General features: G+C 43.2%; 4 protein-coding genes and 5 non-coding genes across 11 annotated transcripts in view; 8 read left to right on the top strand and 1 right to left on the bottom strand.

The window, feature by feature from the left end:
• The window catches only part of dlgap2a (discs, large (Drosophila) homolog-associated protein 2a), a 146,281-nt gene extending 144,184 nt beyond the window's left edge, over positions 1-2,097 (top strand). Inside the window, exons 11-12 of the mRNA XM_008276886.1 lie at positions 1,584-1,744; positions 1,887-2,097. Of these exons, the coding sequence (XP_008275108.1) occupies positions 1,584-1,744; positions 1,887-2,097 (372 nt within the window). The remainder of the gene's footprint in view (positions 1-1,583; positions 1,745-1,886) is intronic.
• Positions 2,098-10,124: 8,027 nt separating this feature from the next.
• cln8 (CLN8 transmembrane ER and ERGIC protein) lies at positions 10,125-14,199 on the top strand. Its single transcript, XM_008276887.1, has 3 exons — positions 10,125-10,206; positions 10,670-11,310; positions 11,717-14,199. The coding sequence occupies exons 2-3, from the start codon at positions 10,768-10,770 to the stop codon at positions 12,041-12,043; spliced, it is 870 nt and encodes a 289-aa protein (XP_008275109.1). The 5' UTR covers positions 10,125-10,206; positions 10,670-10,767; the 3' UTR covers positions 12,044-14,199.
• A 933-nt stretch (positions 14,200-15,132) lies between these two features.
• Positions 15,133-67,766, top strand: arhgef10 (Rho guanine nucleotide exchange factor (GEF) 10). Of its 3 annotated transcripts, none has more exons than XM_008276889.1 (30): positions 15,133-15,266; positions 22,227-22,336; positions 25,886-26,284; positions 27,543-27,881; positions 28,911-28,947; positions 29,197-29,285; positions 29,596-29,652; positions 30,294-30,481; positions 31,070-31,186; positions 31,889-32,000; positions 32,346-32,458; positions 32,539-32,616; positions 32,701-32,880; positions 34,933-35,049; positions 35,409-35,501; positions 35,966-36,136; positions 36,872-37,017; positions 37,616-37,800; positions 41,833-41,948; positions 44,106-44,233; positions 45,420-45,520; positions 45,797-45,918; positions 50,157-50,243; positions 51,133-51,359; positions 52,924-53,081; positions 56,325-56,467; positions 58,709-58,883; positions 65,256-65,378; positions 66,282-66,807; positions 66,899-67,766. In XM_008276889.1, exons 2-29 carry the CDS (start codon positions 22,300-22,302, stop codon positions 66,785-66,787), a joined length of 4,344 nt encoding a protein of 1,447 aa, XP_008275111.1. In that variant the 5' UTR covers positions 15,133-15,266; positions 22,227-22,299; the 3' UTR covers positions 66,788-66,807; positions 66,899-67,766. The 3 variants fall into 3 exon arrangements, with proteins under 3 accessions (XP_008275111.1, XP_008275110.1, XP_008275112.1); XM_008276888.1 differs by having other exon boundaries at positions 66,282-66,803; XM_008276890.1 differs by lacking the exon at positions 31,070-31,186 and having other exon boundaries at positions 66,282-66,803.
• Positions 22,419-22,492, top strand: trnai-aau (transfer RNA isoleucine (anticodon AAU)). The gene has a single exon. It is a non-coding gene; the product is annotated as a tRNA-Ile (tRNA).
• Positions 24,380-24,452, bottom strand: trnaf-gaa (transfer RNA phenylalanine (anticodon GAA)). The gene has a single exon. It is a non-coding gene; the product is annotated as a tRNA-Phe (tRNA).
• trnai-aau (transfer RNA isoleucine (anticodon AAU)) lies at positions 46,677-46,750 on the top strand. The gene has a single exon. It is a non-coding gene; the product is annotated as a tRNA-Ile (tRNA).
• Positions 48,839-48,912, top strand: trnai-aau (transfer RNA isoleucine (anticodon AAU)). The gene has a single exon. It is a non-coding gene; the product is annotated as a tRNA-Ile (tRNA).
• Positions 49,700-49,773, top strand: trnai-aau (transfer RNA isoleucine (anticodon AAU)). The gene has a single exon. It is a non-coding gene; the product is annotated as a tRNA-Ile (tRNA).
• A 2,657-nt stretch (positions 67,767-70,423) lies between the features above and the next one.
• kbtbd11 (kelch repeat and BTB (POZ) domain containing 11) lies at positions 70,424-74,951 on the top strand. The gene is made up of 2 exons (XM_008276891.1): positions 70,424-70,842; positions 71,414-74,951. The coding sequence occupies exon 2, from the start codon at positions 71,486-71,488 to the stop codon at positions 73,385-73,387; it is 1,902 nt and encodes a 633-aa protein (XP_008275113.1). The 5' UTR covers positions 70,424-70,842; positions 71,414-71,485; the 3' UTR covers positions 73,388-74,951.
• The last annotated feature ends 44,534 nt before the right edge of the window (positions 74,952-119,485 follow it).

Genomic DNA, 119,485 nt, shown 5'->3' on the forward strand with positions numbered 1-119,485 from the left:
AGTAATGTAATAACACACCCACGACTGCAGCGGAGGGAAATGCCAAGTCCTGCTAGCACGCTGTTAGTCTATTGGATCATCAGGCTGCAGCAACCTTCACCAGCCACATAATCTAAATGTCACAAAGTTTAGAGCGAGAGGATCTCCGGGGTTGTCGAGTCACATCACAGATGTTTTGCTGAACCGGGTGCACGATTTCTGAAATCTGGGAGGTAGCATACGGTAGCGAGAGTCGCAGATCCAGCGGGCAGGAAGAAATCAAAAAGTGTCATTAGCATCAGTGGCATCTTGTTCTGTGAATAAATGATGTGTCGCTAAAGGAGCTTCATGCATGACGAGACAATGATCTCGAAAGCGCTGTGCCATAAAGCTCAGAGGTTCTGGTTAAAAATGTGCACTTTTTATCGCAAAAAATATATTATTCAGTAAAATAAACTCCGTAACGCACGAAAGGTTAATAACATGCGCATGTTTAGTTCAAGACATTTTCCACAAATCAACAGGATTTCATGATGCTGGAGCCACACACAGAAAACTACAACACAAATTATACAGTTTGGATTTTGAGCATTGAAATATTAATGCGTGTAGTGTTGTTGTCTCAGAACAAATGAGGATCACACAAATTGTTTTCTGCATTAGTTTAAAGTCAGTTGGTGCAAATTCTTTAAAGATGTGTCACAAATCAAAAAATCTAACACTTTCTGTAAATATAGTTTCCTCTTAACCCTCCTGTTACCTTCTAATTTACTGACATCGTTTATCTTTGGGTTCAATTTGACTCCAGCAAACCTCCAGAAAATATCGTTGTTAAAATTGTTGCCCAAGTTTATGTGTAAATATCCCTTTAAATGAAACTGAAGAAATTATATCAGTGATTTATAGAGATGGTAAACACTGAATGGGGTCAAAAAGATAATCAGAGGGTTAAACATGAAGCTGTGTTCCTGTGCATTAGCATCCCATAGTTCCAAAACTTGCTCTTGTATTTCCCATCTGGAGCTTCTCTGTTCATATGTGCAGAAGTCTGACAGTCATCAGTGTTGTTTTCACTGCTATAAATACACACCAACATTTCCAGTGTGAGAGGGATGATGACACAATGCGAGAAAAACCCAAACAGAAAGTGGCAAATTCATACATTATCCAGGATCTCATGACTCATTAAAACCCGCAGCAAACTGCCAGCCAGTCGCTGAGACAATGAAGCGCCTCTCAATCTGATGTTCCTTTCATTTGAGGACTCCAGTGATGAATAGGACTGAGCTGACAAAGGCACTTTATTATTTCAGACCTCATTCATGAAACTGTGACAGGACTGGTCTCCATCACAAGTTGTTAGGCTTCATTTTTCCCAACAAAAAAAAGCCCTCAAACTGGTATTCGGGCCTGGTTTTGTTTTTTTTTGACGAGTCTGATAAGGACATCTAGTGGCTCCAGGGTGAAGTGCAGTGAACAGAATCTGCATGACGTGGGCTTGTGCTGGGTTTTTTTTTTTTAGACCTCAGACTATCTGGCTCGCTACTCGGAGTCGATATATCGATGGAGTGAATAATCTCTGTTGTGCTTCCTCTCGCCTGCAGGACCCCAGTGCCATGCCGCGACCCACCTCTCAGGACCTGGCTGGGTTCTGGGACCTGCTGCAGCTCTCCATCGACGACGTCACCATGAAGTTTGACCAGCTGCAGCAGATGAAGAACAACAACTGGAGGCCAGTCGACAGCCCAGAAAAGAAGGTGAGGAGTCCCCATGACAACGTGAGTCAGCCACGAGATGCATGTTTTGTTTTTTTATCTTATCAAAAAATCTGAAACACTGGAACTGCTATTCTATGCACTGTCTAAAAGAGTTCACACCCCCCTTCCTCAATATTCTCTCTTCCTCCTAAAGCCACCAGCTCCCGTACCAAAGAAGACAGTTCGACAGAAGAGTGCAGTAACGAGGGAGAAATCCCTGGACCTCCCCGACAGGCACCGGCAGGAGGCCCGTCGGCGGCTCATGGCGGCCAAGCGAGCGGCCTCCTTCCGGCAGAACTCAGCCTCAGAGCGAGCGGACAGCATTGAGATCTATATTCCAGAGGCTCAGACTAGACTTTGAGAAGATAGGGTCAGGGTGTCTCCCTGCCTCCCGCGTTTCAAACAACTTTAAAACTAGCCTTTTTTCTAGACCGCTACTCTCTCTCTCTCTCTCTCTCTCTCTCTCTCTCTCTTATCCTCTTCCTTTATCCATCCGTTGTCTGATCTCGATAGCCATCCTCAGTGCCCATCGCCAACACCATCGGACTGCAGGATGTGCCAAGGCTCCTCTCCCATTGCCAGAATAAGTGTTAGCGAAAATGTACGTCTGACACGGGGTCGGTTGGGTTTCTTTTTTTTTTTTTTTCCCTTCCTCGGTTCGCTGGTGATCAGGATGCCCAGCCCACATGCTCTCTCTCTTTCTCTTTCTCTGTCTCTCTCTCTCTCTCATCTAGTGTCCTGGATGGGTGCGTCTGTAGTTTTTCAGCATTTGCAAAGTGCCATTTAAAAAGTGCAGCTTTGAAAACCTACCAGCAACCAGGCCTTTGAGCTAAAAAAAAAAAAAACAAGAGGAAATATATTTAAGTTGTTCAAAAACGATCAAACCCTTTTTCAATAAGTTAACATTATGATTGTTTCTATGTTCTTTTAAATTACGATCGAAATATCACTAAATTATTGTAAGTTCAAATCTCTGAGAAGTGCCAATGCTTGAAATACCTCAACTCTGCGCATGTGGCACTGGTCACCCATCCAAGGTTATTCAGGCAGCCCTTAATAAGCTCTGGACTGGTCAGTGTTGGAAAAAAAATAAATAAACAAAAAAATGCAGCTTTCTACCCAATCTGGTTGTAGTCAAACATCCTTCATGGTCTGGATTGGTGGAAGAATGACACCCGTCAGCTCATCAACACGCACATTTCACCACGACTTTCCGATATATCTCATGTTCCCAACTTTCAGATATTTACTTGAAGCTGAAAACATGCAAGTCTTGTGCCAACATTTTTCATTCTGTCAATGCAGTAGAACAAAAAAAAAACAAAAAACGAAGAAATAAAAAAACAACTAGGAAGGTTTGTGTAACTCCTTAGATCAAAATGTGTAGACAAATGCACTTATGCACTTATTACAATTCTCTCTATTTCCAAGGGAAATGTACATACCCAAGTTCACAATAGTACTGTTGTATTTTTGAATTGTGAGTGGGAAGAATATTCATCATGGTTATTTTTTTTTCCCTTCATGTCTGCTGCTTGTCTACCCTCTCTGTTGATTTGTATTTTTTTTTGACAAATCTGGATTTGTTGCACACACGCAACGGCTCGATCGCACACACACACGAAACCACGCAGCTGGGTTTTCATCTAATATACTTTTTCTCAGGCCCTTTCAAGTAGCGCCCTCAGCCACAGTTAATGAGGAGCGATAGGAGAAGAAAAAAAAAGAAGAGTCGAAGCATAAACAAAATATCTGCATACGAGCTTCTTTAATCTCAGAAACGCTTCATCGTTCTCGCGTTTCTTGAAAAGTTCTGTGTGTTGTCGAAAGTCTCCCTGAGCAATATGGTAGCTGACTCCCCTCCAGGAAACGATGGGAAATAATGAAACCAAAATTGGGGCAAAGGCATTCCAGAGGGATCCGAGCAGCAAAGTCTCAAATAACTAAAAAAAAAACTTTGAAAGGAAACACACGAGGAATGGGATGTTAATACGGCGTTAAAACGCGATGGCGAGGTCTGAGATGCGCTCCAGGGTTTGGTTCAATCCAGCTCTTCTGTCCTCTAGTTGTTACATGTGTCAGTGGAGATTTGGTGAAATTCTAGAGATTAATCGTGATGAAATATTTATCCGTGCTTGGGGACTAAACAAAGTGTTGCCGGAGTTGTCGATGTGGTTGGTCAATCTGACTCGATATGAATGTATTTTAGAGATAATATAACCTGTAAATGACATTTAAACCCACCAAACCACACGTCAGTATGCTCATAACATGTGTTGAAATAGCATAATCAGACGTTTCCAACTCTTTCTAAACTGCGGAAACTCATGAGAAGTAAAAGTAGGAATCAGCCAATCCTGTACTAGTAAAGCTGAACACCTGCTATTATCCATCGAGTTAAAGTCACTGCTTTGTTATGAAACGTTGGACGTTAGCCTCCATTCAGATCACCCACCTGAAGACTATTAGTAAAACCTTTGGATAATCAACCAACTAAATGGTGCTGCTTTTTATTTAATCAGCACACTACTAGACAAACAATCAGTCGAGACATGATGTGCTGCGCGCCGTTCGGTACGACACTTAAAAATTCTATTTTTCTGACTTTGAGATTTTCCGTTGAGTAATTGTGCCAGAGTGCCTGGCTTCATTCTAGGTAGCGCTGGGGAGATTCATTACATAAAAACAAAGTACACTTCTCTGGATTTGAATATTTGGTGTGTGTGTGTTTTGTTGATGTGTGTGTGTGTGTGTGTGCATCTTGTTTTTGTAGCGCAGTGCTGACCTACTCAGAAAAGAGAGGCTGAATCTGGGGTGTGTGTGCGTTCTGAGTTGATTTCCCTGTTTCTACCCAACTGTGGCCTGACCTGCATCTGTCCCCGACACACACACACACATGGATACACGACGTCCATGTGCCATCAACACACAGCAGAGTGTTATTTAATTATTTGGGATACCATTGGATTCTTGATTAAATGCAGTCCTGTCTCTTTATTTTATTTTAACTATTCTTCTTGTGTTCACACGCAGAGTCCTTGAAGACACAAAGCAGAGCTCTGAACCCGTTCTGACTCCAAGCATAGATGTGTTTTACTCTGATTTGTTTCCAGCCAACCTTGCGTGACACGTTGTTCCGTTGCCAGAATTCTTGCAGCAGAGCTCAGACAAGAGCTTAAAAAAAGAAAAGTATTTTCAGTCCAACAAATCACCAGGTGACCCGTACAGTAGCGGCGTTTCACACACACGCGGTGCCGTTTTTCAATTACGGATTTTGTCTTTTAATAGCCCGTGGCTGAGTGTTCGACTTTTTTAAAAGGAACACACATACATACACCCATCTTTAATTCTGCTGGTTTTTCATTGCAGAGGCAGGGACCTTTAACAGTCTGACAGTGGGTTTCTGGAAAGCGTCTGGGCGTGTGATGCCAGGCAGTTGGCAGAGCCGAGACGTTCCCCTGCTGTTGCCACAGTGGCAGGCAGACGGGAGAGAGACAGACTCAGTCTGACATATGCTGGCTTAGAGGAGACGAGAGCTCCGCTCTGAGCCCCAAACTGCTGGTGCTGTATGCTGTTGTGTCGCTGGAAGGCTGTTCTGTGAGGATCGCTGGGCGCTGTGCTGGGTAATTTTCAGCCTGCATTGACTAAGCAAAGCAGCTTATGTAAGATTTTGGGTCCTTGGTGAGATCAAGCAAACAGCCTCCAAGGCCCTTCAAAGCTGGTGTTGATAAATGTATTGCTGAATAGTGGCCTATACTGTAGAACTTAAGCATCAGCACTACATGTATTTGCCTCTGTCAGTCTCTGCCGGGCTCGTTTCACCGAAGGCTGTCGCCGATTCATCAGAGGAGCGTTTCTCTGATGCAAATTGAGCGGTGGCTGCGGAAACGTGCGGCGTATCCACCGCATGGGTTCGGTTTAAAAGCGTGTCTCTCGCGCCTTCAAGAAGCGTTCGCATAATTGGAACGAGAGCGTTTTTTTTTTCTAGTCAGATCATGAACGCATAATTTCAAATTGTAAAGCGAGATCCAAAGCGTCACCTGGGGAGGCAGGAAATCTTGACAAAGACGCACAAGCGGTAGTAGATTTAAAGCAAGAGGTAAGAACTGGGTTTGCAGAAATCACCATTCTCCTTCCAGTAGAAAAAAAAAGAACACCTGAGACTCACTCAGAGGCATTTTGTAAACTCTGAGCAAAGCCTCTCCACTGCTGTAATGGCTGGGTCACACTGAAAAAAGTTTTTTTCTTTCTTTCTACCCTTTCACTCATTTTTTTGTCCAAATAGGTGCGGTTAGATGCTCCAAGGTCTCCTCTTACAAAGTCATCTTGTATTTCCTTAGAGCTTATTTCAGTGAGTATTCTATGCTGGATCCCTCTGGTTGACGCACATTGGAGGGAACTTGAGAATACATCTTTTTTTTTTTTTTAGGTGACCCATCAAAAAACTTGTGAAAAACCCAAGGACAAAAATCCTCTTATTTAAACTTAACTAACTACAAGTGCCATGTTTTATCCAGCATACTGTAAAACCATCACTACCCCCACAGCCACGTATCCTTCATCAACCCATCTCTGCCCACCTTTATCCCCCCATTTCCAGTAGTTCCATCATTTCAGCTCAGCATTCTGTGGCCTCACTTCTGGTGCGACTGTCTTATCCGCTTTTAACTCTAGAACCCATGATGTGAAGTATTTCAAGGGGGGACTTTTTTCGTAACCATGCCGTGGAAAGAGCATCAGACTCACTGAGACGTAGACTGATACAACACTTCCTTGAACTTGGAATGTGAAACAACTCTATAATTACTAGATAAAAATGAAAAAGGTAGTTGTTTAGCTAAAACTATTTTCATCTCTTGTATATCATATCTATAGTGAGGATGAATATAATGCCAAATATTCATTATTTGTAAAGAAATATATATAGATATATAAATATATAATATATGCTCCATTGAAACATGACTATTTTCTGCTCTTGCTCATGTTCTGTTGTCATTTTTACTTTGTTATGGTTGTTTTATAAGCTGATATGATGGCATGCGAAACACTGATTCTGAATGTAGGCTTATTTATTCGTTTTTTTGTTTTGTTTTTCGGTTAAAATTATGTCACACTGATGTGTATTTGTTATTTATTTCGTTCGATCACATATGCATTTCCTCAGAGTGTGTTATTTCAGTGTAGGTTGAGTCACTTTTGTGTTCTTTTAGTCGTTTGTAACAACATAATGCATTCGCCCCGTTCTTTCCTAGCTGAGCTACCGGAAGATTTTCGCCTCTTTAAGTAGTTTGATCATCGCTTAGGTCATCCGATGTAAATAATTCTGCAATTAAATTTTTTGGAGAAAAAGTTTGGACAAGTTTTGCCTGTGTGGTGTCTGCTTTTAAAAGTCTGAATGCAAAGGCAAGAATGCACTCTCTGCTACTTTGCTAATAAAAATATTCATATTCGAACATGTTAGGTATTGACATAAAATGCATTTCATACCGTCAGATGCTAAGCTACATCAGATCCGGGTTAGCAAAAACAACAGTTATTCGATGCATATCCTGATAGCAACAGCATCCCCAGTGGCAGGATTTTCACTCACAGGCTCAATAAATGTACCAGAATGTTCTTGACATTCAATGCATTTTTATACATCTGTATGCAGCCTGTGAACCAAAATAGCGGCGAGATAAAGATGAAGTGTAGCTCTGAATCATCTGTCAGAGAAATCGGTGCATTTACTTTTCCCTGTTCTTGGTTAAGTGTGTCATGAAGGTCACCACTGACTTTATATCTCTGATAGAATAATGTGATGGAATGCAGTGAATCAAGTGCTTTTCACAGCAAACCCAAAGCAATCATCGGTTTATCCTTGAATGTGATTCCTTCAAACAAAATCATTCTAAATCACTTCTCATCATATAAAAATCATATAATATCCAGCTTTTAGGGCTGACAGCACAACAAAAGGATTCAAATTCGAATGATGTCTGAGAGGAGGACGCGAAGCAGGAAACATAACCTGAGGGCGAACACTGTTGCAGATAATAACATGTTGCAGCCTATTATGCAGTTGCTTGAGAACACACGTGTATCCGGTGGTGAGGTTCATGTAATCCAAGCCTACAATGAAACAGCAGCACTGCAGCAATGCTGATTCCAAGTGGCAGCGCTGTCACTGCCTCCACTCCTGCAGGTGTTTGCCAGAATATGACAACAACATATCAGGGCTCGACTTTGCAAAGCCCACAAGGGTTGAAGTTAGGCAGTGATGTGCAAGAAATTCTATTTTCTCACCACCATGTACTGATAAAACTGATAAAGTTGTAATTAGTGAGAAACGAAGCGGCATATTGAAATTTGTCCAGAAAAATTTTCATGAATGCAAAGTTTCAGTGTACGGGTCAAACAAAAAGGAGTGATTTGTTGTACCCAAGAAAGCTCAAAGAAAAATAAAATAAATGTAAATTCTGGGAAAGTAGGTTCATGCATAATACCTTCTACTTCAAGCTTTTTGTTTCAGCTAAACAGAATCGATTGGATATGTTGTGGCAGTGATTTGTAGTTATTTTTAGGAGGAGATCTAAAAATAAAACTGCCAGTCAGCACCCAGTCATAAACTGGGGCTAAGGCTGCAGTTACAATGAAAAAGAAAAATGTACAAAGGTGAACTTAACAGTCCTAAATATGTAATGAAAGGTTGACCCCTACTGGACAAAGTCAGAAATGCATGAGTTTAAAAAAATTCTTATTAGAAATCATTGTTTTATTTGATTTAGATATGGTATCAGGTGTATTATTGTGATTTTTATAACAATATTTATTTCAACGTACAGTAAAGAGAACTGAACTTTTGCTGTTTCTTGGCAATTTTTAACTATTTGTTTATTTGCTTGACTCTGTAATCACAACAATAGGATCCATCTGACCCACACCCTACACCTTAAAATACAACTACATGAAAATATGAATGTGTATTAAAGCCTATGTTTGCATTTGCATAAAATATGTGATTAATGTTTAGTATATTGTGTGTTCTTTAACTTTAAATATTATTTTCAGACCTAAAAACTTTTCTTTTTTTTAATAGAATAGAATAGAATAGAATAGAATAGAATAGAATAATAAAGAGAATTGCCCTGGATCTATTTATCTGTTGTTCCAATCAATAAAATATCCGGATAATATTTTACTCTTCATAAAATTCCGATCGGTTACAGTCAGATTATTTTTTCTGTCATGTCATGTATTCTTATTTAGTGGATTTTTCAGTTCCACAGTCTGACCGCAGCATGTCTGCAGCAGCCACATTACTGTGTGTGTGGATGCTTCCCCATAACTACACAGAGAACATGAACCAATAAAGTAACTAACAAAATATGGCACCAGATAGCTGAGCAGCAATGGAAACATTTTTTATTTTATTTATTGTTTTATTGTAAGCTGCTACAGTTAGATAAGCTGCTATCAGGCTATGAACAGACTTTTCTGTCGGCCACACAGGCAGCAGATTTGCTCTGAACGCTCACAGGGAATCCTTGGATTTGTTGGCTTTCTATGTGTACTTTTGCTGATTCATTACTAGTTAGTTAACTAACTAGCTAGGTTAATTATTAATTCGTATTAGATCATCAGACTGTGTGGTATTGGCTTAAATATTTATTATAGTGACACAAAGTTGCATTTTATACAGTCTTATGTGGGGTTTTATTTCGTAACATTTGAATAACTAGGTTAATTGACAACGTTACTACAACTCTGTGGTCTTAATCTCAATATTTAAACTTGTGAGGCTGATCACTAATGTCAGTGCTATTTTTCTACTGGAATGCAATTTGTTGCAATTTCTTTGAATGTAATAAATAACAGTGAATTAACATAACTAAGGGTGTTGTGTTATGGGAACTTTTCCCTCGCTAGCACTTACATCTCTTTTCCTGGACTGTTTAAAGAGTCTGTCATCCACACAGATTTAATTTCTGAAAAAAAAGTATTTCTAAGGGACACCTTTACACATACTTATAACTCTAAATCATCATAAATAAGACGAACTCCAAGGTACACATTTTCTAAAAAACAAAAAAACAAACAAAAAAAACACTGCCTGCACGCACTGTGATATTAATGAGGAACATAGGTTGAATGTGAAAGGAAAAGTAGAATGACTTTAATTTGCCTAAAACATTCCTTTTGCCAAGATTAAAAGGTTCAAACATGAAGCAATGGGCAGGGCTCAGCCAGCCCACAATTTGTCAACAACGCCTGTGTGATACACAGACGAAGAGCCAATAGCATTCTGCTTCCGCGCAGCTTTGGCCAATGGGAGGTCTGCATGTTCAATGGAGGCGGGACTTCCTGTGTGGGTGTCACATGACCAAATTGAAGTCTTGTGAGGTGAGTTTTCCTGCTGAACACAGTGTTCAGTGAAACGCCTCGGCTCGGTAATGTGCTGCGAGGATGTGAATGTAGTCCGTTGGTGGTGAGTAAACTGCTTCAAACTGTCTAATACGTGGTTAGCGTGTGTTTCGCCTACGTTCGGTTCTTTTTTGTGTCGTTGAGGCTAAAAAAAATTAATCTGAATCATCGTGTTTTTCAAAGGAGTCGGTTATAAAAGTTTGGCTTTGGCTCATAAGACGATGCTCTTTATTTGATGTCGACCTGTTCCTTCGTTTTACCGAACCGTTAGCTAATGTTGGGCTCAAATGAAGCTACGCAGCTTTAAAAAAAAAAAAAAAAAAAGCTACAAAGTCTGTCGTCAAAAATAAAAACCCAAAACAGGTTGCTAACTTCAGCACTAGTTAAAAAAAGGCTACATAATGCTAATAACAGTACTTGAGTTGGAGAGCTAGACATGCTAGCTTTACAGAGCCCTATAAACTTACTGTTGTTTTGTAGCAATTAAAATATGCTGATTTATGTTTTTTCTGTCAATTGTTTTGCAGGTGACCCGACACTATGCATGTCCCAGCTGCTGCTCTCAGTCCCACCTCCAGGTGAAGCCTCCCCAGCTAAGCTCTAGTATCTTCCCCCCTTTACCATCATGGCCTCTGAGCAGCAGACCAACAGCCCCCCAACCCAGCCCAGTGCAGAGTACTTCTCATGGGACTATCGCCTCCAGCTGATCGGCCTGGGATTCGCCTTCTACACAGCGATATTCCTCCTCTCCCACCTCCTCTCTGTGGCTCTGTGCCGCACCTACAAATCCCTGCAGGCTAAGGAGAAGGTTTTCTGGAACCTTGCGGCCACTCGGGCGGCATTTGGCATCCAGAGTACTGTAGCGGGGCTCCGGGCCCTGACTGAGGACTCTGTGTTGAGCAGAGACAGAGTGAGGGGACAAGAAGACTGGTCGTGGTTCCATGTCCTCACAGCGACAGGTTTCTTTGCGTTTGAAAATGTGGCACTTCATGCGTCCAGTGTGGCATTTCGGTCGTTTGATCTTCCACTGGCGACGCACCACTTCTTCGCCCTGTCGGGTTATGGAGGGGCGGTGGTGTGGGATTCTCTGGGTCACTTCTTGCCGATGGTTACACTTCTGCTGGAGATGAGCACGCCGTTCACCTGTATATCCTGGATGTTACTGAAGGTAGGGGTCAAGTGAAGGGACTGGTCATACATTTGCTCCATACATACATTACCCCAAATCTCAGTGGTAATTTTAAGTTGCCAAACCTTTCTGTGGTGAGCTCTGCTTGTACCTTCCCATGCAGTTGCCTGACCTTCTCTTAATCTTGTTATCTATTTCTGAAATTGCTAGAACTGTCACCTAGTTTCAGTTCCTCTTATGTCTTGTGCACCTCATGTGGGATGACAGATAAAAGTTCAGTGTTCTTAGAAAGAGGAAGTTCTATAAAAGAAGACTGTGGCACTACCTAAACTTTCCCTGTTCCTCCTACTTACAGATTACATGTGAGCATTTAGAAGTCATAAGAACGTGATGTTATTGTAAAATAACACGATTGTCTCTTTCCATCTCCGTCCCTTCCCGACAGGCCGGTTGGGCACGCACTCTGTTCTGGAAAGCCAACCAGTGGGTGATGGTCCACCTGTTCCACTGTCGCATGGTCCTCACTTATTTCATGTGGTGGGTAACCTTGACCCACTGGGGAGAAATCAACACCCACGTGGCTCTGCCTCAACGCCTACTCTTCTTCACTGGCCTCGCTCTGCTCACGGTTATCATCAACCCCCTCTGGACGCACAAGAAGACCATGCAGCTGCTGAATCCTGTGGACTGGAACTTTGGTAACAAGCCGGCACCAGGAAATGACACCACGAGGGGTCAGTCAGAGGGTCCGGTAAAACCTCATTCCAGCTGAGGAGTGTCAGAGATGTCATTTCTTGTTTGAATAATGGCATTTATTTTTGTTTTTTATATCATGGAGGTGTGAAGTAACTTTTAGTGTGATGGTATGATGTTTGTTTTTTTTTTAAGTTTTAATTTTCGGCTTTAAATAAGATTTTTTTTTTTAGAAATTGGAGCCCCAAGTCCCTCGTGCTGTAAGTGGACATTCCTGTTAAAAAAGGGTAATTATAACAGACAGGATATTCTACTATCTGATTTTACTTTAAGGCGGTTGATGCATTTTAGATTATTATGTCTTTCATTAGTTTTCCCATCTAAATCCTTTAATATGAGGGTGTGGTTTTCAGGGCACTGGAATGCGGCCCCGTCTGTTTACATCACCTTCAAGGCACTGTGTTGTGAAATATCTCCTTTCCCAATCATATGATTCATTATTTATTAACAACAGGAGAGAGATATTAGAGCAGTTCTTCCAACAGTCACTCAGTAGCAATAGCAGGAAATAGAAAGTCTTGGTAAGTAAATCAGAATTGAGTCAAATAGCAAAATGCAAAAATCGTAAGAATTCTGTACATCTTCAGTATTTCAACGTTTTTATTCTGCCTTGCTTGAGGACTGTATCTTCCTTGTCTTCCCACGGCTATTTCTAGTCTGTTGCTATTGATAGTGATTTTGAACAGACTAGTTGACATGTTGGAAACATGACATGCGAGAGTCACGACAGATTGTTTTCTTTCTGAGTGCTCAGCCAACGATTGAGTAGTGAAGTCAGAATGTTGCCTCTCTGTCGCACACAGCTCCACGGCTGCTTTTCTAACAGACACGGTTACTCAGCACTGGTTGCTCAGAGAACACCGTACAATTGGATTGAGTTTAAAGAATGAGCTTCTGTAGGTTAGTTATTGGATCTATTAGATGCTAAGTGGACAGTTAGAGCTGTTTATTCATGGGTCACATTGTGGTGTTTTTAGACTCTGAATCCACTTTCAGTAAAGAAAGAAACGTTTATCATGACCACGACAGAATTGTCTTCCTAGGTGTAGGAAAAGCTCAGGAATGATCCACTTGACAAAGGCTTTATTGTTCAAAATGAAGATGGGTTGTGACTAAACTGAAGAAGCATTGACACAGAATTACTGATTTTTTTACCATGAAGTATTTTGATATTACGAACAAGGTACTTTAAACTGGATGAGTTTTACTGAAGTGGGTTTATTATACATATACCATATCCTAAATTTGCTAAGAGTTATTCTTCTTTGTGTGTTTTTCCACACAATGGTGCCATTGTGCTGGTAATCTTGGCCTTGTGTGTTTGGTTTGTGTATTGTCATTTATCTGGCACAAGAAGTGTTTTGTTTCTTCCAACTGCAAACATTCAGATTCTTTACAGTTTTTCCACATTTTCCAGTGTGTTGGCTTTAACAGCGTTGCTACTGTATGTAATTCATTGTTCATATTTTTAATTTCATTCACCATCAGTATTAATTTATGCACTAATTTTGCATTTGGGGGGGAGGAGGGGATGCAAAACAACACCTTGGTTTTAGCCTGAACCAGTAAACAAGAAATGAATCCACTGTAGCAGTTACTGATCACTTGAAGATGTTTTTAAGTTTGTTTTTTTATAATCCTGTGCTTCTTATTGCCGGATGTGCTCCCTAAGACTGTGAAGTGTCTGTGTATCTTTGCTGAGTAAAATCAGGATTTACTCATATCTGAAACAATGGCTGATGTACAGAGAACTGGGCTGCATTTTATTCCTCAGCATTATCAAGATAACTGCTAAGCCACCTCAAGGATGACTTGAAACTACAGTTTGTTCAGTCAAATACAAAAATATGTACACATTCTGTGCTGTTCACAACTTCAGTGACTGGAAATGTGTTTATAACATGAGAAGTATTTTCACCACAGTAGTAAATATATAGATTTTTTTTCCCGTTAAACCTTCCACTGCAACATTTACTGAAACATTTTTGAGATCGCAAAATGTTGGATTCTTTTTTACGTTGCATTTCATGTAACGACATTATAGCAATAACATTATGAGATGGGTGGGAGATCCCCTATAAGTCTAATGCCACATACTGACAGTTGCAATATCATGTGTGGACAAATACATTCATTTGAGTTAGTTTGATTTACAAAATAAAATGCTTTCTCACATGCTGTGTCCCTCTTGGTTTTGTTCATACTTGGAAAATTAAGGCTATGCATTAGAGCTTCTGCCTGTAGGTGGCAGAATAGGAATAATTATCTCTTAAGATAGTTCCCTAGTTTTATTTTGGCATGGCCACACATGCATGAATTTATTACATTTTTCCTTTTTAGATTTATTTCACTTAAACATTATAAAAAGGCTTATTTTACAAACAAATCTAAATTAAGTGTCTGTTTCTATTTGAGTAACATTAAGAAGAAATAAACAAGTTATGATGTAAAAATGACAGGAAGATTTTTGTGTGATGTCTGGAGGAAAAACCTTTTTTTTAAAGAGTTAATCTGCAACCAGTTGAAGATTTTCAGCAAGTGTAGATGAAGAAGTAACACAGGAAATACAACAACGCTGGTATGATTTAGAATGGGACCTGTTTACGCCTAATAAAGAATCTAACGTCCTGAAATATGTTCAAAACTACTATTCAGCCAAGAACTAAGGAAGTTATTTAAACTACACCTATCATTTTGCTGCAGTTTGCCCTCTTTTTAGCTTAAAACCAACCTAGAAAAGCAAAAAGTTACTTGTTTGGCCTGTTCAATAACACTGTTTGCAGAAAGTTATATCAGAGGAATCCGTAATTTCCCAGAATCGCACTTATCCGGAGTTTCGTATTCAAGTCATAAGAGATAATATGCGCGACTTCAGTCCAACATCCTCTGCAGACAGCTGTTCCGACGGGAGCCACCTCAACACGTCACGTGGTCGGTCTGCTGGACCCAGCCATCCTACCGGAGAAGACGCTGGAAGTGTGATTGACGTCCCACGCAGCCAATCACGGCCCGCCCTCTCCCGCCCGTCGACCAATCAGCTCCCGAGGGGCGGGAACACTCTTTCCATGGATGGACTCAGTTTGCATCGAAGAGAGTCAAGTTAAAAAGAAGGGGCGAAAAAACTGGATGTGTTTTGAAGTGTTCAAAGTTGTGTTGAAGTCGGAAATGTGTCACGTTTAACACTGGCACCGTGTTACAGCGAAGGGATAGAGGTTATTCAGCTGGAGAAAAGTCTAAACATGGTGAGTTGAGGACATTTTTCTAAGTTTTTGACAAAGTTTTAAATATCACTAAGATGTTTGTTTGGCTAACTGTTGGGTTCGGTGAGCAGTAAAAGTTAGCTAAACATTTGAAATGAAATGAAAAAAATATTTGGTTTGTGTATATAGTTGTGGCTTGAGTGTATTTTTGTGTTATATTCCAGTGTAGTGGGAGATGGCTTTAACGTGGCGCCTGAGCTAACCCAGTGAAGCTGCCAACACTGTCAGCTACCTGCTATAACTCAGTCACTACTTCAGCTACGCATTTATGTGACTTAGTATCTCGAAATGAGACCGTGTGCTGTCTCTGCTACACCTTCCCTGCATTTAACACACAATAACTGGACGGGATATAAACTTCTTCAGGCTTTTACTTGTCATGTTGTGTTCACTTTCTGAACTCATTGACTCTTTTCAAGGATGCCAGTACAAGATTTGCTGTTTTACAACCCATTAACCAGCCTGTAGACTTCTCAACCGTGATTATATTCAAAGTTCTACTGATACAAAACACAAACACAGTAAATACCACAACTGCTGGGGGGGTTAACACTTGCCCTGGAGTCATTAATTGTTGAGAAAGTCTTCCTGTACTGCAGCAGCAAACTACAAATTCAAGTAGTCATGCATAGCATTCCTCAGCGACAGCACTGTACAGCTTCAGTCAGCTGGAAGATCAGTCTAAACAGGTATTAAAAAACCGTGATTTAATTACACTGTTTACTGCAGCAGTTGTGTTTCTGCACAGCCGAAAGGAAACTTGCCCGAAGGAAACTGTTAAGCTTTGCTAAGTCTTCAAAAGTCGGCCTAAACACAAAGAGCGCTTTGATCTTCATTCGTATTGTCTAGTGTCATGCATGTCCAGTTCACTTAGCCAACACAAGGCTGAGTCGGGACATTTAGGGGGTCACACACACATGCATGTACACAAAAAGTCTCCACTGGTAATTTGTTTAGCAAATAACCAGGGTGGCCCGGCTGCAAATACAGATGCTTAATGCCTCCTCCCTGTAATAACACTTGGAGAAGGCTGTCCTAGGAGCACGGATCAGTTTTCCTCGCTCTATTTACTGCTTAATGTAAGCACTGGTGTAAGTCATGTAGACACAGAATCCTTCATGAGTGCCACTGCTGTTTTCTAGTTATGTAAATGCTTGTGTAGGTGAGGCGGTAGTTTAGCATCTTATTATCCCTTTGTCATCAACATGAAAACATTTGGTATGGCCAGATTTCATCGGTTCACTGGAGAAATACCAGGAATTCCTCATTTCTAAAGTAGCTGTCACCAGGCAATAAGTTTGCTATGCCAGTCGTGGCTCGAGGAAATGCTGTCTGTTTACCAATGACTGAGCTTGGGGGGTGCCAGAGTACACAGCGTTTGAGCAGAAGAGCATACCGTTCATTTTTAGAAGGACAGTTCTGGAGTCACTGTCCACCCACAGCCCGGCCACTGATCCGCTCAGCTAAGACATGGCTTAGCAACATAGTTCAGCAACAGCTGGGAGAGAAAAACCGCTGCTCTTCTGCAGGTGGGTCTGAGAAATCGCATACCAACGCTTGTTTAGCAGCTGTGAACATGTGCAAATTTAGACCCAGAACTGACCCAAGAACAACACTTTAAAAGTGGTATGTGGAAGTCATCGTAGTTCACACAATCACAAAGATGCCTTCAATTCAGAGGCTTACGCGAGCACCCACATTCTTAGCAGTCCGAGGATGAGTAAAGCTCGGGGTCAACGGCAGTCTTGGCTTCAGAAACTGTCTCCACCCTTTTGAAGTCAGTGCAAAGACCAGCACTGCGATGATCAAGAGGTTTGCAGTTTCCTGTGGTCATTTATTGTGATCTGATTGAGTTGCTCTATTCATATTAAAATTCCTCCAGGGCTTAAATCCCGCCTGTCAACAAAAGCCCTTTGAAACGGCCGCTTATCCACTGCTCACCACACACTAAATAGTGTTCTTCTGGTGACATGTTGGGTTCCTCTGAGCTTTGGTGTGGCTCACTGGGTGGGTGGAGACCAGTTAGGGGTGACAGCCAAGACTGCGCTGCCTCTGTTTTCAAATGGACACCACGTTTGAAATATTACGCAGCCCTAGCCTATCATTTGTCCAGTGAATCTCAAGCTGGGAGGGCCATGTTGGTAGATTAAAACCAGACTGTGCCTCAAAGTTAGGAGCAATGTAAAGAAATGTCTGTAAAAATACTGCTCCTGTCGTAATCCGGCTCAGTAATGTTGTGTGGTATGTCATAATGTAATGCATGACACCATGTAGTAATGAGTCACTGTGGTAGCTTAGCATGACCCACATTCACTGTAGAAACATGGCTTCAGTGCTTGTAGCTGAACCCAGATGCTCCCCTCACATGTCCAATAGATCAGGCCTAAATCAAATCCTGCAGCCCTGTGGACCTGATTATTGGAGTGTATTCCCTGCAATCTATAGCAATTAGGTAGTTAGACCTGGTAGCTGATGGGGAATACCGCGCTCATCTTCTGTCGCAATGTTTTATGACACCGAGTGCGGGATCGAGGGGACGTGTAAACACTGAGCTATGCACAAGGAGGCTTTAGTCGCTGCATTAGCCAAAACAGTTGTAATCATGAGGAAGATTGATTGCTTAGCTGTGATTTACAATGATATCTGCGTCTATGAATGTGCTTCCATTTTGTCTTTTATTCCTCTAGTTTTAAGTGTCGACTCGCCAGCAGTTGAAAATTCTCACTTTCCAAAGTCGGCTACGCTGTTGTAAGCTTCCCCACCCAATTTGAGGTCAGGATGGGTGGTGAAGTGTGATGTGCTGTCAAGGCTGGTTGGCCCAGATACTGTGCGTGCCGTGATAGTTACAAGGCTGATCCTGTGTGAGCCTCAGTGCTTTGGAGTTGAGATTTAGGCAACAGGCTGTGCTACCTGACAAAATAAACAACCAGTGGATGCGCATCTCTTTGTCACCGTGCTGTTTGCAATACAAGGAGCTCAGTTGTTGACAGCGTGTTGCTGGTAATGCCAAGGATGCGGTTTTGAATCCTGTACGGGCCACAGGTCTGTTTAGCCAGTGGTTTATATATATATATATAGACAAGAATCCTAATACAGTACATGCAATTGTACAGAGAGGTTCTGCTTTTTAGTATGCTGCACTGCTCTGTTCTCCCCTCAACCTCCCCACAAATACACTACTTTGTTAAGCCTGTTCCTTTGCTCTTTGTAGGCCTGGGATCTTCTTGTTTCGGGCGAGGCCTGATTACTGTAATCCTGGCAGAAGGACATACTGCCCAATAAAACAGCCATCTAAATAGCTACAAAGCTAAAGACAGACACTCAAAGCACACTACAAGTCTCCCCCTCTCTCTCTCTCTCTCTCTCGCCACCCTCTTCTCCAGGCTTTTGTTTATGACTTTCAGCTTGTGTGTGGAATGCCACTTGTCAGTAAGTGTGCGGCAAGAGCCTCTTCCCAAGCTTGTTGTGCAGAACAGCTCTCCACATAGCACACAATTAATTTTTGACATGTCTCTGGTTGCTCTAGAAGATGGGTAAGAGACTTTGGGGAGGTTAGGAAAGTTTTTAGGAGAATAAAAAAAAATCTATTATTAAGGTATAGAGAATTTATTTTTTACTTCTTTTCTTTCTGATTGTCCAATGCAAACTTATTTCATTGTTCTTTGATTGGGCAGCGGTGGTTCGCATCATTGCCTCGCAGCAAGGAGGTCGCCGGTTCACATCCCAGTGCGGACACCCGGGATCTTTCTGCGTGGAGTTAGCATGTTCTCCCCGTGCAGCGTGGGTTCTCTCCAGGTTCTCCGGCTTCCTCCCACACAGTCCAAAAACATGTTGAGGTTAATTGGTGATTCTAAATTGTCCGTAGGTGTGAATGTGAGTGTGCTTGGTTGTCTGTCTCTAAGTGTGGCCCTGTGATAGACTGGTGACCTGTCCAGGGTGTCCCCTGCCTTCACCCTGAGGCAGCTGGGATAGACTCCAGCCCCCCTGCGACCCTAGTGAGGATTAAGCGGTGTATAGAGAATGGATGGATGGATGTTCTTTGATTTCTTCTACTTAGATGTGTCAGTTGTACATTATGAATTCAGAGAAACTTGTCTTGGCTGCAGCATCTCTCTGCCCGCCCTAAATCTAAAAAGTTTGCGTAATACAAAAGAGATAAACTATAATAATCCCTTCAAATCACATTGTGGAACGAAAATATCTGTTGCAACATTTTAGGTACCACCCTGTCCATAGACGGCTGTAGAATATGATTTTTTTATGACTGAACATCGGTTGCAGTTTGTCCTCCTCACTCGGAATCATTACAATGCGTACGCTACATACCTATTGTCTGTTGTTTAACATCCGTACGTTATTAGGAATACACAGGTGAGCAAATTGTCTGCATTACACCAGCGAGGCAGATGACTGTTTTCCCGTGAGCAGAGCACAGCTTAGCCTTCCCCGGCATGTAATGACATGCTCAGCTGAGTCTGTCATCAGCCATGGGTATGATTTTACCTTTCTGTTGTCTTCCGCTCTGTCGTCAATCACTGCTCTCCGATTCGACTGTAACGCACTATCTTTTAATTAAACGCTAAGCAGATTAGCAGAGTGACTATAAATTCATTATGGTGAACATTTTCGCCCTCTCAGTAACGGTTTGTAAACCACACTGACCGCTTCAGTTGCACGGTTTAAATGTGTTCAATGCTGCATCATAGATGAGCTGGTGAAATAAGCTGGAGATGTACGGAGTGCTTTTGTAGAGTTGGTCACTTGTCTTGTGCCCGTCACCTTTGAAATTACACCACACCACAGACTTTGCAAGATCTAATGTGTGGAAAGGTGCATTTAGTTTTCTCCCAATAAGCAAGTAAAAAGATGGAAATCAGGGTAATTACAGGAGAGGAGATGAACGGAAGAATCTGCATCCTGATTTCAAAGCCACAGTCAGAAAGGCTGCATCTCAAATGCTGAGCCAATTCTAGACAACAGTAAAGATCATCATGCTGGATATAGAAAATGAACAAGAATGTGAGAGTAAAGAAAGCAGATGTTTTAACCAATGTTTTCCTCTCCTCCCCCCTTTTCCTGCTGTCCTCAACCTCAAACAATGCATTAAAAAGGAAAGGTGAGTCACCTTTGACGCTCTTGTCAGAGCTGGACTGTTAGTTCTCACTCCAACATGCACTAGTCCTGTTCCAGCCATGTATGTCATGTAGGTGCCTGTTTCATACTCATATATCACTTTTCTCAGGCTGTGCAGCATCTGTCCTAAAGACGGCGCTTTGTCGGTCGTACTGTATGACACAGTAGCTGCTCGCGTCTGTCTCTTTGGATTCCTCTCTATTGTGAAGGCTAAGATGTCCTCGGGCTGTGTGTACTCTACCTGTTTCTGTTAGCACTTGAATAATCTGTCAGCCGCGCTGTATTCAGCAGACACTGGCCCTGTATATTCACATCCTCTGTTCTGGCCTTGTGCCCCGCGAATAGGGCGGAGGACAAAGAGGCAGAGGATTCGACATTATTTGTAGACAAAACAAGCTTTCAGACTTAGAATGAGTTATCTTTCTTGTTTGGTGCACAACTGCGGTGTCGATGTGTCTTAGTCAGAAGGAGCACCGATGTTGTGACTTGCGTTGCGCTATGGAGATTAGATGGGTGGAATATGGGGCATGCATACCACAACAATGGCCCGCTTTATGCTACGGCATGATGTCACGACTCTGTCATCTATTTTTGTGGATATTAGCAAGCTGGAGAAGTCCGGAAATAGCAAAACTTCTTTCTCAAGGAGACATTTGACAGAAACTGTCACCTCTGGACACGAATTATATACCAGCAAACAAAGACTGTTGCTGAGGAATGCGATGTCTCTCATGCCCATGCAGGTACAAAGGTGTCTCGTGCCTCAGCATGCTAATAACATTTCCCTAGGCCTAAATGTGGTGTGGTTGCTATTAAGTCAAAATGTCACACAGTCCCCCTGCACCCTAAAGACTCATACCGATCTTAGAGGACTGTCTTTAGTCATTAAACCAAGAACCATCTCTGTTAGTAGATTGTTGCCATCTTGGAAACTCTACCAACATGATAGCCTTATAACATGCTTTGGTTTTGGCTTACTTTAGCTTATTTTGTGGGATAAGACTATCAGTCAAGCATGAGAACAGATTTTTCTAATGCATGAACAAAAACGCTTCCAGAGCACTACCCAAAAAGTCGTGGCTGCCTTTCACTAAGTTTAATTTAACTTCAGTTGTCTAATCTACGTTTCACTGTATTTGGTGTCCCATCTGTGTATACAAGTATATAAAACTGTGCAAGTTTAATTACTCGTGAGACAGCAAAGATCTGTGAGACCAAAGTTAAGCTGCCTAAAGAAGGGATGCATGCTTATTGTGGTGATTCAAAGCAAATCAACAAAGTGTGAAAATCTAAATGTGAACCTGCTTTGAATTTCATTTTTATTTGGTTGTAGCTACACAGCCTCCCCCCAACATGCCTTGTTTCCATATCCACATGGTACGATCTATCCATTACAACGACTGGAAAGCCCGTTTATACCCATGACATGACATACTCCCACAATTAGCATACGAGAATGCTGTGTACACTTAAACACGTGCTAGTGCCAGCAGCCCCTAGGAGCACTCTAAGAGCTGCTTTTGTTTTCTTTCACTCTATTATTTGTCTGAATTAGCTGTGGTTCAGATTCTGTTGTCGACACAAAAGGTACCAGACCGTGACCACACAGCCATGGTCCTCTGTTGTCCGCTGCTTTGATTAAGTAACATGGAATAACAAGTGTGGTTGGGCTTTTGTTCGCTGAGTGGCTTGCCCAGCCAGAAGTGCCTGATGTATGGAAACCTTCTTCTTTGCGTCAATTAATTTCAAATTACTGTTATATCAACCTGGCTGTTCTTCTTCTTTATGACGTTTGTTCTTTTCTTTTAGGAATGTGTGTCGGCATAGTTAATCCTCTGCATGCTGCTGTCTGAAGAGCTTGTGCAGGAGAAGAGCAGCGAGAATGGACATGGAAGACTTCCCTCCCCCGCCTCCTGAAAGTAAAATCAACAAAGCTTTGACTTCTACACTTTTCTCTTTACTTATGCATTGCAAACATGGTTGAAGGAGGGTGTGTGCATAGGCCGGTTAGCTCAGTTGGTTAGAGCGTGGTGCTAATAACGCCAAGGTCGCGGGTTCGATCCCCGTACGGGCCACACTTTTTGCATTTCAGTATGACAAACAAAAGGAGTTAAAGGTGATTCTTTTTATCAACCTCTTTTCTTCATGTCCTAACACTTTTAACTGCTAATTAAAAACAAGAGAACCAACAAATACCCACAACATTTTAGGAGTAACTGGCCTTTTTCGAGCATTCTGTAATTTCCACCTCTAAATGGTGAGAATTTCTGATTTCCCTTGTCTGCGCCAACAGAGCAAACACTGGCTCGAGCCCTGTGTTGAAACCATTCACAGTTCATTGCCGATTTATAAAACACCAACAGTTGACAGGAGAATTTGAGACCCATTTAAACAAAAGAGAGAAAAAAAAAAGATCTTTAAACCCAGGCAATTTTGTGTCGCTGTTGTCTCGTTTATTTGGTTTTCTGCGATCACAATGTCAGGCCAGCAGAATCACCTGCTGGCTCCTGTGGGGTCATCTCATGGTCGGATCACTTTCCAGAGGGGTCGCTGAAACTGGACGGCATGAGTAAACAGCGCAGATTCCTCTCCTCCACCGCTGTGGAGTGTGTGGGCAGAGGAACGAGTAAGGAGGGTAAAATGTGCTGTGCTGCTGTGAATGCCAGACAATGTGCCTCAGTATTAGGTTGAATACTGCTGCAGCACACACACACACACACACACACACACGAACACACACACACACACACACACACATGTACACACAGCCTCCGGGGATAGACACAGACCAGAGAAATGCTTCGTGTCTTGCTGGCCAGTCGCTTGCTTTGTTGCCAGGGCGATGCACGAGCAGATCGTAACCCGGTGACTCATTTGAGAGACCATTATGTAGCAGAGTGGAGATAGGTCCTTAGAACAGAATCCATATTGTCGTTATGAATTGACAATGGGTGCTTCATCAAGCCTGTGTGTCACATTTGCATGTATATTTCTCCATGATCCCGGGCTTCTCACAGAGCTGCAGGACTGAGAGAATTCCTCCAACGTCAAGATGTTTTTTTAATTTCCAGTTCAGTGTTGGGGCACAAGAAATTATAAGATTGTGCGTTTGTGTGTGTTTGCACTCTAAAGTCAGCATCCAGCGCAGTCTGTAATTAAGCTGCAGGCATGCATACAGCCAACTACCAGTGATCTTCTCTACCCTTAGTTTCAAAAGTTCTGGCCAGTATGCCTCACGGCGTGGCAAAATCCAATCAAATCAAGTCCACTCTTGTGCAGTCAAGTGTTTCGTATTGGCGTCACAGCGAGGGCAGTGAGTGCACATTACAGCAATTATTATAATGTGAGTATACATCATATTGTCCAGGAATTCCACAGACTATTAGCGAGCTATCCGTGCCTTATCGCTGAGTCTCACGCCGTTCATTATTGCACAGGTGGAAAAAGAAAGATAGCATCTCTGTTTCCAGGTTTGCACTTCTCTTCTCCCCATGGACACGGGGTCACAATGTTGACCTGGAACATTAGTCACAGACCATTCTCTCACACTCTGACGAGGTGAAACGCCCACCTGTCAGAGCCTGAGGGAGCCGTACAGGTGATTTAGAGTTGCGAACGTTGCTGTGAGGGACTTCAAAGTCGTTGTGTTTACTCCTTTGAGTTGAGATTTACTTGGTCACTTTCAGTGGAGCGCACAGGCCTGGAGGTGTAACATGTTCCAACACTGAACCTGGTTTATTTGATGGTAACTGCGTGTGAAGAATAACCTCATTAGCTTAACTTTAAATAACCAAAGACGTGCCTGTGTGTGTGAAGTTGTCTTGGAAGTGAAGCATAAGATATGATGGGATAATGTCAAGAGGTAAAGGGTTACTATAGGTCCTAGCTTTACGGAGGATTTACTTGAGTAAACAACTGCGGAGAGAAAAAAAAACACTGGCCGGGTCAGGGAGAGTTCAAAATGCCGAAACCCGGGATCGAACCAGGGACCTTTAGATCTTCAGTCTAACGCTCTCCCAACTGAGCTATTTCAGCCCGCGTTGCTGTGAGGAACAGCATGCTGGGTCAAGGTGGAAATGAAATCATGCAAAGTTGGAATTTTCTGTTTACATTGGAAACACAGTCAGGATATGAGAGAGACAAAGATAAGACTCTCGCCTATAAGTTAATACAGTCAAGCTGTAACTACCGACGAAAGCGTTCACAAAGAATCTGTGGTATTCGGGAGCCACACTGTGACAAGGATCAAATATTCCCAGAGGTGGTAGATACCTACAAATTACTAAATATTCAGCAAAACCTAGGAAGAGAGGAAGGGCTCCTGTGGATAAGAGTTCCTGTCACGCTGTGTTAGCTCTGTTTAAATTACCACCTAATATTTAGGTCAATATTGTTTTTTATTATTGTTCTACCTTTTTAATCTTGTTCTCTAAATGAAACCCAAAATACAGTTTTTTGCACGTCTCAGGACTGATGAGTTGAGCCTGTGCATTCCGATCCTTTTATTTCACTCTTACTTCACTTATTCGAGCTCACACTTCATTCAACAGATTAGAAATAATGCATACACTCCGGCTGTACTACTCACTGAGGGGAGTAACAGCTCTCTTTCCTGCTGGCCTAATTGCAGAGTGGAAACTGGAAAGATGTTTGTTGCTCCCTTCCTGTCTGCTGCCAAGCGAGCGCTCTGATGTGAATGTGACGCCTTTGAACGCAAACTACATCTTGTAGTTGTGCCCCAGTTTGATTTTTTTGCTATAAAGCGGAGCAGCTGATGTGCCGTCTCGGTGCCAGTCTTTGACATGAAAAATTCTGAAAGAAGACGTACATCTGTAGCAGACCCCACCCATAATTATAAGTCTGTATATGGCCTTCAGCTTTACCAGCCCAAGGAGTAGAACTGCCACCCACAGCGTACCAAAGTTTAACTTATGTTTAATGCATCTGTAACACAAACACACAATATTTGGGGTGACTTCTCCCACGCTGCAGGCATGTTTGTCGCCTTATGTTGTATATTTTGTGGCGATTGAGTTGTGATAGAGTCTTGGATGAAGCAACTACATGACATAATTTATTTTACTGATCCAGTACTATGCACATGAAGAGTTCATTTGCAAAAAAAGATAACTCCATCTTCACAAACCTTCAGAAAACCCACTTTTCCATCGTCTACCTGACACAACATCAATCAAACTTAAGTTATCTAGACTTTTGTCATTTCTACTGAGTCAGATCCACTCAGCTTCTGTTTGATTGATATCATCTCAAGCAAAGAACAAAAAAAGAAGTTTTCTGAAAATGCACAAAAATGGAGTTACCAGTTTTTGCAAATTAACTGAGATGCCTCACTTTTAGCATGACAAAATCCTTCACACTTATCACTGTATAACGACTTATATCATCGTATCGCCCAACTCTTTTATGTGACATTCAGCACCCAATATTTCTGTCACCTCTCTCTCCAGTGTTGGCAGACAGCGTCCCCTTTGCAGATGAAGATGAGGGAGAAGCCTTCGATTTTGACGACAGTGGGGATGACGTCCCTGAGGCTGATTGCCCACCCCCTGCACCTCCACCTCCTCTATCCCCCACCGGCAAGGATCAGAGCCAGAACAACAGCGTGGCCAGTCACCCCGAGGCCCATCTCCCCACCTTGAACCCCCCAGCGCCTTCCTCCGCGTCCAGCGCGACTCTATCATCAGCGGACGCAACAGTTGCCACGAGCGGGTCCTCCACAGCAGGTGGAGCAACAGCAGAAGCCGAGGGGACATCTGCTGCTGAGGGGGCTGATGACAGGGAGACAGATTTACCGCCTCCACCCCCTCCTCTGGACGATGACACAGAGACAGATCCTCGAACAACAGGTTTGCAACCCAAAAGTGCTGACATTTTGTTCTCGCTCCAGGCGAGTGGAGGTATTTGAGTCCATTCTGGCTTTTCCTTTGGGCAGAGAGTCCTTCCCACAACATTTGTGCTCGGTTAACTGCAAGTAATGCCTTGAATATGGAGCAGTGATCACAGATTCTCCACATTCTCCTGGCATGTTCTGTGTACATTATCTGGCTCTTATCCAGCCCCTCGAGCTCAGGGTAAAGTGGGGCAGTCTGTCTCTCTCATGACACCTTGTATCTGTGGCCGCCTGGCGCTGGAGATTGTCTGGCTTTCGTCACTGAAGGTTTGGACAGCAGCAGCAGCAGGCAGGGCTTCTTATTCTCACTCACTCATTCTGCAGTATTGTAGTGAAGAGACGCCAACATTACAAATGAGTTCATTTGCAAAAACAGATAACTCCATTTTTGTACATTTTCAGAAAACTTGTTTTTTTATTTGCTTGAGATAATAGTCAAACTGAAGTTGAGTGGATTTGACTCAGTAGAAATGACAAAAACAACTTAAGTTTGATATTGTCTCAGGTAGACGATGGAAAAGTGGGTTTTCTGAAGGTTTGTGAAGATGGAGTTATCTGTTTTTGAAAATGAACTCTTCACGTGCATATGCCTTGTATTTTTGTATCACTGCTTTACCACGACTCTGCACTGCAAGCCTTCACCTCTTGTCCTCACATAAAACTTTAAACTACAGCCGCATAACAGGGTTCATCCAGAATGAGCATGTTTTGGTGTCCTCACTATAAACGTCTAAAACCAGGTTAGTTGCAACAAACATAGAAGCAATGAGAATGTTTCTACTCCCGTTTTGAGATTTTTGAGGTGGACCACCAGTGTAGATAAGTTTGTTGTACATAATAGAACAACTTGTGGTCCATATAAGTAGTGGATGCAAGTGTGAAATGCCATTTACTGTAAATGTTTTAATTGATCAGCAAAGTTAATTATTTAAAATAAAGTTCATACCATTCACTGAAAATGAACAAAATTCTCTAGAGTCAGAGCAATTAAAATTAAACTGACTCCTATTACACCCAATGTCTGTGGGTTTATAGATGCCAAGTAAATATATTAAAAAAAACTAATTAACGACTGTGTAATTGTTGAAAAGTGTTGATCTTTGTATCGCTTTGTGTTCCAGTATCTTTGTGCCTGCACTGGAAGTTTTTCATTGTTTTTCACATTTCTTCTGAACGTAGCATGTGAGCTAACTGTGTTTTCTTTCCTTCACCAGGCAGTGAAGGCCAGAATGCACCCATCAGTGACCCTCCACAGGCCGTCCCTCGGACCTCCTCCCAGGGCAAAGTCAACCCCTATTCTGTGATTGACATCACTCCTCTCCAACTGCAGGAGCTTGAGCAGAAACATGGGCCCTCCTCCTCCACCTCCTCACCAATGGAGCCCAAAGACCGAGAGGCAGAAGGCCACGATAACCACGCCAGCCCTACTGGCATCACTTCAGGATACTCGGTGCCAGTGCCATGTGGCTACGCGACCCCCTCGGGCGTACCGCTCATCACGCCCACTTACACCACACCAGTCATCATTCGACATCTCTCCGTGGAGGAAGATGGTAAAGTAGAACCTGCAACAAGGCGAAACCTTTTTCTAAAGTAATGATTCGTAAAATAATAATGAAGCAGCTCAGATGTTAATCAAGGTTTATTTTTTAAGCATGCACAACAACAGAAAGGTTTCTGGATATGAAGGCTCTGTACTTTTTGAGGGAAATTCGTCTTTTCCTGTTTCCCTGCAGTCAGACCGAGAGATACAATCCTATGACACGTAAATGCTGCCCTAGCTACTTCTATCCCCTGTCCTTTCTTCTTTCTCTTGTTTTTCCTAAAGCCTGGCCACAAGGAAGTAGGAACTAAATTTAGCCCTCCCCAAAGATCTGTGTTGGCTGTGAGGATTTTCCGGTTTCCCTAAAATCCTGCAGCGGCTGAGTCCAAGCCTGTGGCCTGGCAGTCTCAGCAGCCTGATTGCACTGTAATTATCTTACCGAGGTCACACCATGTTGAAATACTCAGATGTTTTAGAACCCTACTTTGTAAAGTCAAAGAGGTGTGTGATAATGTAGAAAATTATTCACACTTTTATAGTTTTTACGCCTTACAGCTGTGGCACACATAGCAAGTAAACTTTGCTGCTGTTAACACTTCACCATAACATGTTCCTCGAAAAAAAAAGAAGGTTACTGGAGGAATTCTAAATTGAGCACACGTCAAGTGAAATTTATGGAAGCACATTTACAGTAGAGTAGCATCTTGACTTGATTATGCACAATCTACGGAATCATCAGTGACACCTAGTGGCACAAAAAGTTTAAACCTTTTGATTTGGGAGGTGTTTTGGAGTTGCCTGACATGCAGTGTGCTGGATTCTGAAAACATATATTTATAAGAGTCTATCTTATTTATAAAATGCCTTTAAATGTACCATCTTCTATAGCTTTTAACAACTCTGTACAATGGTATCACAATTTTACAGCTTTTGTGCCTGGATTATGACAACTGTGGGACCTCCAAGTGCAGCCACAGGCAAGGAAATGTATAATGTTATTGGTTTCCTTTGTGTAAAGTATCTCTCTTTTTCTCTGCAGTGACAGTGGTGGGGACTGGAAACACCTCTGTTGACAGGTTAGTCATATACAACCCAACCAGAGCAACTCTATGCTAATTATTTATTGTCATATCTTAAGAGAGATATGGAACGTATACATCCCTACTCCTCATGTACAGTTACAGTTATTGATTTACTAGCATGTTATAAATACCTGCTGCCCTCGTGTCAGTGGCATTGATCAAAGTCACTCTGTCAATATACAAAATGTTGAATTATATCTCTGTTTCTTGACCATGTACTGATAATATCCATGTTTTTTCAAGTGTTTTCAGTGAAGAGTATCCACCTATCAGAGAAGAGGATGCTTTGGCTAAATGGGCATCAGATCCTGCCAATACTGCATGGATGGAAAGTACGGAATGATAACCACAACAAAAATACATATAGTAGAAATACTAGAACACTACTCTCGTCTCAGTTCCCTGTACTTACTCTGCACATACAGTGCATGCCTTTAGGGTGCTATGATGTATTTGTGTTATTTTCTTTTACACAACTGAATTCCCAGACACTTCCTTCCCTGTTTTTTAAGGAAGCAGACCCTTGTCTGTGCCTTTCTTGTAGATTCCCCCTACATTACAGCCTGATTGTTGCGTGAACAGCCTAGTTATGCGATGAGTAGCCATGCATTGATTGTTTTGAACGTCTGCTATGTGCTTCAGATCCAGATGAGGTGATTTATGATGATGTGCCCAGAGAGAACTCTGACTCCAACACAGGTTTGTGAACTTTCTTTCTGATTCTTGCATTTGGTAAATTCAGTCGTAACCTTCTCGTCTTTAGCCTGACGTCTTTCACAGTTTCTTGCTTTCACTTCCAGTTTCCTCATAGTTTTTTTTCAAAAATCTAAATGTGACTTACGTATTTAGACCCCAAAACGTGCAAATTTGACTTTTTTGTTCAATGAACAATGTTTCATTTGTTAAGATTTGGCTCTAATATTATGCTGATGTTGAGTGTTCTGGTTTACAATTTAGTACAGTAGTCATTTCAAATAATATTACTATTATTATAGGGACACCCTGTGATTTAAGTCAAATTATCAAGATTAAATTTTGACCAAAAAAAGAAAAAAAGTGTTGGCAAAATACCAGAAACACTTTTTGTGATATAATGTAGTTTTGTACCAACACCACAAAGCCCTGGCATCAAAAATCATCATGCAATATCAGCACTTTTTGGCATGTGGTCAGCAAAAAAATTAGCAAGATAAGCTTTAAAATATTTATTTAAAGACTATTCTGTTGGAGTGCAGCATGCATTGGTATTGTGTGCATTGTACGAGTTCAAGTTTGTGCAGCTAACTTTTGTAGTGTAGCTTCCATTATATGATTTGAAATGATCCTCTGCATTCACACAGACCCAGATGAGATGATCTATGATGACGTGGAGCTCGGGGAGGAGGGCGGCTGCAACAGCTCCCTCGACAATGGCTGGAGCTCGAGTGAGTTTGAAAGCTATGACGAGGCCAGTGACGGGGAGGGTCGCCCTGAGAATGGCCTGCCCCACGCCTTCATGAGAGGAAAGCCGCCCCAGAGGAAGACCCATGTGTGTATAACAATCACCCTTCCTTTTCTCTCCCTGGGTTACAGCCAACAACCTGTTAATATATTGTACAGTGCTTGCGTTTTTTTCCCTCTACCTTCTGCGTAGCCACTTTACTGCAGATAGCAATAAAGGAAGCAATATATTTCATTATATGAATTTGTAGATTTAAACAAATCCTTTTACTGTGCTTATAACCTGTAGATACATTATGTGTCAATCAAGTTTTGTGTGTTTTCATTGTTGTCAATTTACTTTTGTTGACCTGAATGTCATCACGCTGGCTTATAGACAGCTTGCTGCACTCTGTAATGTTTTGCCGTGTGGTTTTGAGAATAAAGTTCACTTTCTTTGTAGTCTTAACATAATCAGAAATGAATTGCTTAAAAATAAGTGGGTGAAAATTGCCCCAATTACCCAGTAATTGGAAAGGTATTTTATTTCTGCTTTGTACCAAGTGTATTTTTAGAAGAGAATAAAATCAGTCGGCAGTCTTAACGACCGACATATGGAGACGAATTTGCTGGAACTGCTGAGGTGCGAGCTCATTCCAAAACCATAAACAGTAACGCTTACTTTGCTTTTGTTTAGCTCTCTCAAGATCTGACACGCTTGAAAGAACACTATGAGAAAAAGATGAAAGATCTAATGGCAAATACAGTGGGAACGGTAGAGCTGCAGCAGATAAAACAGAAACACGAGCAGAAGGTAAACTACCTGAGGCTCGCCTTACTTGTCTGTGCTAGATAAAGTAGTCCCAACCCTTTTTTACTCTCAGTCTGGCTAACTCCACTCTGGGCATTTTGCCACTGACCTGGTGCCTTCATCCTGCTCTGATGTGAATGACTTCTGGTGGCGGTACTGGTGATTGGGTTTGCAAAGCGTTCATTTGCCTCGCTGTCTGCTGCATTGGCCTGTCTTGTTTTATGTTGACGCATCGGAGGTCGTAAAGCTGAGAATATATTCTGAAGTAACATTTGTTTATTCTGCAGTAAACTGAGACACCAGCAACAGAGTTCTGATTTGAGAGTTCATGTGACATTCTGTCTTTAGTATTGAGAGAAATATTGGAGAAAAAAAAGCAACTGCTGAAGACTTTTGCGGCATTTAAATAATTTCATATTGTAAATCAGTTCTTTTGATGAAAGTGCTCTGCTACTTTCAGCTGATGTCCCAGTTGCTGTCATTCTCTGGTCAGCTCTGCTCCCCTGTTGTCCTGTATTGTATAATCTGCCGTGTATCTTCATCTTTACTCTAACACTGCTTCTGTCCTGTGTAGCTCAGTTCAGTCACTCTTAGTCATAGGTTTAGACAAAGTAAACTAAACCTAACCTTGGATTTAAACTGTGAAAAATCTAACTTTGTGTTGCTATTTAGATAAAGATAATAATATATTTTGTCTCATCAAAGATGCAAAAGCTGGTGAAGGCTGCTAAGGAAGGGACCAAAGACGGGCTTGAGAAAACCAAAGCTGCTGTGAAGAAGGGACGCTCTTTCATCAAAACCAAGTCATTCTGTCATGGTATGTAGTCCTGGAAAGATGACGTCGTAGCTTTGGGTTCAATGCTTAAAAACCCCAACAAGCTGCCACTGTTGCTGTTGCTGTTGCTGTTGCTGAACTTGTGCTGTGAAGCGAAATATATGAAACAAATCTGCTGTTACGTTTGTGTGACTGTTGCAGGCTTTGTTTATTTACTTAAACCCCTTTTGTTTTTAAGTTTATGTTACGTTTATGTTCCTCTGAAAGTTTCAGTTTTTTGTAAATGGCGATAAAATTTGTCCAGGATGCCTTTTTTTTGTCACTTTATTTAATTGCAGTTATACTTTTACAATCATCCACTTGCTCTTTCCCTTCTTAACCTTGCAGAAAGGAAGTCGGCCTGTTTTGAGGATGAGGAGTCTGAACTATTTATTGAGGTGGACTGTTTTAACGTGGAGCCAGTGTTGTGTCCAGCACCAGACGGTCTGTCACAGCAACAGGTAATGAACATGCCCTTTAACTTTGAATTAACTGTTAAAGAAAGCCACCTGCCTAAAGACTTTGGTGTTTTCCTCTACAGCTTGTTAGAAGATGTATATTGGGATCTATATTGGAAAGTGAGAAGAACTATCTTGATGCACTCAAAAGGATATTAGAGGTATGCAAAAAAAAATGGCTGCAGTGTTTGCCAAAAATGTTTTAAGGCGTTTGTTATTACAGGTTTCATTGTCTGTTTTGTCAGCAATATGAGAAGCCCCTGTCCCAGATTGAGCCGAGGCTGCTGAGCGACAGGAAACTGAAGATGACCTTCTATCGTGTGCGTGAGATCCTGCAGTGCCACTTCCTGTTCCAGATCGCCCTGGCGAGCCGTGTGGCTGAGTGGGATGGCCTGGAGATGATCGGGGATGTCTTTGTGGCATCGGTAAGCAAGAGACACCAATATATTAAACAAAAGGTTTATATATTCGTTGCAGTAACCCTGAACTGCTTGAATTCATGTACTCCATCCTCTTCTTGTCTTTGTCTGCTTGGCAACTATTAGACAACAAGAGAGCTCATCTTGCACAGTCCCGCTCACCACTTCTCTTCCTTGTGTTTCAACTCCTGTTATCAGAGGAGCAGTGACACCAGTATTTCTGCTCAGTATCCTCTCTTGCCCCACATTTCAAATCATAAAACATCGAGACTTTATACTACAAGCTTGTTATGGGTATTGATATTTCCAATTCTTTAGTGTGCATATAAAATTGGATGAAAGATTGTAAGCAGTCAAGTTGAAAGTGTGAAAGTAGCGACTCAGGTAGTTACTCTGTTTACTTACCCCTTTTCCACCAAACCGGTTCCAGTGCTAGTGCCATGCTAGTGCTTGACTTGGCACCAGTTTTTTGTGTTTCCACCACCTAAGCAAAACCCCAGGCTCTCAAAACTGGTGCTTAGCTAGCACCAGTTTTTTGCTGGGCCAGAGCTAAGAACTGAGTACGTCAGGGGCTGGGGGCGAGGTTATCGTGACCACCGAGACCGATGAAAAGCGGCGTTTTTAAAACAACAGCTGAACATGTTGGTAGGTTTCAGCATCTCTGAACATGGACGCCAAGCTAAAGCAGAAATGGACAGACGACGAGAGAACACAGGCACTAAAAGCCCACTCTATCCAGCCACCCCACTGTTAGATTAGAAAAGAAACGGCTTCACTCTATCAAAAAATCAACCAGACACCCAGTCTTTAGACTTTTTCAAGTCAGCATCTATCTATCAGCATGATTGTTCATCATTTAAACTGAATATACACACATGGGATAACTGGCCGTCAACAACAATCATGAAACAAAGAGAAATATTAAATTGTTCTCAGCCTTAATGATAGGACTCAGACAAAACCAACAATGGGAATATTTGTCACCTTTACCCAGCTACTGCCTCTTTTAGATTTGCACACAGAGGGTTCCAGTGATGCACCTTTAGACACTGGAGATGTCATAACAAGAAAATCCTCACGGGTCTTCAGTGGCCACTGGCTTTCATGATGGAGTCAGAAACATATCTCCTACAAAAGATGAGTCAGGTGCTGCTGCCATGTCCACTGATGACAATACAGACACGGATTAGTTGCCAGTTGCCAATAACACTTGACTCATGATGACAGCTCAAGCTTGTTCTGGATGCATTTCTTTAAATGACGGTGCTACAGCTGAGACTTAGACTTAGACTTTGACTTTATTAATCCCAGAGGGAAATTCAGCTTCCATCAAATACCTGCTAATGCAGATCATGTCAAGACTGGTCCTGATGGAGCTTTAAAGGAAAATCTTTTGTAGAGTGAAGAAGAGAGTAGTTTCAATGTTTAAGTCTCAAAACAACTAGTGCAGCTCTGTATTCACTATAGAAATTATAGCAGTAGTACGTTATATAGATCCACATTATATATTTTAAAACCATTCTTATAAATGGAACTCAGTTCATAAACTAACTGATGAAGCTGCAAACTACTCTAACTAAACCACACGTCCCTCTAAAACAAACAAAAAACCAACTATCAGTTTAAATATGCAGTGCAAAATTTGGAGAGAACGCTCAAGTCTTTTGTAAAAGATGTGACAAAGAAAACTAATAAAGTATGTTTACATATGGGCTGATAGCAATTTTTCTTTGTGTTAAGCTAATATTTTGATTGCACATGCTTTATTATAATTTAAAATATACAAAATAGTGAATGCATGATTATTAGATTAGAAAAAAAGTGTGCTTACCACATTTTGTGCACAGAAATTTCAATTTTAATGATTCTGCAGCTATACTCTTTAAAAAGTCTTACAAATTAAACAACAAAATTCAGAATTTCCTGTTTTCTCGTCTGACCCCTTTATCGGCTGAATGTGTGTCCGCTGTCTTTGCCTTCTGAAGTTGTTACAAATCACGTGATGCAATATATTCCTGCGAGGAGTCAATGTGTTTTAACATCTGTGTTTCTCTACAGTTTTCAAAGTCCATGGTGCTGGATGCCTACAGTGAATATGTGAACAACTTCAGCACTGCAATGGCAGTCGTAAGGAAGACGTGCGCCTCTAAACCTGGCTTCCTGGAATTCCTCAAGGTTTGAAAAAAGCATACCTACGCAAAGTATTAACGTAACAGTAGAACTACAATACTGCGTGGAAATGGCGAACATGAATATTGTTCTTGCGCAGATATCAGAGTTTTTCTCTGAGACAAACATGCACATATGTGTTCACTGTTAGAGCTTTTTAATTATTGTGCATTTTAATAGAGCGAGCTACAGCTACTTATTTTACCTCTTCATTCAGTGAAATTCTTGCAGTTGTTTAGCTACTTGTTGACACTGAAGACAGCTATTCACGTAATCAAAACAATAATTTCCTTCCAAAAATATACTAAAAAGACGTTAGACTATTTCATCCCTGCAATGTGATTTACCAGTTTTCTCTTCTGCAGCATCGTCAGGAGACCAGCAGTGACCGAATGACTCTGTATGGCCTGATGATGAAACCTATCCAGAGATTCCCACAGTTCATTTTACTCCTTCAGGTATATTTCATTTTTTAACCTCCTTTACACTAATATCCAAGTATGCATATGCAGTAGACAGTGTTGTATATACAGTGTGTTCACCAGCAGAGGGAGTGCCACGCTCATAAATCAAGCCCCTTTGTTTTTCAAATGCTAATTTCAAGAGGAGGCAAGGGAATTGCTCAGAGGGGGCATGGTTTCCTCATCTCTTTTGATATTGCTTTCTGTTGCCCTGGTATGTTTATATTTTCTGTGTCTGTTGTAAAAAAAATAAAAATAAAAAATGGGACACTGGATCCAATCAAACTAGTTTTTGGATGTAAAAATAGAAAAATGAGAGTAGAAGAGAACATCCATTCATCGGATGCCGTTGACACATTTTTGCAGATTTAATTAGAGTTTTTCATTAACTGTTTCAAACATTGGATGATTAGATAATCCACAAAGGACTGATTGATTGTGATTTCTGTCATCCTCATCAGGACATGCTAAAGAACACACCAGTCGGCCACGCTGACCGTCTGCCCCTGCAGATGGCCCTGACTGAACTGGAGACCCTGGCTGAGAAGCTCAATGAAAAGAAGAGGGAGGCTGACCAGCGCTGCGAGATCCGTCACATTGCAAAGGCCATGAACGAACGCTACCTCAACAAGGTCTGTCCTTTGCTATGTATTCATTCACAGTATTCACATAATGCTGCCGTCACTGCTTGTTGGAGTCTGTGTTTATTGTGTTGTACGATTTTCTGACGGTGCATTTTTTTTTTTTTACATGCTGGTTAAAAAAGTGGTGTTCGAGTTGATTAATGTACTCATTGCTCAGTCAGTGTGCAAATTTCTGCTCATGTTTTATTCTTTTAGCATATGCTGTGGCATTTCTCTGTGTCCCAATGTGGGCGGCCATCAGGCTCTTGAGCTTCATAATTTCTACCAAGTATTCTCCTGACTGAATGCCATATTTTTAGCGCATGGCTTAGCACAACATGTGCAGACAACACCAGCTTTCCCCAAGGTGTAATTATTTGTCTATCTGTAGCCACCCACTCTGGCATCTGTGTCGAAACGTGTTTACAGAATGCCCTACATGGGGCAGATGGGTTGTTCCTCATAGCCTTTAATTGCTCAGAGTCACTGTTGACATCCATATATTATATCCTGTTATCCAAAATGAGTGGTTACACATTAGGGAGTGAACAAAGCAAGAATGGGTGAAGTAAGATTGACACGAGCCAATAAAGCCTAATGAAGTCTGGAGTATTTTCTGTCTTTTGTTGGTCTCCATTCCCTCTTTGAGCTGGCTATTGTTAGAAATGTACTGAAACAAACACTATTTAGAGCTCCAAACCTCTGCTGTACAATCACATATTGTTACTCTGATTTATTTATTAGCTTCTGAGTAACGGCAGCCGCTACCTGATTCGCTCCGACGACATGGTGGAAACGGTCTACAATGAGCGGGGTGAAATAATCAAAACCAAGGAGCGACGCCTCTTCCTGCTCAATGACGTGCTCATGTGTGCCACACCCAACATCCGGTAAGAGTGACCACAACCCAGACCTGGACCTAATCTCTCTTTTAATTTGCACCTTCTCCTGTCTTCGGGTGCAAAACCCTGTAATCTCTCTGCCCGTTTACAATTTTAGACACTGTTGTTGAGTGTATATTTTTGTTGGGGTCTTGTTTGTGGGGATCAGTTTGCCTGCTGTAGGAGGAAAATCTGTCTTAAACTGAAAGGAAACTCACAAGTCTTCCAGAAGAATGATTGTAAACACAGCATGTGACGAGTGTCCTTGGGGTGACCTTTGACCACAGTGAGTCTCTGGGTTTGGAACATATGTACGAACTGTGGCCTGAAAAATCCAATTTGTATGCTTTTCAGTTCCTGTCCTGTAATTCTAGCCACAACGTACTGCTTCTGGGAAACTGAGTTGTACAAAACTATGTTGTCCTAGATGAAGATTTCCCTCCTCTTATCTTTCCAACACTCCATCCATACACCTCCTCCACATGGATATACATTTTTCTCCTTCATATCTTCACAATCTCGTACACTCATACTTCACATGGAAGGCCTTAATAACACAAACCAGAGCCACTTTGGCGCATAACCTTCATCATCCTTTTATTTTCAGATGTCAGGATGGCAGTGGGAGTGGTAGTGGGAATGCTCCGCTCGACCAGAAGTTCCTTCTGAAGTGGAGCGTGCCTTTGAGCTTCGTGGAGGTGCTGGAGTTCGGATCCAGTGAGGACATGGCCGACAGCAGCCGCTACCCAGCCCCTCATTCGGGGGAGAAGGTGGTGATCAACGCCAAGCCAAGTATGAAACACAGCGTCACATTCAGCTCCTCTAAATAAGCTTTCTACGGGTCTGTGAGTCACTGTTTGTCTCCTGTCAACTGTGGGCAGAAGGTCTGGTAGAGAATGTAGTGATTTTAGTTGATAAGACAGCGCCAGTGTTGGAGGATTGGTTTTTGTATCGGACATGTAGGTTTGAGAGTCTGAATTTGGAGCCAGCAAATACCGGTCAGTTAACTGCTTGTGCTAGCTAAGTGGCTACTGAACTTTTCAGTGGTGACTAAAGGTAAATATCTCTATGCACAAACTATTTGCAGGATTACAAAATATGCGGTAGTGAGAGGAAATTGATTAAATAGACTGAGTTTTCAACTTACGTCATTTTAGAAAATTCAAAATAAAAAAAGCAATCCTCTACTTGATAGAAATAATAAATGGCTAAATTGGGTCAGCCCTGCTTAGACCATCCAGTCACTGAGTGTTGATTTTTTTCCTTCTCTAATACTCTGGTATGCTGGCTGCTGAGTCCAATGATTTCAGTCTTTCCACTGGGTTCTCCCTGTCACAGACAGCTGCTCAGCCACTTTAAAAGGCCCAGATCAGACAAACAAGTAGCATAAAGAGACTCTATGATTTTGTGGTCACAGCACTGCAGATTTTATTCTCGGATTTGTTTGGCGTGTATATGTGTGTGCGCTGAAGTAATGTTAGCCTGCTTTATTGCTGAGCTGGGGAGTGCTTTGATGCGATATTATCCGCGGTTTGTCAAAGGTTATAAGTATTTAAGAAGAGGTCAAAAGCTCACGGTTTCAGTTGCCAGTGGTGGTGGGCTGGAATCCCTCCCACTGAAGTACACACTGCACTGTGTAGCTCACTGACTCGCCCATTCTCAAATGCTGGCTGTGATTCACTCACAGGATATTCACTCCTGTCCTGACAGGTGTCACAGTGTCACGTTTATCTCCTAATGAAATTTGCGTTGGTTTTTTTGTATGTGTTGTAGCATACAGTCCACAGCTACGTCTGGTTGTTGAGTTTGCTGCCTTTATATATTTCACTTTTTCCTTTAGCTGCTTTCATGCCCTCTTCATTCTTACCTCAATGTGCCCTCCACTGCAGCATCTAACGGCAGATCATCTGATACTTCACTGAGACTTACGAACAGTTCAACCGTTGGATGGGTGTATGTTAACAGATGGCACAAACAGACCAGAGTAACATCTGCTCTGACTTTAGGGTTTTCCTATGGCTGCGACTGACAGACAGGTTCACAGCCTCATCTTAGACCTGCTGCGATGATACAAGTGTATGTGCACTCTCCTTAAAAGCCTGAGGAAGGCCATATGGGTCTCAGTGTAGTGTTTGCTCTCACAAGTAGCAGTTAATTGAAGTAGATGTTGTGGAAGTTGGTGATATTATTGTGCGTTACCATCGCTTGAAAAAGAACTGCTCTTTGCCTTGACGGGACTGGATCGCTGTATTAATCAATAACAACAGACTGACCTTCACTTGGTTCACTCGCTCTGATGCAGTTATTTCCAGACCAGCTTCACTTCTGTGTGTGTCTGTGGGAATGTGTGTTTGTGTTACAAATGTGTGCATTGTCCAGGAACTTTTAACAAGTGGAAACTATTGTTTCTTAGTCCTCTGTGTTCAGCCAAAAAGCAGCTCAGTGACCAGCCTGCTATAAGGCAATGAAAGACTCTCCAGCATATGATGTCACCTCTTTGCATGTCTCTCTGCTGAGTTCATCTCTGCTCCACGCTGCATGGCCATCAGACCACCGTGCAAACCGGTCATTTGTAGTTACATTTTCCCCGCCGCTCTCACAGCCAGTGTGTAATTTGTAGATATATTGTTTGTTTTTTAGGAAATGTGTAATTGCTGGGATGACTGGCCTGCTTCTGAAGATGCTCCCAGGCCTGTTTTGTTAGAAAGCTCTTGGCATTTGGCAACCTCACAAAGAGCCATTCAGAGAGTTGGACCCAGGTTGAAATGAGCTGCACAGTGCCAGTCTAGTCTGTGGGAATGGTCAGCGATGATAGGAATATATTCCTCCTCGGGGCTTATCTCTGGTACTAAATACAGATAATAAACAGCACAAGATGGTATATATTGCTTTTATGTACACATTTGACATCATATCAGCTTTCTTCTTATGCATATTTATTTAAAAATAGGGAAGAACTGCACGGTTAGCTTTGAGGCCCATTATACAAATAGCACATGGCTTCTTATCAATAGATATTAAAGGATTTAGATGCAAACTACATGTCTGTTTGATTTAAGTTCAAAGCAAGTGCAGGGATATTGCCAAATTTGTAGTTTAATTAATCTTTTATTTTTATAGGCCAGGTTTTAACACAGCACTGTCTTCCATGGCTGTAGATTTAGCAGCATTTAGCCTTTCTAGGACAAACGCATGTAGGTTTACTCAGCATTTCTGCCCTGACCTGCATTTAGCCCCCTGTGTGTCAGCCTGATGAGCCTTGAAAATTGCACACAGTTCACTTAGACAAGGCAGTTACTTCGAATTTACATAAACATGCTCACCAAAGTGTGAAATCCACCCCAGCAGTTGATTTATCTGTTGCCTTCAGTAAATAAACATCATCAATAAGTGTATCGTGGGGGGATTGATTTGCTCCAGTGGCACAAATTAAATCCAACAGGAGGTCGTCGGCCATGAAAATATCAGCGAAACCCAAAACCCATACACCAGTTGTGTTCACGCATGTGTGAAGATGACAAAGAATTTTTTTTTTACCGTGCGAGCCGCCTCTTGCAGACGAGCTCAGAGGGAAACATTTTGGGAGTAATTCTCCCAGAGACCACCTACAAATTCGACATTTGGCGATATACAAACAAGGCTAAGGTTTTCCCTGAATGCCCAGTCAACAAGGCCTCCAGCAGGGGACTTGGGCTGGGTTGCCATGGAGTTGGAGCACCAGTCAGGCTTAGTGACTATTGTGGTAAGAGACGAGGAGGAGGTGAAGGAAGGAAAGGGAGAAGAGAGAAGAATGGCAGAAGCAAACGAAGCTGAAGGCATTCTGGTGCCAAAGACTCTGATGCAGTTTAACTCTTTGTTCGCTGTTTTCCACTCACAGCGGTTGTGTTTAGAGCTGAAGATGATTCATGCACCGCAATGTTTGAAGCCAGATTTTAATTTGAAGAAGACAAAAAAAAAAGTTCTTGTTAATTGAGCCGTTTGAAAAAAAACTGACCTCAATTATTTGTCGGTTGGCAACTTTGACCAACTGACAGGCGTTCTCCCCTGTGCTTTGTGTTCTCCGTGATTATCATCATGACTTTGTGCGTGGGAGAGAGAGAGAGAGAGACTCGTGGCCTGTCAGGCCTTTGATGTGTTTTGTGCAGCAGTGCTTTGTGTATCCAGAACACAGGCTGTTGTTTTCTATTGATACAGAACAACGGCTGAATAACTGCTCTGATCACATCACATAGGATCGTCGGGTTTGATATTTTGAGGACAAATGCAAATAAGATGAGAGGCAAATCCCTAGCAGCATGCATGGAGAAGGTACACAGGGGAAGAGCAGCAGGGATGATGTAAGGTGACATGCAAAAAACAAACAGTAGTAGGTGTGCAGCCTCTCAAAGCTAACAGTGGATGATAGTGTCCTTGTGAACGAGCGAGCTCATGGATGAGAATCACTGCCGGAGTTTGCAGAGCTGTCACTGCTGCCTGTGGGAAACCGACTGATTGCTCTCTATTGATCTTTGACTTTGTTAGTCCCAATTTTTAACCGCTTCCCCCACGAGACCGGCCTCCCTCATTGTTGCCTGTGTGCTCAGCTTTCTGTAAGGAGACTGCTGACAGCTGAGACATCAGCTTTTGGTCTTTTTCTTGCTGTGTCATTTTCAAGTGCTTTCAGGACACGGCTGTTTATTTGGGATCGCAGTGCTATCTGTGAGCTGAGAATAAGGCCATAATTCAACCAACAAAACATGTCAGGATTGTTTCACATATGTTACAATTTATTTGTGGTGTAAAATTTGTGAATTCTTTTTTTTAAACAAATGTGTGTCTGTGTAGGTAAACTGTACATGGGGCCCGGTCAGCTATACCAAGACCTGCAGAACCTCATCCATGATCTCAGCCTGGTCAACCAAATTTCCAGCATGATCAGCAGCCTCAAAGGAAACTACCAGGTAACATATGACTGCATGAACACAAGCACTGATTTAAACTCGCAGTATATTTCTAGTCTTCATTTTTTTTTGTATGCTGCACGGTGGCTCTGTGGTTAGCACTGTTGCCTCGCAGCAAGAAGGTCGCCGGTTTGCGTCCCAGTGAGGACACCTGGGATCTTTCTGTGTGGAGTTTGCATGTTCTCCCCGTGCAGCGTGGGTTCTCTCCAGGTTCTCCAGCTTCCTCCCACACAGTCCCAAAACATGCTGAGGTTAATTGGTGATTCTAAATTGTCCGTATGTGTGAATGTGAGTGTGCTTGGTTGTCTGTCTCCAAGTGTAGCCCTGTGATAGACTGGTGACCTGTCCAGGGTGTCCCCTGCCTTCACCCTGAGTCAGCTGGGATAGACTCCAGCCCCCCCACGACTCTAGTGAGGATTAAGCGGTGTATAGATAATGGATGGATGGATTTTTCTTTGTGGGAAGTTTGATTGAAATCATTCATATTTACTCCAGACAAGTATCAGTTAATCATGTCTGAAAGGGTCTCTGTATCCAAAAAATTAGGTCAAAGTTTGTGAGTTCATCACAGAAACAAAGAATTATTGTAAGTCTAAGCCATGATGAAACACTGAGTACTTGTTTTTTATGTTATTTGGACTAAACATGAGATATTTTCTATTGCTCATGCTGTCTAAAAATAGTCTTGGAAGCTTGGCAAAAGTTGACATTGATAAATGTTCCTTCGGTGCACCTAACGACTTTTAAAATCACATTCATCATGTCTCCCCCACAGATGTTCATAAGGAATGGGCTGTTATGTAGGCATATAATGTTTAGGCTGTGGAATGTGCCAGCGTGGGCAATTTGTCTTAGAGAGACTAGGAGTCTCTTATGTCCTGATTTGCACCGTTCAAGCCTGTCATATCATGTGACCACACACACACACACACACACACAGGCCGGTCTGTGCTAGTGTGATGGAAGCGTAGTTTGCGGAGCACAGCAGGGGAGTGTGTGGCTGTGTTTGTGCTGCGCTGGTCGGTCTGTCAGAGGCAGAGTGGGAGGCAGAGTAACAGAGAAGCTCTCACAGGGACATGTGTCCAAGAGATGGAGGGAGAGATGGAGATTGACGCAGAGGCAAAGGGAAAGGAAAGAAAGAGGCAGGACTGATATGTGTGAATGGTACGCTGTCGAAACATTCCTCAGCACTAAATGCTGCCTCCTACACGATACTGACAGTGGTCTAATTATAGTTGGGTACTGAAAGGCTCTTCATGTGTTTATGGAAAGGTCAAGATGTCATCCTTAAATTAAAGGCAATATTTTTGGATTACTTCGCTGAATAGCTAATTGATTTTAAATTGAAATTACAATCTAACACAATACAATCACAAATTCGGCAACTTACAATTTATGTTTTGGGTTTTGTGTCTGACCCAGAGTTCAAACTGTCATGTGTGTGGTTGTACAAATTCTTCCGTCTTTCTTATGTGACAGTCGCACATTTGATAGCATCTCTATGCTAATGCTCCATCACATGTTTTCAATCTGTTATACAGTGAATATTGAGCTGAAGCAGGACCTTTAATAATTACACGACAAATCAAATTGCAGTATCTCGTCAGAAAAATTGCATTTAGATATTTTTTCCCCAAATTGTTCAGCTCTAATCTAGAGTATATATGGCAAAACAATGTTCCATTAAAACTGGACAATTTATGAGGTTGTTTAGCTTGAAACTGCTGCTGTAGCTGCTGTATTTATTCAACAGCATGATCTGTTTCGTGGCCGTAGTGTTTGTTGACATTTTGTTGAAGGAAATTTGTAATAACTTGGCCGTCTCATAAACACATATATTGAAAAGCAAAGGTGCTAGAAATGATTTACAGTATAGCGCAGGCCAATACAACCTCATTGTAGTTGATAGGAAGAGCATCAGATCCTCTTAGGAATGCTCTTCATTTTTTGACTCGTGGAATGTCTTTAAATAAATGCGGTTATGATTTATTGATGTTGAAATGCTGTCAAGTGCATTTATTCCCTTCCCTCTCCCATTGTTGTGTCTGTTCCTTCTCCTCCTTTCCAACTCGATTCTTGTCTCTCTCAATATCACGGCTCTCTTCCTCCTTCTCATTGTCTCTGTTTTTTTCTCTCCATCATTATTCTTGTGTACAGAACGTTAATCCCACAGTGGCTCAGGACTGGGTATCAGGTCTCCAGAGGCTGATATTGAAGAAGGAGGAGGAGATCAGGGCAGCTGACCGGTGCAGGATCCAACTTCAGCTGCCTGGCAAACAAGACAAGTCTGTTTTATTTTTATTTTTTTAAATACACATTTGATTTAATTAATCTTTTATACTGACAGTATGTTCAACAGTCTCCTGTCTCAGGCCTCACCCCCTAAAGTGTTGTGTTTATCCTGGGTTTGCCTTTATCCCCTTTTACCCTGCTTTCTCCGTCTGTCCTGCCAGCCTCTGTGTATTCCTTTGGCTTTGGGAGAGAGTATTAAAGCACATTTGGCTATTCGGATAAACAAGTTTCTCCACCAGCTCTAATCTGAGGCATGAATCACAGGGGAGAAAATGTGCATCAGTGTTTGCAGCAGAAGTCTGCCCAGCTGCTGCTGCTCAACACAAAATGTTAATGTGACACATCTACACACGGATACAGTCTGCACATGGTTCCCCTGGGGTCCACATTGTTTTGACTTTTTCACATTCTGCGTCTATAACTGTCTTTTGCTTCTGTCTCTCTTTCACTTCCTCACTCCATCGCTCACCCCTTCTGTATTTAGCTGGTGAGATTATCCACGGGTATGTTTGGAAACACAGCTGCGCCTCTCTCATTCCTTCCTCGATCCCTCAGTCGCAAAAAAACACAACGCTTCTCGCCGTCAGCCAGGAGTGACACGAGCGATTTCAGACTTTCCCACACGTACAGCACACCTAATGTCTACACGAGCTGCTTATAGAAGCGATAATTGACATTGACTTCAATTGCATTCCTGTCACAGTCTGTCTCCAGAGGCAGCATTCAATGGAGGGACTCAGTTATTCACACGAGTGCCATTCAACACAGATAGAGGCCTTTTCTTTTGATGATATTCGGTGCTTAACTGTAAAGGGTGCAAGAATCTTCAAACGTTAACATGACTGCTCTGAGAAATGTAAAGGATAATCCAGGCCTCTTTGTTTGCACAGTGTTCACACATTCTTCAGGTCAATCTTGTTAAAGCATCTGATGTTTTGCACACAAACGTGATGTCTAGTTCATGAACTCACTCTTCAGTATTTGATCCCCAAGCACCAGATAGCACATGGCAGTTGTGAATTTTGAGTTGTGTGGCCAGTTTCTGCTCTTGAGTTAAATAAAATACATTTAAGATGCCACTTTAAACTACATACTGTAAATTATGCATTGTACAGACAGTACAAATGTTCTTTTGTTTTTCTCATCTTTGTCTTTTTGTTTTGTTCTCTCTATTTGCAGGGCGGGTAAACCCACTTACTTCAGTGCGGTGTTCAATACGCTCAGCCCAGCCATCAAGCAGTCATGGATCAGTAACTTGCAAATGGCGAAGCTGGCTCTAGGTACTGTCTGGCAGTATACTGCCACTTGTCTCAGCCGCACAATTGTTTTTCAATTGTGTCTGCGTGCATTCAGTTGACTTTATTGACCTATTGGTTTATATTTTTCTTTACTTCATTCATTGTAAACATTATTGGCTAGTCTTTCTTTAACAGGTGTATTTATTTAGATTTGACTTGACAAGGCGACTCTTGGAGCCATTAGTTCAGAAAACAGATAACTTGCTGACTGCATACTGTACATTACTGAATTGTGATATTGTGTTTGTTTTTTATCAGAGGAGGACAACCTGCAGGGCTGGTTCTTCGCTGAGGATGATGGAAACCAAATCAAAAAGCAGAAACACCCTCTCCTGCTTCGACAAATGCCTGTGGTCATGTCAAAACTACAGGAGTTCAAGGTGAGATCATTTCCTTTCCTAGAACTTAGTTAGTTTGGGGCAGGTAGGCCAGTTATCTCAGCTGGTTAGCATGTGTGCTCATAGCATAAGGCTGCTGGTTTGATCTCCTTACAATCCAGTTTGGGTTGCAGAGAGAGTGCAGGCTGGAGCTCTGAACACAGTTTAATTTGATTACTGACAAAATGAAGTCTCCATCGCCTCGCAGCTGCAAGATCACTGATTTGCGTCCCGGTTAGGAAGCCTGGATCTTTCTGCGTGGAGTTTACATGGTCTCCCCATGAAGCGTGGGTTCTGTCCAGGTCCAGCTTCATCCCAAAGTCCAAAAACATGTTGAGGTTAATTGGTGATTCTAAATTGTCCGTAGGTGTGAATGTGAGTGTGCTTGGTTGTCTGTCTCTAAGTGTAGCCCTGTGATAGACTGGTGACCTGTCCAGGGTGTCCCCTGTCTTCACCCCGAGTCAGATGGGATAGACTCCAGCCCCCCAGGACCCTAGTGAGGATTAAGCGGTGTGTAGATGATGGATGGATGGACAAAATGAAGTCCAACATATCATACTAGGATACTATACTATAAATGATTTGCTGCTAATATTAAAAAAAAAATGCACTTGAACTTCTTTTTTATTTTCATTTATTTCACTGTGGCTCAGAAATATCACACTCTTTGCTGTAGGTCATACAATACTTACTGTAGTACTAGCTTCCAGCACTGATTAACTAACTGGGCCAAAGAATATTTAAAATATCATGAAAGGTGTGGCCGGTTAGCTCAGTTGGTTAGAGCGTGGTGCTAATAACGCCAAGGTCGCGGGTTCGATCCCCGTACGGGCCAGTAACTTTTAAAGGGACTAGGTTGCTTTAGTAATTGTACTAACTCTTATTGTGTTAAGTCAAAAGTGATGTACTGCAACTGGTAAATTGGCTTCGACTGAAAACCCACAGTACAGCGCACATCCTTTCATCTGTCTTTCTTTGTAGTTAATTAATTGATTTATTGATTGGTGTGTGTACATCCTGAAAAACGATACTGGTCTGTGTAGAACGGTCACACTGGAGCATGTTACATGTAACCTGTTTGTTTATCTGCTAATATTTATGTCACTAATCCCTTTCTAAACCTTGTTCTTATTTATTCCACTTTAAGTTCACACTTACAGAATACTTAACATACCAAAGCTTTTCATCTCCTTTTCGTGTTTTAGTCATTGCAAAGAGGAATGAGATGATTGAGGTTTTGCTGGCTTGTGGATAAATACAGCGCAGGGTGTGATCATAACAAGAGTGAAACATGCCAACATGGAAATGCAGTTTTAATCTATTGTTGGCGTAGCTTGGATGCAGCAGCCAGTAGGTCCTCTCTTTAGGGAGAAGGAGGCTAGCAGTGTAAATGTTGTTTTACATCCTCTGTGTGTGAATCAGTGCTGTAAATATTAATCCTCCCAGCATGCCACTGCAAAATTTACTGTTGCTTTGTGTAGCAGCAAAAATTGACCAGCTGGGTCGAAATATGGGTTAGACTCAGTTGGTTAGAGCGTGGTGCTAATTATGCCAAGGTTGTGCTTTTGATCCCTGACAGGCCACTCAATTTTAAAGATTTTAAACCACAATACCATGCTTTTCGCTTGCAGCCACGCAGGGTAGTTCCACTGACCCACGCTGCTGTGATCCTGCTCAGACGCCGGGGTGATCCCCTCCCAGTCTGCTCTCCTCTTCTGTCCTCAGTATCTGAACAGTGCTGGAGACAAAAGAGGAATTTGTTTGTAAAATCTATGTCTTAAACTCTCAATTTCTGTGGTTTGGAATTTATCATTTTCAGCCACATTGTGCTGTGCTGAGTTACTCCTGATGTGAACTGAACCTCTCTAGCTGTTGCTGCTTCACGCTAAAAGCCACCCAGTGTCATACAGGTTGGATGCTTTCAGTTTGGTGAGAAGAAATATATTGTGTCTATCAAGGAGCTACCAGAGCTTCATTTATGGTTCAGGTGACATACTTAACTTTCTGTGCAGCGTAGCGAAGTGTAAATGCAGCTCAACTGATCACATCTGGTCACAGCCCAGCATGACTAACCCCTTTACACGACACTGATTGTGGAATGGAGTCAATTTATATTACGCACACATCGTTAACTGGCACTGACTGACGGAGTGAGCCAGAAAGTCCCTTCCTTGTGTACATGTTGACTCAGTTGGTTAGAGTGTGGTGCTAATGAGGCCAAAGTTAAATTGTGACTTATGACCACTTTGGTCGCTGTAATAAGTCTCATAGTGTTGAGAGAATATGAGCACACTGGATGTGAGCAAACTGGGGCGTGCAGAATACTATCTACGCCATTTTCAGGCAAGATGGGATTATTTTCATGAAGTACAACTTGGAAAAACACGGAGGAAAGCTCCTAGATATGGAGTTTTCTCTCAGATTTATTACACTGACCAAAGTAACCAACTAACACACAGATACCCAAACGCTATTTAAGGCTCAAAGTCACACACACACGCCTTAAAATAACATGTATATTAATAACCTTTTCCCTCAACTTCAAAGTTTTTCAACCAAACCACCATGAATTCCCCCTGCAGCTTACAGGGTAGCTGCACCCAGCTGTCCTGCTGTGACTCTAAGACAAATCTGTGTTAGCCCAGTTGGCTTGGGAGTGATGCTAATAAGATCAAGTGCACTGTGCGGCCGCTCAAATTCAAAGATTTTACACCACAACACCATGCTTTTCCCTGCAGTCTCACCGGGTAGCTGCAAAGAGCCACAGTGCTCAGAAGTCCGGCCAAACCTCCACCCCAACCACCCAGTATCATCTCCTTCTCCCGTCCTCAGCACCCAAACCGAGCCAGAGAATAGAGACAAATTTGTTTGTCATGTTTCTGTGCATTAACGTATTTCTCTTCTGTAGTTCTTCCCCATGTGGGGCCGGTTAGCTCAGTTGGTTAGAGCGTGGTGCTAATAACGCCAAGGTCGCGGGTTCGATCCCCGTACGGGCCAGTAGATTTTGGGGCTGCAAGGTGGTGCAGTTGATTAGCACTGTTGCCTCGCAGCAAGAAGGTTGCCGGTTTGCGTCCCAGTGGGGGGGCACCGGGATCTTTCTGCATGGAGTTTGCTTGTTCTCCCCGTGCAGCGTGGGTTCTGTCCAGGTCCAGCTTCCTCCCACAAGGTCCAAAAACATGTTGAGGCTAATTGGTGATACTAAATTGTCCGTAGGTGTGAATGTGAGTGTGCTTGGTTGTCTGTCTCTAAGTGTAGCCCTGTGATAGACTGGTGACCTGTCCAGGTGTCCCCTGCCTTCGCCCTAAGTCGGCTGGGTTAGGCTCCAGCCCCCCCGCGACCCTAATGAGGATTAAGTGGTGTATAGATAATGGATAGATGGATAGTTCTTACCCGAAAGTCTGGGATGTTATTGTCACTTGCCTGTGTGGACCCTTCATATATATTTTACTATTTACTGATCATATTAAATCATGTCAAAGCTGTGATGAGTTACCACTTCACACTAAAAGCTGTCCAGTGTCAAACAGGTGGGATGCTTTTAGCTAGAAGAATGCGTTCATCAGCGAGCTAGCAGAGCTTCATTAGCGGTTCAGGAAACCTAGCCTACCTTCCTGTGCAGTTTAGTGCAACTGGAGCTCAGCTGATAATGGCTATTCACGGGCTGACATGACTAAACCTTTCACATGACACTGACTTGTGGATCGGACTCAGGTTACAGTATGTACATGTTAACTGCCGTTGACTGACGAGCTGCCACCAAAATAGCCCTTTCATGTGCATGTGGGGCCGGTTAGCTCAGTTGGTTAGAGCGTGGTGCTAATAACGCCAAGGTCGCGGGTTCGATCCCCGTACGGGCCACTTGATTTTGAGAATGTAAACTTTGATGAGATCCCTCTACAGTCAGAAGTATTCATTTGTTTGTGCTTGTTCTTGGCTGAAAATCTCATGTCATGTGGTTGCCCATCCTCTTTCCTGTAAACATCTCCTCTGTACCTAAATGCTCACCAGCAATGTAGAAAAATAACTGGTCTTCTACGGCAGGTTAGGAGGTTTAGAGTGGTTGTTTCAGAAGGGCTAACATTTGTAGAGACCTTTAATTTTTTTTAAACTTGCCACTTAACACAGTCTGGACGAAACAAACACTTTTTTTATCTACTCTATGAACTTTGCTGTAGTGGCTTTGGACATGTTCTCATCTGAACTTCTTACATTCTGTTATGTTTGTTCCTGTTCTGCGGCAGGTCGAGTGTGCCGTGCACAATCCAGAGCCACACATCAACACGGAGAGCACAGCCGACACTCCTGTGGTGGGACACGGATGTGTCTGGGTAAGACTTCCATCCTGTGTTTTAGACTACATTTGAACCATGATGAAACAGAGGAGTGTTTATAGTGGGTACCTACCAGAGTGAGAGAAAATTTGCAGTTGTAGAGAAACACATTCAAGGACTTCAACTCTGAAATCTGAGGCTTGTAGCTGAAAACTCTGTTATGTTTGAGTGACTGAAGCCAGCATTTGTTGGTCTTGGAAGTCCTCTTATTTCGAACATGTAGCACTGTGTAAGCTTAACCACTTTTCTGTCAGAGAGTCTGACTCCTTCCTTCAGCACAGAGCTGGTTTTCACTGTAATGAGTGGGCAGAGCAGATGTTACGTTTTTCGCTGTTTATTTAATAAAACGTCTAATGTCCCCTTGAGAAAGAAAACCACAGCTTGAAAGTTATTTTTTCAGTACTTACATTTTGTTTCTGAAAACAAACAGTGACTGTCATAACAAGGCTAATCACGGCTAATGTAGAGTTTTTGACAGTGAGGGAAAATTTGGGGCCTGTTGAAGATATAAACATCACTCTTAGTTGGTTATTTTCAGGACGAGGTAATAAGTAAACTGTTACTAAAAGAAGTAAAATCAGATGGTTGGATTTTAGTTGTTTCTACATTGAAAGTCTTAGCTGTGCTCCCATAAATTAGGCTGTTTTGACATGATTCTTATGCGCACTTATTCGTGTAATTAAACTTTGATCAGTGGATAGTGTTTTCTCATGAATAACATCTGGAGTACTTAAGATGGTTTAGTGTTGTTTTCTCTCTTTTCATACACACTGCTTTCCAGGATGAGTATCTAGTTTTATCAGAACTGGGCCACTAGCTTTTTATATAAAGCATTTCCGAATATGAATTTAAATTTCCTTAAAACTGTGTCCTTGTTTTTATTCAGGTTGCAAGTTGCACTAACCAGATGGGCCAGATCGCCATAGTGGCCATGCAAAACTCCAGCCCCAAGGTGACCGAGTGTTTCAACGTAGAGTCCCGTATCCTGTGCATGGCCTACGTCCCGACTGAGCAGCTCCAGGAGAACGGCGAGAAGGTCCCTGAGAACAATCACGCTCCTCTAGCGAAGGCCAGTGAAACCCCCAGTGTGTGTCTGGGCATGGAGGAGGGCAGGTATGAATAATTGCACATAATGTACCAATAAAAGTGTGTCTGCAGGTTTTCAGTGTCCTAAAATGTTTATGATTTCTGTAAAACACTCACACATTTCATACCATAGAGTATGTTTGTTTTTAATAGGGAGCAATCTTATAGTTATACATTTACAAATGGAAGAAAAAAAATCAGTAATTGAAGCAAGTTAAAGCAAATTTGTTAAAGGAGTTTCAGAAAAAGTGACCATACATAATGCATAATTGAAGAGTTCATTTGCAAAAACAGATAACTCCATTTTTTTTAGAAAACTTATTGACTTATTAACTTTTTGTTATTTTCTTGAGATAATATCAATCAAACTGAAGTTAGGTGGATTTGACTCAGTAGAAGTGACAAAAATATAGATAACTTAAGTTTGATTGATATTGTCTCAGGTAGACGCTGGAAAAGTAGGTTTTCTGAAAGTTTGTGAAGATGAAGTTATCTGTTTATGCAAAGAACTGTTCATATTCTTTATGTAGCCACTATTTGCCTTATTCAGAATGCTAATAAGGCGCTGCTGTTGTGAGACTAATAATGAAGCCTGCTTTCAGCGAATGCTCAGTTTGTCCCATTGTCAAAGTTCAGTGTTATTGAGCAATAGTTTTGCTTACCACTTGCTAATCTTTACAATTGTCCACACAAAGACATGATATAAATTCAACAAAATATAACTTTGCATGGTCGAACAGGGGCTGCAGGGTGGCGCAGTTGGTAGCACTGTTGCCTCGCAAGAAGGTCGCCGGTTCGCGTCCCGGTGGGGGCACCGGAATCTTTCTGCGTGGAGTTTGCATGTTCTCCCCGTGCAGCGTGGGTTCTCTCCGGGTTCTCCGGCTTCCTCCCACAAGGTCCAAAAACATGTTGAGGTTAATTGATGATTCTAAAATGTCCGTAGGTGTGAATGTGAGTGTGCTTGGTTGTCTGTCTCTAAGTGTAGCCCTGTGATAGACTGGTGACCTGTCCAGGGTGTCCCCTGCCTTCGCTGGATAGGCTCCAGCCCCCCGCGACCCTAGTGAGGATTAAACGGTGTATAGATAATGGATGGATGGTCGAACAGCAACTTTGCCACTACTTTGATGTCAGTCAATTTTTAAAAATATATCCATCCATCCACTATCTATACACTGCTTAATCCTCACTAGAGTCTATCCCAGCTGACTGAAGGCAGGTTCAGCTGGACAGGTCACCAGTCTATTACAGGGCTACACTTAGAGACAGACAACCAAGTACACTCACATTCACACCTACTGACAATTTAGAATCACCAATTAACCTCAACATGTTTTTGGACTGTGTGGGAGGAACCTGGAGAACCCGGAGAGAACCCACGCTGCACGGGGAGAACATGCAAACTCCACGCATAAAGATCCCGGGTGTCCTCAGCGGGACACGAACCAGCGACCTTCTTGCTGCAAAGCGACGGTGCTAACCACCGAGCCACCTTGCAGCTAAAACTATATCTACTACTAAAATGTTATTGATAGCATGTGGATGCGAGTGTTTCTATTCATTCTGTATTCATTTTCTCTCTTGTGTTATTTAGCATTATTGTGTATAAGAGCAGCCAGCGGTCCAAGAAAGTGCGCCTGCAGCATTTTTTCACCCCGGACAAGTCCACAGTCACCAGCCTGGTCTACAGGAGACACTGTCTGTACGCCGGCCTGGTCAGCGGCTCCGTTGCAATCTACTCCAGGTCACAAGGTGTGTGTGTGTTTGAGGAGATCTCTATATCTCTTCTGTTTTATTTTTAGAATTCCACTTTTGCGATGTTTGTTGATACTCTAGAGTAGCTATAATTAGGGCAATTATGAGGTTAAATCACTGTTATTGTGCAAAACAGAAATGCATTCATTGAGGTAATTAGATTTGGGTTTGAAGCAGCGTAGGTTGACAGCGTTGACTTCAATGTTTAGTTTTTCAGCAGCATCAAATGTTGTGACTTCAGCCATGTTTATGAATAACAGGACTGTTGCTGACTGTGTGACTTTGTTGTTGCACCAAATTTCATCACGCAGCAACATGTGTAATTACCTTTTTATGAGTGTATGGCGGAAATGTAATGTTTTAAAAATGCTGATGAGGTGGTTGCTAAATGACACACTTAAGCATTTATAGCCAAACTCAGGCCAAAGAGTTTTTCTGTGCTGCACACACTCACACTATTCCCACCTCCCCAGCTACTTATTTTTTGAATTTTTTTTGTGAGCCACTGGGCTACCGTTAGTAAATAAGTCAGATGTGTAGCTTGAGGTCAGAGGTGTCTCCTGCTGTGTGTTGAGATTCTGTTTCCGTTTGCTCGGTTGTCTGGGAGAAGCCAATCTGTTAGCGGTGACCTATTTCATGATTTTTTTTTCTTCTCTGACGAGCACAGACGTTACACTCTGGGCTGCACTCTTCCCACAGTTTTTCACATTCTCCGTTTTGTTCTGTCTCTTGTTGGCTTCCATGGCGGTGCAAACAGAGGGTGTCTGAGCATCTTCCTCATTCTGTCTCACTGGTCCTCTGACATAATGTGGGTAAAGATAAGTACATATTTTGGAGCACGAGGAAACAGAATCTTGTCTAATTCTTGGTTGTCAAACATAAGTATGGGTATCACTGTCCTGCAATGCCACCGCTGTGAGAGGTATATTTTATTAAACCTGGTATTCATTCCTCTACGTACCCTAAACTAGACTTTAGCTTTGTTGTTCTGTTAGGTTGCTCTGTTAGGTCTGGAGAGAGGAATAGAAGCAGATACAGAGAGAATATGGATGATGGCCCGAGGACAGAAACGCTAAACTATTCTCGCTCCTCCCTCTGTCAAGCTACAGTTTGCCTGGAAGAAATAAACAGTATGTATGCAACTGTTCAGGAATTCTTTTTTTTTTTTATTACATGTTGTTTTGGTGCTACGGCTTTTTCCACTTCACTGGTCTCACATCAGTGACGAGGCAGTGCTGAGTGCTGACCTTTGGTGTACCTGGATGTTCCAACAAGTGGCTGCTTGTTATCATTCATCACCACCGCTGTGTCAAATGAATTCCCAAAAGAAAAATCCTGGCCCAAGGCACCCGGAGTTTGATGTTTATGATTTGTAGCCATCAACCACTTTCTCTCTCGCTGTCTCTGGAACACGATGCTTGACGCTGAAACGATGACTCATCCTGCATACATTGGTAGGGAAACTGTTCCCTGCACCCATGTTGTAATGCTGCTCAAGTACTTTGTCACAGTGACTGGCTTTGCCTGTGCTCCATTAGCATTTAAAGTGGAGCCACGGCTTACCTTTCAGAGAACAGCACACTTGGAGAAATGATCAGCTCATACGACTTGATGTTAAACTGCCAGCTGATCAAAGGGGACCCTTAAAGTGTGTCGTATCAAGATGTCAAAAACAACTGCGCAAATGGAAATGTTGCTTTCTCTTTTACGTCTTAAGTGCTGAGTTACTTCTTGGAAATAACACTGTTGATGCAATGTTAGTGGAACTGGCCAGTCAGCCTCGTTCTGCCATGCTTGCTTTTTCCTGTGTGACTGACTGTCGGAGAGATGGAGAAAGAAGGAGGCAATGATTCGGCAAAGGTCACACGTCATAGCCAGACAGCGAGAACATGAACTCCATTCTCCTCCATTTAGCCGTACCGCATCACCAATTTTATTGTTCCGAGTAGCGCACGTCGTGTGTGCGCTGCAGACTTGTCACAGTGAGAAAAATGATTAGTGCGTTTGATCGGCTTCAATATCTGGTTGTGTTTGTTGGCTGGTGAGAATAAATACACTTTGTTGCAGCTGTCATTGGCATGAAGGAATGCTACAGTTGAAGAAGAGAGAGATGTGGGCAGACACACTTCAGCAGAGAGGACTTACATAAGCCTGCAAGTTGGCACTCCTGTCTTCGCTTTTCTTTTTTTTCTTTCCTCCTCACTGCTCCTTTCCTTTTTCCATTTCCCTTTTTCTCATACGTTCACCTACTCGGTGTGATTATTACAATAATATACACAGTGCGTTGCTGGAATGCTAATACCACCTAGCTCCCGTTAGAAGGAGATTTCCCTTACTTCCTCAGTCATTACTGTACATCTGAAAGAACATCTCTCCCCGCGTGGCACCTCTCCCTTCAATAGCTGCCTTTGTGCCTTCCATTAAACAAACATTATTGGTGAGGCCTCATTCGCTTCCTGGCCTAGATTAGTTAAGGGAATGTGGGCCTGGATGAAATGCACTTTGTATTCAACCCTGGTCCCGTGAAGCAGCGGACAGTCTGGATTTAACTGTTGATTCCTGCTGTTTACATGAAACTTTAAATCGTCAGCTTGACTTAGCTGAGCTCTGTCGTGTTTTTTTGTCACAGTTTGTGCATACTTGTCTGTCTGCAAATACCCTTCCTCTCATTTAACAGCCACAGCGATTGAATTCCTAACACTTACATAAATATAATGGTTTGCAGAAGTGTAACGTGTTGATAGTTATAAAGATACTGCAGGGGGGTGTTTCATTGCAGTGGAGCTGGCAGTGTAGGTGCCCGGGCACATGTAGAACAGAGTGTGTAGGAGGTGTGTGTGGGATACAGCTCAGCTCTGACTAATGCTTCACAGCCCATCTATATTCATAGTGAAGGCTGTGGAAACCATCAATGACCACTCTTCCAGTATTAGCAGACTTATAAATGCGGATGACCTTCGCAGACGACATTTATAAAGACAGATGGAACAATTGCTGCGTTGTTTATGTACTGCATAAAGCATTAAGTGAAAAATCGCAACAGGTTTATGTTGCAGATTAGAATGCGATGATATTATTAGAGATAAATAAAGACAGGTTTGCTGGAATGTTATTAGATTTCAGTTTTATAGCTCTGGTATTGTTCAGTGCCTGTGGACTTACAGAGTTTGCATACAGAATAAACTGCATTTTTGTTAAGGTTTGTTTCCTAAACTGACAGAAATGTGTTTCTTCTCGCAGATGGTTTGTGGAACTCTGAGAAGCCCAAGTCCCTGAAGCTCGGAGTCCTCCCTGTCAAGGCCATGCTGGCTGTGGAGGAGCACCTCTGGGCTTCGTCAGGAGGACAAGTCTTCATCATCAGCACCCACACACACTGTGTAGAGGTAACCCAGCTCTGATACTGTTAAGCTACTAGTACATGCCCCCTCCACAGCATGAACAGAGCAGTTTATCCGGTAAATCGTGTGTGAAGTAGATAAACCTTGATATTCCTGTTTGGGTATCTTTCCCAGCACATAAGCTGCAGTAAAAAAGGACAACCATTTTCTCATTTTTCTGTCATGTTTGTGGGAAATCTGGACTTTTCTTAGGAGCTGGTCAGTTTAGGGACACGGTTTTATTTTCTTCAAGGCAGGTTTAGATGAGAGAGGAAGACTGTAGAGTGTGTATGGTTCAGTACACATCGGTGATGTAAGGAGCAAAGATGGGAAATGATCACCACGGGGGGAATCAGGAAATAACTCAATGGAGTGAGAGCTGGATTTGTGACTAGATCTCTTGAGTGTGGACCGTCAGGAAGATTTCTTACGAAGGAGCTAGTGTAGGCAAAAAAAAAAAAAAACAACGTAGGAAGGACCACAATCAGGTTACGGTGCCTCGTTTTCCTTCCCATTGTTTCTCTTTCCATTTCCTGGAATATGGATGGCATATCCATGTGTGTGTCCTGGCCTGGTTAAGCACCTGCCGTAGGTCCCGGAATAGTAACATTCCTCTGACATGCACTCACTAATAATCTGTTTAGCCTCATTAAGCTCATTATGTTGGACAACCTGCCTGTCTCGCTCTCTTTTCCTCACTAAGGACTTACAGTTGGTTCAGAGCGGTGACTCTAAGTCAGAGCACTGAGGTAGCGAGGAAGACGAAGTAAGCTAGATACAAAGAATTGGAATATTTAAAAAAGCACGTGGCAGATCAAATATAAATTACAATAGTTAAAATGTGTGGGAAAATGCAGGACATTATATTTACATTTCATGCTTCCTCATCGCTACATGTTTCTGAACTCTATACCGAAACACTTGTGAATGGACTCCTGTTAGCCAAATATAACTCCACCTACACACTCAGCAGTATGTGGTAATGGAGCGAGAGCCCGGCGTATACAGTCGTCCTCAAATGTATTCATACCCTTGCATTAAATTCACAATAGTCACTCAAATAACTAGAAAGTGAAAAAGTAATAATAAATAAAAATTTACTAAATTATAATTTAGTGAAATAAGACATTGCTTTTGAATTGTGGTTGAAAAGAATAATTTAAAAAATAAAACTGTCCTGAACAAATTAGAGCACTTTGCTGATGAGCAGTGAAATCAAAACACCTGTCAACAGGTGCAGAAGTCTGACTGAGAGTTACAGAAAACACCTGATGGCAGTGATTGGCTCAAAGGGTTGTTCAACGGAATATTAGTTTACGGGTCCCATCATGCTTGTTTGATTGTTTATTTTTGTTGAACCACAATTCAAAAGCAATGTCGTGATTTTCATTAAATTCTTATTTATTATTACTTTTGTCAATTTCAGCTTATTTCAGTGATAGCTGTTTTTTTTTCTTCTTTAATGAATGGGAGGGTGTGAATACATTTGAGGACGACTGTTAGTCTCCACATACAAAGAATTCTAAATCATACTTTTGAAACTGTCCGACCTAATGAAAGAGAAAATTAGAGTAAAACAATATTATAAAATGTCTTTACTTTTAGGTGTGTAAACCAAATCTGTGAATTATGTTCTGAAGTATTGAAATATCACATCTTTTATTCACTGGGACAAAAACATTGTATTATATACTGCTTTGTCTATTGGGAGGTTTAATTCTCTTCCTAAGGTATAATCAGAGAGTCCAGACATAACAACCACTAGCAATGCATGGGCTGCTGCAGTCTAAACAGACTGAGACAGACCGGGGAGTCTCTGTAGTTTGTTGTCACACAAAGCCGACACGTGACAATCTAGACGTACTCCGCCAACAATGACATGTTTGACCTGGGTTTAACATAGTGCCGGTGTGATACTACAACAAATATAGTAGTATTTTGTGTTGTTTTGCGCCCAGTGTCAAGATTTTGCTGTGAATCTTAATCTTAAAGAAGCTGCTGTATTATTTTATTGAATTTATCTATTTCAATGTTTAAAATAGCATGCCGTGCCATGTCCACATCTTTTTCACTCTGACTAGCTCTGCTGAAGTTCTGATTTTCACATGACGATATACATGGAATGCGTTCCTAATCATAGAGTCAGAATGACCTCAGCAGCAGACATTCCTTTCAGTCTTCATTTGATGTGAATGTGCAGTAGATAATGACCAAGTCTTGTCATCTTGTCTTGTCTCCTTCATGTAGAGGCAGCTGGAGGCCCACCAGGAGGAGGGCATGGTGGTGTCCCACATGGTGGTGGCTGGTGTGGGGATCTGGATCGCCTTCAGCTCCGGTTCCACGCTGCGCCTCTTCCACACTGAGACCTTAGAGCACCTGCAGGACATAAACATCGCTACACCTGTCCACAATATACTGCCTGGTAAGGTGTAGTTTTATATCTCAGACTGGCAAAATAACAGTCTGATCTACATTCCAGTGATTATTAAACATTAAACAAGAGGGCTTGAAAATTTAAAGTAAAAGTATGGAAATGTATTCCGTTTACATTTTTGATATCTTGGAACTCAGCATAACTTCAGGCTTCTGCAGGCACTTTTGTGATCAGACAGTGAGCTCGAGTATGAATTATTTGGAGAAGAAGTCACCACATTTTTTAATAATTCTAGTAACACACACCACTTCTTTGTTCAAAGGCAGTCAACCTGCAACTTGCTTCCTTAAACTTTTTCGCAATCTGTTTGTTCTCTGCACCCCATCGCTGACATTTTTTTTTCTAAATTTGACAAATAAAATCTGAATATGAGCTTTTTTTTCCCCAACTCAAAAGAATCCAGAACAGCAGCTGCTGTAAAATATTGAAAAACTAATCAGAGAAGAATTCGTGCAGCACTCATTGCATTCAGGTGGGGTTAATGTCAGAATTCCTGCATCTATTACTTTCCTTGCCCGCAGGAGGCAATATTGCCATTCCTGAATCTGCTTGTTTAAACGACTGCGTCTATGCTTTTCTATCTTGTAGAATATTCAAAACAAGCTATCTTTTTAAGCCTTTTTATGGTTTATTCACCACAATAAGTAATGCAATTGTATGTAGCATACAGGGCATTTTGTCATCTTGTGGTAGTGCTCCATCTGTCCACAAACTGCCTGACAAAAGAACAGCAAAGTGTAGCGTGTCTCTCTTTTGATGTCTAATCTTGTGACCATCTAATCAAATGTACTTATTTTAACACCTCCCTGCATTCAGGCCCCATTAACTCACATTTTCAAAGTGCCGCCTTCCTCTGAGCCTGTCAGTTATTAGCTGACATCAGTGTAGGTGCTCATCCAAGACAGCTTGTGTTATGGCAGGTTTGTCACGCTTTAGTCCTCTTTTCAAAAGCTCCTTAGTCTAAACAATGAGCGAGGAGCCTCTCATTTTGTCTGTATTCATGGTGTTGCGTAAAAAACTTCTGACCTTGCCAAGCCGATTTGAGCGCGGCTTTGTGATCTGTCTCAAAGGAAAATCCGGCCTGAATCCGAACACTTGCGAAAACAAATAACGGATCATCCTTGTAAAAACTGGGCAATCGTAAACAAAAAGAGCTACGACATTATATTGAAGTATGATTCATATTTGCGGTCGAGCTACTGGTTGAGCTTGTGGAGTTCAGTTTGTAATACAGATGCATTTCTCAGCAGTGGCAGTGGTGCCAAAGATCAAGTTTGTTTTGGATCTCACAATATATGAAAAAATTAATTAACTAAAAAGAAGAACAGCAGTTTCTATGCTGACAGGTATTCGTAATTAATCAGAATGTTATGTTGGAACACAGTTTTAAATGTGGGCAAATGAAAATCTTCAGTGTCTTCATGTGTTGATCAAGAAAATCTCTGGATTATCTCAACATTAAATTCACTGAGCAGAACAGGAGAAGCACAAATGACCATGTAGGAGTATCAGAGTTAAGGTTCCCCTTCATCGGAACTACAGTAAAATGTAGTGAGTGCTGTAGTTCTGCTGAGAACAGAGGTTCGTCTCAGCTTTGAAGAACAATTCGCTTCACTTACATCATTCCACTATAATAGCTCACCTTTGGTCTCAGATTGTGCAAGGCCCTGCAGACGTAAACCTGTCATTAGCAGGCTGAGATAGCGGCAGTGCAGTGTCAGGAGCAGGACAAATGAGCCGTGGCTCATAGACTATTAGAATCCAGATGGGTTTTATTGTGGAGAGCAAATGTTTGTTTTAGGGGCTTTGGAAAAGAATACAGAAGTGAAACGTATCACGTATGCAGAACTATTCAGTTTGCATCACACCCAGCGCAGCTTTGAGTTTGTGGACGTGTCCTTAAGCATGATGCACAGTTTTGTTACCATGGCGATCGTTGTCATTACACTGGGTAATGTTGTATTTGGTGTGTGACGGTTGGTTGTGAAACCCGGGCGGTTTCCTGCCATCTCTGTTTAAGCTGAACATGGTTGCTGAGGATGAAAAGGTTAAATCAAACGGCTGACAGTCGTCCCAGGCCGGAGTCATCGCGGTGACCTGCTGTTTGGAATCTTGTAATCTGCTGCATTATATCAGCGTGACCCAAAAACACACAGCCTGATTGAAAGTGTTTTGTTGTGTGGAGATTGCTTCTGTTGGTATGAAGTCGGGATTTGTACAGTCCAATAATAGCTGCTTTTATTCTCTTATTCCTGGATGCTGAGCAACGCAGGCTGCTGCGGGGCGGCGTGCATTTCCTGAAACGCTCTTTTGTAATCTGTTTTTGATAGCTGACTCTTTGCATTCCTCTTCCTTCTTTGTTGTATTTTGATACTTAAAAGCGGTATCGATTTCAGTTTGGTTTTTTGATGGTTTATTCTGTATGTGTGTGTAGCTAATGACTGCATTTGCTCTGCCCTGTTTCATCCTCAGCATCATTAGCAGTTCTATTATCAGCCCAGCTCTGCCTGACTGTGGGCAGATTCAGTCTTGTGACGGATTTTCTATTATTGCCACGAGGTAATAATAATAATAATAATGCTCAGAGAGGCTTCTGAAGTATTGAGCTACAATATGACAAGAGAGAAGTGTGGCTTTCATCTGGCTTTTCTCTCACTTGGAGCAGCATTTAGTTGTTAGAATAATCATGAGTCTGTGTGGATTCTCAGTCACTTACATCATGGTAATTCGAAGAGCTCGGTGAGAAATCAGCTGGACTTCTCCTTTTGGTTCCTGGAGATATTTCGTCTCTCACCCAAGAGGTTTCTTCAGTTCTGAATCATCAGATCACATGCAGTGAATGACTGGGCGATTGTTTTCAATATCATTTGGCTGTTGGAGCAGCTATGAAGACACAAACAGTCAATCCACACATGCCTTTTTTGTATCTAGTGCTTCATGTTATTCACTGTGGAACTGTGATCATCTACATTTCTGCACCATCATGCGGTTTTCCAGTGAATTTACAAACCCAAGTTTCCTCAAGGAAATCCCTAATTGCAAGTAAAAAAAAAAAAAAATGTAGGAGATTACCAACTGCTTGGAGTGTACGTATTCTCTGATATCCAGTGTTTAGAGTTACAAGTGGAAGCACTTTCCGTCAGACAGATGTGAACGATAAAGCCGCCTGCTTTGGGACCTCGCTGCCCGTATTAGCTAATAGAATCCATGCAACCGCAGAGGAAGCTGTTTCTGGGATGGAACAACTCACTTGAAAGCTTTCATCCTCTGGGCCGGGCCATTAGAAGGCTCCTCTGATAACTGTATCGAGAGCCTGGAGTGTTGGTCAGCACGGAAATCAAAAGTTTTTGTAGCCACCAAAAAAGGTTGTGTGTGAGGTCCACCTGCCTCACACTCGTTCTGTCATTTGTCGTCGTCTGTACTTTTCCAGAGTGTGCGACCGCAGCGTTTATCACCGCCGGTTGCTGCCGTCGAGCAGAAAGCGACCGAAAAATGTGCTGTTTCTGCACAAACTCCGGTGTAATTGGAACTGCCAGCCGCACTGTTTGGACAGGAGGGACTGCCTGCAATCGTTGTGTTAGAGGCAGAGAGTGATGGGTCTTTCATCTTGCACTGCTGTGCTCCATCAATGTTTATTTACTGAGACAGTGTAATATTATCGGGGAAGAACAATAAATGACATTACACCGATCTCCGGGAAGCAGGTATCATTGTGTCATGAAAAGATGCTAACGCAATTTTGGCTTGTCTACAGAACAGTCGGGATTGATCCGGTGAATAACACGACCACAAGAGTAAGAGATACAGGGCGTTGTCTTGGCTGTGAATGCCTCTATCAATGGTTGCAGTGTTGAGTGCAGGACGTGCTGGAGGTGGGGTAATCCTTCTCATGTTCATGCATGTTGGAGCAATTCTGCTAACTCCCTTCGTTTGCAGACAGCAGCTCCTTATCCGAGCGCTAAACACACGACCGGCTAATGTGCCGTAATAGCAATCATTTACACTGTAGCATAGCGAGTGTTTATGAAGGGAATTTGGAGCAATTTAGAGCTGTTAGTAGCTGATAGTAGGTGATCATTTCCATATTGTGAAGTCCCACAGACAGCTTGTGAAATTCAGATGGATCTCCTTATTGTGTTATGAATTGATTTTATTAAAGCTCTGTGAGGGGAATAGATGCTGTGATTAAAACAAGAATAATCATTTTAAAAAACTTCAGAAGATGTGAGTCCATAACCAAAGCAGACTGATGGTGTCTCAGAGGTTGGCGACTGGCAGGCAGGCAGGCAGGCAGGCTGCTGTGCTGAGGGTCTCGCCCGCCTTTGTCTGCTGCTCTGTGACCTAAATATGCAGCCATGCGTGGCCTAATGGGAGACAAACATCAGGGGGTTAGTAAATAACACCTTCAGTTTTTCTTTGTTATCGCGCCACCATTGTTGCACACCTCCCAACACGGATAACACACTTATTGGTGAATAAACATCCACTCCCACGTAGATAAAAAAAAAAAAAAAGGACGGGCTGGACAAGATAGGAGTGGATAGCAGTGTGAAGCAGCCTCTCCTCAAAACACCATCTGTTCTGTTCCTTGGTTAGATGGTGGATTGAAATTAAGAGGTGATGTCTGATGATTGGTGAGTTATGCCGCTGTTGTGCCACTGAAATACATAATATCTGGCTCACATGCTAAAGCTAATGGTATTCAGTCTTCAATTAGCCCACCACTATGGCCCAGAGCAAAATATTAACTATTGATTGATTGCCATATAATTTAGTACAAACTTCTTCTCTTTTTTTCCATCTAGCGCCACCATCAGTGCAACATTTCAATCGGTCCAATATTGGTTTATGTTCAGATACCTGCAGAACTCCATATATTCTCATCAATATCAGCTGTATTTGGTGTTCTATTGTAATTAGCTAATGTTAGCCAATGTTAGCATGGTCTTGTTGACGTGTGCGCAAATCCACAACTTCCATTAGCTTACAGCAGGAGGAGGGTATCGCTGGCTGCCACAGTGACTGACACCACGATTACTCACAATGTGCTGATCGCAGTTATTTCTAGACTGACTGAATGGCTGATATGGTGTATTTTTGTAATGTTTGGGATTTACTCCGCCCCCCCGCTGCTGGTTGTCAGGACTAAGTGCAGATCAAAGAGGTGCTCTAGTGTAGGATCAGGGCTGGAGCCAGGTCATGTTGACGTTCAATCCGGGTTTATTTTAGTTCACCCTCTGGGTGGGGAACTCCAAATATTATGAAAGGAGGAAGTTGAGTAAGGCCCCCTGACCAGCAGGCTGTGTGTTTCTACTAACTCTGGACCCTCATTGGAAGCACATGTGGGCAAGACGCAGGTTTGTCCCTGCCTTCAGCGCTACCTACCTGCCTATCTGGCAGGGTTCCAGGAAGTGTGGCAGCATAGCGTGCGTGTGCCCCATGCGAGGGGTCAGCTCTAGTGAGGGGGGTCAGGCAGATAGACTGGCAGTAATTTTTCCTAAAGCCCAAGAGGATTACTTTGAGGGAGGAAATTCAAGTCAAGCTGTTACAGCAGTAATGACTCATGACAGTCTCGCCTCCCACATAGCAGGACTGAAAAGACTGTTTTTGCAAAAACCCCAGATTCTTATTACAGTCATAAAAAATATGATAAAAACGTCTGAGTAGATACCATTTGTTGCATGGCTAATTCCTGACACAGCTCCGGTGTTGGGACGACTCCAGACGAGTGCCAGATTCCACATGTACGAGGCGACTGTCAGCAAGCCGGACTTTATGGCTGTTCTTGCTGAAAGGTGCTGTTAACTTAACAATTCCAGCTTTTACAGTCCAAAGTGGCTTCGCATGGATTTTTCTGTCCAGGAGGGAAAGAAAAGGTCAGGTCAGATTGTCCTGTTGTAATTGCCATAAGCTTTCTGAATAGAGGCAGAGCTCCTTCCTTAATTACAGCATTACGCTTCACTCATTCTGTTACATAACACTTTTGTGTTTGTTTGTTTGACTCGAAGCGGCCCATAATGGTGCATTTTTCAGTGTTCAGACACTTGAAAAGAGCTGCTTTTATCTCGGCTCCTCTTTACGTTGCCCTGGAGACAAATAAGCGTCGAGCATTGTGGTTGCAGAAATGCCGCCACACACTGAAACGATACGACTCCCTCCCTCCCTCCTGCGCGCCACGCTGTATTCCAAGCCTGCTGAAGTGACCCATTAACTGTGCACTTTTCTGATTTTTCCAGGAGACACTGGTGTGTGGGAGGACGTGTTTGCCAAGCTGTGCCTCTTCATATATGAATATCAATGGATTCACTGCAGAGAGCAATTTAATTTATGCAAAACCAAACATGTTGTGTTTCTCTGTAGGTAACCAGCGAGTGTCGGTGAGCAGTCTGCTGGTTTGTCATGGTCTGCTGCTGGTGGGGACCAACTTGGGAGTAACTGTGGCGCTCTCTGTCCCCAGACTGCAGGGAATCCCCAAAGTAACAGGTAGCACTGAAATGTGAATGTTTTACTATATAGAAACATGTAGAAATGCAAGAAAATGTGTACTATAGAAGAAGAAAACCACTTATAACAATTTACGATGGAACAAGTAGATATTCTCAGATGTCAACAAAGCCTACAAGTATTTTCAGTTACATTTATATAAATCAGAATCCTTTAATGTCATTGTACCCAAAAAAAGTACAACAAAATTGAGTGCAATTCCATTCAGTGCAAAGAACAACTATAAATATAAATTACCAACAAACTGTGCAAGATAAAAACAAGACATTTATGGAGAATAAAGATGTAAAAAAATAATAATAAGTGACAATAGGTATGAAATGGATATAAAAATGTGAGTATTTACAATAGCAGCGAGGAACGGAGGTACCTGAGAAGTACTTGTGGTAGATCACACCTGAGTACATGTGACATATTGCAAACTGAGAGAATACCTGTAGGTGGATCCGTAGGAATGGTGGTGGAATGGAACGTATAAAAAGAGAAAAGCAGCAAAAAGCTCAGTTTAGAAGCTAAAACGAAGAAATGATTGACAATTTTGCTTCACTAATGACTTAAATAAATGTATAAGTATTGAGTATAATGTCACATAATACAGTTGTTTCGGCATCTAGACACACAGAGCAGCCGTCTAATAAGACAAGAGAGTCTGGTAAACGTTTCAGCTCGGCCAGGGTTTGTGCTCACTTACTGCTGTTTGTGCAGTTTGGAGAAATTCAATCAAGAGCTTAGTAGGCAGAATTATGAAAGGGTGGCATCATCTGTCTACATAGCTTGCTATTTACCTCCCTGCTTCAGTTCTCTGTGTATACCAATGATATTCAGGCCATATACAGTGAAGTGTGTCCAATATCCTGGATGACTGTTGGTTTGTGTTCCCAGGTCGGGGTATGGTGTCATTACATGCTCACAACGGGCCAGTCAAGTTCCTCACTGTGGCTGCTGCAGTGTGTAATCGGCCGTCTGGCCTGCCAGCCTCCACCCCTCCTTCCTCCCTGCAGCCAGCAGAGCCCCACGATGTGGAGAACACCCAGCCTCCCTCGGATTTAGCTCTGACCCCCCCACAGGGACGAGGCGTGTGGCTGGGAGAGGCGGGCTGCACCACCATGGCTCTCCAGGACTCCCTGTCCACCTCGTCCTGCGGCTCCCTCGCTCCGTCCCAGGGCTCCCTGGAGCACGGGCCCGAGGACGGGGCCCTGTATGACATGCTTCACGACCCGGCCCATCACCAGAGGGGCCGCCGCTCCAGCAAGGTGGACGTCAGCTCTCTGCTGGTGGTGTCCGGAGGGTCGGGCCACCGCAGGGTCAACAAAAAGACCAAACAGTCCCGCCATGAGGACAACACCTCCACCATTATGATCTGGCAGATCCCGTTACTGAACATGTGACACCAGCACCACGTCGGTAGGTTAGTAACACAGTTTATGGATCATCAGGGGAAGGTGTACTGCTGACATTTCAATCTTAACTTTTAACTTTTGCCTTTTTTTTTTTTTCAGATTAAGTGCTGCGTTCGTCCCTCACGAGAACATCTGTTGTGAACACTTGACGGGACATTTGGGATCAATCAGAACAATTAAATGTCTTATTTAAAGCAGAAGTCACTCCACAGTATTCCCAGGATGCTCCTACCTAAAGGACAAAGGATCAATAAAACCACTCAGCCGTGATGGATGACGGCGCAAACAGCAGACCAGTCAACGGATATATACTGTACACAATAATGATGTTTGCAAACACTGAAAGGTCTCTAATGTCTGTTGGATGTCGTCCTGTAACACGTCTAACACATTTCATTACTCTCCAGTGTTTGCGCCGCACATGTCGACTGTATCGGACTGCAGTATTTAAATCAGTGTTGCGAGGAAGTTAGCAAAATGAAAGGCATTGAAGATATCGATAGGGCTGTTAAACTGTAAAAATGTCTTGTAAGATTAGCTTTTTGACAGATTTTGGTTCATCTATCAAGGCCAGTTGTAATTTTGAAGTCTGACAACTTGGAATTAGTTTTAGAGTCAGTTTTGTGTTTATATGGAATCAATTGGACCAGCGTGTTCGGTGCTCCAGCTATCCTGTTTCCAAAAAAACAACAAAAAAAAAAGGGATTTCTTTTTTTTAAAAAGGTGAAATACTGATGACTGAATTAGTTTGAGACGGTTTGATGAGAATCCCTGGCTGGCCAGGTTGGTATTCATTAATGGAGGAAAGACTTGTCATGATAAAGAGATTTTCTTTTGTCGCCCTAATCTATCTTTGTAACTCACATAAGGATATTTTTAAAAAAAGATAAAAAGATTTCTACTTTTGTCACTCTTTTTATGTACTTATGTATATTAACAAATCCATAAACAATGTTTTATTGAGCAACGCTGTGTTCTTCTTTTCACTACAACTTATTTTTATGATTATCAATCAGTTGTTTTGATCAGTTTCCACTCAAACAAAACACAACAAAGGAGCCGATGTATAGGGTTTACGTCATGCATTATTCAAGACAACCGGGAGTGTTTGGAGATAGACGTAAAGAGTGTCAGTGTGCCTCCTTTTTCTTGCTTCATCCTAACCTTGTGCTCCACCGTGATTGTGTGCAGCCATCGGTACATGCTGGGACTAGCAATGCGCCCGAGGGGCCGCAGGAACTGAGCCTGATACATCTCTTCCGGGATTTCTCCTGCTGCCGAACAGAGAGGGGTCAAGGCATTCTCTCTCTCGCGCGACGCCCACGACCGCTGTTGCACAACCATGTTTCACTATCGCTTCTAACAAAAGCAGACAAGATAATTTCAGGTTGGAGTTGTTCCCACGCTACAGTCCTCGGCACCCCGGGTCCATCCCAAATATTATCCCATCAGATGGTTTTTGGTAGCAGCTAATGTGCTGGCTTAGATAACTCTTGTAACTCAGTACTGGCTTTTTATTTATTACCTAAGAGTTGGAAATCAGTTAGTCTCACTGTACCAACCAAGTAACCCAGTTATCAGTTAGTCTCTTAGCTCTGCATCTGGGAGTCTTGTTTTCTCCTCTGACCCTGACGTTTCCATGGAGACGCTCATTTTGAGCGCGTGCATCGGTCCTCAGCGTGTCTTTGTTCTCAGAATATCTGGCAGCTGAAGGCCCTCTAATCTTTACAGGCCTGATAGTCGTTTGATGCCCTTGCGGTGGCTTCCCTCTATTTTTATATCTGAAGGCCAGTTGTTAAGAGACGTGCAGCCTCCGCGGCGGAGAGGTTATGGACCCTGGATAATATAGTCTGCTGCTGCTGCTTTCCTGTGAGGTTATATTGAGCATATGACCATCTAATGCTTTTGGTAAACTTGAAGCAGCATGTACTTTTTGCTTCTTCATCTTTCACTGAACTCAGATGGGAACAGTTGGATCACTACCAAAAGGAAGATGTGAGTCTTAATCAGAGCTAAACAGTTTTTAGGGCTGCAAGGTGGCGCAGTTGGTAGCACTGTTGCCTCGCAGCAAGAAGGTCGCCGGTTCGCATCCCGGTGGGGGCACCAGAATCTTTCTGCGTGGAGTTTGCATGTTCTCCCCGTGCAGCGTGGGTTCTCTCCAGGTTCTCCGGCTTCCTCCAACACAGTCCAAAAACATGTTGGTGAACAATTGGTGATTCTGGATTGTCCGTAGGTGTGAATGTGAGTGTGCTTGGTTGTCTGTCTCTGAGTGTGGCCCTGCAATGGACTGACGACCTGTCCAGGGTGTCCCCTGCCTTCGCCCTGAGTCAGCTGGGATAGGCTCCAGCCCCCCCACGACCCTAGTGAGGATTAAGTGGTGTATAGATAATGGATGGATGGACAAAATGAAGTCCAACATATCATACTAGGATACTATGCTATAAATGATTTGCTGCTAATATTAAAAAAAATTGCACTTGACCTTTTTTTTTTTCGTTTGTTTCACTGTGGCTCAGAAAAATCACACTCTTTGCTGTAGATCATACAATACTTACTGTAGTACTAGCTTCCAGCAGTGATTAACTAACTGGGCCAAAAAATATTTAAAATATCATGAAAAGTGTGGCCGGTTAGCTGGATGGATGGATAAACAGTTTTTAGGGTTAAACGTACCACGGTGTAAGAGAGAAAGTCATGCCACTTCTGCATTTATTTGGGGATATTTTACACCTGGATTCTACCCTTGAATAGGAACACAAATACACAAATGTATTATTATTATTAACAGTATGGAGAACTAAAGTACATAACTGCAATGGGGAGAGATCTCACTCCTCTCTCCCTCACAGAAGAAGCAGCTTTTATAGTGAACACAAATTCTTTTTGTAAGTTTAGACCTTATGGCACAGTGTTCCACACCATGTAAGAAATGATGAGTTCATCTTTCCAAAGGGGTGTAAACGTATCTTCTCTGACCTTAACCTTTTTGGCCCCTGAGGCAATTCTTCAACTTCTATGCTGAGCAACCTGAAAGTTACTAACATGGATCTTGTTCCCCAACAGCAAAGATTCAAGTACAGAAAATGAACAAATAGACAATAAATGATAACCTGAGAGCTCATGATTGATTTTACTTTAGCAGCTACTTCATGCACAAACAGGTGGAGAGCACTAATGGAACGTTTATTGATTTTTAAGTAGTGTTACTCCAATATAAAATCCCTATGGGGGCCTTACACAGTGTCTGCTCTTTAATTTCATTTTGATGTGTACCGGTGTTAATGTAATATTCCAGTAAGCGCTGAATGCAGAGGGTTATTTTAGATGTTGGGTTTACGATGAAGTGGTTTTCGGTTTAGGATTGACGTATATGTGTGTTGGCAGGGATTGGAGTGAGGGATTTCTGGGGATTTCCCTTAAATTCAGCGGTGGTACCCACGACAGGGATGATGCGTAAAGGAATGTCGCATCCAGAGCGCGCACGACAGATGGAGCCTCGCGCTGTGGAGTGTAGGGTTAATACGGAGCGGAGAGGGCGTGGTTTCGATCAAATAATAACCGCCTCACTCCTGTCAAGTGTAAAAAAGACAACAAAAATCAGCGTCCTGACAGCTCCGGCAGCCAGTATCTCTCCCGGACAGCTCCAGGTTTTTTCCAGGAGGGAAAAGGCGCTCGGATGTGCGCCGCGGCTCTCTCTCTCTCTCCCTCCCCTACTTCCACCGGAGGAAATTATTCAGCAAGATCTGAAGGAGGTGCGACCTGAAATGACTGGTTGATCGTCCCTCCGCCTCTAAAACCTCGGAACCCCGGCGGATTTCAGAGCATGAGCGGATGAAACGAGAAGTTAAAGGAGTGTCGATGGATAAACGTCGAACGGATGAGAGGAACCGTCTGGTGCTGTCGGTGAAGTAAAGTCATCCAGGGGAGCGCAGGCGGGCTGCTTGGTCAGGACTGCGCCTGCCTTACGTAACTGAGCTTTGTGGAGAGACTGGCAGCGAAACCGCTGGTGCTGGAGCTGTGAAATCACACCGAGGAAAACGCAGGTAAGGTCACATTCTGCTGAGAATGGACAGAAATCCATTATTTGGAATTCAGATTTTGTGCAAAATTTCTGTTGTGATTCTTCTTAACTGGAATGAATGGACCGTTTCTGATCATTTGATCGACGTTGCCAGAGAAGGCATCAGACAGGAGTTTCTGATCTAATTACAAACGCCCTTTCTCCGTCATATTAGAGATTAATTCCTCCATCAGAGCAACACCATTTGCGCATGCGTTCTGAAGGTCTCCAGATTACCACATACACAGGACAGGCAGGGTGATTATTGCAGTGGGTCAAACAAGAAGCTGCAGGTCTTTTGTTAAGCTGCAGATGTGAACATGAAACGCTGGAGCGATGAGTGTTGCTGAACTGATGACACGTTCGCACAGGCGTGTATTACACAGCATGACTGGCAGTGGCAGCACAAAGTGATTTTCTTCAAATTTGAGGGTTTCCAAGATGTTTGTTATTGGAGAAAGGGCGCCCCTTAGAGAATGAAGAAGTCTTTGCAGGCTCAAACCTGTTCCTCCTCTCAGTTGGTTAAACCCCCTCCTTGTTTTTCCTCCATGTAGGTGAAGAGAGAGTCCCAAGTTTCAGCATGATCAGCGAGGACGCCGCCTCCCATCGCCAGTGAGCACATTGAGATGAACGAGGGCCACAGGCAGGGAGGAGGGGCTGTCACCGTGGAGGCCGATGCCATCCTCCACACAGTGAACCCTGACCTTGTCTCGCTTACCGACAAAAACAGGAATCTATGTCCAGGTTTTGTGCAGGGGTTCCTGCAGGATGACCCGGGTTTCAACCCTCTTCCAGCGTTCGAGAAGGAATACCTGCTGGACGGAACACTGATGGAGAACAACCACATGGATCATCAGAAAGGCAACAGCTCGTACATCTCGAGAGATGACCATGTTTGTAGTGATAAGGGAAGCCCCGGCGACCCTCCTCACCCCGCCGTGTCCAATCACATGCAACAAAATTGTGCAAGCAGCGAAATCCACAATGGCGCCAGAGCTAAAGTGTCTTACAGTGCAGATTCCTCCATATGCTTGCCTAGCCAAGTCAAACAGGATACTGATCGGTCGGTTCTAAAATCAAACCTCGAGCGCAGGGACAGCAGCCAGGAAGCTGAAAACACACGTTCCAAACAAGAGCCTGATTTAGTCATCGAAGTAGGCGGGCAGACGATCAACGCTCACAAGTCTGTCCTGGCAGAGAAGAGCGACTACTTCAAGGCACGGCTGTCGCGCAACATCCTCAAAGTGAAGGGCATGAGCTACAAGACTTTGTCCACGCTGATAGACTATGTTTACACCTCTCAGATCAAAGTTAGCAAAGACAATGTTGTCGATGTCATCACGGGGGCTAAAATCCTGCAGATCCCCTGTGCCGTCCAGGCAGCCATGGACTCCATGTCCGAACAGATCACCGCTGAGAACTGCTACGAGATTTTGACCATCGCCAAAAAGCAGCGACTGAGCGAACTGAAGGAGACCGCCTACGGATTCATGAGCGACAACTTCCTCCAGGTCCTCAAAGACCCGGCTGTGTACGGGCGTCTGACTGGATCTGAGAGGGATCTGATCCTGAAGAAGAGACTGGAGGGCAGGAAGACTCTGATGGTTGCAGAGATCAATGATGTGTTTGATCGAGTCGGGAGCCGACCACCGAGTCGCTGCGGCAGCCGTCCGCAGAGCCCCTTGTCGGTGGGGTCTCTGGAAGAAAACCATATGATTTACTCCTTCAGTGAAGCAGCAAATGACTGGAGACCTTTGACTGCGATGCCTGAGGACATAAACACTAAAGGGTGCGGGATCTGCACCATGTATAACTACCTGTTTGTGGCAGGAGGAATTAAGGGCTACGGGGACAAGGGCAAAGTTTCAGACAAGGTGTTCTGTTACAACCCCATAACCAACCGCTGGGCCGAGGTCCGACCTCTAATCCAGGCACGTGCCCAGCTGAAGCTTGTGTCTATGGATGGCTACCTGTACGCCATTGGAGGGGAATGTTTGTTTACAGTGGAAAAATATGACCCTCGAATGGACCGCTGGACAACAATAGCCCCTTTGCCCAAGGGAGCCTTCGCAGTGGCCCACGAAGCCACCACCTGCAGCGGAGAACTTTACGTCTCAGGAGGCTCCCTTTTCTACCGTCTCCTTAAGTACGACCCCAAGAGGGACGAGTGGCAGGAGTGCCCCTACAACAACAGCAGGAAGAAGTCCACGGACATGGTGGCGTTGAAAGGCTTCATCTACCGCTTCGACGTCAACCGCGAGCAGGGAATCACCGTCTTCAAGTACAACACCATAGTGAAAATGTGGCACGACTGCGCATCGCAGAGGCTTGGAAGTCATTTACCCTTCAGGTGTGCCGTTATCGGAAACTGCATCTACTGTGTGAACAAAAGCCAGACTCTTCAGTTTGTAGTGGAGGAGGAGAACTCCTACTTTGTCGAGGAGACGCTGAGGGCACCTCTGGAGGCGAAAGGCGTTCTTTTTCCTTTTGTTCTCACTTTGCGCGAAAAGCCTGAAAAACTTACATAGAGCGCGATTCCAGAATAACACGTAATAAATGTCACAGCAAAAACTGCAATAAGCAGAAGCCCTTACGTACACTCTTCAATGTCAGCTTTCTATCTCAATGTCTCATTGCCTGCTTGCAATGGAATGTGTGTATTTGCATGGCAGTTTAATGCATCTACAGGGTTAAGCCTTAACAGGATTTTGTAATGTTGAATGAATGCAACGATACTTGTATGTGACTGTAGATAATGACATGATGAAAGTGATTATTCTGTGTGTTCAGTTCTGTTTGGTGCACTTTTGTAGTTAGAATAGATATTATTTAGGACATATTAACTAGCTGACTGGTGACTTTGGTAACAAAAACAAAGTGTTTTGTTGAAAATCGTATTTAAAGACTTGGAAGCAGTGACGGTGTGCTTTATGAACGATGCAACACAGGTTCTATGCAAACGATTCAGAACGTACAGGCGGAGCTGCTGTGATGTCGTGCTGTTTTGTAGTGACGATGACTGGAAGGAGTACAGTGTTTCACAAACCATAGTCTGCACTGCCTTTGGTTCACCCTCTGAAACAAGGTCACATGATGATCTGCAAAAAACAAGCCATCGTATCCGTCCTCTGAAACACACAAATATTCCCCTCGGGGGCAATTAGGGAGCTTGTTGTACCTTTATTGCTTCAGGGGACCTCTTCAGTCAAGCTAAAGCTTTACATTATTGCATTACAAATCAGACGTTGTAGTAAAAGTATATAAATCACGTATATTTTTCGATTCAGAACATGCTATTTTGCTTATAGTGCACTCTCGGGTGTAACAGTTCCTACAGTAAGTACATTCGCCAAAGATTCAGTCGGGCTCCATTAAAATGATCAAAACTGACATTATTTGTGGAATAAGTTCATTTCACTCATGTGACCACAAGGAAAACCTAAAGCAATAGTTATTTTTGTACAAGAAAGGGTCTCATGTTTGCTGCTTGCGGGCAATTTTTTGGAAAGTTTTGGTAAAAGCTGCTGCTCTGGTCTGTATTTCCCCCGTTTGTGTTTCATACCATAGATCACCTGCTACCAGCTTACTTCTCTGGTAAAGGTGTTCAGGTCAAATCAAATACTACAGAGCACCGATCAGTCCAATCTTACGACACTAATAAGCCATGTTCTTCTCGCGTCAGTGCACATTAATACGAATTTTACTCTAAATTTCCTTCTTTTAGTCATTTGACAGTATTTGTTTGCTGCTGCGGTAACACAGTGGGAGTTTTGTACGGAAGCTAAAGCTGATATATTCTTGGAACAAACCGCTTTTGATAACGTTTGTAGAAGTGTCTCCGAGCGGTCGATGTGACTCAGACAAACTGGATGTGGTTTTGATATTTTCGCTGGCTGGCATCTGTATTTTTGTGAATTTTTTCGTACGGATTTTTTGGATCTGCTGCTGTGATGGACGGTGAAGTGATGCAATGCAAGGCGACGGCTTCCTGTTCGTGGTATTCATGGAGTGGGCTAGCAAATAAGCTGTTGGATAATGTATATCAGTCAAAATCTAAGTGCTTCAAATAAAATATTTTGTGTCTGAAAAGGATGTGGTTTTCTGATCTGGTCTCTTGGCTGGTGGGGAAGAGAGAGTCTGCCGTGAAACAACGCTGCCATCTACTGGACACTGACTGTAACAGTATCTAGCTACACTAAGACAATTACTGATTTTATGCTCTCCAAAACATTTTAAAAAGTTTGTTTACTCCCTTATATTTTCTAAAAATAAAACATGTTAAGTAATTACAGTTGTAGTCATATTTAGTATTACCTTAAAGTCAGGAGTGTGTAGAAGTTTAGGAATATGTGAACAGCGAACATCAATGTCCACCACCTTCATTTTTCATCTTGTGTTTTTTATTACTTTTTTTTTGGTTTTCTTTCATTCTTTTTACTTATATTTAAATAATTAATGGAATGTGTGTGATAAAAACAATAAATCAGTCGAGTCATTGGTGGAGACGCTTCTGTGGTGACTTTAGTTCAATCTTGAGTTTGGTTTTAAACACAGCAAAGCTTCTTGAGTGTCAAATGTTTGTTGGGATGAACTTCCACCTTCCCACTGCTTTAACTGAGGAAAAGTCTCTCATGATCCCCAATCACTTGTACTACTAAAGTTATCAGAATTGAGAACATTCTATGTTTTTTCAGGATATTCCAGTGGCGATGACCTCTTGTAAAGGACTTGTTTATAGATGGAGTAAACAGGCCTGAGTGTAGTCACACCTGATTGTGACCACGTTGTCATGCAGTCAGACAGATTTAATAAAACATAGTGTGTGCAAAGAGCTTTTCAACAGGTGGGGACAACTGATGAATTTATTCAGATTAAACCTATTACTGCTAACGACCCTACTGACTTGTTTTCTGAAAGAAATGTTTGTGTCACTTTTGTTTGTGGGATTATCTTAAGAATTAGGTTTTCTACTATTATATACTGTATCAGATATTTATGACTTGATTTATCTTCTCTCTCTGACTTATGAGAATCCATACATGATCTCAGGATATGAATCTCAAGCTGATCATCTAATTATTCAGTTTCAGGGGTAAGACATTGCAAAGCATGATTATAATCACATTACTTTTTGTTTGTAGTGTTCCCTTAATTCAGTAATCAGATTACAGTTGATAATCAGTCACTACTTTTATTTTAAAGCCTATTGCAGTGGCACCTTTATTCCCCCAGGCAAACAACTGAGCCTTGTTCTCACCACAGCATTTTTCTCTGACGTGCTCATTGAGTTTGGTTTTCATCACCTGTTGTTGTGGGCTTTGTGCTAATATTTCATTATAGAGCATAAAAGAACACTTCTGTGTACATTTTCTCCTTATGAGGGTATGAATCTGTGTCTATATGTGAACATATGTAAAGTTTAATGCAGTAATTATGTGACATCTCAGGAGACATTGCAGAGGAAAGTGACGTGGCAAGAAGCAGAACATATGACTTTCTATAAGGATCAAATGAGTGAAGTAAGGCATCACAAAAAAGTAATGTGTACTTTATTTTTGCGTAACATCCCCAGAACTGTCATGATGACGTATTATCTCATAACGATACAATGATGTCATAATTATAAGGAGCTGCTGTATATCAGAAGTCACTGACCGTTCTATGTATAATGTAGTTCTCATCATTAGGACAGACAGTGTGCCTGTTTTAATTATTTCAGCTTTTCACTTAAGAGCTTTAGGGAACTTTTATACCTGGACATGTTATTGTCCTGCTGTATGTAAGCTACCATCTGCAATATTTTATTCTCTAAGTTAAAAATGAAGGGTCAAACAAGGCCAATTTGTAAAGCTGTCAGAGTAACAAGTTACCTGGATGTTGGGTAAACACTGATCGAAGAAGTCAACACTGAAAAATAAAACAAAACAGGAGATTAGACGGTTTAATTAGCTGTATTAATATCTGCGTTTATGGCGTATCATGTCTGCAGTCACAGATATGTTTGGAGACCTCTACATGAAAAGGTACGTTTAAAAAAACTGCATTGTAAAGTGAGACATTCTACCTTTTGCTGAAGAGTGACCCCTGTGGCCACACTTGGCAATCACAGGACAATGCCACTTGAAGTTTCCTCCCATTTCCCAAGATCCTCTGGGGCCACTGGCTCTGAAGACATCATCAACAGGAGACCTGAGTGAAAGTGGAGGAGGAGCACTAGCAGGAAATCACAAGCATGACTCCATGGTGAGTTCTGATGTTGTTCTGATGATGAAAACAGTTAAATGGTTATCTGTGAAGTGATTGGACACAGTGTTAGACAGTGTGTTAGGCCATGTGAGGGTGTAGAAACAAAACACTTGAGTGTGTTTGACTGAACATTTCTGTGTTTTGCTTGTCATGAATTCAAGTTTAGCTTGTAGGAGGAAGACTGCATGCGCTTGTTCTTCTTGAAGTGAAGTTTTTGAAGTTTGACAAGTTTTACAAGCATGACCAAAACAGTAACATCAAGTTACCCAACTTTTACTTTTCCTCCTGCTTCCTAGAGCTTCAACTAACTGATCTGTTGATTATTTGATTGATAATTTGATTAGTTGTTGGTCTATAAGTTGCCAGGAAATGGTGGAAAATGTCTGCCAGTGGTTCCCAAAGCAAACAATGGCGTCCTCAAGTGTGTTGTTTTGTCCACAAGCTAAAAATATTCAGTTTACAGTCACAAAGGAGTAAAGAAACCAGAAGATATTTAAGCGTAAGAAACTGGAATCAGAAAATGTGAACACTTTTTCTTAAATTTCGCCGCAAATTATTTAACGGATTATCAAAATAGTTGGCAAATATTTCAATAGTTAACAAGTAGTCGATCATTTGGTTGATCGTTGCAGCTTTACTATACTTTATATGAAGAGTTGACGTAGACTTTGTGTTTCAGCAGCGAAACCTTCCAACTCAGACCAATATCGCTGATAAACTGTATGAAGAAACCTCCTCAGACAAACCTTGAGACCAGACTGTGATCCACTTTTGAACCCACACAATGTCATTATGTGGACATAAGTGCAGCCATCATCTTTTTTCTTTTTAAAACAATACAGCTCCGTCCAAAACCAAACCACCCCATCTGGTACATTTGGTAGATACTCTGCGGTGTGTCTGGAGGGCAGTGGCACGTATTCACTCCAGTGTTTCCTGCAGGATCACACAGTAGCCTCTGTTTGCAAAAGAAAGACACCGACAGCATCTCTGACAGACTGATCCACGCAGTATAGAACAACCTATACGATGTCCTATCAGTGGGAAGAAAAGGAAGCCACCAACAGCTCTGTGTTGATATGAATTGTCAAAGAAAGAGAAGCCTGGTGGGAGATGCAAATGAGTTTCACCTCCTGCCAGCAGCTTCCAGACAGCCACATGAAACGCTCGTAAACTGCACTTTTATGCCACACTACTTGATCTTTTGCAGGTTCTCGTACGCGCGTAGACTCGCATGACCTGCTTTCTGCTTTGCCGCATTGTAAACAATCTTCTTTTCTTGCTTCGCTTTCACTCAGTTGTTGGTTGGTATTTTTCCCATTGTTTACACTGGTCCCTATGGTGTTTCCCTGCAACACATGACTCACTGGGAACCGACACACTGCATTAGGAAGTGCATATTAGTCATGGACTTAATGGGAAAGAAGGAGTTGCACAGTTGGTACGTCTGTTCGTTTTCCCATGAAATAACCATCAATGATTTTCTTGCACTTTTTAGAATCTAACATTTGAAGTAAATACTTGGATTAGAGACAACCGCAGACATAGGAGCAGGAGATATGGGGCGTTAAACAAGCGGTGGTGGCACTTTAATGAAGAACAGCATGAATAAAAGGATGGAGAATCTTGTTGTATGTGCAATCAAGACAATTACATTTCGAGACCTGCCCTCATGTAATGCTGATTAAAATAATAACAATAAGAAAAATGTATTTGGATGTGTGTTTACGCCACATCACACCAGAGCTGTAAAGATATAAAAGCTACATGATGTCAGCTACACAGCAGAAAGAGGTTTTGTTTGTGGTGCCTACCAATAAAATCAGGTTTATGTTCTCTTCTTGTTGCTGCACATAGACTATATTAGCTTTACGAAAGGACATTTCATTCCAGTGGTTTTCTACTAAACTGGTTAGTTCACCATGTCCCCACTGGAGGGCAGTATGAGCCTGACGTAAAGGACCGTTATACTGCAGCGGCACCTTTTTTTCCATCCGTACTGGTGTCTTCGGTTCACGCCGGATTGTAAACTAGACTGTAGCTGGTGTGTATGAAGGCTGAGTTGTAGCAGATCAAGTTCTCATTTTACCGAAACTATAGATGACGACGCTCCAAATGACCACAGAAAACTGTAATGCTCAGTTTGTTTAAGCTACTTTACTAAAACCACTTCACCAACACTGCACAACAAAGCTGTGATGACTAACGCTGTGTATCAGGAAGTCATCGAGTCAGTTCTGCTGTTTTTATGTTTGCAGAAATGTTGATGTATATAACTGGAATAGTCAGAAGTATACAAGCAATTTAATTTCTTTCACTAATAGCATAAATGTAAGGTTCTTTCAGTCTGTTTATTATGAATGTCTGCTGTGGGGTCTTCACGTTAAAAGTAAAAAAAAAAAATGTTCCCCTCAGATTTAAATGAAAATGCTATCGGCTATTGACCATGCTATAAAGTTAATGAATGGAGCTTAATTGCAGGTACATATAGTGTATGTATAATCTAGTGCTTGCTAATTGGATTTATGAGTTGTCACAACAATGGGAACAATAACTCACTTTCAGCTTGTTGCCATGGAGCCCGGATGATTGACAGCTCCTGGCCTTCCAACCTGTTCTTACAAGCATGGATGTTCACGTTTAGGTAACTGGAGGAGCTACAGCTTATAAGAATTACAGGTTAAAATCAAGTGACACAGAGAGTATCAGAAAACATACTGTGTTACCTTCCAGGTACATCGTTTCTATACAGCACGTTTCACAGTCCAACATGTTGTAGTGCGGTTAGAACTACCGTGGCTAATGTCAAAGTCCTTACAGCTCGTATATCGTCTCTGCTGGTGGTAACTAGTTCCACTGAAGTTGCTGATGTTAACACTCAACACCTGAATTACTCTGTTAGCAGCGATGGGGTCGGACCGTTCTACTAGGGGGGACCAGGTTGAGACCATTACCCACACGGGAGTGGCACAGACCTGATATCTCTTTTGTTCTGCATAACAAACCACTGTAGTAGTCAATTTTTTGTTATCTTTTGCTAATGCAGCCAAGACTGCCATGTTAAAGTACACCAGGACAACTTGTATATAATAAGCTTTTTTTAAATGTCACCTTCAAAACATGTGGAACAGTTCTTCAATTCAATTTTACTTATGTAGCACCAATTCACAACACGTATCTCATAGCACTTAACATAGTAAGGGGAAGAACTTACAAATTTTAAACAGAGAACCCAACAGTCCAAAGTTGCCTTTGGTTTCACTATGAGCAAGCAGTGGTGGGAAGGAACCAACAAAAAAAACCCTTTTCTTTTTTGTTCTGAGTTGTGCTGATTTCATTGTTTCATTTTCCTAGGGTTAGGAGTTAAGCTTCACCATTGGTCAGTCTGAGGGGGCGTGGCCACCTGTTGGCTCCACCCCATTATTCTATAATGAAGACTATGATTTGTAGTTAAAAGGTCTAAGACTGTGAGTCAATTTTAAAGCTGAGGTTATTTTGCCATACGTAGCTAACTTTAGCTTAAATTAACTAATACGTGCTAACTGCAGGATTGTGTTCAACTTAACCCTGTTTTAAGCTCAATTAACCAAAAGTTAGCTTGAATTTCAAAACGCAAAAAACTTACAATGGTGCCAAAGTTCTAGTTTGCTCAGCTGTACATGGAAAATAATGACAAGATGGCAGCTGTGATGTAGCTCATAACCTCAGATGTTGTTATTGTTGACAAACTTCCGTTTACTGTCCATGTCTGGTCATGATGAAATGTTAGTTTTATCTTGATGGTCGAAAAGCATTAACTGTAACATCACTTGGGAGATAACACCGAGGCAGTGGCCAAGATGTGCAGATGGCCGACGAATTAATAGAACATTAAGCGTGTTAGGAAGGTGTCGGGCCACCAGAACGGCTTTAGTCCACCTTGATGTTGATTCTCCAAGTTTCTGAACTCTACTGTAGGGAAGACGAACACCATTCTTCCAGAAGATATCTCCTCTTTTTCTGTGATGGATGTGAAGAACACTGTCTTGACACGTCGGTCCAAATCTTCCCCCCCCAAAGGTGATTCATATTATTTTCATACTCATCGAACAGTTCAGCGACCCCTCGTGCCCCGTGGATGGACGAGCCGTCACCCAGGAGGAGACCACACCCATCGGGAGAGAAATCCTCCATCACAGGATAAAGACGATCACTCAGAACAACTTTGTATTGATTTGCTGTGAGCCTTCCCTCTGAGGGGACAAGTGCCAGAAAAAGGCCCCCCACAGCAGAACAGAGCCGCCGGATCCTGTCACTGTAGGGGTTCAGGTTTTTCCCTTTAGTTCCATCTGGAGCTCTCAGGTTCCCAAAGTTGAACTATTTGCTCAAGACTGAACTCGAAAGATTACGCTTGGTGTTTAAAATGCATAAAAGAAAACTATGAAACTCAAATGTGAAAATATGGAATCATACATGCGGAAATGTGACAACAACTCATAATCAGAAGATCAAAATGAATCACGGAGCATGAGAAAGGTCCGTGTGAAATACTGGGAGGCCTCGTTGTGAAATGTCAGACAAGGTTGGCAAATGATGTTTTGTAAGCATGACACAATCTTCTTGGAAAGTACCGGCCATGTTCACGAGATAAGCAGAAAGAAGATCTTGTGAGGTTTCGTGTAAGAATTACGTGTTTAAAACAGAACATTCGGAAACATGGGATTGGCAGATGGCTCATGGGAAGGCATCTTCACACGGACTGATAAGGGGATTGTGTGCTGCAGATTGGGAAACATACACAACTTTGATATCTTAGTTGCTCTCCGGGCTGACGGGGCTTGTTGTGGGTTTTAGTGTAGTTTGCTGTGCGTCTACAAGTGGAGCAAAGATCACTGGTGCTGCTCGTTAGATGTGACGGTTCAAAAAGACGCCATGTTAGTCGCCACACTGCCATTATTACAAGTGAACAAAATGCTGTTTATATGTTCTTATACATGTTCGATGAGGCAGGAGAAAATCTGCACTGATTTGTGATTTTGGTTCATCCTGTAAATAGTTTTCTTTTTCCTGCAGCAGGAAGATTTCACCTTTGCTCGTCCTAATTTAGCACCGAGACCCTTTAATTACCAATCGTGAAATATCTTCACATCACTTTTTTACTCCGTCTCCCTTTTGTCTTGCCTTAAAAAATCCCCACAGGAGGTGTAAAGTTGGAACCGCGATGATTTGGTCTCGGAAAAGCTTCTGAAGCTTGAAGTTTAAGAGCAGGGCTATTTGATTAACTGCGATGGACAACCAAGTGAGGCCGGGCGTTTTTATTAACCGTGGCACAGAACAGACGCCAACATCCGCCAAGATCGTCTCTGATGAAGCCTTCTTTGGAGGTAAGCAGCCTGGCCGCAGCCGCCTTTTAGTTTTTCTTATGGAATACTAATTATGTTTGCATAATTGGTTTTAGTCATTTAAATGGGGAGCTTGTTAAATCTTTCTCCCCCCCCTGTTTTCACCTACAGCTAAATTTAGCTAACAAGGTCTGTCTGAATCTGAACTGCTTTGTTCCAAAAATGAGGCATTAGTAGTTTAGACTTCACAGTGCAGTGTCAATTGATCTTACATCTTGAAAGAATGAAGATAAAATTTTTAAATGACTTACAACTGCTTATGTGATAAGCTGCAGGAATGTTTTTTTTTTGTGCTCCGCTGATGAATAGCTTTGAGCAGCCTCCTCCTCCTCCTCCTTCTCTGCAACGGCAAAGAGATGTGTGTAAAAAAATAGTGACATTTTGTTTTTAATTTCCAGTTGATTATCTGTGATTATGTGCTAAAACAGCAAACTTGCGCCCCTTTAGAGAGACGGAGTGAAAAAAAAAAAAGGCTGGAAATTAGAATCACCAAGAGAAAAGTATGGCCTGGGGAAAAGCATCATGTAATGTGCTTTTCCGTATCCACCCCGCACTCTCTCGTTTTTGCCATTTGAATATACACAGAATTATTTACACCTTCAAGGCAACTCGACTGAACTGCACATCAGTCAATTAGTAAATCAGAAATTTTCTGTGATTCCAGTTTAGCGTGGAGTCCTTGGCTCCCTCTGGTCCCCCCCTTTTAGTCTCCCATCTTGACAGTGACAAATTACTCCTCTGCTGGGCGAGATTGAAAATTAAAAGCATTTAAAGTTGCTCATGCATTTATGCTAATGAGAAATTCAGATATGATTTGCATGCGAAAGAGGCTAGTCTGAGAACTCATCATTGCCCCCACCACCTCCAGCCCTGCATTTCTTTAGGCTCTTTATTTTTTCCCCCCTCCTCCCTCCTTTATGTGTGAGCAAAGACGAAAATGTAGTGTATAAACAGAAAATGTGACATTTTGTGTGGCTGTATTACATACGAGGGATTGTATTGTTACCTAAGAGTGTCTTTGTACAGTATTTATGCTGCAGCCTACTATTGGCAGCCCCCTATAGCCACTCAGGCAAATTGGGTCATTGTGTCTGGCGTTGTCACATCACACTGCAGGAGGAAACACAACCAACATAATGACATTGTGCAGTTACTGCTCATGCTGTCTCCTGTCGGCGCTTGGATGGGGACTATTAAATACAGGACGCGCTCGCTATCGGAGCATTGGCGAGGCAAAGTTTAAATTACCGACATAATTCTGTGGGCATAAGCTTCTAAAGTCTAATATTAAAATGTTTGTTCAGATGAAAAAAAAAAAAAGGCTTTGTTTTGTGATAAACATGTGCAGAACACTTTGGAGCCGGAGGATTAAAATTCTGTGCTGATTTGTTTTCCCCAGTAAGCTCCATCCATGTCTTCCTCTCAAAGTATCAAAGCGCACGCTTCTTTGAATTTGTTTGTTGCACAGTTACTAAATGATTGTAACCTTGGAAACAAGATGCATTAATGAAGGTGGAAAATGAAATGGGACTTTAATTTGTTTCAGTGTTCATAGCTAGGTGAAATGGATTAGCTTTGATTGAGGTGCGAGATGAAGAAGGAAAGCGCTGACATGACACTTGTATTTGTCATCATGTCATTTCAAGGAGGATGCTGCGGCAATTATGAATATGGGTACACAGCAATTAAAAGCGGTAGTATTCATTAATTATTTTTATATTAATTTTTCAGTGGCCGCTGAAATGATTGCCACTGCACACACAGGCTTTCCAATTATGCTGCTTAATTAGAAATGTCAATATTAAGAAATAATTAAACTTGGGAATACATTAAGGTTGTCAGAAATACTTAAAAACTTATGACCATCACTCAAATGATGTTTTCTCTAATATATTTTGCAATGATTTGTAAATTAAAGATGAGACTTTGATCAATGTGTACGGCAAACTGGATAGCTACTAAGTTACATGATCACTTGATCTCTGCTTTTTTTTCTTTTTTTCTTAAAGGCGCTGCTTTCAGAAGCAGCAACCATGTAGATTATGTGGTCTTATGGAGGTGGAGAAGCTGATCTTTAACTCGTGCTTTATACAGGAGTTGATGATTATCGATTTAGCATTTTTCATTTTATTTCGTTTTACCAGCTCCAAATAAAATGATTCAATTACAAATGCAGGGCTGCAGGGTGGCGCAGTTGGTAGCACTGTTGCCTCACAGCAAGAAGGTTGCCGGTTCGCGTCCCGGTGGGGGCACCGGAATCTTTCTGCGTGGAGTCTCCATGTTCTCCCCGTGCAGCGTGGGTTCTCTCCGGGTTCTCCGGCTTCCTCCCACACAGTCCAAAAACATGTTGAGGTTAACTGGTGATTCTAAATTGTCCGTAGGTGTGAATGTGAGTGTGCTTGGTTGTCTGTCTCTAAGTGTAGCCCGGCGCCCGGTCCAGGGTGTCCCCTGCCTTCGAGCTGGGATGGGCTCCAGCCCCCCTGCGACCCTAGTGAGGATTAAGCGGTGTATAGATAATGGATGGATTTACAAATGCATGAAAAGCTACTGTAGCTGTAAAGCAGCCACGTCTCTCTATCTGTTGTCTCCACAGAGCTATGTGTGCACAAGTAGCAGCCTTTCAACCCTGATGGAGAAATGTTAAAAAGCTCTCTTTAGCTAAACATATATAAACGATGCAAGTTTGGTGCTGGAGTTTGTGTTGTTCTAAATTTTGACAGCAAGATTTCCATTTTTGCTGCAAATGTTTATTAGCTCCAAGTAGCAGCTCCTTAATGACAAATAATAATCATTCATATCAGCACTCCTGAGCTCTAACTCGTGTCCTTTCTCCTGTCTCAGACACTTCCTGAAGTAAATGCTAAATACTGATCTCTCTTTCTTTCCTTAAATGTTCTCCCACAAGGTCAAACTCTGACATACTCCAACCAAATCATATTGTGCAGCTATAAGCGTCTTCTAATCACTGATCTGTACTCCAGCTCGTGTCCTTTATGGCCGTCGAGTTCTTCTGTTTTGTCTCTCAGAGTTAAAAGAATCAAGAGAAGCTTGACTTGTCTGCTTTTTTTTTTGTTTATCGCGAGAGACAAACCGGTTGTGAACCCGCTTTGATCAAAGGAATACATTTTTATTCTAATATAGATCTCACAGGTAGCTGCATATTGATACGAGTAGATTTAAGGCAGACTAATAATCAAGTAGAGCCATCACCTGTTGACTGCAGCGGAAAGTCGCTGAAAGAAAAAAAAACTTGAAAGCATTTGTACCTCAAAGCGATGGCAGCCTCTAATGATAGGATCAGTTTTGGCGCAGCACGTTGGCCACGTTTCCCTCAAAGCCGTGTGTGACACCTCTTTAATTGGACTGCTCCGTTCCCCCGGTGCTCCGACGTGTTACCAGGCAGCACTGCTGGACTGTTACGCTGTAATTACCCCACAATATACTGTCATAAAATCAAGCAAGACAAAGCTGATGTTTGGGAATTCTGTACATCTGTATGTGAATATTGGCAATTTCATGTTGGTCTGGACCCTGCTGTCCCTCCACGAGAACCACTGAATCATTTCTTCCCCTCATCAAGTGCTAACTGAGCGCTCATGCATGTAAGAGAATGTGCAACCCGGACTCTGTGGTGTCGCCGTTAAAGCGATGCCTTCTGCCTCCATCAGAGGATAATTACTAAAACCATGTCCAATTACCTTTTGTGTGTGTTGTTTGAAGTTCCTCGAGTCAATAGCAAAGAGGCCTTCGCTGTGGTTCTGAGAGAATAATCTCATCATCCAGTCAGTGTAAGTAACATCTGTATATCAGAAGTGGAGATCCACGAGAGGCTGCATCCTTGACCTTGATGCTGCTGACATCTCTCTCGTTCCGTCTCCTCCTTGTTGCTGTTGTTTCCCCCCGCCGAATGGAAAGAGTAAAAAAGACCCTTGTGAACCAAAGCCTATATAGGAGAACGCAGCGAGCTCGTCTGTGTGTGTGTGTGTGTGTGTGTGTGTCTCCTTTAGCCTGCGGCTGCAGATTAGCCATGAGAGCCAGAGGATCGCCCCCGCTCTCTGACAAATGAGAAAAGCCACAGTGGCCCTGGCCAAAGTGACAGGCCAAATGGAAGCAATTCCTCCCGAGGCAGGGGAGAGCAGCTGCGACCAGGGCCCGCTATGCCACTCTAGACAGTTCCCCGTGTGTGTGTTTGTATGTCTGTGTATTGGCTATAGAGACTTAACCTACGATACAATTGGCATTTTTCTCCTGGCGGTCCCCATGAAGCGGTGTGTGTCGCCGACCTACGGGAAACCCCATCAGTTGCAGATGACCGTGCACCTTTACCTGAAGGGGGGGATTTGGCTGTGTGTGTGTGTGTGTGTGTTTGTTTTTTTTGTCCTGCTCCGGGACTACCAAATGCATTGTTGCTTAAAGCCGGATGTGAGGATGTTTGTGTGTGGTGGTGCACATTGTTGAGGGGGATCACTCCCTTTAAAGACCAGTGCCAGGATATGTCAGGCCAGCCTCACTTCAGAGCCCCGTGGATGTGTGAGTAATTAACACTGAGCCCTGATGGATTAAATACTACCCTGCTGAGATCGACTCTGTCTGCTGCCGTTGGCATAGTGACCCGGCAGCAACGAGACACTTTCAAGGGGCAAAAAGGTGGCGTGGAGAGTGATATGAGCAGCAGAGATGGAAAGGAAAAAGGCTGAGGTGGTTGATCAGTCCCAAACCATTTAAATAAACAAGACCAGTGTTGGAATGAATAGGCCTAAAAAAAAAAAAAAAGGGGGGATTAGAAGATGGATGGCTCAGGGTTGGAGGCTATTCCCACCACTGTGTTGCATTCTGCCTCCGGTTCAGTCGGCCTGTCTGTCAAGAGCTCCATCCGAACCTGCGTCTTCGTCTCTTTCCTCCTCGTCTTTAAATCTCTCTGTTCTTTCTCTCTTCCCCCCCTCCACTCTTCGCGTTCTCTCCCATCACCCAGGGCGAAGTGGATCAGGCTTCACTTCCAAGCAGCCATCATAATTACTCCACGCCGGAAGAATCAATTACGGCTAAGCACCATTGTTTCCAGAACGGAGCGAAACATTAAAGTTTAAAAATTCCGAATTATTAAAAAGTCATGCTCTCAGGGACACATACAGAATATTTACTGTTAACAAATAACTTAATAACTTGGCTCTGATTATTAATTCATGGCTCGCACTGGCTCAGCAAAAAGACTCGTCTCATGGTTAATTTCTCTGCCTTTACGCGTTGTTAAATATGCATCGCTCCTCCGCTTATTCTATACGAGCGCTCGGCAAATCTGCCACAGCTTTTTGTGACTTTCTTAGAAAAATCTGAGCTGCGGCGTTTGTTTTTTTATTTTTTTTGTCTGTGTGACACGCTGATTTGAATATTCTAGTTGTTTCCTGCCTGGGAAACAGATGCGCTTTCTTCTTCTTCTGTACATTATGCTGATGTGGTCTAGGCTCGAGCACTTTGAGGAATGTCTGTCATTTAAAGCCACGTCCTCGATTCAGCCTCATTTGACTCACGTTTGAGCTAATGAGCTGGTTCTGATTGGAGCACCTATCAATCCAGCAATCATGGATCATGTTTTGATGTTGGGTTTTTTTTTTTTTTTGGTCCTGTATCAGTCCCCTGCCAGGCTCTATCTGCCTGAATGTGAAATTATCAACAGACTAATCAGTCACACCACTTAAATTTGAAGTAGAAAATTGTTGTCATAAAGCAGTGTTGCAAAACTTTGCGGACACGTCGCTCAGCTCGGGGGAAGTCGGTGATGCAGTCGGTGGCCTGTCCGGGCGGTTCTGGATTTCTGGGTTTTGAATCTGCTGCTTCTCATCCGTCTCCTCGGGCAAGAATACCACCGGCTGGATTCATTTACTTATTAGCGTTTTATGCTCAATTGTTGTTTGGCGTCCATCAGATTGATGCTATAGTTTGCGTGTTCTAATAGCCACTGCGGCGAGCGGGAAACATTTTTCCATTATAGGTTACACATTGAGGAGGCCATGAAATGCAAATAGCGCTCCGCACGCTGTCCTCTGTGACACAGTGCCAGAAAAACTGTATTAAAGTGTGGTGGAATATTATAACAAATAAACATATAAATTACCATGAAAATAACAGCAAACACCTAGAAAATAATTATATTTTTAGTGGATTTAAACACAGTAAAAGTAGTGTTATTTCAGGGTCAAAAACAAACTATTTGTAGAAATGCAAGGACTGCAGATTGACGTATTAAAAAAAAGAAAAATTAGAACCTTTTCAGTCCCTAACATGCATAATTCTTCTTTCAGTTCCCCTCAAATGTCTTTAAAAATAATAATTATTCTGGTGCTGTAGTAAAATATTATTTCATTTTAAGGTCAAATATAAAAGATTGTATCACCGTCGTAAAAATACAGACTTTTCATATTGATGTTATTTACAGATTTGAATGTTTTTTTGTTTGTTTTAATGATTAACATGTAAATGAATAGGGGCTGCAGGGTGGCGCAGTTGGTAGCACTGTTGCCTCGCAGCAAGAAGGCTGCTGGTTCGTGTCCCGGTGGGGGCACCGGAATCCTTCTGCGTGGAGTTTGCATGTTCTCCCCGTGCAGCGTGGGTTCTCTCCGGGTTCTCCAGCTTCCTCCCACAAGGTCCAAAAACATGTTGAGGATAATTGGTGATTCTAAATTGTCCGTAGGTGTGAATGTGAGTGTGCTTGGTTGTCTGTCTCTAAGTGTAGCCCTGTGATAGACTGGTGACCTGTCCAGGGTGTCCCCTGCCTTCACCCTGAGTCGACTGGGATAGACTCCAGCCCCCCACGACTCTAGTGAGGATTGACCGATGTATAGATAATGGATGGATGGATGTAAATGAATAGCATTTTGTGATTTCGTTACGTTGTTATATGAATAAATAAAAAACAGGGAACATAGCAGTAAATTGCTAATAAATAATAATAATAATAAATTACAGTTAAAACTAGTATAAATGTTCTTCTTTTTCCACAGGACACCAGGTATGAATGGAATTAAATGTGCCAGAGGATGATTGAGATTAAGGAAAGTCAGGCTTCCTGCTCCTTTAGCCCCGTCCAGCTGAGTGAATCAAAAACAATGTGGCAGAACCTGAAACTGTTCACAGCTTTCGGGGAAAAAAAAAAAAGTCCCTGGGGTCTGTAAATTGGCTCTCAGAAGAAGTAAAAAAAAAAAAAAACAATTGCCCTTTACCTCTGAGGTTGCATGTCATCTCTCTGAAACTCACTACTGGGCAGATTAAGGTCAAGTAGACCATTCCCCCCCTCTCTCCTCTTCTTCTTCTTCTTCTTTCTCCTCTGAAGGGAGCAGAGAGAGGGCGAATAAAATGATGACAAGGAGGGATTGAGAGAGAGAGCGAGAGAGTGAGGGTAGAAAGTGGGATTTTGAAGGTCTTTGAAAGAGGTTTTACACCCATCCCTGGTGGTTTTCCTCTCTCACTCCAAGAACTGTGCTGATAATGGCTGCTTGTCAAGGAGGATGAGCCCACCTGCTCTTTGTAACTCAGTCCTGCTGGTTCAGCTCGTAGCCTCGACATAAATATGAAAGGAACACGAGCAGGGGTTACTAGTGGGCCTGCGTCGCGGTCCCTTAATGTAGCGGGGAAAGGGTACAATAGTCCATGAAAGGACACTCGAGGAATACATTTTCACCGAGAGAGGAGACGTGAACGTACCCCGGCTGGCTGCTGCCCTTAAACTTCCCATTACACAGCCTCCTGCGCCGCGCTGCCCTAACATTTTTTGGGAGATAACATAGGCTCCGACAACGTATTATGTCATAAGGTATTTGCTCGTCACACATGATAAATCAGCCAAACTGAAGTGGCAAGACTGCCAATAGTAATTACAGAATCAATTGACACACAATTAAGTCTTTTGTTTCAGCGGATTGTCCTGTCAATCAGCCGAGCGCTCCTGCACGTTGGGTAATGTGCCAGTGAATGGCATAACACTTTGCTTTTCCATGTCAAGGGCACGGCTACGAAGTCTGACAGCAATTAAGAACTATAATGTGCTGAGTCGAGCGCGGCAACAAAATAGGCGGCAATTTCTTCTGCTCCTGTTGAAAATTATGCTTATCAGGTACCTCGCCTCGGCAAAGGTGAAGGGTCGGCCTGAGCAGGCAGGCAGCATTTCTCCACATAATTGAGAGAAGTTTGGATTTAATTGTATAATTAATCTTGTCGAATTAAGTTACACAGAAGTCCGACCCCTAAATTAGGCAGTCTGGAATATTTTAAATTGCCTTAATGCGAAATCTGGCTCCAGAATGCACTTTGTTCTCTCCTGATGGTACGAGGCAAGTTTTTTTTTTTTTTCATCCGCGACGAACACGGCATGCTGTAATAACCTGTTAGCAGTTCTTATCACGTTGTTCCTTTATATGATTAATTTCCTCAGAAAGTAATTGCAATTCCAAAAAAAAAAAGAGCCATATTTTATCGTATAGCTTATTGTGGGTCAGTGAAGGGAAAATATAAAGACGGAATTCACCACGATGCTCTGGATTTGAACAGAAGAAAGTCTATGACTATTGATCTTTTTTTTTTTTTTGTTCTGTAATCTGTTGTTCTGACGGCAGCCGGAATCCATCGCCGCTCTGTCTGCTGTTGTTTGCTGCAGTTTTCTAGAAGAGCTCCTGGCGAAGGGATGGTCTGCTGTCCTGTGTTTGCACCTTTAAGTGATGATTAACAAGTTCAGTTTACTTTGAACTGGACTCGATCCCGCTCTTCTGATGTTATGACATCCTGTTTAGAAGTGACGACGTGTGAGTTGCTCGTGGCAGCATCGAAAACCGACGTTAACTTAACTAACGCTGTCCTCGTGTGACAATAGAGCACAAGGAGGAAGGAAGTGAGCGAAGTAGCATCCTTCACTTTCCTTGTTCTTAGCTGTTGTTTATTGTTAAATAAAGGGGATCTTATTTTAAACTTGGGTATTAGCTGTACAGGATGAACCTTGCTCCTCAGAAAAATGTAAACAAAATGATTAAAAATTAGTTGATTAATTGATTAACCGACACCAACAAGAGTTAATTCATTAAATACTTTGTCTATTGACTGCATGATTCTCCCTAAACTTCTATTTTAGTGGTTGATATGATTTAACCGTCTTATCGTTTGCTTTAAACACCATATTGTGAAACAACTGCAGGTTTCGAGTGTGTGTTCCTCCTTTCTCACTGTAAATTTTAGGCTTTTCTGTACCTCATTAGCAAAATGGAGGGAGCGCGATTAAATTTACATTTCGAAATAAAAGAAAAGCATTTAAAAAATTAAACGAATAAAAAATCAGATTATCGACGGAATAATTGTTAAAAAATACANTTTAGTGGCTGATATGAATTTATTGTCTTATTGTTTGCTTTAAACACATGCACCATATTTCTCCTTTCTCGTTGATATTATTGTAAATTTCAGGCTTTTCTGTACCTCGTTAGCAAAATGGAGGGAGCACGATTAAATTTACATTTCGAAATAAAAGAAAAGCATTTAAAAAATTAAACGAATAAAAAATCAGATTATCGACGGAATAATTGTTAAAAAATACATAACTGGAATTCTGTTTCTTTCTGTGTATTTATGAGGTAAAGATTCATGTTTAGCCGCCAGAGAAAATGTTTTCAAGAGAGACCGTGTGCCTCGATAGCAGATGTGTAGCTTCAATCTTTAGATGTGTGACTCTACGCTGACATTTGAACACCATAAATATATTTCATAAACTGTTGTTTGTAATTATTACATGTAGGTGCTTATTAATACCCGCTGAGTTCTGTCCTGTCGATGGAGTCGTTTCTCCCATCGAGCTGAGCGTCTCCGTATTATAACATCACGGCGTAGCCTTGCTGTAAATCCAGAAGCTCCAACTCCATCTCTAAACAAATGAATGCACCTCATAGCATCTCAGCCAGATAATCTTGTTTGAAGTAACAGTTAGGAGTGTATCTCACAACAGCGTCTCTCCACAGACTTTACAGAGATTAGAAACACTTGAAAGGAGATTGGTTTGGGAAAGAAAAGCCAGTTGAGGGCACATGGGAGGATCAAGATAAAAAAAAAAAAAAAAGTCAGGTAGTCGAGTATCAATGAACTGACAATAATCTGAGATGTTTATTGCGCCAACGTGAACGTGGCGATTTCTCGTCGTTAAGAGGAAATAGATGAAATATCTAAATATGAAAGATACGAGTGTTTGGACGGTGACACAATTATTGTAATCTTGGCCATGTGCACCGCCGATGGATTTGAGAGGACGCAATCAAGATGTGATTAAACGTAGACTTCCAGCTTCAATTCAAGAGGTTTAACAGAAATGTTGCATTAACCTTTTAGGGAATTACAGCCACTTTTTTTTTTTTACTCCAGTTGCACGGCCTCAAAAATAATTGGACAAACTAACATAATTATAAATACAAGGATTATTTTTAATACTTGGATGCAAATCCTTCACAGTCGATGACTGCCTGAAGTCTGGAACCCACGGACATCACCACACAGTCTCCTCCCTTGAGATGCTCTGCCAGGTTGTTGCCAGGCAGTCGGTCACATGACTCTGCCGTTTAGAAACTTTTTCCCGTTTCTTTGTCTTAAGAAGTTCTTGGAGTATGTTTTGAATCGTGAAGCACCGTCGTATCGCTTCAGCAGCATTTGAGTGAATCTGTACACTTCAGATTTCATCCTGCTTCTTCTATCAGCAGCCACATCATCAGCAGAGACCGCTGACCCAGTTCCATTGGCAGCCGTAGATGTCCATGCCACAGCTCTGCCTCCACCGTGCTTTGACAGATGATGTGGTCTGCTTCGGATCACGAGTTCTTGATTCCCTTCTCGTCTTTTCACGCCATTCTGGAACAAGTTATTCTATGTCTAAAGAATCTTGCTCCAGAACTTTTTTAGATGTTGATTGCGCAACAAAAGACATCGTAAAGGGTTTTTCTTCACCAAGGAATGAACCGATTGTCGTCCGTGGTTCTCCGTTGCATTTCTTCTTTTTGAGACTGTTGCCACTCTTAGAGTTTCTGCTCTCTCAGGTCTGTTTTGTTTTTGTTTTTTCAGCCTGATGATGGCCTCCTGTCGTGGCTAGTTCCCATGAACAGCCACCAAATACAAATTCGACACTTTGGAATCAACTCCAAAACCTTTTATCTCCCTAATTTATCACGAAATAAGCAGGAAACAGGCCACATCTGGCCATGAAACTGCATCAGTCAATTGTCCAATTACGTGTTCGCCTGTAAAAACGGAGGGACTGTGCAATAAATGTCTGTAATTCCTAAAGAGTTAAACCCCTTGAATTAGAGCTGAAAGTCTACACTTCAATCACATCTTGATTGCTTCATTTCCAATCCACCGTGGTGGTTTCTGGGGACAAAAATCACAACGATTGTGTCACTTTCTAATTACTTATGGACCTGACTGGATGTGGCAACTTAAAACTAGCATTTCTATGTAGATTTCTGCTGCAGATTGTTGAATGCGTATTTCCTATTTTGCGCTGGCGCAGTCGACTCAACTCTAATGACAACATTTCTATTTACTGCAGCATGGAAATGAGAACGCACGTCCGATTGTCTACCGCCTCGAAAGCGGGAGGCCCCTGGGGTATTTGCCAGCATAATTCTCATCTTAACACAACGACCTTACTCTGCTGTTGTTGTCAGATTTAGTAACAGCAGACGCATGAGAGGAGCTGGTAGGAAAAAATCTCCTTCGGCTTGTTCGAATGCCAACTGTGCATATGAGCTTTCAAAGGGCCCTCTTTTATGTCCGTGACGTATGACTGTTTCTGTGTAGACGGCATCTCGGCGAGAGAAACGCTACCCCAGCACAACGCTGCTGTCACCCAGAATACAGATGGAGGATCTGCCCTTGTGCACTTTCCCTGAAGTACGTACTTACATAGATGGCTCTATTCTGCACTGGTGTGTGTGTTTTCTGTGTAGTGTACTTTCTGCAAGTGGGGAGACGTACGCCTGCTGCAGCGGAGTATTCTGGAGTGTGATTATTTTTAGTGTCTGAGTTTCTCTCTGTCCCCATCTCTCTCTCTCTCTCTGTTACCAAATCGAGGCAGGCATCTCTGCAATAAACGCATTTTTTGGTTCCTGGCAAAATAAAAAGACTCTCAAGACTTTGGGGGTTGGAGATGTTTTCGTCCAGAAGGGGCGTCCCTTCCTGTCCCTACAGAGAACATGAGGATAGCATTAGCGCTGTATGGGAAAATGGTTTCAGACTAAAACCCTCGCCTCTGAGATTCAACATGTTTAACCTTTAATCTCAATACTCCCATGATGTTTTGCAGCAATCCATTGCAGCATTCTGTTGTGAAATTGAATCTGGCTGCTTTTTTTTTTTGGGACTCCACGTTTTATTTGGCTTCTTCTTCTTTTTTCCCAATCCGTCTTTGATTGTTCAAGGAAATCTTGTGAAATGCAAATGGGGCCAAACAGAATGTAATTGCTGCTGTGTGATGATTACGAGGGAGAACTAATGATGTCCCAACACCGGGGTCAGGTAGGGTTTAATTAGAGGAGGCACAATCAGTGTCACTCCAGTCTTGTGCTCTCTCCTGTTCCCAGTGGCTGCCTGGTCCTGTGCCAGCACGCTCGCCAAGAGAATTTAAAGAAAACGGGCTGCTGATTTGAAAAGAGAGAAGGGGCAGAAATTAATGCGGCTAAGTTCTTTTGTTCAGCACCGGGGCTGTTTTGGAAATGGAGCCCCATAAGAAGCATTGGCCTGTCTGCAGATAAAGGTAGAGGTTAATGAACAGAGCAGAATGGAAAAGGTCGCCATTGGTGCTCCTGAAAACATCGGTTCATTGTTGAGAAAAGCCCTGTGATGTGTTTAACCAAACCCATGCACGGGCGGAGCGTACACTCAAACTCTGGAGTGAAATGAAACATCTCCCAATCCCTTTCCCTGTGATCATAAATTATTGTTCGGCAGGAATATGTTGTGCAACTGAGCAAATTACTGCAACAAGGAGACCAGATTGGACAGATGAGTGAGACCAGCCAAGGAGAATAACTGTGGCCAACATTCCTGATTATCCAATCAGCGCTCCAAAAACATCAATTTCATCTCGTCAATAGATAATTAAGAGGGATAATTGGCTGGCTGCTCTCCGGGCCGACATGCACCGCTGGTAAAGTTCCATCCCTTACCTCAGCATCGCACTCAGACGCAAGGCAGAGACATCTGTCCAGCGAAGGTCAGCATCATGTCTGATGTAACAAGATGGAGTTTGGGATTAAAAACCGGAAGAGCATTTTATTGTAAAGGAAACAAAAGAGAGCAGTTCTTTTGAGATCTCATATGGTCCATGTGGAGGGACCAGTCAGCTGTTCCACATTAGGATCCTCTCCATGTGGCCTCAGCTGTTTTTAAACCACTTATAAGGATTATCTAACTTGGCAACTAAAGGCCCGTTTCTACCAGGGCACCACCTCGCCCCTTCCTCGACCGGAGGTTTTTTTTTTTGTTTTTTTTTTTATTCCGGACCATCTTGCTCAGAGCTATTCATCCCTTTTAGATCCGTGAGTGTCTCTGAAGTACAGGCCAGCAGATTTAACCGGACAGGGCCAGAGATTTAAAACATTGACCTGCCCGGTCTCAACAGCTGTGTGCTAATCCATTCCATTGCTCCGACTGTCCTCCCCCTTTTTCCTGCTCTGGTGAATAGCAAGGTCCTTAATGTGTGAGATCAAGAGGAAAATAAGGCTCTCCAAATGGAATCAAATCACACGGAGGGGCTGCCCGGCTCGCAGCAAAAGGCCTCGGCAGCATTAGGGGCCAGAATAAGACAGAGCAATTGGACTGTAATTCCTTTTCCAGCTATTAGCCTGTCACAGCTTGCCGTTCGCTCGTTTGCTTGGTTCACTTCTCGTCCACCACCTCCCCCCCCTCCTCAACTCCACACACCTCCTCTTCCCCAACCAACCGGTCTTTGATTAATTCATTAATTCACAAACAGAGGCTGAATCACATCTCAGCACTCGGTCGACTCAAATTGGATGCAGGGTAACAATCAGTCCCTCCTACCCCAGACTGATCTGACAAATAAAAAATACAGCATTACTGAGTAAATAGATCTCTGTCCATTCGGCCTGATAATTTGTAGCATTTTCATGTTTTATTTATACTCAGAGAAGCTGCCTGCTCTCGTATATCACAAACCCAACGAGGCAAGGCGGTTAGGGGTGTATTGATTCGGGTTGACTGTGCACCCCCTCCGCGCAGCCCTACCCCTTCAGCCCCAGCTACGCCCCCTTTGCAGTTTGTATTCGTCTCAAGCTTTTAGCCCTCTAGCCCTTGTGCATTGGCTCTCGTTCAATGGTCCCCCTTCTTGGCTCACACAAGGCCCAATCCCATTCCCATGCATTCAATATTCCCATTATAAGCTCATTAGTCTAGTCATTGTTTTGGGCTCATTAATAGGATATCCATCGCCTTAGACACCTCTGAATTACCATGTCACAGTGTGGCCCCTTTTCAGAGCATCAACAGCGGGTGGATTTGCAGCGTTGTGTGCGAGCGTTCGTGTCTGTCTTGTGTGTGCGTGTGCGTGTGTGCGTGTGCGCCACGTCGACCTTGAGTTTGCTGACACGCCAGCCCCTCTAGAAACCTGCTGACACACTTCATGTACGTACACATGCACCCGCACATACGCACGCCGACGCCCTCCCCGCACAACCTCAGCTCCCCGCCCACTCGCTCCCAGAGGTTTGTCCGTCAGCGATGCAGGAGACAGCGGAGAGAGTGAGCAGGGGGGGCTGTGGGCCGGATCGGGGGTTTTTAACATGCGAAGCAGGTCCTACTGTGCGTTCGTATTGATCCTCGGAGGGCTCCCAGGCCCCCTTTTTCCTTTCTTTCTCTGGCAGTGGAGGCCATTCATCACCGAGGCCATGACTGGAGAGCTCAAACAGCCATCTCTGTCAGAAAGTGGGCTGCGCCGGGCCGCACCGTGCCACGCCAAACTGGCCTTCTCTCATCAGGAGGGATGAAGCCTTGACACGACGGCTCGTGGCGTGATCTGTTCCCCTTACTCACAGGAGTCATCCATAGCTAGCCGGTCAATGCACAGTCATGCTTCTATAAAGCCAAGCTTCCCTTAACTGCTCTATTGGATTGCCATGTTCTGCTCTCACCTAACATGGTTTTATCGATTTGCAGGGAATTAAAAAAAAAAAAAAATCATAAAAATAGGATGCCGAGCAAACTGTTATGCTCTTTGGTAAAAAAGAAACAGCCTTGCTGACATGAAAACAGTGAGGTTTTATATGGCCTCTTCTCTGTATGGCCAGTTTTTAATCTGAGCTCGAACAGGAAATATGAACATGAACATCCAGGTCATGTTTATGTCTGACATCTTTCCCCTGGCTGGTGATTTATGCGGGTCTCCTGCAGTCTCCCTTCCTTCCTGCCTCCTGCCACACCTAGGTCCTCCCCCGCACACTCATGTTTGATTGATAGTGACTTTCAACGCCATGGGGAGATGTGCATCCCAGCTGAGCTGCCAAGGATGGAGCTCCAGCCTCAGCCCAAGTTTGGGCCGTGACAAGGACGAACAGGGGGGGGAAAAAAGAAAGATGGTGGGAGGGTGCAGAATGGAGCGTGGCCTCAGCGTTGGATGTGTTTTAAATAACTTTGACAGAGGAGTTTGAACCGTCTCTCTGGGCTGGAGCTAATCTGATGTGAGAGGATGCCACACTGAGGCTGATAGGACACAGAGATAGAGGAGGGGAGGAAGAGGCAGGGGGAGAGAGAGAAAAGGGTAATAGAGGTGCTCACTCAGCTGGTGGGAAATCTGCCCTCTTCATCTTTTCATCTCTCCAGCCTCTCTCTTTCTCACTTTGCCCCTGCCTCCCTCACCCAGTTACATCCATTTACCACCAAGCCCCGGCTCTCTTCTCCTCCTCTCTCCTCTCCCTTCTTTCCCTTTCACACTTTGCGTCACGCTCCCTCTCACCTCCCTCCATCTCCTCTCCCTGCCGTCCCCTTCCCCGTCTCCTCCTCCCTCCCCCTCTCCTGCCCTGCTGCTCCCTCCCTCTGTCTTTCACAGACGATTTAGGAAGTCACAGCCTCTCCCTTCCATTTATGAAATTGCTCATGTTATTTCCTGCCCCTCACCCCCCGTGCCCGGCTCTCCCTCATAAGTCTTAGTGGATGCATCCTCTCTCGGCAGATCGTCCCCACACGGCCCAATCCTCCATCCAGAAAACTCAGTGGCCGGTGCTTTGAAAAAAAAAAAACAACAAAAAAAATTGATCCTGAGGGTAATATTCTCAGACAGCACGACTAGCCCCTGACACCACGACCCGGCCATAACACTGAGTGTCCATTCTTAATCCCCAGCAGTGGCCTCTTGTTTACCTCGTGGCCCTCTGGCTACTGTGAAAAGGCACATGCTGGCCCATTTTTCCCGGGGCTGTCTTTTATTTATTTATTTATTTTATGGCTGATGTAGCCAGGGAGATGAAAAACCTTTATTTATTTTTTAAATGTAATGGTGAACTAGTGCACCTGTTGCAGGGATTTGATTCGGATGAAATTTCGTCAAAACTGAGATGAACTGCATGAATGGATTTTTAAATTTTTTTTGGCCACTTGGGGGCAGCAGAACAAGGTGCAAACACAACAGAAGCATATTATCCAATCATAATGCTACAGAGAACCATAACAGGTAATTAATGGATAATAAACAGACACAAGTAAATTAGTTTACACATGTATAAAAATAAGTAACCCAGAGGTGCACAAAAGTCAATCAGGGCAAAGCTGCTGCACCATGCAGGTTCCAAGTGGTGGACTAAGACCAGGTAGCACCAGACAGGGTCCCAACACTGGCCTCCATGTGCACCTGATGTCAAGTTCTTCAGCCTGAAGAACTGGCTGCCGGGACTGCATCACTTAGATGGAGGTGTTGGGGGACAGCGCCCGTTACGCAAAGGTGACTACTGCCCAGACTGTATAAAAGATGGACGTCGCAACCGGCCCTGAAAAATGAAGCCAACCCAGAAGTGTCAAAAACCTGCAATATCACTACGTCCGCTAGTCCTGGCTTTTTTAGTTTTCATTGTCAAATCCAAACATCAGGTGGCCAATCTGAAAATAAATCAATACTGAATTTTTAAAAAATCGTCAACATTTTGCGGGGCAAGAGGCGTGGCTGGCTTGATTGACAGTCGGCAGCAACGATGTAGACGAAGCAAGCAGAATGCGGTAAATGTGGGCGGGCAGAGAGGGCCCGCCTCTCAATCCGTCTGACCAATCGCTGATCCTATGGCTCCGCCCCCCTCCGACAATTTTTGGCTCCAAAAGTCCACTGACCAGAGGAGATATGCTGGCACAGGGATGGTTGACATAAGGTCCAGGCAACTGTGGACTGGTATGTTTCAGGAGACTTGCAAAGAAGCAAGTGAAGAGAGTGATGAAGGGCTAAAGGGCTCCGTTATGAAGGGGTATGATGGCTGTTCTAGGTGACAGGATGCGAGCATGCTTGGGGTTTGCTTATGGAACCATACGTTGTGTTTTTGTTATATGCATGACATGACACTTGGCATCTAATGCATTTTGGTGTAACTCTATGGAATGATTCCATGATTGTTTTTGATGACGTGTCTATAACTGGTACGTATCGCTATCGTTGTATCACCCAGGCTTACCAGAACCTGTGTCTGAACTGTTGCTCTCTCACACATCCAGAAGATACTGAGCAAGGTTATAATTAATTTGGAGTCAGGTTCGAGACAGCTTAGCAAATGTGAGACCAATAGGCACCAATATTCAGGGAAATATTCAGCTTTTCAGCTGCTAAACCCTTCACCGTGTTCACCAGCTTGTTGCTCACTTTGTCTTTCTGCTGTTGGAGGCAGTGCAGGTGGTGTTCAGCGCATTTGTTTCGGCTATAGATTTTTGCTGTAAACAGCTGAATGCTGCTGTTGGAAATAAAAGTGGTGAGAGAGAAAGAACCAAGAAATAAAGCTGCACTAAAATCAAAAATAATGAGCTGAAAGACGCTAAAACAGCCTGCTTGTAATACTATGTGGGTTTACAAGAGACTACCTTCACATCATACGTACCGATGTGATTAAAGTATGGATCAGAGCAGCTTGACCTTCAGTAAATAGAGTAACTCTACAGTAAAACAACAATGTCATCCTCAGCTCTTCTTTCTGTTTACTGTTAGTTACTAGGAATCCTTCTGGACATTATCACAGTGAATGTATTAGCCTGCTAGATAACAGGAAAACAAAAAAAAGACAGAAAAGAAAAGCAAGTAAACACGAAAAATAAGAAAGTTCTGACAATTGCTGTGTTTGGAAGGTGTGCTTTTTTTTCTCTATTCTTTGTGCTAAGCATTATAAACATACCCCAGAGCTATTACAGGATATTGAATACAGAGAGGTGTTGTTGCTATCTTATTTTCTAACTCTTAATAAGACAGCAAAAACAGAACATTTTCACATGTAACAAAATCCTTTTTAAAAAACCCTTTTTTGTATTTTGAGGCTACTTTAAACCGTGATGTTTTCTTAATGAACTGCTAACTTATTCACTGTAATTGGGTGTAATGTAGTGTGCACGGTGGGCATGTAACCTTACACAATGGAAGAGGGGCCCGTGCGACGGCGAGTGCAGGGATGCGTGCATGCCTAACCTGTGACCGTGTGCACGCAAGCACATACAAAATGTATTTTTCAAGTAAGAGCGTGATGTAGAGCAGAACAGCCCGGCGAGTCACATGGAAGAAACGAGGGACCGAGTGTCAAACGGTAAAAGGAAGAAAGAAAAAAAAAATTAGGGGGACCTTGATTGGCTTCCTGCAGGGAGGAGGGTGAGGGATGGAAGGGTGACGGACGGCGAGAGATTGAGTGAAGGGTGTATGTGTGAGGTCGGTGGTGGAGTGTGGCGGCCTGTCCTTGTGCCTCCTCCACTCCTCTCCTCTCTCAGCCCTTCTTCTCTCTTGCTCTCAGCCTGTTTCTGGCTCATTACCCTCTCCGCCAGCAGACTTTTCCCTGGGCGGCAGTGAAAAGAACTGTCCTCCTCTCGCTCTCACCGACAGCCGCAGCCCGAGCGCTGCCCTGCCCTCCTGATATTAATCAACACACACGTACACACTCTTTCAAGCTCGCGCGCACACACACACACACACACACTCTCCCCAGCGAGCCCCTCTGATGGACAGGCTGGTGGGCAGCCGTCTCTTCTCCAGGCCCTCACTTGCAAATGAGACATCCAACCTCTTAGAGCAGGCGAGGGACAGGATATTAGAAAAGTTTTATTGGGAAGAAACTTTGTTTTCATTATGTGGCCTCGTGTGAGTGGCTGGGAGGAGATGCTGAATGTGCTTCTGGGTTTTTTTCCTCACATGTTTTGGAATTTATCCTTAAAATAAACCTTCATATCTGACAAATACTGTACAAGTTGAAAGCAACCTGTTGACCTTTATTCCGACCCCTCGTGACCAAAATGTAAAGTCAACCTACTACCATAAATATTTGCTTATTTGTGTGAGTTTTAACACAGCGATGAACCTAATATTTGTTTTTAGACCAGTTAATGTTCACTGCTAAGAAACCTGCCATTTTTAAAAATAATATGTTAATAATTCTGATTTTATATCTAAATTATGTGAACAGAATTTACAATAATGTGGCCAGACGACTATAAATTAAAGTTTTGATATCAAATATCAACCTTTTGACAACAGGATGCTTCTTTGACTCCAGTGTTAAATACATCTAATCGCTTAGTTATCAACGATTAATCCATCAGGAGCTACTTTGGTAATTTTTTAAGGAAAAAAAAAAAACTCTCAAATCTCTAATTCCAGAATCTTAAATTAGAACATTTCTAATTTCTTTCCACCTCTGTGACAGTAAACTGAAGTTTGAGGATAATAACTTGGGTTTTGGAAAAAGGATGATTTTCATTTTTTTTAGCAATTTTCTGATGTTTTATTAACCAAGCAACAAAGAAATTGAGAAAATAGTCAACATTTTAATCAATAGTGAAAATAAGACAAAGAATATCTTTCACACTGATCAGTGCTTCAGTTTAGTGGAGAATCCTTGAATTATGTCTAGACTTTTGAGGCCAAAATATCTATAGATCTGTTTAAGAGTTTACAAAATAGAAAAATGCACATTTCACATTATGTATATTTTACATAAAGGCTTAATATATTTTTTATTTTTTACTTTTCTTTAAAGTACCATGTGGGGAAAAAACAAACTTATCAGTTCTCTCTGGACAAACTATGTGATTTCAGCCATGTTGTATGAATCACTGCACAGTGTGTATGTAGTTTATGTTTTAGAGGCTAATAGATAATATATACTGAAACAATGTCATGTAGTAGATTTATTATTTAGTACGTATATACAGCTTCTGTCAGTAAGCACATTTGTCTAAAAAAAAAAAGTCAGTCAAAGAGTGGTAGGGACGGCTGGCTTCCTCTCCACAGGGCTGCAGTCAGTTTATTACACACTGTCTCCTCTTGCCTGAGTCCCAGTGTGCCTGCCCCTCCCTGTCTTACCCTCTTTGCCCTCTTTGAAAACCTGTGCCCGCTGACAGTCTGCCAGGTGTGCCCATACCCAGGAGACATGCCCGGTGTCACCGAGCAAAGCGGGCTCACGTTGGCCGTGAAGAGACGCGAGATGCCAGCTTGGCCGCAGAATAACTTTAGGGGGGACTGAGCGGATCCCTGACGCCGGTATGCGTGACATTAGCTGGCTGCCTTCCCTCTCCTCTCGGCAAAGCTCGCGGCCCCAGCTCTGCCTTCACACACTGACTGGGTATGTGACCTGGTGTCCAAGTGACATATTCCCTGGCAGGGAGTCAGAATATGAAATGATCGTATTATTCACGTCCTACCTTTGACATTGTCTGTTAGCTGTGCAGCAGGCAGCACATATAGAGCTACAATCTGGCAGTGCTGTCCACCTCAGGTGGTGTGTCTGAACATCAAGCGAATACCCAGGAAATCCAGCACTATGCTGCGCATGTGTTCCTGCGTGTTGTTGCCCAGCAGCATCCAAACAATGAGCATCCACTACATCTCTCTCCTGGTTTGATGCTGTGCTAATAGCTTAGCTCCCACTATTGTGGCGCTGTCTCCTGGGTGTTCCTCGAATCTTCCTGTTCTGATGAGAGCAGCTGGACACTGGGGAGTCTTCGTCTCCTTTCTCAGGCAGACTATGCAATTTAAACCTGCCTCGGGCATGTAGATATTACTCCCCGGCGAGAAGGCTGAAAATTAATGGAAATTGTTTTAGAGGAATCATTATTAACATTCTCCTTTGGATGCCCTTTTGTCATCTCAGCCTTGTCGCCTCTCCTGTTTTATTCTCACGCTAATTTATGCAGCCGTTGACATTCCTGTTGGTGTGTAAATGTGCTGGAAAATGTGAATAATTAGACTAATAATTAGGAACTGCTCAGTCACTTCACCGGGTATACATTTTGGCGTTAGAAAAATATCAATCACACATGTATGATGTTATTTAGCTGTTATTTTCCCCTCTTGAGTTCACTGTCATCATTTCTGCTTTTCAGCGTCCACCATGTGGTGCTTAGGATTGTCTGTTTGAAAACTCCAGACACTCCTAATTCACGAGGAAGAAGGTATTAGAGCTTTTCTCCTCGTGTTTTTCCCTCGGTGGAGGAGTCTTGGTTGTGGTGTAGTGTAACATAGCAGACTCACTCATCTCTGGAAGCAGGAAATCACATTCCTTCACACATACGACTCAATTTCACACCCCAAGCTGGATTAAGAGGACTCTTTGCTCCGGGCCTGCGCAGGAAAAAGGGTAAATATCATCCTTGTTCCTGGTGCCGGAAAATCCGCTATTTAAATGGGGAGTAATATAACTGACATTTTCCAGTTCATTATGCAGCCCCTGACCTTCACGATGTACGACTTGGATACTTCTCTGGCAAAAGGCAAGGCCTGGTTCTCCCTAATGGGAGATGTTTGACCTTGTCAGGAACTAAGAGGAGGTCAGGGATGAAGGAGGCTGTAATAGCCCCCAGAGAGATGGGACGCAGCGCTGGAACACCTACAACAATGACTAAGAACACGGGAACACTCCCAGCAGTGGTAAAGGGGGCACTGACTCACATGTTTAAAACTTTAAAATAAAACAACTTCCCGACAGAAACGGGTAAATAATGCATTTGTGTATTTTGGAAAGCGATGGCGCCTTTGATACATTATGTAAATGTCTGATCTGCGGGGATAATCTATAGCTGTTGAATGTGTATTACATCATCTGGTCTTCAGATTTGTGTTTATCTCTGTTTGTGGCCAAACTGCTGAAGCTTATCACAGATGGATTCGACTAATCTTCAACTGGCTCTTTGCCTTTATGTCCAACTGTACTTTAAAGACTCCTCAGGATTTCAGATAAATCCATCGCACTCAGTCACCAAACGTAATAGAAAGTAATCATATCGGGAGTCTTTCACGGATTAGACTGTTTTGAATGTGACTTATAATCTCTTCCATTTGTGTGAACTACAATGATGTGCACTGGGTGCCTGGCAGAGATAATCTTATTACCCAGTTGGCTTTTGTTTTCTGCTGCCTTGCTTTTATTCTTTATTAAAACATTTTGCTGCATTAAACATGCTAATTTGTGGCTAGGCATAATTGGGGTCTTGCTTTAAAAACCTCTCCCCTGTTTGGTAGAAGATTAGGAATTTCATCTTCAGGATTATGTATAGAGTACAGTGAAAGCCCATGAAATAGTCTTGCTTTCCATTATGTTTAAAGCCACTCAAGCTTATTAATGTGAAAGAAAAATGTATTATTCGCCACGTAACACCATTGTCATATGACAAAAAGATGTCAGATGGCAGCTGTTTTGATTGATGGGATTGGTCGGCTGATTAGTTCTTGTCCACCCAGTATGCTTCCAGGATCAGATTCATCAAGCCAATCAGCTTTCAAACAGACAGAGAAATCCTAGTAATTCTACTTCTGTGTGTTTTCTGGATTGTTAGAAATAGCCCAGCATTCACTGTCAGAGCTGCAACAGCAAAGCTGTCAAATCTTCTATATTACAATCATCAGAAATGGAACAGCAGCAAACCTAGCTTTGGACACCAGAAGGGAGAATGTAAGGCAGATAAAACCTAGCAACTCACTCAGGAATCCTCATTGATCATCGGTGGCTTTTCATGAGCCTCAGATGTGGTGAGATCAGAGCTTCAATCTTACTATGAAATGATATCTCACAATGTGAAATGATTCCCAGATCTGCTGAAAAAAAAAAAAAAATGTCAAAGAAAGTGCAAAGAGAATATTCAGGTGTCAGTATTTCTGCCTCGTTCACCTAGGGGTCTAATAAGTGATCACACAGAAAAGGGGGAATCTCTCCCCCATAATGGTGAGCAACTTTTGATTTTGTGTCAAAACATATTTAAAATTTGAACAGTGCCGTCATTCCTGTGGTGTGCCGCTCTCTCCGTGGGGCTTGTCACAGGAGGCGTCACGGCATGCAGCTCCAATACACGAGGCTCCTTTCATTTTTCTGTCTGACATGTTAAGTGTGATGGTACAAAGAGGTTCCATTTTAATTGTTTGGACAGATCACTCAAGGGAGAGGGGCTTTGATTTTGGGTGTTGACAGAATAGGCACAGGCTTGCTGAGTTGCTTTGGTGTCTGTCTTGCCATTACTGGCACTGCACCGTATTGATCGTGATAGCTTGTTTACCTCAGGCCGCACTTAAGCTAAAGGCCAAACTTTGTCCAACCTTTCAAAGTAGCTGCTGTTGGGGGAATTAGGTTACAAGAAAGTGCTGCGATACGGACACGACTTCTTCTTGTTGCTCCACCCTTTTCGGATCCGTATGCAAAAAATCCCTTCAATCAAAACCCCGACAGACAGTCAGTCAATTTTTATTGGATAATCTTTCAGGTAGACGTAAAGGAAAGCTACGCCGCAAGCTTGGTGACAAACAAGGTGCTGATCTATAAGCATGGCTCCACTGTATGTGTAATATCTGTATTAAATAAGACGAATGGGCACTTGAGCTGTGCTGTGCAGGCACTTTATGAAATAGGAGTATACTTTGATGAAGCCTAGTGAGCGGTGAAAAATCACCTGTTGATGGCCCATAATGTAATAGAACATTCCTTTTGAATGGGCGGGAACCATAATTTCACACAGTCCATTAATATTCTCCTGCTGTGCCCACGTCTTGGCTCTCTGCTCTGGGGGAATGATTAGGGTGACGGACGACGGGGCGATGACACAAGAAAACAACTTCCCCACCTTCCCTCTTCTCCTTTGCCGCCACCACCGCCACCCCCTCCCTCCCTTTTCTTCGCCTTCCCTCAACCCTTCAACACAACAGCCACAAATTACCCACTTTACTCTCAATATTATCAGGGCTGATCGTTGGTGTCCATAATTAGAGTCTTAGTGTCGTCTAGCCTCCATTAGGCTAACAATAGAGCCTTGGAACAAGGCCACTTTGGGCAAATAACACGTTGAGAACACTTGACTTTTGTGAAGAGATAGTGAAAAGCATCTGAGGCCATTACTGATCCAAACAGCCTTGGATGGTTCTATGGCAGCTGTATCTGTGAGCGCCACGGATAGGGCCGGCTGCAGAATTATATCCATTGCAGATGACACACATATACAAGGGCAGACACGCATAGGATGCAATCACAAGCAGAAACACACATCTTTATGCTCAAACGGTGACAGCGTTTCCCCTTTTCTGTGCCCATATTCCTTTGACAGAGACACAAATACAAATATCATCACACTGCATGCTGCAGTCTAGTGGAGCTTGTATTTCAATCACAGAGCGTTAGATAGCTTGCTGCTGCGTTTCCTCCCAGGCTATGGAGAGAGAGAGAGAGCACGCTCTGTATTCTGAGCCCAGGCCCCGTTTGATCTCCGTCATTGCCCCTCTAAGACATCATTGTGTAACACTGTAAAAGCGGACGGCTTCATGGAGTGAAGGAAATATCAAGGAAGTTATTCATAAATATTAGATAAGATCAAAACAGCCGGTTGCTCTCAGACTTTGAGCTCCTGGGTCAAGCCATCCACATCTCTTTGATTTTCCTCCTTCCACTCAGGCTGAGCATGGAGGATTGAGCATGCATTGAAATTGTTGCCCCCCCTCCCCTCCTCCCCTCCTTAAAGAAGTGGAAAACAGGAAAGTAGGAAAAAACCGTGTAGAGTCCAATCCTGTTACTAATAAACCTCTAATAAAACATAAATCTACTGTTTTGTTTCATTTCTGATCAACACTTTTCATTATTCATAATTCTCTTGTTTTGATTACCGTCCCTAACGCACAGAGCGCCGAACCTGAGGAGATTAATAGGCAGCATTCTCCAAACTCTTCCTCCTCTCCTCCCGAGCTGACACAAATTGGTGAAATATCACTTTGATCATGCCTCCTGAACAACAAACAAAACACAAACCTAATTAGCCTAATTCAAAATCGTTCCAAATGCCTCTGTTTGTTATGAAAGCCTTCCTTCTCACTGCCGCCGTTAAAGACAAAAAAAAGCAAAGTTGGACGAGCGTCAGTGTGCTTTTACCTCTGCAATATCCGCCCGTGTGTGTGTGTGTATTTTGCGAGTGTGTGTGAGTGGATTCGTGGGTTAACTGGGCAAATGAGGCCCCAAATGTGCTGCGTGACCTCTGACCTTTCGGTTAACATCAGTAGCTGCGGGGCAGCGGCTGTTGGCTGCAGCGGGATCTTCGGTGTGGGAGGGCTCGCTTTACCTGAAAGCTTTCTTCATGTTACTCATCTCTTGATTCTGTTGAAGCTCTCTGATTTATTGCACCATGTTTTTCTAACCCCAGTGAAGAAGGAGCTGCTGTTGTACGTACTGTAATCTGGATGTAAAATCATATTATTACCGGTTTTACATTTTGCATGTTTTATTGTCCCTCAGTGCCATGCCATGCCTCTTTTAGTCTTGTGGTGTGTGTGTGTGTGTGCGCGACCGCATTTGTTGTATGTGTATGCATGGAGGGTGGGAGGGACGGGTTTACTTTATTTTTTAAATGTTGTAATGTTTTTAAATGTTGTAATGTTTTTAAATCCATCCATCCATTATCTATACACCGCTTAATCCTCATTAGGGTCGCGGGAGGGCTGGAGTCTATCCCAGCCGACTTAGGGTGAAGGCAGGATACACCCTGGACAGTAACCAGTCTGTCGCAGGGCTACACTTAGAGACAGACAACCAAGCACACTATGTTTTTAAATGCTTTGTTGTTTTTAAATGTTGTAAAGCACTTTGCGTTGTTGTTGTTGCACATGAAAAGCGCTATATAAATAAAATTTGATTTGATATTGAGTTTTTAATTGTGGTATCAATTCTCACGTCGGCGGGCGTCTATCCCCGCTCATAAATATGCTAAGTCCACTATGAAATAAGCAAAAGTGCCCCCCGTCTTTTGCTTCTGCCACTTCTCGCCACTAATTTGCTGTAAAAGTTGACGCATCGCGTCAGCGTCTGTTTGCCAATGGGGAGTTTTTTTTTTTTCTTCCAAGGGCAGCAATGCACCAAAGCTATACAGCATTTGAAGTGTTCACTTACTGCAAGCAGCATGAAGTCTACCTTGCAATGCTAGCGGATTAGCTCACGTTGCCTCGCTAACATATGCAATGACTGCCGGCGAGCTCTTCCCCATTAGGTTGGCACATCAAAGGCGGCGGGAGAAGTTCTTCACAGGCAGTTAAAAGTGGGCTCAGTGTGGATCTTGTAAATACCGTCTTTGAGTCGGTGCCTCTCGGGGGACACTTCACACACTCCTCCAGTCAGGAGAAGGGAGGGAGAGAGCAGCAGTGACAGGCATCAGAGGGGGGGGAGAGGAGGGAGGAAGGGAGGGGATAGAGGTATGGGGGTGTGAGGGTTTCTGAGAGCCCAGTCCCCTGTCACCATCAGGATAGGATCTGTGGATGAAGAAAATCACTCTCCTCGACTCTCCTTTCCCCGTCTGCATCGCGCTCTCATCCTCTTCCTCCTCTTCACACTTCACATGATAGCTGACAGTGAAAGTAGAGCATAGCTGTTTTCCGTTTTCTTTTGAGTCATGTTTTTCATAACACATAAATAGAGCATGCGGTGTCCTGGGAATTCTATGATTCTGTGTTTCAGTATACAGGCGGACACAATAGCATCCACTCTTCTGAAGTGTTGTTGAAAACATTTTATCCATCATAGCCGTTTGTAGGGCTCTGGTGAGGCCCTCGACTCCGCAAGGAGCAGAGAGGAATAAGAGATGTGTTTTGTTAGCAGCCGCACGAACACACACGCACACACACACACACACACACACACACAAACGCATACCATACGCTCTCAAGCCCATCGTTGCCTGGTTTTGCAGAATGATCAATGCAAATGCTGTTATTTACCCAAGCCTGAAATGAAAAGACTATGGATCAATTTGATGCACTTCCATAGGGTGTGTTCACAATGGCTGGCTGGGTTTTTGTCTCAGCTACACCCCCCCCACTCCCCTCTACTCCTTAGCCATCTACGCCTTATCTTAAACAAACCGCCCCCCCTTCAACTCAACATCACTAATGCAAAATACACGACCATGCTCTGTCTCATCTACACAAACCATCATCTGTGCATTCTCTCTCTCTGCACCCTCTTTCTTTCAAACACACCCACAGTGTGACACTAGGGCTGCATCTATCTGAGCTGTGTGTGTGTGTGTGTCTGTGTGTGTGTGTGTGTGTGTTTTGGTCTGACCCACTTTCTGTGCTTGGCCAGGCTTGTGCTGCTGCTGCTGCTGCTGCTGTCTGCTGTGCTGTGCTGTTCTGTGCTGCTAAGGGGGAGATCCCTGCAGACTCCCCCGGAACAGGCTCCAGCTCTCCTCCTGACAGACACTCACCGTGGCATGTTATTCCCCCGCGGATTGGAGACCTCTGCCTCTCTGTCAGCGAGTGTGTGTGTGTGTGTGTGTGGGTGTATGTGTGTGTGTTTCAGATGCACCTTGATGCAGATGCAGAAATGAATACTCGCAAAAAACACACGCATGCACATGGCGCACAGACAGTGACAGCATCCTTACCCACACATGCTCAAACACACATATTCTAAGCACATACCATCCCAGATCTGTATATTTTTAATTCCATCCAGCCTCCTCCGGCTCCTCCTCCTCTCTTCCCTGTGTTTGTCTGGAGTTATTGTTTCAATCTTGCTGCATCAGGGGGCCCCTGAAGGTTATAAATTAAACATAAATGCAAATGCGCTGAGCCATTGCCCTCCTCCACCTCCCTCCTCCCACACACACTCACACACACACACACACATACACACACCCATCCTCGCCATTCAAACAGATCAGTGTGTCTGCGAATTAATAGGAGAACAGTGGGCTTTTTTTAATGAGCGAGAGAGGGAAATTAGAGTTGCAAAGCCACAGCACGGCACACCCAGAGCTGCAGCCGAGGCAACGGCTTGAAAAGCCGGGCGCCATCATAGAATATGCTAATGCCCCAGGTCCCCTCACTGTCAGCGTTAGTGTTGCTCTAGATGAGATCAGTGCTGAGGCTTTGATCTGGGACGCTGATGGGAGCCAGAATCGTCATGTGTACAAAGTAGGGAAAGCAAGAAGGGTGTGGATGAGGCTTGTACTAATCAGAAAAGGTGCACACAACCAGTGACGAAGCCCGAGTTTGGCATTTAACCAGCAGGATTTCTTCGTCGTTTAAGCATATATGATTTTGTCTATACATTCACGCACCAGTCTCTGTCACCTTCTCTGTCTCACTCACACACACACACACAGAGGATGTAAATGTGATGTCTGCTCAGGGTGCCCTATAGATAAATAGCCATCTGGTCCTGTTGAAGCTATAGGCTGGGGCCTTAGCACAGTGAATAGTGAACACCATGGAGACTTTGTAGTTGGACCGTGGCAGTGGTATAGCTTTTATTCTCTGCCATATGGGCTCATAAAGGCATGCGGATGGGAAAGGTTTCTAGGGATGTCACTCGCTTTTATTTGTCTCCAATGAGTGAGCCTCCGTTTGGAAAAAGTGGGATCAAGCCTCTTGCTGTCATGTGTTAATGTGAATTTGTGATTATTTTTTAATGCGTGTGACATGAGAAAGTTTTATTCATTTTCAGAAATATCCTGCTGAAAACGCTTTCATTTTTGTTTTTTTTTTTGGTACATTTATTTATTTATTTTGACCTCCTACTTGTACTGACACAGTCTCTCCAGCAGGGGTCTTCCCATTGTCATGGACATGGCTTCTGGTATTATCCCACTCCACACACCAAGTGTGCTGTTTAAGTGAATTGTGCCTCCTTGTTTTGAACATGTGCGACCGAAAAGCAACAATTATGGCAGGAAAAAAATACGATCAGCGCGACCCCCGTAGTCATCATTTCAGTCATCTTTACCTCCACTGGAGGCATCATCATCATAATCTTCCTCACATTTGTTCCCACCACCAGTCATCATCGTTATCATGGTCCATCCTCAGCACAACTCTCATCCACAAATCCTTCTCTTCCTAACCCCCCCTCTCCTCTCTCTCTCTCTCTCTCTCTCCCCTCCACCATCCTCCCCTCCACCCCTCTTTCATCCGCAGCTCCCTCTGTTGATCAAATGCATCTGATCTCATCAAAGCAGACCCTCTGCTCATTCAAGTCCCAACAGACACCCTGGCTTCTTTACTAAGCACTATTTTACATTCATGTTTGAATACCATTGATGGGATGGCATATCTTGTAGACTTTGGTTTTGTGTGGTCCTACACTGCAGCCTGGGGTTGATTCTTCTCTTCTCCCTCGTTTTTTTCCCCCCTCTTCTATTTCATTATAATTTCAGACAAGTTATGTCTCTGACAAAGTAAATCCAATGAAGGAAATTAAAGAATGTAGCCCTCCATTCAAATAAGACTCTAATGAGGAATCGCTTTAATATTCATCCATATTACATTCCTATGGAGACTTACAGTCAGTTTATAGTGACCTAATCGTACTGAATGCCTATCTGCTTTCACACCGAATAGTCCTATAGATTAATAGTTATTATATATTGCCATGGTTCCTCTCTTATTACAGGATTGCTATGCTCCTTTGTTAAAGGGGAACATTAGTCATTTTCGGGCTGAAAAGAAAGTGATTGGAGCGTGTCGGGGATGAAAACTGTGGCACAGATATTACAGCATTATAGCAGTTATAAAGTGTGATTACATTCTTATTCCGATGGCAACATTATTGCGCACCGCTTGTGGTTGCGTGTCCGACTGCTGTCAGAGCTGCAGAGAACTGGCTTGAGCCGAGGGACAGAGAGGGTGGGGAGAGGGAAAATCAGACCTGGATAATGGCGCAGAAACTCGCTCAGGCAAACTTAACATGTGCCAGTGTGTTAATTTGAACGGTCAGTGTGGAGTGGAAGAGAAAGCAACGCGCGTAATTTGGAATTTCCACAGCAGTCACGGTGGTTTGGGGGTAAAACGCTCTTTAAATTGAAGGAATTCGTCATTTTTGGGTCGACTGAGGTGCTAACAGGAGAAATCTCGACATTATATTGAAATTACTTGAATGTTTTTTGATCTAAAATGACACTGGCACCTCAGTGGACCTCGATAGTAGCAAAATCAACCCACAAAGCGAAGCAAAACATAGAAATATGAGAATGCAGCGTGCGTAATGGCTCGCTACTCCAGTCCGGATTTTACATGTGAGGCGCGCCGGAGCCCTGGAGGTGGATAAGCTGGTAGAGCCCGCTCTCTCTCATGCCATGCTGGGCCACAAGGGCTCCGGGAGACGCTGCTACATATTACTGAGAACCGGGATGGAGGAGAGGCGGAGGGGGGAAGAAAAAAAAGTTTCGTTTAAACCTGGCAGAGAAACTTTCAACATGAAGCCTCACTGACGCACCGTTCCACCACCACCACAGCAACACCAGCGCTAGAACAAAGCTTGCTTTTCCACTGAAAATATTTTTCACCTCCCAGCTTGTGTTTTTTCCTTTCCCTCTTGTATTATTTTCTGTGCGCAGGGCTGGTCGGGGCTTGCTGTCACTGCGCGCTGAAATGTTGGAGTGACCATGGCTGCGCAAGTGGCATCGGCTCCGACCAGAACTAATAACAAAAATAAGAAATTATCCGGCGGTTTGGGTCCGGAGCTCAATTCGGGGAAATCCGGAGGAGGTGGAGGAGGAGGGACCGTACAGCGAAGTGGACCGATGCTGGGTGCTGGAGATGGGACTCTGAATAATGTAGACCATCACCGCCGAAACGAGCTCAGCATGGTCCATTCAACTTCCACGACTCACAGCGCTCCGGACGGCCACGACAAGGCTGGGAATAACCTCGCGTCTGCCTCGGCGTCGACTAATTCAACCACTTCCTCGATGGAAACGGGTTTGATCGCGAACCACAAGCTGAAATGTGTGGGAAGCGGAGATCCCCCTCAGTCTCAGCCGCCGCCGCAGCAGCAGCAGCAGCCGCCGCCGCAATTCGGCCAATTTGCGCCACATCAGCAGCGACAGATCCAAAGTAACAACAGCGCCAATAACAACGGCCAGGTGCCCCGGGGGGACAGAAGTATGGATCACCAACACCACGGCGGCAAGGAGAACCTGTTGGGGGGCCAGGAGGAGCCACAGCAGCAGCACATGCCGGGGAAAGGTGAGGGGGAGCTCACCTGTAAACCCTCGGAGAGGATGATGGGCGCCAGGTATGAACACTCCTCCAACTTGGGGCCACCGAGTAACAACTCCGAGTTTAATAACAACTATTACACTCCGAGGCCCTGTTATGAGCAACATGGCGGGCAGCAGCAACAAAGCAGTGGGATGGGGATAACGCACTCCTCGGCTCACAACAGCATGGAGAACTCCCACGAAGCAGGGTACCACAACAGCCAGTACAACCAGTACCCACCGTACCGGGCCGGCTACGGCGGCGGGGCCTACGGGATGATGGGCCCCTCTGGATGCCGGCAGCCTGGGAACATGATGATGGCCAGCAACTCCTCAGCAAGCCACGGCAAGTCCCCTCTGGGAGCTGCTTCTGCTGGCTTCCAGAGGTTCCCGGGACAAAGTCAGCAGCAACAGCCGCAGCAGCAGCATCCATCAGGGGCCACCCCGACCCTCAACCAGCTGCTGACCTCCCCCAGCCCCATGATGCGGGCTTATGGTGGTGCCTATCAAGACTACAGCGGCCCCACGGCGCAGCAGCAGCAGCAAGCCGGCATGGGCCTGGGGAAAGACGTGGGGCCCCAGTATGGAGCCGGTTCGGCCCACTGGGGAGGGCAACAGAGGAACCATCCGCATACAGTTAATCCGGGCAACGGAGGGCAAGGCCTCGGCAGGACGCAGGTGAGTTTTTGGAAACTTCACTCAGGGCGCTCCGGTGCGCGCTGCAGTGCCACTCAGAATTAGATGTTGTGTGTGTGTGTGGATCACAAACACCTTGTCTGGAGGAGGGTTGATGAAAGTTACATGTTTATCAGAGGGGGGGTTTCATGCGGAAGCAAAGCCACTGGATTATTCTGATTTACAGTGTCAGAGAAAAGGAAGGAGAAACACATTAATCTCCAAAAAGAAAAAAAAAAACCTTCACTGATGAACCTTTTTAAAATTAGCCCACACTAATTAACAAGCTGCTTTGGAGACTTCTGCCACCACATTTTTTAATAGGTCACATTTAAGCTGTGTGTTGCTCAGTGCCGCTTCGTTTCCAGTTTAGCTTTTCAAACAGTCATGTCAGATTCACCTCTCTGCAGACGTGGTTTCAGACACGTTGAGAAACGCCCTGTTTTGAGGACGTGTTGGTGTTCGAGGCGCTCGACGAACAAAGTGACACAATCATATAGAAAACGTTACACAAACGCTTCAAACAGACGCTAACGAGCTGAAATATCTCCCGTCTCCTCGTTTTTCAGACTGATTTTTAATGTCAAACGGACACTGCGGCCGCGGAAGGACCGCATGTCCTCCTCCTCCGGCGCGCTCTGTGTCGAGCCGGAGCGCTTCTTGTGCGCCTCGTTTATTCCCGTGCAGCTCTGTTCGGAATTTGAATAGTGGAGGTAAACTGGCTTAAAGCTCTGCGTACTCCTGGCTCACAGTTGACACCCAGTCTGCCATCTGATTGGCTCCCTGTGGCCCCGCTGGGCAGACTGCATTCAGAGAGGAAGAAAAAAAAAAAAAAGGAAAAAAACAAAACAGGAGGATTCTTGCAGGGATCTTCTGGCCATGGCGCTGGATGATGCTGCATTCACGTCTTATGGGAATACTCCAGACTTGGAGGCCGTCCAATACAATAATTGAAGTTTTATGAAGGTTAGGATGCTCTTGATAATTATTCTCATGATTTCTTTTTTCAACTCACAAAAGGCTGCAATGTTTGTCCTTAAAGACGAAACACATTTATTTACACTATTTCATTTACTAGAGCACAATTTTGAGATTTTTTTGCATTTCATATGAATGCAATATAATAGTTTTGTCTTATAATATAATTAAAGAGTCACTTTTTCACCCTCGGTTTTACACAATAACCCCTGAAGCTGACTTTCTCTGCTGCAGCTGGGGCTCACCGCCTTCCTCCAGGGGTCTTTAGTGGTAATAGTGAAGGAAAGGGAAGCAAGTGTTACTAATTATTCTCTCTGTTTGGTGGGGGGACTGCATTCAGGAATCCTTAGGTGGCCCCCAAACCCTGTGCTGCATCATTCCCCCCCAACAGACCTACAGTTGCCAGTTGAGAACCAAAACACGCCAGCGTTTCTTGCACAACAGCCACTATTCTGCGGTTGATGCGCTAAATTATGCGCACCGCTGGATGGCACATCTGGACGACTGGAGGGCAAGGTGGTTGAGCGAGGCTTATGCTATCTCTGCCTCTCGCCAAACAAAAGCAGTTCATTAGCCTACATTGTTTCAATCAAAGGCAATTTGCGTTGGATGCCGAGGAAATGAAGGCAACGTTGGAGCGTGGGAGGATCTGCTGTATTGATTGTAGCAAATTATGCGTTGATAAGTTGGTCACCAGAAACCCACAGTAATCTAACTCCTCGGTATATTAATTAATAGTGATTGTGAGAGAAGATTGGATGTTAAATATATGTGTGTGTGTGCATCAAAGAGCCAGTTCTCTTCTATACTGTTCATATTCAGGTGTTTAGTGCAGATAATTCCACCGGCTCAGTCCTCTAAACAAGTCCTATGTTTAACATTTTATGCTGCACTTTTTTTTTTTTTGCAGTGCAGTTTTCCACTTGAGGAGTAAGTGCATGTGCTCCTCTGTTTTTTCTTGACTCTACCAACATTTCAGCAGCAGTATATTCACGCTACAAAAGCCCTATGTTTAATTCATATTTGGAGCGGCAGCACTGCTCTCCTGCGCGCTGACAGGCTGTGTGAAAAAAAAGGCGAGCGGTGTAGTGCATAATACTGCCTCCAAATTGGCCCCGTGATATGACTGCGCTTCACTTCAGAGTGCGTTTGGTCGAAGCACGCCTCTGTCACCTGTTGGCACAGTTTCCCCTCTTTCAAATTCAATTTCCCTCCCCACTGCCTCTCTTCAGGAGCAAGCTGTGAACGAAACGAGTGCACCTCATTTACACTGCTGCCCCCCCCTACACACACACACACACACACATATACACACCACCACCACCACCACCCCTCCCTCACACTCACTACACTCTGGCCACTAACCAAAATGAAGACAGAGCCCCACCACTGTGTGTGTGTGTGTGTGTGTGTGTGTCTACTTCAGAGATGCATGAGATATTTAAAGGTGCGTGTCGAACTTGCTCTCTCATGAAAATGACATTGTCCCAGTTTTTCAAATTACCCCGGCGCGTTTGATTGAAGGAAAAAACCGAGCGCCGTTCAGTTTTATGACCTTCCGCCTGAGTGTTTGTCTTCCTGTTTACATGTCAGCTGCCATTTTTTTTTTGTGTCTCAATCTGTGTTTTTCCTCCCTCGCCGTACACCTATAGCAACGGCATATGTGCAGCCTTAATGACTTATTTAGGTACATAAATGAAACAACACTTTCATCTTATATGTAGCGAGCATCCGTCTGTTATCCTCTAATCACAACACACACACACACACACACACACACGCACACAGAACAATAAAAGTAATTAGTAGATAATAATGAGGGGCCTAGTAAAATGGAAATAGAGTGCTGTTGCTTAGATAATTACAGCAGCGACTCTTTTAAAACCTGACCTAATAAAACAATGGATATCTACAGTTTCCACTAATTTATCACGATTATGTTGAGTGTTTTGTCTTTGTTTTGCGATTTTTTTTACATTATTTTTTTTAAGGATTGAAATCAAAGCTCAGCAGCTCTGCATATCAAAGACCAGACCCAATCTCATCCTTGGTAGTGTGCTTACCTTGAAATGATCCCTGGTTGCAGTGCTCTCCAGTGCATACTGTTTACATTTCTCTCTTATGAATTATTAGTGTGATACGAACAAAGACTTTATAATGGGAGCAATGCATCAATGTCACTTTGTATTATGCGGCTATCTCAGGGAGCCCTGCGCATAGTGATGGGCCTGACTGTGGCTGCTGGAATTTAATTTATGGTACATGTTCTGCATCAGACGGACAGCCCATGGGGTCTGGTCAGGAAATGGGCACGCAGGTGTGTGTTTGGGTGCTTCGTTTTGTGGTGTGTGTGTCCTTGAGTGTGTGTGTGTGCTGGCTAGGAGCAGACTAAAGCCCTTTCGTCAGCACTAAGCAGTCCAGCCACAGCTCCGCCCCTCTCGCAATGTGCCTCTCTCTCTCTCTCCATCTCCTTCCTACCCCCCCTACCACCACCACCACCACCACCTCCTCCTCCTCCTCCTCCTCCCGTCACTCGTTTGTTTATGTTGTTTTGTTTACATCTCTGTCTTGGCCAGCCAGCGCAGTGCTGATTAGCAACACTAGAGTGAAATTTTAATTTGCTCTGTTGCGTCCGATAAGGGGCTCGCGCAGCGTTTTTCATCTTCCTCGGATGAAACGCGGAGCCTGCTTAGGTAATTGGCAGGCCGGGGTTATCCCTGGTCTGCATGCGGTTTCCACAAAACACCAATTAATTCTGATTTTGAAAAATAATAAGAATTTCCAAAAAAAAAAAAAAGAAAAACAACTGTCCAGTTGCATCACTGGTCATAAGCGTGTGTATTATTAGCTGGCTAATAAAATAATTGTAGTTTTTTTCTTCCCTCTGTGTGTGTGTGTGTGTGTGTGTGTGTATCCGGCCTCACTATGCATTCACAGCATCCCCTGGAGTCAAAGGTTGGTGTGTAAATGCCCTGAAGAAAGGATTTAATTGCTGCGAGCGGGTGTTGATTTTGTGTCAGCTGTTTCTCAGCGCTGTCTTATCCGAACTGCCTGTGTCAGGGGAGGGCAGGAAAAATAAAAACCAAAGCAGTTTTTGGGGAAGAAAGTTAATTGTTCATATGGGAGAATTTGACTTCTCCAATGTGGATGAAATAGTCCAAGGTCTTTTTGGGGGCTTGATTTGATCATCATTTCAGTATCATTTTTCAAGCTTTATGGAGAACAGATTTATCACAAGTCTGGTCTTCGTTAGATGCTACCTCTCTGCTTGAGCAGCCGGACGAGGGGGAAAGATTCGGAAACTTTTTATCGGCAAAGTTGCGGAAGTGAAGCCCTTTGACATGTTGATAGTTTTTTTACTATTGATTTCTTTATTTTTTTTGGTCACAGCAGGTTGCATTAACGCGTGAGGACGTAGCTGCCGTCCCTCTCGGTTTCCACGGAGGGAAGCATAGGCAGGCAGGAGATGCAGAAATGTGGGCGATATTTGAAGTGAGTCACATGGAGGCCTGCTGACTTCTGAGGAATGGGCCTGGCCGAGTGTACAGAGAGAGAGAGAGGGAATCAGTATGTGAACTCTCGCAAATGTCAGCACAGTTAAAATCCTCTCCCTCTGGATCTCACCCCACTTCAACGACGTGAGGGAAAAAAAAA

This window comes from Stegastes partitus, unplaced genomic scaffold (genome assembly GCF_000690725.1).
Source record: "Stegastes partitus isolate 25-593 unplaced genomic scaffold, Stegastes_partitus-1.0.2 Scaffold82, whole genome shotgun sequence".
Taxonomy (NCBI): Eukaryota; Metazoa; Chordata; class Actinopteri; family Pomacentridae; genus Stegastes; species Stegastes partitus.

What these genes read in the sequence shown, in the direction of transcription:
- arhgef10 (XM_008276889.1), top strand. Translation starts at nt 22,300, where the DNA reads ATGGACATGGAAGACTTCCCTCCCCCGCCTCCTGAAA. An exon ending in AACAGAAACACGAGCAGAAG is followed by an intron (nt 31,187 to 31,888) that starts GTAAACTACCTG and finishes GTCTCATCAAAG; the next exon opens with ATGCAAAAGCTGGTGAAGGC. An exon ending in TGTCCACAATATACTGCCTG is followed by an intron (nt 58,884 to 65,255) that starts GTAAGGTGTAGT and finishes GTTTCTCTGTAG; the next exon opens with GTAACCAGCGAGTGTCGGTG.
- kbtbd11 (XM_008276891.1), top strand. Translation starts at nt 71,486, where the DNA reads ATGAACGAGGGCCACAGGCAGGGAGGAGGGGCTGTCACCGTGGAGGCC.
- cln8 (XM_008276887.1), top strand. Translation starts at nt 10,768, where the DNA reads ATGGCCTCTGAGCAGCAGACCAACAGCCCCCCAACCCAGCCCAGTGCA. An exon ending in TATCCTGGATGTTACTGAAG is followed by an intron (nt 11,311 to 11,716) that starts GTAGGGGTCAAG and finishes CCTTCCCGACAG; the next exon opens with GCCGGTTGGGCACGCACTCT.